Source organism: Syngnathoides biaculeatus, chromosome 18, assembly GCF_019802595.1.
Source record: "Syngnathoides biaculeatus isolate LvHL_M chromosome 18, ASM1980259v1, whole genome shotgun sequence".
Classification (NCBI taxonomy): Eukaryota; Metazoa; Chordata; class Actinopteri; order Syngnathiformes; family Syngnathidae; genus Syngnathoides; species Syngnathoides biaculeatus.
The window spans coordinates 18,991,431-19,135,609 of NC_084657.1; the positions used below are offsets into that span (position 1 = coordinate 18,991,431).

Consider the following 144,179-nt stretch of genomic DNA (forward strand, 5'->3'; position numbering starts at 1 on the left):
CTCATTATTGGAGGATTGGGAGGTTTTAAGATTGGCGCAGAGTGCGGTAATATTCTCAAAGTTTGGCACGTTGCTGCCAAAGCTTTTGGATGCCGAGACTCTTTAATTTGGCCTTGGATATTCTACATCAGATTTGTTGTTTTAGTATAATCCGTCCATGCATTTTCTGAACCGTCCTTCATTGGTTTCCCGAAGTGAGATGGAGGCTAGCCCAGCTGTACGTGCTCCAGGCTTTCGGCGAGAGGGATGGAGAGACCCTGGACTTGTCGCCAGCCAGTCCTCGTAGCGCTAATGGGCAAACAAACATTCACATTCACACCTATGGACAATTTGGAGTCGTCACTGAACCTTTGTGTGAGTGGTTTACTACTGTATGTGGGTAAAAACAACATTTGCGTGTGAAAGTGTTTCGGTAGTGTGTGAGAGAGTTTATTATAAAAATTCTAAAAATTCTATTCACCATTTGAGAGCATGTCAGTTGCAATATTGTGTGTAAAAAAATGTGTACGTTTTTTTTCTCTGGGCACTCCGGTTTCCTCCCACATTCCAAAAACCTGCAACATCAATTGGACTAAATTGCCCCTAGGTGTGATTGTGAATCTTTGTCTCGATGTGCCCTGCGATCGGCTGGCAACCAGTTCAGGTTGTACCCCGCCTCCTGCCCGTTGACAGCTGACATTAGGCTCCAGCACTCCCCGCGACCCTTGTGAGGATAAGCAGTTAAGAAAATGAATGAACGAATGAATTTGGAACAGTTCCCAGGTGTCTTGCTTACATGTCTGGACCATGCTTGAAGCCAAGAGTCGTCCCCAAGAACAAAAACACAAACCGCTGGCCATAATAAATAATCTTTTATCAATTTGTATTCAGGAAATGGCAAATAGTTGCTATGGGAATCAGCCAAATGGGAAAGCTGGTACAGTCCCTCCGAAAGGCTGATGTGAATTTGTTGATGTGATGTCTTCTCCACACTTCCAGTCAGCCGTGAAATCCAATAAAATCCTCTGAACAAGGTTTACTGGGGGGTGGAATAAACATTTTATGGATCCATCCTCACGTTGGACCTCCAAACTGTAGCTTTAATCATTTGTATGCCGCTTGCTTCTCACTTTAATAAGTGCAACGTTTCCATCGTCACTGTTCCCTCACTGGAGCCCAACTTGTTTGTCTTTCTTCCCTCTGCATTTTGTATTCCTCATTTACGACAAGAAAACCGGAAAAGCAATTTCACATCCATTAGTTGTTCGTCATAGTTCTCGCTTTCCATTAGTCACTGCTCTGCCGTGTCAATTTTACACAGCGCTATATAAAAGTGAGCTAAAACAGCCGACATGAAAAGAGAAATAACGCAAAAGTGATGCAATCGAGAGACAATGATATCTCCACGAGATGTATCGCATCCTCCTTTATGCATACATAATGAAGCGGAATTCTTGTGTGTTTTGTAAAGCAGGGTGTGTGCGCGTGTTGCACTCGAGCCAACCACAAATCCGAATGGCACACAATAATAAATCAAAATTAGTTTGCTTTTTGTATCATATTTTTAAATCGGAAAAAGTGGTACCCCTGTTGGTATGAAAACTGAAACGGAAAGTAGGAAGGAAAAAAACCTGCTGCGATTTAGAGCACCAGAGGAATCCCAATGACTTTGCACTGCAGGAGGTATCGAACGTGCGGCAACTGCCAAAGTGGATGATGCATGTGTGCACATGGGTTTTTCAGCGGGTGGGGTGGGGGTGGGGGGGATTAGACTGTACACTAGAGGTCACGTCTTCATCTAGCACACCAAAAGGAGATACAGGAAGTGTTCGCTCACTCGCGCAGGAAAATAGATGTGGATGCATATTTGTGTGTGTGTATGACTATAAATCAACACACCCAGCAAATTGATGGGCAAGGTAAACACACAATTTGACAAGGCATTCAAATTTGGTTTTATATTCAAAACAAGGAACAAGCCTGATTGAGAATTACATCTATTGCATGTTTTAAACAATCTAACTTTACCGATATGTGTGTTTGCTTAATGCTAGCAAAGTCATTAACTGACTAACAATGAGCATTTACGTGGTGGTGTTATACGCTTCAGAGATTTGAACACAAATGGTGGAGCAACATGTAGACAGACAATATAACAATACTCATAGGGATATTTTCCCAATCTTCTTTGAAAACCAACAACCATACTTATGAGTCTTCTTCATTTTTGTCTCTATGGTGAGACTGTACTGCCCCTTGGTGGCCAAGATGTGGACACCAAAATTGGATACAATCAGGTAATTGTAATGCACAAACCTTTTATCCTTTGTAGTTCAGAAAAATGTAAAGATTTTGGCAATGAATGCTGACTATTATATAGAGTATTAGTTTTCTTATTACAGGGAAAATAAATTTACAATAAATTTTGGGAGGTTTTTTTTGGAGCGGGGCTGAAACTGATGGTAGTGTTTCCATTCATTTGAATCGAAAAGATGTTTTGTGTGTTTTAAGTCACTAACAACGATATCAATATTTTCCATTCACTCGTAAAAAAAAGCAGCAAATATGAATATACAGTGTATATATATATATATATATATAATATGTTAAAACTGGACTATTTTGAAACTATTTGGGGAAAATACTAGTTATATTTCATTTACACTAGATTATCAAATTAATATTGTGAAAACATCTTGAATGGTTTAACTCTGTTTCATTTTTTTCACATCACAAAAAAATTGTGATTGTAATTGATTTTTTTTATTCCACTGCATATATATATATATATATATATATATATATATATATATATATATATATATATATATATATAATATAATATTTGCCCCTTTCCAAAGATAATAACGCTCACTTGTGATTGTCACCTTGAGAGTTATCCATCCAACAATGTGGTGAGTACTGCGAGGGATCCTTTCAGCGATTGTAGAGAATGGCTGACGGCGTGAAGCTTATAAAAGCGCCCGGCTCCTAATCGCAGCAGGCTAATTACGCCATCCAATTCCATAATTACACGCATTTCATCGGTACGATGACTTAGAATGGCTGATTTCGATCATAAGCGCTTTGGATGTCGTGTGTCAAGTATGTGGCTCAGCAAGGTCAAACCCATTTTTCTGTATTTATCTTACCGAGATCTGGTATAAGGCGCAGGCCGTCAGGGACAATTCAGGATACTGTAACTGCTGCTAAGACGCTCTCAAACACTTTATAGAAATACTCTTATAGACACTCTCAAACCCTCTCTCATTTATTCTATCCGATGTTAATGTAATGATCCAAGTCCAAAGTCACTGTACTGCACAGGAAGTCCTCGAGTTACAACGTTTACGACATTTCGACTTTACGACGCCAGCACCATCATGTTTCTGCTTAGCTATTGCATATTACTTCACTGCGTTTGTGCGCTGCGAATATCTTTGCGCTTTTTTTTTTCCAATTTAAGAAGAAAGCTGTGTTTTTTGGAGTTTTTTTTTTTTTTAGCAATGCTGCTCCAGCCACAAGAAAAGCAATTACCATGGAAACAAAGCATAACATAACATAAAAATACCTTTATTTGCTTCCTTAGCAATTCTTTACCATCCACCTCTTGCAGTAATGGGAAGTACAGAATCTTATTTTTTTTAATTTTAATGTAGTTTAGGTTTTCATACAAAGTATTTTGATGTAAATTTTGATATAAATGGTGAAATCCGACTTATGTGGAAATCCGGGTGATGTCGCCAGCGTAGGAGCGGATCTCGTTCGTAGGAGGAACAAAAATGCCCAAATCTGAGGAAAACCACAATTTCTGAGCAATTAGGATCCAAAAGTAATCTTTGCTGTATAAATTACAAAGAAATAATTCCGAGATTTTTTTTTTTTTTTTTTGCTGCCATAAACCATGAAATCACTCTCCTGCAAAATGACAAAAAAGAAAAAAGGAGTTCCCCTCCTCTCAGTGGCTCCTATGTAGTGTCCATTTTTCCCGAACAAAGTGAGTGCAATAAGGCATCCATCCACAGCGCTTCCTCTGTGGCTGTTGAAGGCTGATAAGTATTTTCTTATCAGCAGAGCAATTACATTTTTCCCAAAAAGCTCTGGGTCCTCTTGAAACACGCTAGCAAGCTACTGATAACGCATCAGTGTTCCTTCCTTGGGATGCTGTGGCAACAGACAAAATTTGGAAAAGCTTGAATTTGAAGAAGGCTGAGAACTGCAATGAGAAATTCATCATGTTGAGAACACAAAGCGGTAATATGTAGCCGTCCATTGTTGCAGTAATGTTTCCGACATGTATGCAGCTTGTCTGTATTCTCATAAAACTGTGACAAATTTCCGGTATTAGCAACTCAAGAATTGCTATTTTTCTCTTGTAAGATTGACATTATTATTCCAATTATTCTAATGTAATTTTGAATATACTATGAGCGTTTTGTTCCTGTAATATTTTGTCTTTTATCTATCCCTCCATCCATTTTCTTAGCTGTTTATCCTCATGAGGGTCACGGGGAGTGCTGGAGCCTATGCCAGCTGTCTACGGGCGGGGAGAACATGCAAACTCCACACAGGGGGGGCCGGGATTGAACCCGGGTCCTCAGAACTTTGAGGCCAATGCTTTACAGCTGCTCCACGGTGCTGAATTTGAGGATAGGTGGCTCAGAAAATGGACGGATTGATATTTTGGGGGAAATTGTTTTTCCTTGTTCTATTAATGCTTTATTATCATAATATTCTTCTCTTTGCTCTCGTAGAATTATAGACTTTATTCTGAAGCACATTGTGGGCTTTAATGGAGCAGCTTGTAGACATATACAGCATCTATGGAACAATAGTTGATTTATGGTTTATGATTTAGTACGTTTGAAATCGACCTTGACTGGTACCTTTTTTTCCCCTGTAATCTTTGCACCAGCAGGGTACAGCGGTTTTTGCACACAAAGACACACAGACACACATGCACACATACACACACACGCAATATTTCTTGGCATCCTTTCCTAAAATATGGCCGACATCTGACCGTGCAGGGATTATCCTCATGGCCCAGTTTCTACAGCCAACACACAACCCAAACGAATACGAATGTGCATGCGAGTGTGTTTGTGAGCGTTAATGACTTTAAAAAAAAACATGTATTGTCCTCGCCTATTAATCACATAAATATCCCCAGAGTTGATTCATATTCAATGCGTAGGATTTTGTTTTGCACTTTGCCTGCCGTGAGCAGACTTTACAACCCAAAACCCAGACATTTTGTTTTAAATAATTGAACCATATTTGGAAATTCAGATGAGGAAAACTGGCTCGGTGTTCACTCACAACCGGCGGAAAGAAAGTGGGCCAAACGCATCCGCTGCAATAAAACATTCAGCTAATCCTAATAATATGGTTTTCAAACTCTGTCTTGCTCAATCTTTAATGAGCCAAGAAACATATTTTACATTAAAAAAAGCAATCCTATTTTATTGTTTGAATGGCAACATGTGGCTGCAAAAGTTCTTTGCAAGGGAAATAAAAATGTAAGTTAAAAGGTAAACTAAATAATAATTCATGGCCAAAATAAAAGGTGGATCTTGACCCTCTTCTTAAAAACCGAGAAAACGTTCTCTGAAGGCCTGAGGTTTTTCGGCAGGCTGTTCCACAAACGGGAGCTGTGAAACTGGAATGATATCACACCATGCGTGTGTGTCCTGACTTTGGGAATCGCTAAAGGGCCAAAGCCGGAGAGCCTCAGGGCCTGCGAGGGTTAAAAAAAGGAAGCTCTGAGAGAATAAAATAAAAAAATAATAAGGCAAAGAAAAAAAAGCAGCAGCTTCAATTGTAATTCTCATTTATTTGCAGCGGATGAATACTAGGGATCGCAACCGGTTACAAATAACAGAATGTTAACATTACAACATTTTTTCAAAAAAAATAACAAAAATTTAACTTACACGAGTGCGTTGTTGAACGCCACATTCAACAAGCTTGTTTGTCAATATTGTATACAAACTACCCCATTACCGCGGACTAAATTAACGATCGATGGTGTAGCGGAGTGTCGGACACAGGGACAAAACTTCTTTTATTGGCAGACATCAAAACATTATGTAAACACCACAATGGTACCGGTTTTAAAACCGGTTAATCGTTTTTTTTTTTTTTTGCTACAGCTGTACGGTTAAAACCGGTTATGAAAGTAAGAATTTTTTTGCGATCCCTAATGAATACTGCATATGCCTGTGAGTGTTGTACTATTGTCATCATGTGTTGCTCCACCGTTTGTGTTTAGATCTCTATCGATGATGATCGTAAACCTGTAAATGGAATTTTTCTGTTATTTGTTAGCAATAAGCTCACAGGGACATTCTTAAAGCAAAGTTGCCAGGTTGTTTTGAATTATGTGTAGTTTACTTTGATGGGAAACTTGAACTAGGAGTACCATGAAACAAAAAGTAACAATCAGGTCGCTCTTATTTCACGGCATCACGGTACTAAGTTAGTAAGTCGCGGTCAAAAGTATCGCGACAGCAGGCCGCGTTCACCTGTTATTGAAGAGGACGCAACAGATCACACAGGCACGCCCGTCACGGGTCACTTCATCTTTTTATTGGACCAAGAGAGGAGGAGGAGGAGGAGGAGGGCGGCGATGCACACAGGTTTCATTACAGGTATGGCTACAGTACGCTATCGACTAACGACATCACAACAGCCAATAGAAAGCACTCTTGACTACGGATCAGATGCTGCAAAATGAAAAGTTGCCGTCACAAAATGCATAAATAAACTCAAGGAAAAAGAAGACATTTTGGCAATGAATGCTGCCTGTTTTTGTGTCGTTGTGTGCTTGTTTGTATTTTGTTTTTCTTTTTGAATGAATTCCTTCATTGGTGTTTCGAGCACCCCTAAAATTGAATCCCCCAGCCCCTAAAAAGGTTTTTTTACACTCTCCTTTTTAAACTGACCACAAATATGTGTAACCATACAGTACTTGAAATGTAGTGTTTTAACAACAAAAAATCATCACACTCAGCCTCAAAGTAGTAGGCTCTATTTCTGAGCACCCTTAAACCTCGAATCTTAGAATCACTGAATTGCTTACTGTGTATGTAACGTACAATATTTTAACCAATATTTTTTTCGAAGAGCATTCATCTATAATTAGTTGCTGGGTGAGTCATCTAATTGAGGCAAATAGACACCTCCCTTTTCCCATCCAGTAAAAACAACATAATAATGGTCATTACATGAACATTAGATTAAACAACCAGGCCCATTTGAATGTTGTTGCTAACCAAAACAGCAGCATGTGAACAATCCCGCAGATCAATAAAGCATGGAGTCTTACCACGTTAGAAACGCCATCCTCATATACGCACCTGCATTTTCCAACCTGGAAATAGATTTTCATTGGCAGCTACAGCAATGCATAAATTAATTAAAAAAAAAGTATAACTTGAAGCTACAGCAAACATTTGCAATGATTGATCGCAATACAAAAAAAAAAAAAAAAAAAAGCCAGCACATTTCTATGTACATTTGAGGGCCCAAATAGTGACCATTTGAGTTGAGAGGATGTTTAGATGGACGGATGAATCATGTTGAGGGGGTTAAAAACCCCTCAATGATGTTTTTAGATAGAACAATAAGTCAAACAACAACAGCAGAGAGCACGTTATTTTAGGGAGGGTTAGGGTCGTAGGTCGGGGTCATGCCTGAGGTTACACAGCTGAGGCAGTCGAGGACATGGCTCATCAATGTATGTGCGCCGTGGGACAAAAGTAGCTGCACACTTTGTCAATTAACTTACAACTCTTACAGGTACTGGGGGAAAAAAGTTGAACACGTAATGAAAGAAAGAAAGAAAGAAAGAAAGAAAGAAAGAAAGAAAGAAAGAAAGAAAGAAAGAAAGAAAGAAAGAAAGAAAGAAAGAAAGAAAGAAAGAAAGAAAGAAAGAAAGAAGAAAGAAAGAAAGAAAGAAAGAAAGAGAATTTTAATCAATGTAATGAAGGATGCCAAATAAAGCAGGTTTGATAGAATTAAGGAAGTGGGAACGGAGGAAGGAAAGCAGAATCAAAGGCAAGAAGGAAATTAGGAGGTCTGGAATGAAAGAAGAAAAAAGGCGGTTTGAATTGGAAGGAAGGAGGTCATGAAGAAAGCTGGAAAATCACTTTTAAGACAAGGACGGAAGGAAGGATGCATTGATAAAGAGTAAGGCTGAGGGATGAAAGGGAAGAAAGGAAGTGAGAAAAGGGAAAGAGGGGAGGAGGAGGAGGGAAGGAAGGTAAAGAGGCCAGGAATTGAAAAAAACAATGTCAAAAAATAAAATCTAAAAGAAAAGTGTGTACTTGTAGCTACTTCTGGCCCACCAATACTGTATATGACTTTTTATATTTATATTGTACAAATAGTATACAGTACAAGAGGAGGTGGTAGAGTCTGACTTGGATGAACATCCACACACTACTGTAAAAAATGAATGGATCGACAATCAATAAGTAAAAGTAAGCGGGATGGTGAGTGTTTGTGCATGAGTGTGTTGTAACACAACAAAGAGAAAAACGCCTCTCAGTAAAAGCAAACAGGCAGACAAAATCCAAACGTGACTTGTGACTGTGATGTCTGCATGCAGTCTAAAGGCCCTATCGGCACCTAATAACTCGGATGTAGAGATGGCGTATGAGCACGTATGCGTCTCGCTGTTCGGCGGGCTCAGTGAGCGTCGCCGCCGCCACGCGGCGGCTTGGCGTCGTGCGGCTGCCCCGCATCCCCGCCGGGCAGCCAGGGGGAGACGGAGTGTGAGGTGGTCTGCTTGGCCATGCTGTAGTGGCTGATCACCGTGTAGAAGCGGCCCCTGGAGTTGGCGTCCTGCGCGGCGTAGTAGGCCTCCAGCGAGGCCGGGATGCACCGCTTGTGCTGAAACAAACAGCAACAACAAACAAAGATGGCCGCTTGGGTCCCGAAAATGACAGGTTTGTTTTATGAGAGACACTGAAACCGTGGTACATCAGTCACTACAGTGGAAAACGCTGTTCTTCTCCATATGCTCAAGTCTTGCTGTCAAAGTGGCATATCCGTCACTGCAGTTATATTCTATATGCGTGAGTCTTGAGGTCAACGATGCACATCAGTGACTACAGTGGACAGCTTTACAGACAAACACTGCTTTCTTTCTCATGAATTAGTTGCAACATAAAAGCCGTGTATCAATCATTACCCCAAACAGAGTCTTGACGAGTCTTGATGTCAAAGTGGTACATCAGTCACTACAGAAAGAAAGCTCTTCAAATACTTTTCATCTGTTTATATGAGCCATAAATTGTGCATCAGTCATGACAGTAAACAGCTCTGAAAATGTTATTTTCTTCTTGGTTATTAAAGGGAAAATCCACTGGTTTGCATTAATAATGTATCCAATAGGTCATGTAATATGTACTCTATATTGACAATGTGATGTTAAATCCTCTCTCATTTAATAGTGTTTTGAGAAGATTTTTATCGACAGTTACGAATTTTCAGGGGCGCTGCCATTTTCGTGACTCACATGACCTACGTGCGCAGATGTGTGTACTGTGCCGCAACAAAGGGTCGATTGCTTGGGACACAATTTATGCCCAGCGCCGATTTCTTAGATTTATCCTGATCTGATGAAGAAACAGCAGTATCGGTTGATCGGGAAGACGGAGGAATAGTTCCATACACAGCCATGAGGGATGCCGGTCACGCCGCCGGGGCCGTGTAACGAGTTAGCATGCCGGAGTCTCGTTCATTATTGTGATTAACCAGGACCCAGCGCGGCGGTGGCTGCAGGACGGCGCGCTGCGCGTTTTTGACCACAGGATGGAGAACGTGCGCATGTGGGTTTGAAGTGGGAGGTGTCAGAAATGTTACCACAGGGATAACTGGCTTGTGGTGGCAAAACGTTCATAGCGACGTCGCTTTTTGATCCTTCGATGTCGGCTCTTCCTCCACAATGCGGAGGAAAAAGGTGTGAGTGACACGTGTTATGTGGGGGACAGACACCCCCAAGCCGGCTTGCTGGGTCCAGTTGCCGCTCACAGCTGTGTATGGAAGTATTCCTCCATCTTCCCGATCAAGCAATACTGCCATTTCTTCATCAGATGAGGATAAATCAGAGAAATCAGCATAAATGGTGTCCCACGTCATCGAGCCTTTGTTGCGGCATGGTACACGTCACATCCGCGCAAGTAAGTCGTGTGACTCGCAAAAACTCACATGCCCCTGACAATTCGTAATTGTCGATAAAAATCTTTTCAAAACACTATTAAAAGAGAGAGGATTAAACATCATGTTGTCAAAATAGAGTACATATTACATGACCTATTGGATACATTTTTAATGCAAACCAGTGGGTTTTCCCTTTAAGGTACAAAATGAATTCAGAAGAATGTAAGTCACGTCATTTCCATTTTGCAGTATAATGTGCTTATCAGTGTGGCCACAGTCACCTTGAAAAAGTAGCTTACTTACTTTACTGATTACTTGAGCTTAAAAGTAACTTAGTTACTCTTCTGATTGGTTGAATTCAAAAAGTACCTTTGTCGTTACTTTCAGCATCTGCCAAGTGGCAATAATATCACTTTTCCACAGTACAATAAAAATCATTAGCTTCACCATATCCATTGCTTGGTAATGTATGCCACACAAGTGACAGAATCACGTCATCAATACGGACCAATAACTTCAACATCAGCGGAGTTGACGGCACATTAAAAGGTCAACTCAGTACAGACCCGACATGACAACCCAATTTAGTAAGTTCCGAAACGAGGTCTTCTCTTTATTTGAACCACCAGCTCCAAATTATTGTTTGCTGAGAGGCAGTGATGGCGCAAAAGCAACTATTGTTGGATTGAAGGCGTAACTGTAGTCCAATTACTTTCCCAAGGAGAGTAACACATAACTTTGCACATGACTCAAAATGGTGAATTTTCAACGGAAGGTGTGACTTTGTAACTTTATAACGTTACTTTGTAATGCCTTGGCGGCATCACAGGTGCTTCCGATGTGCGGCTCCGGTGACAGCGCACTTGAGCTTCGTGTGTATTTCCTGAGTGGGTGGACGCTTCTTTTGTTCGATATCTGAGTGCACACAATGCTAGATGAGCCACGTGCACTCAGAGTCCCCGCAGAGGCTCCCAAATAGATTTTAGATTCCGCCTTTCCGAGTCTCTGACGGTCAAGGTGACACAAAGGCATTGCAAAACACGACACGAATGCTAATATTCAGCCGAATCTTTTTAACGCTTCATCTAGAACTTCAACCGAGAAGTTTTTTTAAGGAACACTTGGAATGCTGAACACAACCTTGCTTTGGAGCAATATAAAGGCTACCGCTCCAAAAGCCATTTTGGCAAAATAGAAAGAAAAAAAACAACCAACAATGTAGTTTGTCCAAGTACAGATTTCAGGTGCAGATTTTGGGCTGTATCAGTGTGAATTATTCTTCTTGTTGTTGATATTATTATTATCGTTACCATTTTTTGTACCTTGTAGAGGAATCCATCTGGGCAAGCGTGCTCATAGGTGAAGGCTTTGTAAACCACCAGGAACACAATGCAGGCGAGGAAGGCCAAAGCCAGGATGATCAGGATAGTCACCTGCAGTACACGCAAACACTACTTAGCTTAGTCGGTGTGTATTTACGTTATTTATTATACGTCACTTATTATACGTCATTTATATTTATTTTTAAATCCCAAAGTCTTAAGACAAATTTTGATCGTCTTTCTTAGATGTTAAGAACTACAGCAGCGTGCGTTGTTTCTATGGATCAACGCCATTGACATCGTCTCACAAGAGAATATTGAAGGTGAAATGATAAATTGAACACGCGTGTAATGAAACGCGCCTTCTCATTAACATGGCAATTGAAAAGAGGGCCGAGTCAAGGGCTGAACTGAAGCTGACTGACTTGAAAATCCATCATGTAATCTGATTAATTGCGACCAACGTGAATTTAATATCGAGTGACTGCAAAAGAGGCAAAAAAATAAAGTGGAATGCTATTAATGAGTTTGGACTATTATACACTGTAAAGGTGTCACCACCCCAATATATATATATATATATATATATATATATATATATATATATGTATATATTACTATTTTAAATAAATTGTGTTTTTTATTGCTTGTATTGATTGTTGGAAAGTGTTCACTGACTACTTAGAATACACTGCAAAATATGAAGAGTTTGTTTTCAAAACGAGACATAGGCATTTTTTTCAGATTTACGAAACTCGCGCCAAAATTATCCATTCGGAGCTGGATAATTTTGGCGCGAGTTTCGTAAATCTGAAAAAAATGCCTACGTCTCGTTTTAAAAACAAACTCTTCATATATTAATCAAATATTTATTTATTATGAATAATTACTAATGTAAAGGTAAATATATTTTTGTACAATGTTTTACTTTTGAATGAATTATCTAAAGATTATATGCCATAGAAAATTTTAAATATTTGAAATTTACATTTTATCGCACTAATTCATGTATATTTTAAAATCCCCTTACCACTTCGGTTTGATGACAAAATATATGTCATTCTAAATACATTCTAATTTAGCCTCTTAAAAATACTAAATATTAAAATCTAAATCTCAATATTGATTAGTTTTCTCAAACAAATGTCCTTTTACTATGTTAAATTGATGGCAAAATATCTCAATAATTATTATTTTAATGATATTATACACATTACATCATGTCATGTATCTTTTTAAAATAACGATTAAATCCCTCAACCACTTCAAATTGATTATTGTTATTAATTTTAAACATGTAAATGTAACTACAATATATAATTAATTAAATACATCGTTATACATTGCGTAATATTATTATACATACTGAACCACAACAAGAATCATCTTTATTTTCCAAGGATATCAAAAACACAGAAGGAATTTCTCTCCGGTAGTTGGTGCTACACTTTGACAAAAATTGTTTTTCCAGACGTAAAATCATGAAAACGCACTTCGGATACTCAAAATGCAATGAGACGTTACCAGTTATGATATAAATCTGATGTAACTACATGGAAAAATATCACCTAAATGAATACCCAACATACATATAAACACCATTTGTAGTGGATCACAGTTTCCAATTTTCTAATAGAAGTACAGAATAACAGCAATACAATATATCCATAAGGGTAGGTGGGCATATTAGTGCTTTTATTTTATTTATTTATTTTTTTGCTGTGTGCATTATTCATTTGTCTGGCAGGGTGGACATGCTGTTGTAGAGAAGATTAACATAAAAAAGGATTTGCTTTCAACTTGACACTTTGATTGGATGCCTGTGAAATAGCATTTAATTTGAATTATGCAAATGAGGCGTAGAAGGATATCTGCGTTAAAAAAAAAAAAACATAGCGTCTGCCAACTTCTGACAGCTGCATATATGTGTGTGTGTGTTGTTCCATATACTCACATCTGTCATGGAAATCAATAACTAAATAAAAGTTGCCCTTCCATTGAATTGTAATTTCCCGCCTCCCACGCTGGCGTTTTTTGGACGTTCCGACCGGCCGATCCGCTCGGTCGGCTCCCGCAAACATGTCACAACAATTAGCCAAGCGAGTGATGCTCGGAGTCCATCAGCGTGATGCCGCCTGACGCACGCACGCACGCGAAGCCGGCCGCCGTTTAACTTGCGCATTTTCTCCTGAAACTTTCAACGGGTCGGCAAATTTTGCTTCCTGCCCAGCAGACAACAACCCTGCTACTACATGTGTTGTTTATTTGTCTTTATCAACAATAGGAGGTTCTTCTGCTGACGGCAACACTTGTACTTCTTCTGAATTGTATTTACAGTGGATATCAAAAGTCTACACACCCCTGTTTTTAGGTTCAATTTTTGTGATATAAACCAATATGTGACCAATATGAAACATTTCAAATATTCCTCCATTATTGTGACCGATAACCTGTGGGAGAAACAGTTACAGTTGTTTTTGGCTTTCGCAATGTCATCCGCCCTCATCGTCTTCGTGGCTTTCTTTGCCAGGGTGTCATTTAGTGTTTCTCTACGTGCCAGCCTGCGTGCCGCGTTGTCGCTCCTGACACGGCCATCGTCCTGTTTTTAAGCGTCACTCCTGATAACGGGAGTTGACAGCGGCAATAAGGAGCGCCGGGTGAGTGACACTTGATGTGCCTCTTGGGTTGGTGGGGATGGGGGAGAAATCTGCTGATTTTAAAAAGCATGTTTGGGACCTCTTATTACTTCCAAATAATATCAGAGCAAAGTTTTTGACAAACAAGGACAGATAAATATATATTTATATATATATATTGGCGGCACGGTAGAGCAGCTGGTAAAGCGTTGGCCTCAGAGTTCTGAGGATCCAGGTTTGATCCCGGCCTTGCCTGTGTGGAGGTTGCATGTTCTCCCCGTGCCTGCGTGGGTTTTCTCTGGTCACTCCGGTTTCCGCCGACTTCCCAAAAACATGCAACATTAATTGGACGCTCGAAATTGCCCCTAGGTGAACTGGAGGTGGCAGAAATGAAGATGCTGAGGTTCTCTCTAATGGGACAAGCCGAAAGGAATAGAAGAAGAAATTGTCCCTCGGTCTGATTGTGAGTGCGGCTGTTTGTCTCTATGTGCCCTGCGATTGGCTGGCAACCAGTTAAGTGTGTACACTGTCTGCTGCCCTTTGAGAACTGGGATAGTCTCCCGCACTCCCCGTGACCCTCGTGAGGATAAGCGGCAAAGAAAATGGATGGATGGATATATATATATATATATATATACATTCCATTTCTCCACCACTGCAAACTTAACTTAAATATTGTTAAATTAATAGTTTCACATTATTATCTTTGGAAAAGGCAGATTTTTAAGGGTTTCGCTCATCTCTTGTTGTCCTGGGAGCTCATGTTGAGGTTCAAGCTGCAGTCTGATCGAAAACCCTTTTTTTTTCCTTCCTAAATTGTACTGCACTGTTTCCAGCCAGGAGCAAAAATGCAAGGCCATTACTTTTGTAATGTACAAGTGGTTTGTTTTATTTTGTTGTTGTTTTTTTAATTGATATTCCTCCAGCATTTTTTTCTCTGACTCATCACGACCGCTGTTGTTTTGTCCTCCCAAAAGCAATTTAACTTTGCTCTTAGACATATGGAAAATTCAATGAGCATGCTTATTATATACAAGGCAGCACGAGGACAGATAACATGGCGTTGGTAACGCGGCAACTGGACGACACTACTAAACGACTAACTCTGCGTCTCATTCTGAGTCAGCTCAGGTGTGTGCATTTCAACCAAGCTGCTTTGAGGTTTTGCAGGAAGTGCTGTTGGGTGACCTTTATGATCACACTTTGTGTGTGTGTGTGCATGTATATGTGTGTATGCGTGCGTGTGTGTATGTGTGTGTTTGTGTGAGGGGATTTCACTGCAGAGGCCACCATTACACCTAAAGGTCATGGAAAGTGCACTTAAGTCATCAAGTATTTTCAATAACACGAGGCACTAGACTGTTGTTAGGTCCAAAGGTGGCAAAGTACAGTAAAGCCTCGGTTCTCGAACATCCCCGTTTTCGAACAAATCAGTTTTTGAATTTTGAGTTTTGAAATTTCAAGATTTTTTTGCTTCTGTTTTCAAACGAAAATCGGTAGCCGAATGCCCCCAACGAAACCAGGGAATAACATATTGCGTGCGGCCAGCCCAGCTGATCCATAGACATGCTTTGTTGTGAATTCCCACGCCACCGAAGAGACCGGGAAATTAAATAATGCGCGTGGCGCAAGCAGCTGACCCACCCACGACGCGTTTTGTCTATTCCAACGCCCCCTGAAAAAAAAACAGAAATAACACCGCGCAGCACAAGCAGTTGACTCGCCCACGATGGGTTTCGTTATTGTCAATTCGAACACCTCCCCCACCCAAAAAAACCCAGAAATGACAATGCGCACAACGCAACCACCGCACTTTTGTTATTCTGTATAACACAGCTTCTGTACACAGACGTGTCCCAGTAGTGCCTGTTGTTTTTCTTCTTATTGAGGACTACCCTATTAACCCCCAATCATGGCTCCAAAGAAGGCAAGTTGCTTGTTTAAAGTAAATCTGCATTTTTGTTACTAAAAAAAAAAAAGTTTACAAGGCTGGGGGCCGAGTTGCTACAGATACGGCAATCCACTCCCAGCCTATTGTACTCTACAACTAAAGCATACATTTTGAGCAAAAAAATAAATATTTTCCCAAAATTATTTTACTATATAAAGTATTTAAACTATACATGTATTTCTACTATGCAGTTTATTATGAGGAAAAGCTACAAAAAAGCCTTTAAAAAGCCCAATTTTTTAGGCTTGGAATGCATTATTTCTTTTCGTAATGGGAAACATCAATTCGGTTTTCGAACAAATCCCCTCTCGAACCGTTTTGTAGAACGGATCGTGGTCGAGAACCGAGGCATCACTGTACTCACAAATTTTACTTCAGTAGGAAAACAATAAAAGGCCGTTAAATGCAGGGGCATATTTATTCCTCTAGGGGAATGGACTCAAGGCAAGTCCAGAAAAAGGCCAAGATTTTGGATATTAATGTTTGTCATTGGAGGCGGTTCCCGGTATGTGCGATATGTGTTGTCCCACAAGGTGGTATTTCTGCTGTTACCCCCCGTATACCTTTCTACTGGGTAAAGATGTAAGAATTGATTCAACTCCTTTACCTGAGTGAAGGTTAAAAAAAAAAAAAACTCTGAAATCTACTCAAGTGCAATAATAAATTGGGAAGTTTATACAATACCTTTTGTTTCTATGTTGGCACAACAAAAATGCAAATAAATAAATCTGTACACAATAGTTACTATCACCAATAGGTAAAAAAAAAAGGGGGGTTTGTGCACCTTTTTTTGAAATTAACTGGCCTATATTGAGAAACATAAAATGTATACATATCTGTTTTCACATGTAAAGAGTAAAAGTAAAAAGTCACCAGAAAAAAACAATCAAGTCAAGTACAGTAAGTGTTTCATAATATATTCATAATACAAGCACATTGGTATTCAAAATGTCCGCTTTGTGTGCGTTTGGAGGACATCCCGCCTGTTTGGAGTCGTTAAAGATGGAATGTGACATTAAAGGCTGAAAAGTGGCCCCTTGAGTGGATTCATAATCCTGCAGTTTGGCAGGCACCGGGACAGCCTGCGCTTACTTAAACGCCAGACAGTCGCTAATCGCGCTAATGTACCCCAATTACAAGATTACACTTGACTGTGTTATTTCCTTGCAGACCAGGCCCAGACTCAGATCACAGAGAAGGTGTGACACGCTGAATAGGGTTAAATATAAGGTAACGTGATTCAAGTCAAATCTGTTCATAAGCACAATGAATAAACTTGAAATCGGATGTCATGTAATATGATGATACAATTTTGTTTTGGATTTGGTAAAAGAAAAGGCTAACAAGCTTTCTAGTGTCACCCTCTACAATGTACTGCATCCATGCACAGAAGTATGTATACCGCACTAAAAGAAAATATAAATGCTTTGAGAAAAGCAGTAATAAGTTATATCCAAAAACAGTCACACTTAATCCATTTCCCATTTTGGCACCTTCAGGGAGGCCAATTGTGGCAGTATACTGTCATACCAAAAGAGTAGTTCTAGATAAATGCCAGTCCGTTGATTGGTTGACAAACGGAGCCTGGCAGTCACATGACTGCACAATGTCTCCACGGCCCCACACAGGAGGACATTTTTCAAAAAGAAACGACGACGTGCGACTGGCGGGAAGTAGAGGCTGAACACCCCAGGCCTCAAATTCAATCACACACCCGCCCCCCACCCCCCCCCCCCCCCCACCCCAAAAAAAATGTCCACATTTCAGGCTGCAAGAACTCCACTTCCAATTTAGGCTGTTTCACGAGTTGAAATCTCAGAGCTGAAAACTGACTTCATTTATGTAACTTTCTGAAGTTTTGATATCTAATTGATGTCATTAAAGTGATATAATTGGGCAATATCTGGATTTGCAGTCACTGATGGTGTAGTGATACACACGTCTGACTTTGGTGCGGGCAATGTGGGATCAATTCCTGCTCAGTGATGGTGTCAATATCTGCCCTGCGACTGACTGGCGACCAGTTCAGCGTGTAGTCCATCTTTCGCTCGAAGCTAGCTGGGATAGGATCTGGCTCTCCCGTGACCCTTGTGAGGATAAGCGGCTTGGATAACGGATGGATGGATGGATCTGTATTTGCATTATCCTATTTTATACTCTTGTCTATTTGGCGCTCATTGACTGGTTTGCAAATCAGAAGTTACTCGGCAGTAACTCAGTACTTGAGTTATTTCTTCCACTGGAGAGTTACTCAAGCCATATTTAGAGGAATACTTTTCACTTTGACTTGAGTCATGCTGTGCTAAAGTAAGAGTATTCTTACTTGAGTATAACTTTTGGCTACCGTAGCGACCTCTGGCATGTGCCGATGCATTAAAGCCAGCATGGAGATAATTATGCTTCCTGGCTATAGATGAAACTCTTTGTGCTTGGCAAGTGAGCCAAGCTTTTTATGTTGATGCGCAAAGGAAGGTCAGTGGCAAATGGAGGACTTCATACGCCTTGACTTACTTTTCAGCTTAAGCGCATTGAACGCGAACAGCGTTTGAGGGCGTATGCGGCGATGTGCCGATATTGACCGCCAGTGGACGCCTGCTTTGAGGTCGCTGCTTGATGCGGACCACACGCCGCTCAACAGAAGCCATCTGGACTTATTAATCATCTCACATCTCACTCAGCACAAAGCGCGGCGGCCATTGGGTCGCCTTCATTTATCTGTTCGACCGACCCCGAGGAGCTGTTCGTCCAAACCTTCTGGCATCTGACGCTCAGGACGTCTTGGTGCTGACAAATGGCTTCGGTCGGTTTCGAAAGGCCTTTGGGAAGCCGGCTTGACCCCACACCGCAATGAACGTTCAGAATGATACAATAAATAACATTGGAGGAGATCCAGACTCTCCTGGAGTGACCGAAATTGGATTTCAGTCATGGTGGCCTAAAGGATAGCACGTCCCCCCTGACATTTCTGAGGTTTGCCGTTCGAATCTTGGCTTATGGCCTGAGTGTATGGAGTTTCCCAGTCCTCCCTGTCCTTTGGTGAGTTTTCTCCACCCCCCCCCCACCCCCGGCCACACCCACATTCTATAAACGTGGGGCAGGTTCATTGATAGTGTCATGATACTCCCGGTCCTAGCCCTGGCTGTGCAGTCATCAGGAGGTGCGCACTAGTGCCTCATCCCCAGTAATTACCTGCAGTACTCAGTGCACATAGCAGAGGCCCCATAGCTCAGTGGTTAGCGCATTGGTTTGGTATACCAGGTGTTGTGAGTTCATATCACACTGGGGATCCTTAGGAAGGGTATCTGGCGTAAAAACTGTGCCAAACAAACATGAGCTGGGATGTCACGCTGTGGTGACCCCTAACGGGACAAACCGAAAGTAACTAACTTATAGGACCCAGCGGATGGTGTGGCTTCGCCAGATCGTTGCCATTGATGCCTCGTTCCCGCACTTCCTCAACTCTGATCTCGACTACCGACCGCCGCCTGTCTCCCGACCTCCCCTGTAAGCCTGGTCGTTATCTGCTGCTCTCGTGGACTTCCTGCCTGGACTGAATAAAGATATGTCCCGAACTGCCTCCACGTTTCCCGTCTATTTGGGTCCAACGCCGTGACAGATTGGGATTGTTCATTCCAGGATTGACTTCAGGTGTTAAATGTTGACGAAGAGGAAACTTGTCATCTGCTGGACTAATTGGTTCCCCTCCTACCCACTACACCTCGACATCACAAATTTGATGGTATGATTTTAACATCCGTGAAAAGACCAAGTGCCTGGGGGAGAATATACCTAATCACTGCGAATAAAACTTTACGATCATAAAAACAAAATCAGGTTGAGCCGTTGGACAGGCTGTTGTGCACTAGTGTTGTGTTTGTGTGCTCTGCCAAGCCTCCGGTATCTGGCCATCGCATCTGGCCGCTTCACTCTCTCAGCAGCCAGTTTTTATACAATGTGATGCGAGTGTGTGATTAGGTGCCAAAAGGAGCTGGCTACCGGATGCTGGCTCGGCATTACACGACGAGAAAGGACGAAAGGGAAAGGGGATGAAGTAAAAATGCTGAAGGAAGAGAGTGTGCTGCGAAGACATCTCCAGATTGAGCCCTTAAACTGCTGCGCGCATTGCACTGCGAATAGTTCCGTCCAAGTCGGGTCTCGTTAGGATCTCTTCCGCTGAACTTTAAAATATGAACATGTACCCCCAAAGGTGTCTAGTCTGCTTCTCACCTTGTCTTAGCTTCTTTCGCATGAATCTGGATGAAGAACACTGATTAGATGAGTCACGTCCATGCACAGACTCCCCAGTTCAAGATGGACTTCTTGTTTTAACACCTTTTTACTGGTCAAATTGAGGCCTGACCAACATGAAGTCCTATGCAATTGAGCCCGATCAAAAGTTATTGACTAAAAGATGTAGGAAATACATTATTTTAGTATGTTAGGCACACGTAAACGTGTTTTTTTTTATGCATTTGATCTTCAATAAATTTCTTTAAAGGTCCAGGTTTATAAATCTATCAATCGATCGACAATAGCGCTCTATAATATTGTAGTTTATAAAAGCACACAGAAATGACATCATTAATAATTACTGGACTGACTCTGTAAAAAAATTAATGCAGCAGTTAGTACAAAGTGCTTTTGAATATTTGTTGGTGTTATGAAAATAAAAAGCTAAGTTTGATCTTTTGACAATTAAACTTTTCCCAGTTTCAACATTAAATAATGGTCAGATTTTTTCGTATAATTTGCTGCAATTTTTATGTCTTAAATACTATACATTCAACAGTGTCTTTTTAATCTTATATAATAAATATAGATATAATGTTACATTAAAAAAATGTTGGTCAAACTGGCAAATACTTTGTAATGACAAGAACCATTATAGACATGTGTCAGGAACCTCCGGTGCGGGGCTGGACCCAGATGCAGGACTCCGAGACGAGGACATGATGTCAGGAGTAGTTTTATTCAAACAGAGGTGGCACAAACACTGTGACGAGGATAGCTCAACACTACATTGTTTACAGTGGCGGAGATTCCTACTGTCAGTGAATACAACTCACAAACTCAGGGCACAACGCACAATGAACTGGTGAATGCCAGTGACCAAAACTCCAACTTAAATACACCATCTAACTACGGTCCCAATGTGAAACAGCTGTGACCGGAGACAGGTGTCACCGACCAGGGCAGTGGCCATGCCCCTCTTGGCCATGGTCCAGCTTTGCTCATGACAGAAATGTATAGTCCTGTCCATCTAAATGAGACTCCTTGAGATTTCGTCGCTGATTTTTCTAACAAATGAGAAAGACAACGTCGGGCTTGGAACACGATGCTGTTCATCTTGTCTTGTGGGGCTAATCAGAAAGACACGGGAGGATCGGGGCGAGTTAAAAGTAGGCGACAGGGGTGGCGCTGGGGGTGGGGGGGAGAGATGAGAGGTAACGACAATCTGACCCTACGGAGTGGCTTCCCTTGAGGCAACATTACAAAAAGTATTCCTTGTTCTTTAACGTGTTCCTATGATAAAGACGCATCACGGGAAAAAGCTGCTTGAACATTCCTCTTATTGGTTCTTATTTGGGACACCGCCATGGCCGCGTGGCTGTTCCTGCAGTGCACGGTGGATTGCTTAACACTATGGAGATCAAGAGTGAGGGAAGAGACAAACGGAGGCGGGGAAAGAAGAGAGGCGGAAGGTGGGAACAAGTGGGAGACGGGCGAGGGCGGATTAGAGAGCTCTGAGCTTCTCCATCCATCAACACAAAATGCAAAGCTTTGAGGAGAGGAGAGGAGAGACGTGCGAGCACATACGCGCACAGAATCAGCTCGTCAGTGAAAGCCGAGCCGGCGGTTCGCTCGAGTCCCCCAAAAAGCAAGCGACATCACACAGAATCAGAGCCACCGAGCTGCATTTGCGCCTAACAAAAGCTGAAGGCAGCGCAGCGCCTCCGTAAGCCGACTGCAACAGTTCTGGAAAAGTCTGATAACCGCCGCGAGCTACGTTTTAAACACGGATGGCAATATTCCAACATTATCCCCGCCGAGGTCAAATATGGGGTAAGCAATAACCTTGACATAAGAGCAAAGGAACGTTCCAGTTTCATTTCGCAGCGTTTCTCTCCATTGCACCACTTCCAGAGTGGGTATTTATTTTTTCTCTTTGTGGTGCCATGTCGATCTAATCCATCCAACCCCTTTAGAGTCAGTAGTCCTGTCTCATTTAACTTACACCACATTCACGATGGATTTTTTTCACCTACCAGATTTGAAATTTCCCTCCCAAGGCCTGCAAGCTCGCATGAGACGACGTCAGCATTTAGTTTTATATGTCCGTTTTACGTTAAATCTCAAATGGGGCTGACAAATAAACATCTTGAAGCAAGCACACGATGCCTCTTATTTGGATAACTGCGTGGGTGTGCTCAAAGCAATGTCATGTGATCATCTGTCATTTCCTGACAGTCAAAGTGTGAGAACAGCTGCTAAGGAATAATATTGTAAAAGTCTGTTTTAATACATTTAAATGTGTTTAAAGCATCTGTGAGTGCTAAAACCCATGTCTATAAAAACATGCTTCTTTAATACCATCTTTTGGTATCGCAGAACTCCGCCAGCGAGGGTTCTGTGATAAACTGGGCTTCACTGTATAAAACAAAATATCTATAAGGGGATGTTCCAACATTTTCTGTACCTCCATTTATGAATCCCATTATTTTTGGCGCCATAATATCTTCTAACCTATCAACGTTACAAAATGAAGGTAAATGTCATCAAAGAGACTTTTATTTGCACTTTAAATCCAATCTCTGTGTTGCTATGTACACACCTTGGCTTGCCTCCTCCCACCGGCTCTCGTGGCGGGTTGCCATGGAGGCGGCTTTTCTTTGCTGCCATGACAACACGAGTTCTCTTTGGTCTCCCCTAACAACAACGCAACAGAATGGAGTGTGGCTTTGAGGAGCCCAATCGTGTGATTCGCGCTCATCATTCCTCGGCTGGGCCACAAAGGTGTGCGTGAGCGTGTGTGATGATGCATTTTGGTTGTCGCATTTCCATGAGATGATCATCCCAGCTGAATTTCCCCCCTATTGTATGTGTTCGGGAACTAATGAGGCAAATCAATCCTTGTAATTACTGTAAGGCCATCGTCATCACTACGATCAATAATGATAATTGCACGCTCCGCGTACCTTAAGTCTCTCCGACACGCCGTCGGTGAAGCTGATGGTGAACTCCTCCACTTTGGGAACCTTCAGTCTCTTCTTCTCCGTCTGGTACTCGGTGCGAGTTTTCACCACGACCTAAAGTGAGAGTCACGCTTTTTATTTATAGCAGGATGTGTGGAATTTATGTGATAGGCAGGTGGGGGAAATGGAAACTGACATTTTGAGAGGGAAAAGGGCCAAGAAACAGTAAGTTGATACAAGAGCTGTATCAAATATTCTGCTAAGAATTTTCTTTTTCTGTTTTCAGCATTTTTGTGCGTGAGTGTTTCGTTCGTCTTCACCTGGCAGCCTACAACAGCCTTGAGTTTCCACCTTTCTGCCATTACGTTAGCCCTTTTGCAGTATTGCAGCATGTTGGACATAATATTTTATGTGCCGAATACAGTATTGGTGCTTTTGGACTTTTGACTACAATGCTACAACCCTGAGGAGTGGTGATAAAAGAAAGTGAAGTGAAAGAGAGAACTAAACTGAACAGGAAAATTAAACTCTTCATTCCTTCTATATGTAAGTTACTGGCCAATGGACAAATTGTTGGCTTTTAGAAAACTGCAGTTGTTTGTTTACATTCAAATTTGCTTGTGAGTGACTTCATGCCTGCTGTGATCGCAAGATTACAATTTCAGTATCCCATCGACTTCTCTGGTTAGTTGAAGATTCCAGTCTTGCTCTGCTCCCTCTCTCCCTACTAACATTCATCCATCCATCCGTTATCCAAGCTGCTTATCCTCACAAGAGTCACCGCAGAGCTGGAGCCTATCCCAGCTAGCTTCGGGCAAAAGGCGGACTACACCCTGACCTGGTCACCAGTCAGTCGCAGGGCAGATATCGACACCATCACCGAGCGGGAATTGATCCCACATTGCCTGCACCAAAGTCAGGCGTATGTACCACTACACCATCAGTGATTCCTCCAAACTAACAGTTTAAGCAAAAAGAGGGAATTCAAATTTCCCATTGAGGTGTTTAGGGTAAAGGTGTGGTAAGAGTTAGGAATAGTAGGTTAGAGACTAATGTAGCTAAATCTAAATTCATGGAATTGGGGATAGGGAAGTGTTCAGACCTTCGGGTAGGGTTTATTGATATTTATTGCATGTTCAATGTCTGTGTCTACTCATCCAAGATTATTTTACAAGCTGATCTCTGTATTTGAGCTGCTGGATATTCCCGTTTGCCTCAGGGGATCTACTTAGTAAGAGCCGTTAAAATTTGTATTGTATCGGTTTGGAACCCATTAGCGTTATGCAAATGGTGTATGCCTTGTTCAAGTCAGCTATGTAACGCATTCAAATTTGGACACACGGCGCAAACAGGTGAAGCCGAGCTTCATCGTGAAATAGGAACCAGAATGACTCTCACGGGGAGCTCAAGGACAAATTCACGGAAAAGGCGCTCACGCACACAAACACAAAAAGCCATTTTGAAAATGGAAAGTGAGGAGAGATGAGAACAATGAGCGGATGGAGAATAGAAGAGGAAAAGTGAAATGGAGGGCGTTGTTACGAACTGAATCGAACTCTATTAGACATGAAAATGAGGATGCAATATTTTACATCCAGAAAAACCTCGAAAATTCAATTTCAGTCCTGCCTGTCTCTAAGGGATACAATGCTGCTTAATGCAATGAAATTTAAAGAAAAGCTCAGCTTCAAACCAAAATGACTGAGTTCTGATTTGGTTTTGGGGACGGGTGATTAAGACTTTTTGTCATGATAGATGTGTCAACCAAACTTCATGTCAATCAATAAAACTGGTGTTAGGGGTTTTTGTTGATTTATTTTACTTTCCGAGAAGCTTGAAAATGAACATCAAACTTTAACATCATCCTCCACGCAAATTTGATGGCGAACGCAAAAATGCTGCGCATGGGTCACTTACATCAAATTCTCTCATCGGAGTAAGCCCGAGTATTCACACAAAATGGATGCTTACAACTAAAATGGCCGACACCCCTGTTAAATTTCAGGCATGTGTCCTTGAGACTTTTTCAAATGTTCTGTTATGATAAACATTTTCAGCAAAGTTACCGTTGAGTGGTTAAGCTGGAAACCGGTGCTAATTTTTTTAAAACTTTCCAGGAAGCGCTAATGGGTGAATTTTGAAGGATAGGAAACCCGGCAATTCTTAAATATTTAGCAGGATAGCCGCTTGCCAAAATCGACGAGTGTTCAGAGATTTCGACAGATAATAGTAAACTGCAATTTGGAGAGGGCCTCCACAGCGCTAATAAGAAGTTCTATGCTTGTCTCTCAGTATTCCCACAAGTAGGAATCATCCGAGGGGAGAGCAGTTACTCCTCACTGGAGGCTGATGGGCTCATGTGGCCGGAATTCAAGACCGCTGACCCGAGAGGAAAGCACGGTGTTGTATTCTGGCGGCTCAATGAAGAAGTGTGGGGAAAAAAAGGACGCTTCAGTGAAAAAAAAAAAACGGGAATTGGGCAATTTTGTGATGTGAACATATTTGGAGATGCAAGGCGGCAATGTGGATATCTGCTCTGTGGGTGGGGTGGGGTGGGCTGGAGGTTGTATGGCAGATTAAAAGGTACAGTATTGGGCTTTTATTGTTCTTCTCTGACAAGGACAACAACAACATCCCAATGTTAAATAGCAAAACACTCCCATAGCTTTTTGCCAATTGAACACGGAAAATTATTGGCCTTACAATAATAACTTGGCTTGCTGTTCACTTACATGTGAGTAGAATTGATGTAAGGCTCTCATAGATTCATGCAAAGGTTCTGCACAAATTGGTTCCCCTGTGATTGCGAAAACCTAAAATGAGTCCTATTCTACTTGTGTGCTGCTAGAGGTTACATGCTAACAGCTACGCTATCCCCCATACATAAGGCGACGGTCGAGAATTGACTTCCATCCATCCATTTTCTTCACTGCTTATCCTCACGAGGGTCACAGGGAGTGCTGAAGCCTATCCCAGCTGTGGGCAGGAGGCAGGGGTAGACTTTGAACAGGTTGCCAGCCAATCACTGGGCACATTGACACAAACAACCACACCCACAATCACACCTAGGGGCAATTTAGAGTGTCCAATTAATGTATGTTTTTGGAATGTGGGAGGAAACTGGAGTGCCCAGAGGAAATCTACGCAGGCACGGGGAGAACATACAAACTACACACAGGTGGGTCTGGGATTGAACCCAGGAACTCAGAACTGTGAGGCCAACCCTTTACCAGCAGTTCCACTGTGTCACCAAGAATTGACTTTTGATTCCCAATGTTTGCTTTTTAAAGAATTACATAAAATATCTTTTGAAATTAGCAGCAATGCAATTGGCATCAACACTGGCATCTCTTCCTTCCTTCCTTCCTTCTTTCCTTCCTTCCTTCCCTCAGACCCCCTCATTTGAATCCTTCCTTCCTTTGCTTCAAAGTACTTTTTTGCCTTCTTTCTTTCCATACCTTTCCAACATCGCTTGAGACTTGTACATTTCAAGTGCATGCTTCCATATGTTGGCAACGCTTATTATCAAAAATGAAAACTGGAGAATATTACATGCCAAGATTAATGTATTCAACCGTAAAAATATATTTAGAAGCGTGAGTTTTACAACAATCTCTTAATCTTTAGTGGAGATTTTCCCAACCTGCATTGAAAACTGTGAGGTAGTTCTGCAAAAAAATAAGCAGTTTATTTTTTCTATTATAACAATGTTATTCTGTTACATCAGGCTCCAGTTCAGGAGGCGGTTTGCTCTTTGTTCTCTGAGAGCAGGCTACTGGTTAAAGGCTCAGCGCCATAGATTAATAAGCACTTCATTACAGGAGGTGAAGAGGAAAAAGGTGGAAGAATAATGAGGCAACAAAAAGTGTTGCAAACCTTTAGGCCCCTGAATGAGTCGGTGGGAAATGAGAAGCCAAGGCAAAACGGTGACATGTTTGAAGGCTGAGAGGAGTGTCACGCTTGAACCAGGGGCTGGGGGGGTGGGGGTGGGGTACTCAGATTCATTGTATAGACCTTCTGTGGCGTCCACTCCTCTAAAAAAAAAAAAAAAAAAAAAGGCGACAGATATTGACCTCGAATCAGTAATTTTAACACAAAAGTGAATACTCCCCCTCCCTTTAATACAAAAGCATTTGTTTTCTCATTTTTTTGTGGGACAACAATAATGAAATGACACCTTGCTGTAATCGAGAGTAGTCAGTGTATAGTTTGGATACTGAGCAAGTTCTTTGCCATGAGGTGCCAGGTTGAACTTGTAGTAACAAGTATGAGAAAGTGTAGTAAAAATAATACCAAATTTAACAAACCTTCTCCCCAAAACACATCTAAGTCTAACACCAGCAGGGAAAATGGATTTGAGCAATTTCACTGTGGGTTGTTATTTTGATGGCTTTTTTACAAAACTGTACATTGACCACTTTACATTTAAAGAAAGATATCTTGGAATTAAATATTTACAAGAATGTCAGAGGTGTAGTTACTTTTATTTGATACATATTAAACTCATTGTGGGTCTTCTTCTATGTAAGTTATGAAATGTAGTTTAGCTGTTTGCACAATAGCGGCCAGGTCGCGTCATCTTTTTTATTCAAATATAAGTTTTTACCTCCAGATTTTAAAGAAAAGAAGTGTTTCGAATCAAAACACTTTCCATGTTGTATTTCAAATTAATTATGGCCCCAAGGAGAGCTGGAGGAAGACCGAATACAAGGGTGAAACAGGGTTTGTAGTGAGGGAAGACATGAGGCTAGTATGTAGATGCTAATTTGCTACATCAGGTTTTTAATAAACTCAAAGGTGGTAATTTCAACGTTAAGGGGGAAAAGTGTTCAGAATTTCAAGGTCAGCGATTTTAAGGGTCAGATTAGTTCCGCCTTGTTGTGTGTTTGTTAACTCATAGCTGCTAGGATACAGCTGCTTGATTCATAAATGGAGGTTTTAAGCAACTGAATGGTTTTATCTCAGGGTTTTAACAACAGAATGCTTAGAATTCTAGGTTTATCCATCTTGACGATCAAATTAGCATTGGCATGTAGCGTAGCTGTTAGCACATAAACTGCCAGCAGTACAAAGGTGGACCATGACCTTTCCGTGGGTCATTAAATGCTTCCATATCAGCGGGGATGCGGTTTCATACAGAAGCTCTGCAGACTGCAAGAATCTATAGAGCCAGAAAGCCAATTAGTGGCTTATATTTGAACGTGACATCTTGACATTTCACATGGCTGTGACACGAGTTGCTTTTTCATTTCATTTATGTGGGCTGATCCTTTTAAACACACAATCCATTTTACACCATGAAAGGATGCACTTCACAAAAGATGTGGATATAACCCTCTTTTTTTCCCTCTCCATCTCTACTATCAGTATTCTAGATGTGATATTCCCTCCGGAAAGGCTGTCAGATTAATTTTTTTCACTAGCGATGGAGTTTCATGTTCTCTCCTCAAAGAGCGACTTGTGATGACGGGGGGAGCCTTAAAGTGTGCGGAGGCAGCCGCAGAGGTATTTTATATAAAATAATAAATGTTTAAAAATGTATAGTGGTGTCACATGCTTTGGTGCGGCATTGGATGAAACGGAGAAATAATCAAAGGTGTCTCAATGTTTACCAGAAAACAACACTGAACGTAATCTCTGAAATAGGGAACAAACCCTTGAAACAACCGCGCCTTAACTGAACCTCAATTGTGTCACCCTTACTGACATTTTTAGTACACAATTTATTTAGTTGCTGCATTGTGATATTTAACTGAAAATAGAGGTCGTGACTGCTGTGGGAAATGAAAAGGGTCCTTGTGAGAGCCAAAATCAAACAATAAGATGAACAATGACAAAACGTTGAACAAGCATCGCAACTTTTGAATGGATTCACATTGTATTATGAGACCATATTCTCAAGGGGAGCTTGTGGTGAGGACACTCAAGTCAAAGATCTTATTTGAATTGGCGAAACATCGGAGGTGCAAATCCATTTTTACACATATGGAATGAAAACACGCCTAAGCTAAGAAATTGAGAGAAGCTATCTGACACACTGCAAGTCTTCCGGCAAACACAGTGTACAGTGGTACCTTGAGATATGAGTCACTTGTCGTATAAAGTTTTTCAAAATATGAGCCGTTTTCCCAACATGTTCTCACATAACTTTCAATGAAAAAAATCTCCTGGAATAACGCAAACAGGCAATATAAAACTCCACAGACTGGCTAACACTTAAAGCAACAAATGTTTGAATAGTGCATCAACGGGCGGTACGGTGGCGCAGTTGTAAAGCGTTGGCCTCACAGTTCTGAGGTCCCGGGTTCAATCCCGGCCCTGCCAATGTGGGGTTTGCATGTTCTCCCTGTGCCTGTGTGGGTTTTCCTCCAACATCCCAAAAACACGCAACATTAATTGGACACTCTAAATTGTCCTTGGATGTGATTGTGAGTGTGACTGTTGTCTGTCTCCATGTCCCTGCAATTGGCTGGCAACCACTTCAGGGTGTACCTTACCTCGTGCCCAGATGACAGCTGGGATAGGCTCCAGCACTCCCGCAACCCTTGTGAGGATAAGCGGCTAAGAAAATGGATGAATGGATGGGTGGATGGATAGCGGATCAATGCATGCAGACAAACCTATGGAATCACTTCATGTAGCTGTGAAACTCTTCTTCTTTTGTTTTTGCATGACTGCATCGGTACTGCCCCCGGTGGTCGAATTGCATACATCAGATTAAGATGCAATGAATTCATCATGATGCATTTACACTCCAGCTAATGGGCAGAAATAGCTGTCCCATGTTGCTCGAGGCTTGGCACACAAAAAAGCCAGCTACAATGTCTGAACAACTTTGTCGAACAGAAGTCAGATTAGACTTTGGTTATGAGTCCTCACATGATCACATAAACACATTGACTCGTTATTCTTTAATTTAATATGTCTAAAACATTTAAACTTGGAATTTGTGCAATTAAATATTTGAAAGTTTGAAGCAGCTTGCTGTTGTCAAAGAGATAACAGATGCAGGAATCAGCCTGCTCCCTCCCTCAATCTGCTTCCTCCTCCTCCTGCTTGTTTTTATGAAACTGAACTGTCGATACAATCCTGATTCCAGGGTTCCTGCTTGGATGGAATCCAATCTAATACTCATACGCCTCAGCTCAGGGAGGGCAAAGCCATAGTACAACGGATGTGTGTACGTGGGTGTGCACACGTGTACTAACCCTGCGGTTGTGGGTGGCCACGAAGTCGGCAGGCGGGATAGAAAGAGCTTTTCGCCAGTCTACTGCCAATGTTGAATACTTACTGTTCAGGTCACATGACCCACAGCAAGCTATATATATTGTACAACATACAGTGAAGAAAATGAGTATTTGAACACCCTGCTATATTGCAAGTTCTCCCACTTAGAAATCATAAAGGGGTCTGAAATTTTCATCGTAGGTGCATGTCCACTGTGAGAGAGATAATCTAAAATGAACAATCCAGAAATCACAATGTATGATTTTTTTTTTTAAAGATTTATTTGTGTGATACAGCTGCAAATAAGTATTTGAACACCTGAGAAAAACAATGTTAATATTTGGTATGGTAGCCTTTGTTTGCAATTACAGGGGTCGAACATTTCCTGTAGTTCTTCACCAAGTTTGCACAAAACTGCAGACCTTCTCTAGATCAAACAGGTTTCTCGATTGTCGCTGAGAAACATAGAGTTTCAGCTCCCTCCAAAGATTTTTTATTGGGTTTAGATCTGGAGAATGGCTAGGCCACGCCAGAACCTTGATATGCTTCTGACGGAGCCACTCCTTGGTTTTCCTGGCTGTGTGCTTCGGGTCATTATCATGTTGAAAGACCCAGCCATGACCCATCTTCAATGCGCTGACTGAGGGAAAGAGGTTGTTCCCCAAAATCTCACAATACATGACCGCGATCATCCTCTCCTTAATAAAGTGCAGTCGTCCTGTCCCATGTGCAGAAAAACACCCCCAAAGCATGATGCTACCACCCCCATGCTTCACAATAAGGATGATGTTCTTGGGATGGAACTCATCATTCGTCTTCCTCCAAACACGGTTAGTGGAATTATGACCAAAAAGTTCAATTTTCGTCTCATCTTACAACAAAACCTTCTCCCATGACTCCTCTGTATCATCCAAATGGTCATTGGCAAACTTAAGACCAGTCTTGACATGTGCTGGTTTAAGCAGGAGAACCTTCGATGCCCTGCATGATTTCAAACTATGACGTCTTAGTGTATTACCAACAGTCACCTGGGAAACGGTGGTCCCAGCTCTTTTCAGGTCATTGACCAAGTCCTGTCGTGTAGTCCTGGGCTGATTCCTCACCTTTCTCAGGATCATTGAGACCCCACGAGGTGATATCTTACATGGGGCTCCACTCCAATTGAGATTGACCATCATGTTTAGCTTTTTCCATTTTCTAATGATTGCTCCAACAATGGACTTTTTTTCACCGAGCTGCTTGACAATTTCTCCGTAGACCTTTGCAGTCATGAGCCATGATTTCTAAGTGGGAGAATATATCAGGGCGTTCAAATACTCATTTTCTTCACTCTACATACTGGGCCACTGCATTACAGTACACCAATGTGTGAGTAGCATGAATAAACACTGCATGTCTTAATAGTGGGCACTCATGTAATACATGCCTCAATAAATCTTAAATTTAAATTAAACACATTTTCCCTTTTGGAAGTGCGTCATTTTTATTGGCTCTCATTGTGTCAAAGTGCCACTAAACAAAACAAAATATTCAGTGTCTTCAATAGAGGCAAGAGCCACATTGTATGTCTTCACGGGCCTCTCTGCTAATAAAAAAAAAAATGTGGCACCTCAATTTAAACACCTCCCTCTCGCCATCTAGATGCATCCTGCCCTGCTGATTGGCGTCACTGAGCGAAACACTAAACAACTGCCTTTAATTAATGAAGTTTTCTCTAAGTGATGCTTTAGACTAAACCCCTCACTTCAATGAAAGGCCGACTTTGCACTTTTACAAAAAATAGTGTCTTCCTGACTGGCCTTATTGATTTGGACTAACGATTTCTATCGGACAAAACAAAAACACTGTACGTCCTAAATTAGCGGCTTTTATTCCAGCTAACAGCATGTCTTAAATAAATGCATCTCCACAATACAACTCCTCCATGGAAAAAAAAAAAACATTGTTCCATCGGCTTGCTTGAGCCAAAGTGGCAAGACAGTAGTGGCCTCTTCTCGAATTGATGCCCCAATTAAATACCCCACCTCAATAAAAAAAGGCATCCTTTTCTCTCTCTGGGAAAAAAACAACAGTGTGTCTGGGGTGATTGTGCCAAACTGGGACTTCACAAGACAAAAGACTGAACATCCTCAAAATGCAGCCCCAACTATAAGAGAAGCTGCAACTAAACACCTCCATTTTTTCCACATGGGAAAAAAAATAATGGCGCTAATTGCTTTCACCACAGACACGTTTCCAGAGCGGTATAATAGAACGTCACCAGAGCACAAATAACAGCTTGCCTCGCTCCGTCAGTGTTTACACAAATAAAGGTCTCCATTCAAATAAACGCCTCACTTCCAAATATTTGGAACGACTTTGAGAAATACACACGAACCCATCTTCCTTTTCTACCGGGACGTTCTGAATAAAAAACAAAGATGCGGGGTAGACTTTGCTGCGTGTGATTAGGGACGCTGCCTCACACGGGCCATTTTAAGCAGCTTATGCAGGTCCTACAAAACATGTTTTCAGTCAGGGGGAGCAGACGACAAAATCTGCTGTATGACTGACAGCCAGCCGAGACGCCGAAGAAAGACGCTCCTCTTATCTCGTACCTTCTTCTTCAAACAGGACCAGCAATAATTCAATGGTACATCCCCAGGGTTCAACCTTACTAGGCCTGGCAATGATATACACATCATAGATTGTGTGTGTGTGTGTGTGTGTGTGTGTGTGTGTGTGTGTGTGTGTGTGTGTGTGTTTGTGGCGGGGGGGTACCTGTGTCTGTTTGTGTGTGCAATGCAGCAAGCTCGGTACGAGCTTGTCGGTGTATAGTGACTGACAGTTTTTTAAATGTCATGTCACATAGTACAAACTGGTGGCGGCTGACAGATAGTGCTTGTCTCACACACAAAGACACATGCACACACACCGCTATGAAAACATCTCTGCAGTGGTCTAATATACTACCATTGCCATTAATTTAATCAGAAATGTGTCACATCGTTACTGACTGCACCGCATAAGCATGAAATAAACACCTCTCAAAAAATAAAGGCCTTTAATGTTGCCATCAGGATCACCCAAATCCACGCAGAGGGGGATCCAAAACATCTCTGCAGCGGTTATTACTTTTTTCAAAAAATTGTGAATGAGTCGCCGGATGCGACACATTAAAACAAATATGCCTCCCTCAAATACATGCCTTCATTGTCTGATGAGGGACATCAGCACAAAGAACTGGTTAAACCACTGTCCATTAAGGAGGAGAAAACATCACTGCAGTGGCCATTATTTGAATCAGAAATTAGTTAGTCGCCAAGTGTGGCAACTAAATGACAAATGAACACCTCTTTTAAATAAATGGCTTCATTATTCCATTAGGAATACACACACACACACACACACAGTGAGGGATTCAAACCACTATCCTCCAGGAAGAGAAAAATCTTTGCAGTGGTTTGATAGACTCCAATCTCCATTATTTTAATCACAAATTATTCGGTTTGTTGCCGGGTGGAACCAAAATTAAAAAATTTAGAAAAGTAAAAAACCTCTCTCAAATAAATGCCTTGTTTATCCCATCAGAAATACACAAACAAAGAGTAATGTTACGAAAAAAAAACTGTGCTCTACAACAGCTGACTACAATCAGCAGTATTTGGATGGAAAACTAGTTGATTCGTGACCACCCACTCCTGACAAGTGAGCGCCTCCCTCAAATAAATGCCTCAAAATTCTCATCAAGAAAAAGGAAATTCACGGAGTGTATGATTATATTCACATGAATATATAGTTTTCAATGAAAACGTTGGGAACCATTAGAACTCTGTCATGAATCAAAACAGCTGTTGCTTCCATTCTTTCAAGCAGAATCTCAGACGAGTAATAATGGGGGATGGGGGGGGTTATTTGGGAGTTGAAAACAACATTAGAAGGGAGTTTTAATGGCAATTTGGTTTTCACTACATGTTATTTGCGCTGTAATGTTCCATACGGGCAGTGGGAATGAGGTTCTCGTCCATCTTTTGTAGAAAATGCCACTTGAAGGGAAATCTTATGGAAATGCCCACAATGGACTCGTGTTGAAGCGTCACCATGACAACGGGATTAACGAACAGCGGGGCGTGGGCTACTGCGGAACGCTGAGATGACAAATGACCCGTTCTGTCTCCTAATGCCAGATGGGAAAACAAAGAAGCGCAAAGGAGAGATGGGAACTCTGGGGTAAAGTGAAAGCGACTCTGGGGGCTCGACGGGAAATGGGGGGCACAGGGGTGGGGGCGTGCGTCTCACCTTGTCAGGTGCTTGGCTCTGCAGGCTGCCCACATCCAGAGGAGTGATGAGGGGCACGTTTTGGAAGCCGTCCTCCACACTTGCTGCTTTGGCCCCTTTGTCCTGAAGATGACTCCCCAGTTTCACCATTTTGTAGATCCTCTTATTCCCCTGGACATAGAAAAAAAAAGCACACCGTTTGACGTTCATACGCGCTGTTTATTTGATTATTTTTTGTACATAAATATACACGATTCAAATCTAAAAAAAAATTAAGTAACACATTTGAAAATTCTTGTAGAATTTTGAGGCAAACTTGAAACTTGATAAGTCTTGATAAGTGACAACGGAATGACTGAGAAACAACAATAATAATAACAATAACAAAATGTAAAAAAAAGTTGAGTGAAATTATACAAGTTTAACAAAATTATAAATTCTAAAAATCGTATATATATATAATTTAAATAAATATAATACTAAATAAATCATAGATGAACAAAAAATATTGTTGTTATATAAAATATAAAAATATATGCATTAAAATCAATAATACATTTATTTCAAATTTTAATAAGATAATTTGATTTGATTATTTGATTAGATTGTTTATCCACATTAAAAATGTATGATGAAATGTACATTTGTATATTCTTTGTTGTTTTTGATACATTTATTTAATATAAAACAGAATGAAGATAGAGATATAAGTGTATTATTCAAAACTATTAAACATTTTAATAAAATATATCACACATTAAAATACTAAAATAATCTGAACAAAAAAATAAATAAAAAAAAAATAATAGTCATTTCTACCACGAAGCAATGAAAGAAAGCAACAACATTAATTTTAAATACTTGCAAACATTGTGTGATATATGTACATTTATAGGTATTGAAAATCAACAAATGTAAATAACAGAACACTACCGCTCAGGTATGACTCAAGCAGAATGCACAAAATGTTACAATCAATATTGACTATTGTATGAAGATGAAAAAAATACTTTTTTCTTCCTGAGCTTTCCAAATGCGGCCAAAACAAACATACTGCATGCGTGTCTGTCAGAGGGCAAAACGCGCAGATGACATGTAAGCGACATTCGACGGGGCTACGTACTTACTTACAGCGTGCTGCTGCTGCTGCTGCTGCTGCTGCTGCTGTTGCTCCTGCGGCGTGCGGATGCAGGATGAGGAGGATGAGGAGCAGGTGATGCTGCTGCTGATCCTGCGGCTGCCGGAGGGAGGGATGCGACGCTGCTGTACCGTCCGCCGCTCACCAACTGGACGTCTGGAGGCAAGCTTCTTCGCTTTCCCCAACCAGCAGACGGCCCAACCCCCTAATCCTGAATCCTCATCTGATCGGCTATGCACCAACACCCAGACACTGAGTCTTTTCTTTTTTCTTTTCTTTCTTTTTTGTGCGCGAGACTCCTTTTGGGGCTAAATTAATGTTGCACTTAAAGGATTCCAGTAATCTAGAAGCCAGGGGAGGATCTGGTCGTGGTTTTAATGTTTTTTAAAAATGTGTGCGTCTGTGTGTGTGTTTTTTAAGATTAACGTGCATCATTCTGCGTGAAATAAGCGTGTAATGCGATTTCTTAAAAAGTCAAGGATTTTTTTTAACTAAGGGCAACACAAGGAAAGTGTTATGAGACATTTTCTCGTTTGTACATGCAGAGTAATTTACAGTAGATAAATAATCCAACTTTTCAGGGCTTCTTGAAGGTAGCATCTATTGGTAGTTTGAATATGGTTTCCAATTTACAGTCAAGAAACTTGCGAGCGTTCATAAAGGCATCACAAGCCAAGAAAATATGCCGACTTTCCGGGGGTCTCTGAAGGCACCGCAAGCCAAGCGTTAAGATCATAATTTGTTCATTGTTGCTCATTTCAATCAGGAAAAACAACATCCTAACTTTACAATGTTGCCCAAGGCAGCACAAGGATATTAAGACGTTCTTTGATTTTGTAGTTTCTGAACGCAGCACGTATTCCCGTTAACTAGTTTAATTTCGATTACATTGCTTTAAATTGCTATAAATGAGAAGTGCTTTCTAATTAAATGGACACATTAAAAGGATTTGGATGATATGTTGTACGTATTAAGCATATTAGTTGTATTTATGCTCTATATGAAAATGGGAACCATTTCAAAAATCCAACATGAGCACAAAAAGTAGCACATTTGCCTAAAACGCACACGTGTTAATTGGATTTAATATTTTTGATCATATTGTTTTGTGGTGCTCAAAAATAGCTCCTTCCTAACCCGGGGGCGGTAGCGTTACTTATTTTTTCTAGTACAAAGTCTTTTCATGTCTTCATTAGTTTTAGTTTATATGTCGTCTGACGCGCAGTGTTTCTCAAGCAAATCGTTTCTTCACAGTCTGCGCCTCAAATAGTGTGCGCCTGTTGTACACTTCCAGCACAAAGCAAATTTAAACTTTAGTTTTCTTGCGCCACCTGGTGTTCAAACTACTCCAATACAACTTCGAAACACATTGCGGTCCAATTTTAGTTTTTAAAACAGACGTCATGGTGGTGAATGACGGCTGCTTTCAGCGTGTACTTGAAAAAAATATCAAAACTTAATTTCTACCCCCATTTCATTTGAGACATCACGACGCTAATTTTTTTTCCTGTAGAGGATAATGGCTACATTGTTACATTAATGCATTACGAAGTTTGAATACATTTAGATCTTCCATCCTGTCTACCCTTCAAATATTTTAATCTGTTATTTTATTTACATATCTGTGAGCGAGTTCTTCTGGAATATTGTACCGTTATGTTAAAAATCTAACTAATTGACCAAAATGCATCGTGTCCTTCATTCACTTCAGATAATCTGAATAAACGCATCTGATGCACAGACATATTCATCACAGTTAAGATTTATTTCATTCAACATTTCACATTACAAATATTGAAAAATTATGCATACTGTTATATAAATAGTTGGCCGCAAACAATTAAATAACAGATTTTTCTTTTTCGTTTCACTAGCACTTCTACAGACCAACTCCTAGAAATATGGACATATCCGTATTACATAACTTAATCATTAGAAAGGAAAATACAAAAATAGGAACTTATAAAGTGAAATGACAATAAAAATTAAGGTGATATCTGAAGTAAAAAAAAATGCTATTAATAAATACAACAAACCTTCCCATACACAGTTGAAAACTATTGAAATCTTGCCATTAAGTAACATTAACAGACATATATTTAAATATTTATTTTCCTTCAGAAAATGTGAACCATATATTGTGGAGCACAATATAGCAATTAGTAAAAACTAGACACTTTAACATATTAAAAGCTTCACCTCAAAAATATAACAAAAATCTGATCAAAATTAGAAAAATCAATTATACATTCCAATTAAAAATATACCAATAAACAGCTAAATACATTGTTGACCTAGTAATTACAATGCAATCAATCACAGTAGCTTAAACAAAACAAAAAAAAAAAGCAAATGAGCACAAAACCCCTTTTTAATGTTTTAAAAATAACTTCAATTATTTATATTAGTACAAATAGTTGGATTTAATTTCTTTTCTTTTTTTTTTACAAACACCAGCATGAAAAGGATTACATTAAACAGTAGAAAATGACTGTGAAAAAACATATTAACATCTTCTTTAATTAAATGTCTTCAATAATTAAAAATGGCATTTGAAAGAATTACATTGCAAAGAGTCTTTTGTCTGGAAAAAGGTTCAAAAGAAGTATTGCACATAACAACTTGAAAGTTAACTTGCAACATTTTTTAAATTGTTTTATTTTTTCTAACCACATTCAAGTCTTTAAGTTCCCCTTCCTTTGCGTAGGTCAAGTCTTTTTCTCATCCGCACTTTTATTTTATTTTTTTCCCCCTCCAACAGTGTTCTAGAAGGATGCTCGAGTTGAAAAAGTTCACGCTCGCCTTACTCGTTTTTGTGTTAACACGCATCCCGCTGAGGTCTGCCAATATGTGAGGGGCGGGCGGGCGGAGGGTGGAAAGGACAGAAGGGCTTGTGATAGAGGGGTTGAGGTCGGGGTTCTCCTTAACAACGTCATAATCTAGAAACATTTGGTGCACACCACAACAGTTAAATTTCAGAGCTAATTCACCTCATTTCTGCGCTTCTTTTCGTCTTTTTTTTGTCGTCATGCATGCTAAGGATTACGATAGGTGCTAGTTGGCAAGTTCAAGAATATAAATACTATATTTATGTATGCATGTGTATGTGTATATATATGTATACACGCACACATACATATATAGTTTATTTCTTCAAATATCAAAATATCTAAACACCAAACATCCATTCTTGTAATACGAGAATCAGCATTAAGCGTCCAAAGTGAATGTTTTTTTTGCATTCTCCCCCCGATAGCGTATTCCCTCATATAGTGGCCATGAAATGTCTACAAATGGGGAGGCCTTCATTTTACGAAGAAGCAACTCATAGGCTTTGGCCATTTTCTCCACTGCACTTTGGAGTTTAGGTTCTATTTACTTTGGATTGAGGAAGGCATCTATTATGGAGGAGGCCTTACTTTACTGATTTAAGAGTGTTTCCACACTTTTTTTAGTCATCTGCCAAACTGGTTGCATGGCTCAGTAGGTGCTGCTGTTTTGGTGAGCAACTGAGTTCAAAGGGATCAGCAGAGGAGCGGCCACTATCTGAGGAAATAGGGTTGAGTGCGGAGAGGAAAGGTCGTCTTTAACATCGAGTTTTACGATCACAACTTTTTTTTTTTTTTCTCCATTTTTTTCCCCCCTCAATGATTTCTCGCCATGCTATTCTATTAGAATGAGTCATCACCGAGCGGAAACATCAAGTGTAGGAAAAGCTAAGACCAAGAGAGCGGATACACTTTGGTCTCGTCCTCGGCAGATGTGACGTCGCACTTAAGAGTTGGAAAGAGTCCTCAGCACTGAAATGTATAAAAAGCAGAATTGAAAATAATATATATCTTGAAATCGCTCTGCTCTTCTGTTTTTTTTTCTCTACTTCTTTAAAATCAACATTTCCATATATGCAGATCTCTCAGTAACAAAAGTACAAAAGCTACCTTTCACAATGTGAAAAAATTGAGGTATTGCAAAAAGGAGGTTCCCCATATTTGTGAAAAATGTGCCTAAAATGACTGTCGGAAATGAAAAGAAAACAAATATTTAGAAAAGTAGTGCATAATAAATGCTTATATGTGCATGACAAAATAATTTAGCTAGAAAACACCGTTCCAAAAAATCAGCAGGCCGTGTATAAAATAATTTTCTCGTCGTCTCATTTTGAACAGCAAATTCTTCACAAAGTGTTTGAAAATATCCCAGGTGCAAAAAGCCATATGAGGATCCTCGCTCGTGAGCAAAATCAAGTTTTCTCTGCACTCCTCCACGACTAAATTGGGAGGATTTTGTCTTTTTGACTTCCACTGTGTGAATGTGCACTTTTGTTTGTTTTTTTTGGGGTGGGGTTGGGGGTGGGGGCGTGGAGAGGTGGGAGTCTATTTAAGGTCGCCATTTCCAACCCATGGGGGTTTACTGCCCTGCTAACTTTTGTTTTTGTTAAGGCCAATCTTTGGTTCTCGGGAATCCTTCGGGTGGGGGGGGGGGGGCGCTTGACGGTGGACACAAGTGACAGATTTGGGGGGGAAAAAAAAAAAAAAGAAAAAAAAAAATCGAAAGAGGAAATGAGCTACAATACAACCTACTAATGCACAGCCATCTTTGGTTCCCCAACCTGCTGGACTTAAGGGCGGGCCTCCTCAAGTGTGTGTACTGTAGTAGACTATCTTCAGTTATGTTTCAAACAACAGATGCTGAATAGGATTTAGGATTTGAACTGCTTGTTTGACGCTTAGGTGTAGAACAGAGCAGTTTTTTGCCTTTTTTTTTTGTTGTTTCTTTCAGTTGTGACCAATGCGGTCGGGTTCGGGATCTAAAAGCGAGGAGGAGGAGGAGGGAAGGGAGGGCCGTAGCCTCCCATTGCCATACATTCCCGTAATGCACACTGCGCACAACCACGTAGGTTTTCCGTTATAAAAATAAAAAGGTGACGAAGCTAGCGAGTACAAAAAGTGTGCGAGTAACATCGTAGCTCCGCCCAGAAAAACATGAGAACACGGGCAGGCGTTTGTGACTTGCTCTTTTTTCTTTTTTCACTGCATCCGGCACATTAGCAGCTGAGTTTGAGGTATTAGTTTTTGCATGTCAAGATGGAGATCGAAATTATTATGCGTCGAGATCTTTTTTTTTTTCTGAGAGAGAGAAAGAGAGTGTGTTTGGCTTTCAGGGCTTCTTTATCCTGTGCCGCTAGCTAATAAAACAGCTTTGGTTATAAACTAAGGGTATACTGGTATATTCTAAAACGTGAAATAAGTGCACTCTTCTTCAGCAACACCATTTTTTTTTTTCAATTCACATTTACTCTGGAGCTCCGCATTGGTGTCTTGGAGAAAACTAAAACGAGCTCTGCTACAAAATGTCAAATCAAAGAGTATTCATTTGGGGGCCCTCATATTAAAACAAAATCCAAAATAAATGAAAAAAAAGCATGCCAATTGAATAGCAGAGTACCATAGCACACTAAATTTCCTATATATAGGGGTTTTTTTTTGGGGGGGTAACAATCATTTAAAAAAATAAACCAAAACATGTTACACTTGTTTTTCCTTGCTGCACATATTTAGATACAAATTCTGTTTTCTCTCGTGAAAATATAAATATTAACTAAAAAAAGAAAAAAGAAAAAAAGGTTGAGCGAAAAGGAACCAGCAACAGAAAAGTGCAATTATTCGTTAAATGATTTTGCAACTCCTGCACTACCTTGCCATCCTGCTCCCCCAGTGTGCCGCCGGACTTATACCACCCGCCCACCTGATCGCCGGCCGCCGCTCAGTTCCAACGGAACGAAATGTGACGCGGCCGGTCGCCGCCCTCCTTCACCAGCGGCTTGTGGAACTCGCGGCCGGCGCGCGAGTGGATGGCCGCCCAGCAGTACTCGCAATAGTACTGCAGGCAGGTGACGTTGGCGCAGAAGAACGGAGCAAACTTGCCGCCGCAGCGAGTCCCCTGGCACTCGTCGCACAGCTGGTCATCCAGCACGTATGGCTTCACTTCCACCTGTGAGCGGAGGAGCGAATCGCATTAAAAGCGTTTTGGATGCTCGAAATACAGTCTTAGCATGTTGGTCAAACATCAGTATTAAGTGAGACCATCGGCTGTGACGCTGAAAATGATCCAATTTCACTTAAATGGTTCCTACATTTTTCTATAATTAATATCAGTGCTTATCAAAGTATGGTACACGTGACACTACTCACAGTATAGCATTTAAGTTGAATATATTGCCCGCAACCCTTGTGAGGATAAGCGGCTCGGAAAATGGATGGAGGTATGCATTTACATTGAGCAGCACGGTCGGTCAGTTGTAAAGCGTTGGCCTCACAGTTTTGAGCTCCAGGGTTCAATCCCGGCCCTGCCTGTGTGGAGTTTGCATATTTCTCCCCCTGCCTGTGTAGGTTTGTTAAATGTGTATTTAAGTCCAGATTTTTTTTTCTTCCTCTAACTGTAGTGTTAAGGTTTACATTTTGGATAATATTACAGCGCAACATACAATAAAGTCTCTGTCTGAATTTTCATGAACACTCAGGCCCACAATATTTCAATGTTGCTCATGATGCTGGTACTTGGGTGAGCTACATAACTTTTAAGGTGATGTTAAAAAAAAAAAAAAAAGAAAAAAAACCTTCCACTAGATGGCAGCAGGTACAATTAACGTGCAGCCATTCATACAACTGAAAAATGTCATTTAAGTTACCGTTGCGTAATTAAATGTGACGGAGGGCGTGGTACAGACACCAACCATCAAAAAAGATGTTGATCCTGATTTTCTACTTCCAATATAAAAATCAGTAAAGGCCCAAACGTCAGATTTCTCAAAAAGATTATTGTGAGTGATTATCCTGGGGTACAGTTATGTCCTAAGAGTGCTTCTTCCCTTTCCGATCTGTTCATAAAACAATTAGGGCCCAAAAAAATTTGACTATTGTTCAATATTTACGATAGCGGAACCTCATGTGTTGTCAATTATTTTTGTATTTATCTGCAATCAGCACGCCAAGAAGCAACATGCTGTCGCTCAGGGTGTCAAATTCGGGACGACAACATACGCACATCCGGTTTGTGGGAGGAGACTGCCGATTGTTTGTGGAGATATGCTTTATTGTGTGGTGTGCTGAGTTGCTCATCTCGAGTACACGACACATCGAAAACCCTGGCGTGGATTCTTTCTTTAAAGACCTGTTAAGATATTGAAAATTGTTACGTGTACTAGACTTCAGATGTTCTTTATAAAGCAAACCAAGGCTTATTCAACAGCAGCTCTGCTGATTACAGTCGAGAACTACATTTTGCCTCATTTCAAGAAGAATGAATTGATTATTGGGACCATGTTAGTTTCCATAATGGGATTTAATGTTTCAGGCATTTTAACTTGCTGACCCTATTTCTCAGTTGTCCCCTTATTCCAGCCTGGTTGTCCAACAACAACAAAAAAAGTATCTCGATAATTGTTTGGTTTTTTCGATTAACAAAAAAAAAATGTTTTTCATTGTACAACTACTTACAACAGCAAGATCACATGCTATGTTATGTTTCAACAAGTTGTCGTAAAAGCTTATTAAGTAAGACTCGAGATTGGTGCACAACAAATTCAGAAAAAATGTGCGACGAGGTCACATTTCTTTCCACAAACCCGTTTATCGATTTCTCCATGCTGCAGCTGCACAAAGCGAGCACTGATAGCAGCAATGTAGCTCTGCTGATTAGAGAAGGCGACCCGCCCAGCTCCTTTCGGGTACTTCAGTTCGGGATCCGTGTCGATGCCGGCGTAGCAGACGCCGCCATAAAGACGGTCCATGATCATGGCCAGCTCCACTGCGAATGAGACGCACACAGAAAAAGGAAAAATATATGTCAGCCAATTATGGGTACTTTCAGAAAGCTTTATAATTCTAAATGACATCCAGTACACATTGCCAGTATACACAAACACACTAAGTTGATGAGGACTGCAGAGCCGAGCGCTTTAAGCCATCAACACAGATGGATTAGAAGGTCAGCAGGGTTTTCGTGTGGGAACAGAACAGCTCCTTTCTTTAGAAAAATGGATAAATATGCAAATGGGTGTTTGTTCCTGCATACGGGAGCATCAGAACAAATTAGAATGGAAAATTTTGTTAGTTTCATTCAAAAAGTCAAGCTTGTACTTTTAATACCCCACACACACACACGAAATACATAAATATTTTTTATATTTTGAAAATATACCTTACAGGAAATAAAAATACCCAAATTCAACATTATGAAATTGGAATAGAACATAAGAAACCATCAACATTGTTTTTTAATATTTCACAATTGAATTGAACTCAGATTGGAGAACAACATGATATTTTTAAGAAGTTTATATTGCGGATTTAAAGATTAACTGTACATTTTAAGAATAAATTAAAGTTTGAATTTGGAAAATTAAATTAAAGCTTTTATTAAGGATCCGCAAAAACCCCTTTCATAGACATGTCAACACTGCACACGGCCTTATGACGGTGGTTTCCAGAAATACAGCATAGGGAACTTGAAAAAAAAAAGAAAAAAAAAAAGGGCACACTCACATCGAGGATTAAAATACGAAATCCTACAAGTTAATATTCAAAAGGTCGCCACAGCAAGCACAGGGGAAGTGTGAGGGTGAAAGCTGATGATTTCAGCAACTCCGGCACGCTGAATGTACGTGTTGCACCCCGACACAAGCGGATCGCGTGTCTGAACACCAACCAGCGCTCGTTTGCTTACAGCTGACATTTCAAAGACTGGCAGCGAAGCAATTAAGCAAATGTCGGAACACATGAGCAGGGATAAAGCGCTGAGATCGTGCTGATCAAAACGGAGTTAAACATGAACAGCACGACAAAAACTCGTTCGTGCTAAGATGGGCAATGCAGGGCAGATTGCGCACACATCTGCACTTTATCCACGCCTTATGTTTCCATTATGACAGCATATAAAGTGGTGCTCACTTAAAATCCTGGATATATTTGCTCCTTTGATTCCTTAGCATTCACACTGGGATTTCAAGATGGTATCTGTCGACATAAGTCCAATTTAGGTCTTTTTTAAAGGCCACTCAGATCAAATTTAATACCTTACATTAAGTAAATGTGGTCTCAATACAAACGGCTAGGAGTTCCTTAAGCAGGATTTACAGTGGTGGCTTGAGTTATGGGTTTAGTTTGTTCCATAACCACATTCATATAGAAAATCACTCCTATCTGATGTCATGTTTCCCCAATAAAATTAATGGAAATGCCATTAAATTGTTTTAGCCCCCTAGCGCCACCCCCAAAATGACGGTTTTCATGAAAAACATAGAACTCGGTAATGTTGTATTTTGGAAAAGCTTACAATAATGCTAGAATGAAGAGAATGAAAAAGAAATGGTTATTTTTTTGTCACACTTTTGGAGAGTTAAATTGTATGGTACGGCCACCTACCTGGGCCATCTGGTAAAAAACCGACAGATTGTTTGTACAGTATAGAAGTCTCAGCTCCAAACAGAGGATAAAAATATATAACTACTGTTATACTGAATGTCTAAATGTGTTGCTGCCCTGTTTTTGTTCAAATATCCGCTCCTTAAAGGGTTATTTCGCATTATATGGTGGTATTAAGGTGGTGGACAAAAGGTGTGATTGTTTTAAATACATAATTTTTCTAGCTTTATGTTTAGTTTGACAGTAAACCTTAGCTGAGATTGGCACTAACAGCTTGAAGCCTCATATTTTAAGGAATTGTTCACGATCTCCCAAGTGTTGGTAATTGTCAAGTGAGTCTCATTCACTATCTTGTATCTCAAGTTTGCGATCAAAAGTCAAAGCAAAAAAAAAACAAAAAAAAGAAATGGCAGATTGATACGGTATCTCTTATCTTATACATATCTATCGAGTCACTAAGTGCCTGTATTTGTGCCTGTATTGCAGGTACACACAACCATTCACTTACATTGCACCAGAGAATTTAAAACCTTCGATGAACCTAACATGCATGTTTTTGCAATGTGATGAAGACTTGCAGAGAAAGGCCGAACCTCAGAACTGTGAGAATAAAGTGCTAACCACTAGATAACCAAGCAGCCAAAACACGTTAAAAAAAAAATTGAAGTTTTGTTTGCATTTGAGACCAAGACATATCAATCAATGGTGGTTTCAAGGATTCACTGTTATTTTTTTAAGAGATGATTTTGTAACCTTCACATCTGTAGAGTGCTTTCTTTCGTCAGAACCAGTTAATGGTTTATGAACAATCTCCATGTGCCCGAAGGTACGGGTGCGTTCACAAGGTAAACGTGCATCACAACAAGCCATCTGATGTGACTCTCTGCTCTAACATGAAAATCACGAGAATACGTAAACAAGAAAAATGTTTTCTGGTAGGAAGGAGTGACTGATAAGTGGGAAAAAAAAGCAGAAAATCTGTAAAAAAGAAAGAAAATGGGAAAAGCTGGCATTTGTTGATATCTTTAATAATTATCTATACCATCTAGCACGCTACACTTAACCATCAAATAGCAGAGTAATACCCATCACAGAAAAGACTTTTAAACATTATCCTCATTTGCACGGCGCAAGGATCATGTGCCGCTATGAAAATGCTCACTGCAAACAGACTTATACAAAGAAGTATCTATTCATACAACAGCCCAATCTGTTTACATGACACATGTAGTTATGTCACCATTATGAGTTGGTGGCTAGAGCATCAATAAAACCTCCAGTTATCTGACAATGCGTGGCACACTTGCTGCATTGCTGGATACAAAAGAGGTGGCAACTACAGAGATATTTTTTCACTTATTGACTCTTACTCGACTAAATATTTGGAGGATGACTTTTGTGTCATTTTATTCTATAGTAGCAGTACTTGTTCTGGAGTGTAGTTTTTGGCTACCCACCTATTCTCATATTATGCATGGCTTTTACATCACATACAAAAAGCCAAGAGTGCATTTGGAAGAAAGAGCACCAAGACCAAGAGGTCTCAGAAAGGTTGCTTTTTGGTCCGCACAAGAGTTTGTTCACTGAACATCACCAAGCAGGGGGGAGAAAAAAAAAAAAATGATTGTGACTCCAAGATATTCATTTTGGAAAATCACATTTTAAGAATGCAAAGACACCCGGTTTTAACATCACAACAAAAGTTCAAGGGGACAATCATATTGTGGAAAATTGTGGGTATGATTAAAGTTAGCCAGTCGTGGCTTCACACAAATGCAGCCTGAAAGCCAGGAGTGAAAATCTCCTTCTGCAGGCGGTCTCAGAGTCTCCAATAGCCCCGAAGAAAGCCGCTAATTAAAAAAACAGACATGGATCGGAAAAGTAGCTAAATATAAAGACGAAGTCACAAGTTGTTATAACGACAACGTCACAAGTTGGCAACACAGAGCCTTTGCTGCACCATGGTCGTCAAGGTAACAAAAGCCAGACTCAGCGCCCAAAACTGAGCAATTTGAACCAGTGTGTGATTGGGGGTGGGGGGGTCGGGGTGTTAAAAGTGTAATAGGTCTCCTTTAAATCTAAAATATTTTGTGATTTACATGTGTTCACATTTTGAGGTGAACTGCCCCCGAACCGCACCACAGTTGATTTGGCAATAATTTGCATAATACTGTTCAGAATACTTATTTCGATAAGGACGACAATCCCACCTGCACGTAGTGGGCGAGGGACACCTCCAACAAAAATTGTTTTCCTGGGGTCCAAAGGCTGAGATCCATCCATCACAAAATCACTGTCGTTCAAGTTCCACGGGCGGATCTGGACCTGTCACACACAATACCAAACAAGTCACATTAGCTTTGATACCCTTCGAAACAAGATGAGCTATGACGGACATTTGCATTGAGTGCTCACTGACCGGCTTGTCTTTGATGGTGGGGCTGGACACGCACAGGTACAGCTTGCCGTCCTCCTCGATGCAGGCGTCGATCAGAGCCTGCACGGAGCTCTCGTCCTGGAAGAGCAGGAAGGCGTAGCCTGCACAAAGTAATATCACGTTGAGACGTGCCAGTCTAGGTTGAGTACCCGATGATAGCTGTTAATTGCAACATACCTTTTGGAGGGAAATAAGATTTACTTTCGGCTTTGTGAGGCCAGTCGACAAACAGGTGTCCAAAACGCCGGAAACTGGCAGTTATCTCATCTAGATCAAAACAAGACAAATGAACATGGATTTTCTATTTCTTTCTTTTTTTTTTTTGTACATTTGAATTATTCATAGAGGAGAAATGTTTTTTTAATAATTGGAAAGGGAAAAAAGTTATTATTCTATAAAAAAAAACAGAAAAATGTTAATTTCTAGAAGTAAAAATTATTTTGGGAATCAAGAACACAAAAAATGTTTAATAACAAAAGTCAAAATTAAAATTGTGTGATAATTATTAATTTATACCCCAACAATTATTAAATGACAAATAAAGTAGCAATGAAAAGAAAATACTTGCAATAATTTTACAAGAAAACAAAGTCAGACCATTATGTTCTAGAAAAATATATTTTACATATTTTGTATTGTATGTACAGAACATTATATCATTTACAAAGACAAAAAAAGTAAATAGATTTGTCAAAAAGTGGTAATGTTTAAGGAGTAAAGTCAAAAAGAAAAATGACAGGTGGTGCAATTTCTGCAAAAAAATAAAAAGTCAAAATATCTACCTGAGAAAGTTGTAATATTACAGGAGTATTTGAAAAAAATCTTTATTAATTTTATTGTTTTATATATTGATTTTAAAGTTTTTTTTTAATTTAAAAACATGGAGAATGTATTTTAAAGTCCAACGCACTTAACCAATAAACCCAACAAGATTTCTAACAAGTACATGTGGTTCTTCCTGCATAACAAACATTTTTCATTACTCTTTGTAAAATCATGACTTATCCCTTCACAGAAATGCTTAGATGACCCAGAAATCCAGTATGTCGGATGAAAGTGTACCTTCATCTATATCTGGGGGCAATCCTCCCACAAAGACCTTGCGTGAGTAGCGCTCTACGCGTTCGCCATTCTGGTGAGGAAAGCAGTGTGGAGAACCCAGGCCTGCCAGACCCTGATCGCCACGCTCGTCATCTGGGAAGCCATCCTCCATGGGAAAGAGGGAGGAATGGCCTGGAAGAAGAGGAGAGAAAGAAAGATTTATTTCCCGAGGCGAGAGATCAGCAAGAATGCTTTTAATCTGACATTTTGTGGAATTGTGTCTTTAATATCAACAGGACCATCTGCCAGTGATCCCAGTCCATCACAGGGGCAACATTCCAGACCCAAGGATAAAAAGCCACAAATAAAATATCTTTTAAATTTCCCATGCTATCATTTTTTTTTTCATAATCTTTGTTTTCAGTTTTGTTAGTACTGCAAGATGATTTTGGTTGAAAAAACCCAAGATGGCCTTTTTCAACCTATTCTAGGTGGTCTTTTACACCTGTTGAAGTTGATATGGGTGGATTTTTCATTATTGTTTGATACATAGATAAGATATACTGCAATTGGATCACTGTTATTCTCGATTTAAATATGCAAAACAGCATCAATCCGATTTGTCTTTGGCAAATCTTGTGGCAGTGAAGCGATCATGGTACCATTCTGTTTGGCTCCTTCGATCTGAAATCTGAAAATAGGGGCAGGTTTCGCTGTTCAATCCACAGTTCCAAAATAATCAATTTTTATGGTAACAATAGGTCCCTTACGGCAGTGGTTGCTTGGGCCCTAATTATAAATGTAGTTAACTATCTATCCATCGATTATCTGAGCTGCTTATCCTGGCGAGGGTCGCGGGAGTGATGGAACCTATCCCAGCTATCATCAGGCAGGAGGCGGTGTACACCTTGAACTGGTTGCCTGCCAATCACAGGGCCCTTGGAGACAGACAACAGTCGCATTCCCAACATCACCTGGGGGCAATTCAGAGCCTCCAATCAATCCATGTTTTTGGGAAGTGGGAGGAAACCGGAGTGCCAGGAGAAAACCCACGCAGGCACGGGGAGAACATGCAAACTCCACACAGGCGGGGCCGGGATTTGGACCTCGGTCCTCAGAACTATGAGGCAAATGCTTTAACCAGTTGCATCACATAGTTAACTATTGTTGTAAAATATAACATGGCTTTACCTTATAAACTATTAATATAGACTCGCTTGCTTAAAACCCAGAAATACCGTGTTGCCGTTCAGCCGAGTTGAGTGGGTGGGTACCAACCACGAAGTGTGCAGGTACTTATATCAATGACAACAACAACAAAAAAATCCCGCACAATGATGGCAATTTTGAATTTACCATTTTGCAAGCCTTAGGCTATTTATTACTTTTTACATTCAACTGTCAAAACGCATACATGTCAAGCTTAAACCATGCCATAGACTCATTTTAACATATGTTATACATGGAGAAAGAGAAAAGCACTTAGTTCAATGGCACGAATGTTGGTGATTACAAGTTGACAACTGCTTGTCCTTTTTCGCTGTCCACGTGGACGCGACTATATACTGTCTTGACCTTTCACTGTTACAAGCGGGCATTTGGTGAATTCTCTGAGGGCTGATGTGATGGTTTAGGGCTGCTAGTTAGCCTTAGTCAATGCCTTTTTAGATGGGTGTGGATTTATAATATTTAAGGATAGACTTGCATATTTAGCAAGTGACCTTTAGTAAAATATTTCCACATTCATCCATTTGAGGCACCATTGTTAATTTGCTTAGCGAACCAACCACCCTTTGATTTCAGTGAAGTGTCTGTCCATGTAGGTAATGCCAAAATATGCTACTGCTGATTAATTGACTTTGAGCTACAATCGCATAGTGGGAAAATTGAGTGTTGATCAGATTCATCAACCATGAATAAGAAATACCTTATAATAATGGAATAAAATAAAAACAGTGGTATCGTTCAAACCTCGCAGCACCCTCTTCTCTCATACTGTGCTGACATTAAATCTTTTTAAACACAGTAAACATAGCCCAACACAAAATACGTACAACTAAAAAGTCTGCGATATAGCAGGACCACAACAGGTGAACTGCAATCTTGCGGGGATTACAGTGAGATCAGAAAGAGAAGAAAACACAAAAACACGTTTTTCTGCATACTTGTTCATCCATGCTGGTGAAAACAGCCAACCATGCACAAGCAACATACACAAGTTGCCTGAGAGTGTACATAGCTTGACAGAGGATTGCGTGTGAGCACGTGGTGTGTTGGAGGGGTTAAGACCTCCCTTCCCTATGCCTGGTCCAATACAACCTGCCTTGAGCTGCTTTATAAAGATTTATGCCAGGGAGTTAGCTCAGCCTCAGCTTAAAGTATGCACTGCACTGTGGCGTGTGTTTGTGTGTGTCCAACCATGTGCCTGCGCTCCAGTGTGTTTCTGGGCCTCATTAAATTACACCTAAATACAAAAAAAAAAAATCTGAAATATTCTCAACATGCGTGTGTATAAAACGTGTTAAGCAGTCAAACATATGCTTGCAAGCATAAGCTTGCAACTATGTACAAACTTTGACACTAGTACATTCATGCAGATGGCGGTTCACTGAAAACTGATATGAGCTTTCAACCAAAAGTCACTAAAAAGTGAACAAAACAGAAATGGCGTTGCGTCACAGTAATAGTGAGATGGACAGCGTGGACTTTATGCGGATACATCTGTGATTAAGTTGTTACCTCGTCTCCTGCTATAACTCCTGGCTGCATGTGAAGTCAAAGAAGAGGGTGATTATAGAGGATGCACAGTACATTGTAGTAATAAGCATGCCGGGTGGTTGTGACAATGGAAGGGCTGTTGCCCACCATTTGTACTCACTCATTCATTCATTAACTATGGAACTAAAGCAGCATGTCAGCGGTTTGTTTGTGACGCTTGACGCGTACAAACATTGGACATTTCAAATAATTATGTGACTATTAAATATGTATACACTAACTGCTTTGATTAAGTATCCGTAGTTTCGTCACATTCAGATGCACAATCCAACTCATAACAAAATTACATTCGACCTGTTTTGGGGCAGCACAGCAAGCTGCACAGTGGAACAGAGGTTAGCAGGTCTGCCCTACAGTTAAGAGGTCCTGCATTCAAATCTCTGCAGTGTTACATGTTATTCTTGTGCTTCTGTGTGTGTATTTTTTGCCCTTGTACATTCCAAGAAAATTCTTCTTGCATTAATTGAAGATTCTAAATTGCTCATAGGTGTGTACATCAATGTGAACAATTCTTTGTGACCGGAGACTGATGACCAGTCCGGGGCGTACACTGAGAATTATGACATTGAACCTATGCTCGCAAAGTGGAATGTCCAAAGCGGAAACTAACAGGTTAGTTGTTTAAATTTTAAAGCAAATATTACCATAAGAAACAATGTTGAGTGAATTCATTCTTTTCAAGCTCATAAAACCTTTACTACTCCATGGGCTATGTGATAAGTAACATTTCAACAAACCTAAATCACATAAAAGTGTGTCAATAACTAAAATAAATAAAACTACTCACCCTGTGTAGACACTTGACAAAGTGCAATAATGTCACTTGATGGTATTTTATCTTACTGGAATTTTTAACGTGTCTTAAAGGTCTACTTGAAAAGCATTTAGATACTCACACGGTTAAAGTCTCACTAGATTTATCGACTGAGGAAAGTTTAGTCAAGGTTAAACGAAATAGCAACAAAAATATGAATAATTGACACCCCTGATTTTATTTTATAATTGCCTATATTAATAATACTGTAGCTTGAACAGTACATGTAACACAAACTATGATCTAACACTTAATGAACAAATTCACCCTTAAGAATAAATGGCCCCTGCTAAACTAAGGTCCTCAACGACAACCAAGTACACTTTATTTGCATCGCACCAAATTACACACTTTATATACTGAGCAACCCCAAGAACGACATTCCTTATATGCAAGTGCTTAGCAACGGTGGCAAATGAAAACTCTGTCCAAGGAAGAAACTTTCGAAAAAAATAAAGACACGGTGGGGCGACTACCTGCCTTGGCTGGTTGTGTCGAAATAGAGAGAGGGTAGAGGGACAAAGGGTAGTTAGAGAAAACAGGATCAAGGGGTTAAACGATCTCGGAAGGGACATGAGAACAATGGGCACAACAACAGGCATAACAACGATAACAGTCCCATGATGACAGCAATAACATGAAAAAAAAATCTCAAATTTGTGGAGACGTATCAATTCAACAATACTTCCTTGGTACCAATAACTAATTCCATATTAGACATGGCTTTGACACCATCTGTTAGCATCTTTGAGTACTACATAAAAAAAGCAAAAAAACATTTTTTTAAGGAAATAGCTGAGGATAGGTTTTCAAGCACATTTTTGCTAAAACTCTGTGTACATTGGTATTAAAATGGTTGGACACATTTTGTCATGGAATTGAATGAGAAAGTATGTATAAACCTTCAACAAACCCCACTGAAAGATGTTTTAATTATCAAAGTGCTTGATATACCCTTGCATCTAGAAACTCGAGGGGCACGACAATAGTGCTTATCAGACACAGTTTGAAACCACAATCTCATCCTCTAAAACTGTTCTGTACGTATGAGATGCAGCAGACGCTGCAGAGATTGCAGCACGAAGCCATCTAAACCGAGGAGAAGAGGCGAGAGGATGAAGAGGCCGAAATACTCACGAGCACTAATCTCCCAACTCCCACAGTGAACTTTCCAACCCAGATGGACATTAACTCTGGGGGAAGGTCAAAGTTGGGGGGAGGGACGGAGAGAACGAGAGACAGACAGACAGAGAAAGAAAGAAAGAGCGATTGAGAGAGGGAGAGAGAGCCAACGAAGGAAAGATTGAAACGAATCAGAGTTCTATAAAAAGATGAGCGTGCAAGAGAGGAAAAATAGATTTCGAAAGATGCAGAAGCAAAAAAGCTGTGAGGGGGGAAATGAGAGCAATGGGAGGGATGTGCGCAGCCTGCATGGACTGCCTATCCGCTGGCACCATCTGTCTCAAGGCTCCATGACTGCTCCTGACCATGTGATCCACCCATGTGACCAGAGGATCGCAAACAAACTCCTGGCCTTTCTGGCTTACATCCTGACCCAGAGACCATAAAGCAAAAACACACATGATGTTTAAAGGACAGTGTGATGGTAAGTGAATATTAAATTGCTACGTGGAACATGTATTGGGTTTTGTTTTTAGATCTACTGAAAAAGGAAAACAGGTCTCATTTTGGGTTTCAAACAGAGTTTAAGTCACAAATGTTCTACCAGGGGCGATGTCAGTTTTTATATAGTTCTCAAAGGGGCATACTAAATTTAGAAAAATCACAAATCACAATTCCTAGATGTGGAGCTTGAAGGCAAGCGCCTGGTGGTCGTCCTGCACCTATGGGGCTTGGCCAGGCACAGCCCAAAAGGGTAATGTGGGTTCCCATTCCCATGGGTTCACAACCTCTGGGAGGGGCCACATTTGTTGGGTGCAGTGTGAGCTGGGTGATGGCCGAAAGGGGTGACCTTGGCAATCCAATCCTCGGCTACAGAAGCTGGCTCTAGGTATGTGGAATGTCACCTCCCTGGCAGGTAGGGAGACTGAGCTGGTGTGTGAGGTCAAGAAGTTCCGACTAGATATAGTCGGGGTCGTCTCCACACACACGGTTGGGCTCTGATACCAGTCTTCTTGAAACGGGTTGGATGGTTTTCCTCTCTGGAGTGGCCCATGGTGAGAGGCAGTGCCCAGGTGCGGGTATACTTATTGCCCCCCAATAGGTACCGACTGGGCAAACAGAATGCAGCTTTGGTGGTTGTTGACGCAAAAAACGGGCTTGGAAGGAGTTCGGTGGAGAACGACGTTCAGACGAAGAAATTGTGGTCCATCATTAGGTGTCTCAGGAGGGGAAAGCAGTAAACATCAACATTTTGTATAGCGGGGATGAGGCGCTGCTGACTGTGACTCAGGATGTTGCGAGTCAGTAGGGTGAATACTTCAAAGCCCTCCTCAATTTCACTAGAACACCCCTGCCCATATAGAAGGAGAGTCCGGGGTCTCTGAGGTGGGCTCTCCTATTGTTGGGGTTGAGGTCGCTGGTGTGGTTAAAAAGCTTCTCGGTGACAAGCCCCAAGCTGTGGATGAGATTCGCCCAGAGTTCCTAAAGGCTCTGTCATGAGCGGGACTGGATCACTGCCAGGAGGGGCGTGGCTTGCTCACCGCTCTGGGCAGTGCCAACTCTAGCACTCGTCACAGTTTTTGCGCATTCAGCATGTTAATTAACCATGTATTTATGGAGTTTACGTCACGGGCATTTGCCATTTAATTGAGATTGCATTGTGTTACCGTGTGCAGAAAGTACTTCTACAATAAAACCCACTGGACATTATGCCCGCATCGATGGTACGTGACAGGCTCTGGATGTTAATAGCGCTGTCCTGGTTTACATACCTCTGCAACATCGCATTGACATTGGGGACACTGATTCTGGATTGGCAGACTGGGGTGGTGGTCCCCCTTTTTAAGAAGGGGGACCAATGGGTGGGTTCCAACTACAGGGGGAATCACAAAACTCAGCCTCCGTGGTAAAGTCTATTCAAGGGTGCTGGAGAGAATGATCCAACGGGAAGTTGAATCTCAGCTTCAGGATGTGATTTTCACCCTGCCACAATTAACAGTGGACCAGCTCTTCAACATTGGCAGGGTCCTCGAGGGTGTGGCAATTCATCCAATCAGTCTGCACGTGTTTTGTGGACTTACAGAAGGGCATTCGACCGTGCCCCTCAAGGAGTCCTGTGGGGGGAGCTTTGGGGGTATGGGGTGCAGAACCCCATTGATATGGGTTGTTTGATCCCAGTACAACTGGTGTCAGAGTTTGAGCTGCATTGGCAGCAGTAAGTCACACTTTTTTCTGGTGCACATTGGACTCCTTTTACACCAATTCTGTTGATAAATTTTACGGACAAAATTTCTAGGCGCAGCACAGGCGAGGGTCCAGTTTGGTTGCCTCAATATTGCATTTCTGATTTTTGCAAATTATGTGTTTTTCTTGGCTTCATCAAGCCGTGATCTCCAACATTCACTAGAGCGGTTCGCAGCAGTCTGAAGTGATTGGGATGAGAATCAGCACCTCTAAATCTGAGACCATGGTCTTCAGATAGAAAAGGGCTGAGTGCCCTTGCTAGGTCGGTGAGATGCTTCTTCAAGTGGAGTACAACCAATCTTGGGGTCTTGCTCATCAGTAAGATAAGAATGGAACCGGAGATTAACAGGTGAATCGATCGGTGTATGTACTAACTAGTATGGACTTTGTATCGGTCCGTTGTGGTGAAAAGCGAGCTAAACCCAAAGGTGAGGCTCTTGATTGACCGGTTGATCTATGTTCCTACCCTCGCCTATGATCACGAGCTGTGGGTCATGACCGAAAGAACAAGATCCCAGATATGAGCGGCCGAAAAGAGTTTCTTCTGCGGGGTGCATCTCTAAGGCTCAGCCTTAGCGATAGGGTGAGAAGCTCAGTCATACAGAAGGGGCTCACAGTAGAGCCGGTCCTCATCCAGATTTGAGATGAGACAGATGAAGTTGCTCAGGCATCTCTTGAGGATGCCACCTGGAAGTCTTCCTAGTGAGGTGTTCCGGGCATGCCAAAACAGCAAGAGAGTCCAGGGATGTCCCAGGACACGTTGGAGAAACTACATATCTCAACTTGCTTGGAAACGCCTTGGGATCCTCCTTGGAAGAGCTAAAGGAAGTGGCTATGGAGAGGGAAGTCTCAAGTTACTGTCCCCGTGACCCGGCTTTGGATAAGTACAACAAAATGGATGGATGCAAATACTACGCATTTGTGGGTTCATTGGTTTTGCTTGGTTTATCTGAGCTGCTGATTTTAGAACTGCCGGCAGGCTGTAGGTTCCCCTCTTTTGCTGAAGTGATAAATATATGGATATCATTTAAATCTTGAATATAGGAACATCTCAATTTAAATGTCCAGAGGCTCATGTCAACTAAAAGCTGAGTTGGTCGAGATACGTACCATTGAGGGGCAGTGGGTTGTCCCCACCAGGATGGGGGAACCCCAGACGACCTGCATTGGGAGACAAACAATGATCATACTTAACAACATGGCCCCATTTAGCACTACCTAATATTTATTCTAATAGTTGGCCAAGTGTCTCAATATTTAACATTCAGACAGGTACTTAACATTAACTGGTGCTAAATAAGACCTCTGCCAAGGTTGATCTGACTCAATTGATTGAAAAATCATAACATGCCATGCAATAGTATTCTAGTCTGTCCCTATAAGCGACAGAAGAGGTATATAACCCCTATTCTTGTGCTTTTAACACTTTCCCATTCCCAGATTTTCCAGCACATGACAATGTTCTGTGGTTTATTTTGTTAATAGATGCCACTTGAATTACAATGGAATCTCCAAAAATCACAGTGCAAAAAAGTGTTATTTGAGCATCACCTAAAAACTTATAACTCAAAAGTTGGGAGTTCAAGCCATCATCATGCAAGATGTTAGAAAACTTGTGAGATAACAGGTTTGTGGCCATCTGAAAAATGTGCTGCCGAAATGTTTAAAAAAAAAAAGAAAAAAAGGCGTCAGGCTGACGTTTTTATTTATTCACTTATTTTTGGGGTGTGGTGGGGGGGGTACAACACCTTCACGATCGACCAAAACTGCGTCGCTAGAACCCCTGGTCTAGCGCATCTCATACACAAAGTAACTCCATGTGTTTGACATTTTTATTTTGTAAAAAAAATATTTAAAAACAAAGAAAATAAAAGACACCTGACTAAAAATACTAAAAATGTACATTGGAAGAAAGACTTTTTTTTTTAAGCATAATGCTCTAAACAAGCTTTTTTTTTTTTTTTTTTTTAAATCTGGATTTAATGACATTGACACATTCATTGCTGCCTTTACTTCTGTCGGCAACTTATTCCATGTATGTGCAGCAAAACAGAAAATGCTGCTTTATCATGTTCGCTATGGATTTTGTGGTCCGCCGAGTGACCCGAGTCCGCCAATTTCAGAGCCCAACCGGGTTTATCGTCCACTCGCATTTCTTTTGTTTATTCAGGACCAAAACCATTTAGTCATTTCTAGACCAATAGTAGGACTTTAGTGTCTATTCAGTAGCTGACTGGCAACTAGTACAGTTCTGAATAAGCTGCAGGTGTTTAATCCTCTTTTGGGAGAGTCCACTCTGAAGACCATTACAATAGTCAAGTCTATTAGAGATAAAAGCTTGGATGAGCTTCTCCTTGTCTGCTTGGAATATGGAACCCTTCACTGTAGATATGTTCTTCAGCTGGAAGAAGGCTTTTTTAGTGATTGGTTTGATATTACTGCAAAAAGTCAAATCAGAAAAAGGTGAGCCATTTTAGTTTTGCAGTAGTGACAGAGGTTAACTTATACTTCAGAGTTAATTTAAGGAGACTCAATTATAACAACACAATAAAACATTTTGTGATGCAACAATTTGATTCAAGAAGTAATTAAGTCAGTTTACATAATTTTCTATTGGAAACATTATTTGGAAATTAGAGCAACATGAAAGCCAACAGGCTTTATGAAACAAAAATGTGTTCATTTCGGAGGTTCCACAGTATTTCAGCCAAGAATGGAGGACATCTTTCCAGTAGAAGAGTACAAATCGTTCTGAAGTTGTCGACTTGAATATGTCTGTATTGTGAAGAGTTCATTTGGAGTGGTAAGCTTTGGCTGCAGCAGCTACGAGAACACACTGTGTTGCCTCCACATCAATCTCATTAGAGCCTACATCTGTGAGACACCAACCCATCTCTCACTCTCTCTCATCAACATCCATTTCCCAGTCACACTGTAGGCCTCCTGTCAGACATGTCCCACTTGCCAGCCCCATAAACACATTCAAATGCGCATGTTGAGATGCCAAACAAGCTTCAAAGTTACACAACCCCTGCTCTCTGCAGTAGTGGGGGATAATGAGATGAAAAAGCTGAAATAGTACAACCATTGTTGTACGGACAGCAAATGCCCTTTGATTGGTGCATTCCAACGCCTCTGTCACATGGAAGTCTGAAGGCCACTCCCCCATAGTGTGGTTAGAACGTCTGGCACTCAAAGAGATGCTACGGAATAAACAAGACCTAGATTCGCAATATAAGGATGGACCTCCCTTGGTGTAAATGGAAGCCACCAAAACCTTTTTTTTGGGGGGGGGAACCCTACAAACACAAGTGCTCATATTGGATTTTAATCTTTCATGAGAACTGCGCACGAAAAATACAGGGTCAAGAGGGTGGAGTGCGCTTGTAGGATGAACCCTTCTTGCGGCCTGCCGCTTTACATGTTCACTGTTGAAATGCATGCATGCACAAGTACACACATAAACGTACACATTTGCATGGATGCGTGTTGAGACAGAAGAACAGAGGGATCCTTTCTGTCAGTCAAGACAATGCTGGAAGCCATTCAAAGCCACGTCAACAGTCGACATTTTGTCTCTCCTGTGCAATGTGCTTTTATTCCTCAAACTTTGCTCAGAATTCTTGGTACAAATGACAAATGTGTGGGAATATAAGGTGTACATTTTTTTACATTTTGCAGGAGCATCACAGACTAAACAGGAGTCACTACTTTTCAAAAATGTATTGTAGTTTAAATTAGATTTTTGTAAGTCTTAAACTGGTCATTACAAACATTGTAAAATGCTGGATGCATTTGGAGAAAATGCAAAACTGAGCAAGTTTGGAGAACATGAGGCGGTGAGGCTGGATCTGACGTGATGCATCATGTGAAAGCAGCAGAGAAAGAAGCACTGTCGTGCAGAAAATGTGATGAGGATGCCTGAAGATAACTAACGCAGTAAAATGTGAGTAAATATGAGTAAATGTGATTCTGCTTTGTATTCCTAATGAAGCACAAAGAAAGTTTTGTACTTTAGTATGAAGCTGGTGAACCTCACCTTTGGTGAACTTAACATTTCCAAATGATAATTAAGAGATACAAATTTGTCAACTGTACAGAAAATCTAAGGAAAAAAAAAAAATATATATATATATACACACAGTGAAGAAAATGAGCATTTGAACACCCTACTATATTGCAAGTTCTCCCACTTAGAAAATCATGGAGGGGTCTGAAATTTTCATCGTAGGTGCATGTCCACTGTGAGAGAGATAATCTAAAATGAACAATCCAGAAATCACAATGTATGATTTTTTTTATCTCTCACAGTCGCTGTCTGAAATTCACCGTCTAAAACCAGTGTTAAGGCAGGGTTACTTCAGGTCAGAACCCAACCCAACCCAACACAGCGAATTGTAGCGAGTTGAATTTCAGACAGTGGATTGTAGCCAGTTGAATCTCAGGAGACTGAAAAAATTGCGTTTCAATTTTAAAGGTTGAATTTTTTTATGTGGTGAATTTGTTAACATTGAAAAGTTAAACTGAAATACAGGTATTGAAAATCTGAACACTTTGACATAATGTGAATTTTACGACACAAAATTTTCAGTGGCATTTTTAATTCAAATCCTGGTGGCACATATTTATTTCCATATCCAGTTCCTGCTGCAGCAAAAAAGCCCCACAATGTGATGCTGCCACCTCTATGCTTCCCAGGTGGCACAGTGTTCTTAGGTCGTCAAGCTTCCCCCTTTTTCCTCCAGATGTAACGTTGGTCATTATGATTAAACAGCTCCAAATTAGTTTAATCAGACCACAGGACATGTCTCCATAAGTTAAGATCTTTGCCTGGGTGTTGTTTTGCAAACTTTAATTTGACTTTTTATGCTTCTTTAGAAGTAATGGCTTCATTCTTGGTGAGTGGCCTTTCAGACTTGTTTCACTGTGGATGATAACACTTTCTTACCAGGTTCATCCACCATTTTCACAAGATCTTTATCTTTAATAGAGCTCGTGCACCTACGTCATAAAATCACGTGACTTTTGTTTACCTCGCCATATTGCCGGTCTAACAAAGCATTGTTCAATGCAAAGTCAGTTGGAGACGACACGAAAATACATTTTATAGCATGAAGCCCAGAGTTTTGTTCGATACTGTTAGACATTTAGAAGGTGAAAATAGGTGAAGGTACGTGAAAAAAATTAGATAAACTCGGCATATAGGACCCATATTTAATGCCCAAGTCGATGTTTTCACCGATAATAAATCGGACTGTTAACCCACTTCTGCTAGTCTTAGACAACTGGATCTACACATGTATCTGGTGAGTAAGTTGTCGAGATTTACACGGAAGAGTTTGAAAACGTAGAAAAGTTTGGATGCATACAAATATTTTGTTGCTGGATCTGTTCTCAATCAGGAATAAATCACAAATAGCGACGAGTTGACGGCTCGTGAACACGAAAGCGTTCGGCCACACGTTAGCCTTTGCCGGAATCCATCGATCTTTTCAGCTACTATTCAATACAAATACCAATATTTAAATAAATGACCCCTTGTTTTACACAAACTCGCATTCATTAACTATGATTGAAAAAAAAAAGAGGACAGTCGTCGTCTTCACGGATCATACACGGAAGCGATTGCGGCCACACTTAACCTCCGTAAACCTCTCCGACAGACAGTTTTTTTAATACGGATTGTTCTCAAATGAGCCAACCTGGCATTATAAATGCTTCTTGGTAATTTGCGATTGAGAAGAATAATTCCTACCTGAAATGAAGCGATCGCTACACAGGCGTGTGTGTATTTTGGGTGGGCACCATAGTAAGTAAGTAAGTTTCTTTCAGCTTGTCCCTTTCGGGGTCACCACAGCGTGTCATCTCAGATGAACGCACATATGTTTGGCACAATTTTTACACCGGATGCCCTTCCTGACGCAACCCTTCTCAGGGAGTGGAGGCCCCAGTGGGATACGAACCCACAACCCCTGGTTTACCAAACCAGTGCTCTGACCACTGAGCTACAGAATGACCTCTTTGAATATCTCTCTCGTCTGTGTGACAACCAACAGCACAACAGGTCTCGGGCATTGTAAATATTCTCCTCCGGTTCAATGTCTCCCACAATGTCAAGCGGCTCTGTTTGACCAGGTATGCCGTCGTGAAAATTGTGACGTCATGAGCACGAGCTCTATTCTGGGGTTGATTTCCACATTTCGGACCAAAACACATTCAGCTCTGTGACACAACCTGTCTCCTTCCTGAGCGGTGTGATGGATGGACATTCCCGTAATGTTGTTTATGTTTGCGTATAATTGTTTGTAGTTGAACACGGCACTTTCGAGCATCTAGAAATTGCACCTAAGGATGAGCCAGATTTGTGGCGTTCTAAACAAATATGAGCGCACAGGACAAGCCGAAAGAAAGTTGTTGTTGTTGGATGATTCTCTCTCTGATTTCCAGGATTTCTTTTGATTTTCCCATTATTTTAAGAAAGGAAGCAGAGCGTTTACGATGTGGCCTTAAATAGATCCCTAGGTGTCCCGTCAATTAACTCACATCGTGTCAGTTAACCTTTCAGGAGCATTCGAAGGCATGACCTAATTATCTGGGCTTCCCGATGTTCTTTAAAGACATACAACTTTTTGTGTATGTATACATGTGACATTGGAAAAAAAAAAAAAATTCTAAGAAATTCTGTCTCATTATTGTGACGTTTAACAAAATAATGTGGGTGATCCTGACTGACCTGAAACAGGAGGTGTTGCATTTAATTTGACTTGTGAGACAAAAAATGAAATGTGTTTTTACGTAGTGTATGAAAACGCTTGGCTTCAACACACACACACACACACACACACACACACACACACACACACACACACGTAGATTTAGACTTTACATTAATTTGATCGACCTGATAATTTTTTGCTGATCAGCTCCGAGAAAGACATTTACTCAGTGTTCCCTTCATGCACAGTATATCTGAATCCAAAAGCTAGTTTGTTTTTATATAGTAGTATTGATCTTGTTTTTTCGTGTCTTTTGACATAGTACTGTAAATATCTGACAGCCAATAAAAGTTACCGGAAGTACTTGGACACCACCAGTTTTTCTGCTTTAGACAAGCACTAGTGACCTGCTCTGATGGCTCATGATTAAACCAACCTCAGGCACTATGCTGGTTGGATAACAAAATTTTGTACAGACAAGGTTTAAGATGTTAGGTCTATCTACGATCCATTTGTACTGAAGTGAACAAAAAGTAGCCACACATTATTACGGTGAGATTTACTCAGCTTTGACAGTGCAACATTAGAGCACAGCTGGAGCTAGCTAAGCACAGTTGGTATGAGGCTGAAATAAATAAGAGGTGTAATGTCTTGTGGAGCTTATTTCAGCATTGTTAAAGTGAAACTAAAGCTGCCAAACACACTAAGCATTTGTTTGGAAAACATTGTTGCTACTATTAAACAGATAATATAGGTTCCCGAGATTTGGGATAAAATGTTTTCTTGAAAAACACAGATCCCCTTCAGGAATGATGACCTAGCAGGTAAAAGCTGATTGAGCAGTATTTTTAAGGATTAAGATTTTTGACCTATCCAGCAATAATTAAGACCCCAGTGCCCGACACAAATCCTTTCAACTGCACTAATGCCTTGAGAACCAAGTATCAATACCTGAACTTGTTACATGTACTGTATCCCCCCTCCCCCCCCAAAAAAAATCAATGGGTTATATCCTGGTTGTATGAAATTACAGTCAGTTCCAACATAAAACAAGGCGAGCTACATCCAGTAACCTATTTCTGCAGTGTTGCATAACAACAGTCAGTCAATAAGTGTCATTGGCTGCTCTTTAGTAATCAATAACTAGAGTCCGTTAGAATCTTTGCCAATTTATGAGGGGCAGCGCCAGGTTTTGACCCTCATTTCATCTCAAAAGAAATCATTTTTTGATGCCACTGTAATGGTGTGATGATGTTGCGCTAGCGCTATATTTGGGACAAGACGTGAAAGCACACTTTATTTTAAAAGACAGCACTTTGTCATTTTCATTGTTTTCAAAATGTGACAATGTAAGTTTAAAACGTTTGTAGTCACAGAGGCACAGTGTTGAATGTGTTTCATTAATTTCAAACATAAACTCGCTAGCTGGAGGAGTGGAGAGGTTGCCGTGCGTGCGTTGCTGAGTGACCATGTTGTCTGTTCGGTGAGAATGAGTGTTAGTAGAGGCCGTGTGGTGATCGTGTTTTACCTGTTTTGAGAGTATTTGTGAAGAGAAATCTGTGATCATCCGTGAATGTGTCTCCTTTATAATACAGGTATGTGAGTTTGTGCAGTTTTTTTTTTGTATTCTTTTCATCCGTTGCAATGTAGATCATCTTATTTATTTTTATAATATACTTCGTCTTGTTGAAGCCTTCCGTGTGAAACAGTTTTGAGAATATTTGTGAAGAGAAATCTGTGAACATCCATGAATGTGTCTCCTTTATAATAGAGAGAGGGATAAACCAAGTTGAGACCAGCCAACGTGTGTGTCTTCTCATTCATCCATCAAAAAAAAAAAAAGACAATGCAGAGTTAAAATATGAAAATCATAAAATCGGAAATGGAACTTATAGAGAATTAGACAAGTATCTGGCTATTGAGTACAATATGAGAAATATAATAAATTTCCAGCAGTAATGAATCTTTGAACCCTTTCATGGTGAATTCTTGAAATGATGATTTTGGTGCCATAACGGCATACACTGTACAAATTAAATGACACGGGGCTAAAAAGAGACTACGTCTCTCGGCTGGCCTGGGAATGCCTCGGGATCCCTCCGGAAGATCTGGAAGAAGTGGCTGGAGAAAGGAAAGTCTGGGTATCCTTGCTGAAGCTACTTCGCCCGCGACCCGACCCGGAGAAGCGGTAGAAAATGGATGGGACAAAAAAAAATAAAAAATTGCTTCCAATTGGAGTTCAAATTCCCTCCGAGTCAGAGTTCATAAAAGTAAAAGCCCGACAGCTTGCCCAAAATGGCTGCTTTAAACCAAGATGGCCGACCTCCTGCACGAGTTTGAGAATGAGTCTTTCACGCTTTTTGTCTCTTCTGTTATGATAGATGCTACAGTGTGCCCTTGCCCATTCACGGTTCACCTTTCGCAGCCCTGCATATTAATGGTTTTTGCTCTCCAAGGGTTTTTTTTTCTTTTTAATATACTATATTTTCACAATTGTTGAGATCTTAATTTCTGTTCTAAAAAGACGAGGCCCCACATTAGACATGGTGCTTAACAATGTGGTTCACCTTATGTGCACACTGTGTTCCAACATTTGCTAATGTTGTGTGACTTGTCCAATTAAGTACACTTAAACACAATGGTTCCACTGTTAGCATTTATGCCAGCACGTTTTAGCGTGTATGTATGACACCATTTGATGGTGCCCACGTGGCAATGAAGAACAATTGCATTTTACATCTGTAAGCAGAAGAACCTTACTTCGGCCCACACACTGTCTGTGTAGGCACGTCATGACTGACGATGGTCAGACTCATGCTGTCACAGCAAAAATAATCAAATAATGCGAGAAACACTGTACACCCAATTTTCTATCCAATGGTGAAACTGGTGTCCGAGACTAATCTTTTTGTAACTTTCCAAGAGGCACTACTGAGCCACTCGTACAGCACAAGGTCATGAAGACTGCCTTTGAAATATACAGCGAGTGCAATACTATATTGTCATCAGAGTAGTGTTTGCAAGATTGAGGACTTTTTACCTTTTAGGTTGTCCTGCTCCGCCCGCATGATGTCGATCAAGGAGCTCTCCAGAGTGTTCATGTTGAAGCTGTCGAATGACCTGGTGCGTTCCTAAACAAGAGGAAGAAGTTGTCTCAATTAAAAAGAAGGTCTGCTGAAGTATAAAAGTGTAATTACCGTGTGCGCTGTGACAAGGACCTACAAGACTGGTCTAGTCCTTTTGTGGGTTGGAAAATGTGCAACTCTAAATATGCTGTGGTCCTGTAAAGTACAGTGGTACCTTCACTTTCGAAATCCATTTCGTAACTTTCGTAACAAATAAGATGGCACGAAGATGCTATGGTGATAGACAATGGGAGAGTAGCTATTATCGCTCCACACAAAGAAAGATACAGGATCTGCATCATGGGTAAAGATTGATGTCCCTCCTCACCAATGCGAAGCCAGGAAGATGCTACAGTGATAGCTGATAGGAGAGCAGCTTTATCATGCCACACAAACCAAGATACAGGATGTGTATGTTCAGTGGAATTTGGGGACTGCTAATCCAGCGCCCAATTTTTTCTTTCGTATCCTGAATTTTCTTTTGTAACTAAAGGAGACAATAAAAACAATATTTTTCCGAGAAGGTGTTTTGTAACCTGAATTTTTTGTTACTAGAGATGTTCAGAAGTAGAGGTACCACTGTATGATTTTAAAATGGCACTAAAAGGAACAGAGACAGTTGTTATAGGCAACAGGTTTGTAAGATAAAACGTCACATACCAACCGTAGTGAGAATAGTTCTTTGGGTACGGATGCATACCCAAAATACATGCACACATTCAAAACATACAGAGATATACTTCAAACAAGGGTTTCCCAAACTTACCCAAAATTTGTAGTGGGCTGCCAATGCCAATGAATAAGATGCTGAAATTGGTTTCATTTATTTATAACTAAGAGGTGTATTTTGTTGGATTAAAAACATATGTATTCTTTATCTTGACCTTACTTGACCCTACTCAATGTCAGTAAATGATATATTGACTCGAAACACCCTCAGTACCACACTGATAAGACATCAACGGACTCCGCCTAAAAGTATCCGAGTGGTAGACAACTTTTTTTTTTCTTTTGAAAAATCATAATCTATGCACCCTACCAATATCAAATTTAACGTTAGTGTAGGGAGATTCTATTTTGATACTCATCGCCACATATCAAAACACCAAGTGGCTACACTGTTTCATTCCCTCTCATGTCATTTCTCCATTTGCTATTTGAGCAAAAGCAGAAAACCCATTAAAAAAAAAAAAAACCTCATGTGCTGTCAACCCTTCTGCTGGTTGCATTTTTTTTGTCACCCCCAGCAAGGTGACGAGAAATTGCCTAACCATAATGGCTTGACGGTTGGCACACAACTAATAAACAAGGGATGTTCCCTCGCGCATTATATGGAATGTGTTGTTTCAGCGTGCAAATCTGGAAAAGGACAAAAAAAAAAAACATTTGACAGAAGTATCAATTGTACAGCATTTCAAATACAGCGAACGTTCGCTATTTGCCGAGGTTGAAAACTAGGACTTTGCAAAAATTTGCCTAGATTAGACAAAGCCCGTAAAATGTTAAGAATGGATAGATTAATAGTTTAAACACTAACTATACAGCAAACTATGATCCCAAAGCACTTTCATAATATCTCAAACTCTTCTTACATTATCCTTAGAATTATGGTGCCATGAGAATTATTGGCTCCCTTCTTTAAGTTATATGTTTGCATAGTTTCCCACTTTAATTGTTGAGCATCAAACAAATGTCAATGGATTAACATATCCCGGGTAAACTTAAAATGTTGCTTTGAAATTATTTCATTTATTAAGGGAAAAAAAACTTTGTTACCGAACAGGTTGGGACATTTCCACCAGCAACACCTGAAATAAGGCATATTCTATAACTAGCAATGAGTCTTTCACATCTCCATGTAGATATTTTGGACCAATCTTCCTTGCAGAATGACGTGAATTCAACAAAAACAGAGGTTTCAAGCATGAATGGCCTCCTGAGTGAATTGATATTAAAATATTTATATCAATATCGAATTGAAGTCTTCGTGAACAGAGAGGCACTAGTTTATATAAAGACTGCGTTGCCAAGATTGAGACTTTTTTGACCCCTCAACATGATAGTTTTTCAAAAACCTGACTAATGAGTTTAATTCTTCCCAAAGAAGACAGCACGAGCAGAATTGTTTTCCGTACAACAAGAAAGGAGCTGATGGAAGGTAATCAAGGAGTCGCTACCATTGAACCCTTTGTTGGCCGATTGATGAAAACGTTTGAGCCACAGTACGTGCTGACAACCATTTTTGAATCTGAACGAGAATGAACAGCCATTTTAAGGTCATGTCACTGCATTTCAATCGGATCCAAGTCTGGGCTTTAATTAACCCACTCCAAAACCTTCACTTTGGCTCAGCTGATAAAGCGTTGGCCTCACAGTTCTGAGGTCCCGGGTTCAAACCCAGACCCGCATGTGTTGAGTTTGCTTGTTCTCCCGGTGCCTGGGTGGGTTTTCTCCGGGCACTCCGGTGTCCTCCCACATCTCAAAAACATGCAACATTAATTGGACACTCTAAATTGCCCCAAAGTGTGACTGTGAGTGCGGCTGTTTGTCTCGATGTGCCCTGCGATTGTCTGGCAACTACTTCAGGGTGTACCCCACCTACTGCCCATTGAAAGGTGGAATAGGATCCAGCACTCCCCGCAACCCTTTGGGGATAAGCGGCTAAGAAAAAATGGACAGATGGATGTTTTTTTTTTTTCTTTTCAAGCCTTTCTGAAGTTGATTTGCTGTGTTTTGGAACATTATCCTGCTGCAGAACCCAAGTGCAATTCAGCTTGAGGTCACAAACTAATGGTTGAACTTTGTCCTTCAAGATTTTCTGTTAAAGAGTAGAATTCATAGTTGCATCCGTCACAGTAAGTTGTCCAGGTCTTGAAAGAGAAAAGCAGCCAAAGATCATTACACTACCACCACTAGGATGTTCTTTTTCTAAAATGCTGTCCTACATTTATGCAATCTGAAATGAAACATTGTTGCACTTTCCTATGAACCATTTTATTGTTTTTGACTCAGTGATACACATGGGCTTTCTTTCAATTAATAATGATTTTGCAAACGGTGATTTGCAAATCGGTGCAGCTTTACAGCATCAACCTTTTCAGAAGTTACTTTACTTTCGAAACTTGTATGAATGTTGCATAAAATAAATGCCTGCACACTTAATTAAGGTTATATGAAGGCCATAATTTGACTGCGGAACAGCTTTCAGTTTTTTTAAATTAGTTTTTAAATAGTTTGTTTGACCTTCCAGATTTCCCTATAGACAAAAGTAAACCCTCAGTCTAAAAGAGCAACACTATCTTACAAAATGATAACGTTTTGTGAAATTGACCAACCGGCAAATAATCTGCAATGCCACCACATGGTTAGTATGTTCACTTTTTGCCAGTCACACCCTGGCTACACATTGGTGGTGCCACATTGTACATGCAACAATGCGAGAACAGAGCAAAACTACCTTGGGAAGAACAGCTCACAGTTCAATGACAGACCACCGAGTCAATGAGAGGTCACAAAAAACACATGACCGAGAGTCGTGTAAGCAGACAAGGCACCTCTTTTTTCTTTTCTTTTTTTGTGTATTTTCTGACTTGACATTCTCCAAATTCATTAACCACTTTTTATCTAATCAACAAGCAAGTGGCTGGTTGTCTTGACATGCCAGCTAGTTAAAAGACGGCCATTTAGCAGCAATATCTATCCATCCATCCATCCACCCATTTTCTTGGCCGCTTATCCTCACAAGGCTCGCGGGGATGGCTGGAGCCTGTCTCAGCTGTCAACGAGCAGGAGGCAGGGTACACCTTGGACTGGTTGCCAGCCAATTGCAGGCCACATAGAGATAAACAGTCACACTCACACTCACACCTAGGGGCAATTTAGAGTGTCCAATTAATGTTTCATGTTTTTGGGATGTGGGAGGAAATCTGAGTGCCCAGCGAAAACCCACACAGGCACGGGAGAACAGGCAAATTCCACACAGACAGGGCTGGGACGAACCCCGGACCACAGAACTGTGAAGCCGACGCTTTAGAGCTGCTCCACCGTGCCGCCCCACAGCAATATCCAAAATGGCATTTTGAAAACATGTGCAGTGCTCAATCAGACGTGTAATATTTAATCATTCGTGACTCTCCACTGTACCTTTATTGGTCTTCAATCAGTATAACACACAGTGAAAGAAAGGAAAAGCAGAAACATAGTACATATTCGGGTTGTGTACTACATTATACATCAAACGGGGAATAATTTGTAATGAGTAGGACTGCAAATACAATGGTTGACCCAATATGATTCATTTCTGAACAATAAGTGAATGGTAAACTGGAAATTGTTCCAGCCTGTGATGTGGTTCACTCGCATCAATTCACAGCAGGCTGTGTGGTTTCAGTTCCCACAAAGGCACATTGTGAATGTGAACGGTTGTCTATACAGTACTATCAACCAATCTAGGGTTTAGTCAACCTTACACCTGAATTCTGCTGGAATGGGCTTCAGCAACCCGCAACCCTAAACTAGCTAAGCGCAGTAGACTCTTTCCTATGTTAATGTTTTCAATATTTGGTTCATCTGGTGCATTCATGTCTCATGTCACCTGCCTGCATGTGAGGAGGAGTTAAAAGGGAAACCCGGGTGAAATGTTGAGTGGGAAGGATTATCCCGGGATCGAGAATATTTCGACCTTTACGTCTCCATGTAAATTGCCGGAAAGTTGTTTGTTTCACCTCTTGTTATTGTGTTCCTAATCACATACTCGATAACGGGGAGGGAGAGGAAGCAAAGCAGAGAGGGCAGAGGGAGATGAAAGAAGGCGATGATGGAGAGATGGAAGGCATACAAGGCAAAAGGAAAGGTCTTTTCTCTCTGCTTGCCTTACCAGGAGGCCAGGAAGGGGAAGCGGACTGTGCTTTTGATGCTTGTGAATATGGTTGCGGTAAGCCAAAGTATTTCAAAGCTCTGCTGCAATATTAAATACCCCAACTGTCAGAAGTTACCTATTAGCAATTGTTGGCTAAATGGTGGAATTGTTGTGCATGAGTTAACATGGGGTGTAATAAGGGTAAGAGAAACAGAAACCTTCCATTGCTTTGGGATTAGTGAAGGATTACGCTGAATTGAGTTCATTGTATGCAACCGACTGAACTAAATACAGCGCAACACATCCAAGAACTTTTTGTCCAGCGTTAGTGTTTTACTGTCATGATAGTAGATGATCACAAGTTGTCACGTGAAGACTGACTGACATGAAGTGTTGACTCTGTAAAAGCATGTTTAGCCCTGTTACTGCTTTTATACTGGTAAATTTCTACTTCTTGTTTTTGTTAACTTCGGAATCGTAAAGTCGGAATTCGTGTAAACTAATTGGACTTGTTTTGGATAATTTGCGACTGATGTCATCCATTTGTGTCAGTTCGTTGGAGCCGTTTGACAAGGGGTGCTTAGTGAAGAGATCAGACTGCTGCATTAGCATCTACCGCTCGCCACTAGCTACCCGCATATATGTTAGTTGTCACCAGTGATCAAATGATAGTGTTTTATAAGTGTGTTATTGTCCACAATTCAAATTTGTATTTTTATGCGACAGATTAGTCATTAAAATTCAGCATTTAATGCAATGCTTTATTATTTCTGTTGTATTAATATTAGACTGGTCAACTTCTGTTTGTACTTGAAATAAAAAGTAAGGTTATATGATGAACTCTGGAAAAATTACAAGGGGTTATCTTGTCCATTTTCTCCAAGTACTTCATCCCACATTCCAAAAACATGCATGTTAGGTTCACTGAAGTATAATGTACATTGGTGAGTAAAAAGGTTGTTTGTTTAACATGGGCTCCAGCTTGTATGGATGGCTATGAAATCGCATTTTGTAAATCAATTAAATGTTGACAAGTGTAATGGAATGAATGGACTGTGGTCGACCAGTGTACCACAAGACCTTTCCACATATTCAGTGTATTGTTTTCTCTTGGTTTGTTGAGACTTATATGTAGAAGATATAACCCTTCAGACTAATTAAAGCCTATGCCATCATTGGCATGTGCACGTGCACACTCATGCACAGTTTCGGAGTATCTGTCAAGGGCGTGCGAAGGGCACAACAAAGCCGAATGATTCCAGCAGTGTGTGCTGTGTGGAGCCGAGCTCTGGCCCCTCATTAGTTTTAAAACATTTCTCTCATTTAGCACCAACGTGACAAAGAGCAGGGGTAATGACTGAAACCTCGGGGTTCTGCAGCTTAATGGCTTGGTTAGAATTAGTCCATGTAAGACGTACATGAGAATTTCTATGCACGTGTCTTGATTAAAGGATGAAAAGGTATCTAATGATTTCTTTTAACTCACTCACCATCACACACACACCTGCAAACTATGCAACATGTGTCAACTTTCAATCATGAACTTTGGTCATGAGATGGTGGTTTAACTGATTAGATATGTGAATAAAACTATTTCTTGTGCTTGACAAAACATAACTCCCAATTCATTTCAAGAGATAACAGGAGATGCACTACATGCCTAAATAGACAATTTGGAAGCACACCAATATTTTGGGGAAAAAATATCTTTAGACAGCTTGGAAGGTCAAACCATCATTTTGCTCCTGGCAAGAAAGTTAACTGCAAATGTTTGCCAATAGTGCCAGCTGAAAACTGGTTATAAACAAATGAGCTGCATGAGGCATTTTCAGAAAATAAATCTCAATAGTCACAGTCAAAGTAAAATAATGAAAAAAACATCACCACCCTCCAGCCACAAGAACGCTCAGGATTCTTAAATCGCTAACACTAACTAGCCGTTTGCAAGTTAGCTGCCAAATGGTGAGCTGCTCATACCGGTTTTCACTTCTCATCAATTATAATTAGCCCCAACCTATTTACTATCCACTATTCCCAGACTCACCTACTCGAGTTTCTTTTTTTATGGAACCTAACAACTATTGAATATGTGCTACTATATGGTTAGGGGCACCCATGGCCCAATGCTTAAGATCGTCACCTGCCATTGTGGGGGACCAAGGATCAAGACCCAAACTCAACCATTCCCTAGACTCATGGCTGTGGTGTCTTTGAGCAAGACATTGATAAACTGAACTATTCCTCGGGCGCTTCAGCTGGCCCTTGTTCCAGTGTGTGCCACTACCAAGTGTGTGTTCATTGTGATGGGTATAATGCAGAGAACAAATTTTGTGTGCATCACTGTATGTTCATGACAATAACAATGATTTTTCTTCTGCACCACATTAGTAGAAGAGTAGCTACCATTTGCTACTAGCTGATGGCCAGCATCTTGAATCGCCAATGTGTGTGGGATATTAATGTTTTAAGAAATGACATCAGACTGTCACTGTGCTCTCGGCACAGGAGTCACCTGCTAATATTAGCCGCAAGAGGTCTGAGCTTTCTTGCTAGCCAATGAGTAGCTGGCTCATACATGACATTCATTATGACTTGTTAAAGGACAGATTTTTTTTTCCCCCAAATAACATCACAGTGGCTACGAGTTTATGTTTTCACTTCTGTGACTGATACTGAATGTTTAAAATATTACTTAAAACATTGTGTGTACAGTTTATGAGGCCAGTGAAGGTTTCAAGAAGGCAACAGTTTAACCCTAAATTTTTCTATTTTTCCACTAAAAGAAATATTTTGAAAGCAAATTTTTTGTGCATTATGCAAAGAGGGAGGAAAAAAATGATATTTTAAGAGAACATACACACTGACTTTAGTTGCATTAAGACAAAAGCTGAGCCACTTAAATGTACTTAGTTTCCACATGATAGAGCAGTGGATCCAGGCCACCATGCAAATCAAAACAAACCAGAGAAACTGTTATAAGTAGGCCAAAAATATTTAACTCATAAATGCTCTTTATACACTAAATAAAACTACAACTAGAAAGAAGATTATGGTTAAAAAAATAATCATGATAATAAAGGCAAAATGTGTGTCATATGGTGGTGTGCATTTGTCATTTATGAAGCTGCTTGTAATTGGTTATTCAAAAAAAAAAAAATTTAAATAAGTAGTTGGAATTTTAATATTTTACTTTTCAACAGTAGTAATCACTTGCCCCGTGCAGCTACTCATATTTTTTGGGGGTAGGGAGAACGGAATACACTATAAATTTGTTTAATCATGTTCTTGCATGAATCTAGTATGGCCCTTTGAGGACAATAAAAACTGAAAACGGCCCCTGATTGGCACTAAGGTTACCTGACCCCTGATCTAACAAATGTGCACAGTCTGTCTAATTTGGTCTTTTCTAATTGTTCAACAACCAAATATTGATTGAAAGTCCTTTCCAACAATTGGGAGTCCAGCAGAGAATGAATGAGGGTTGGGGGTGCCCAATAACTGATGTCAACTCTTTACAAACAGAGCGCTTTGTAACAAACAGTTGTCCAGGTGGTTCTCTGAAAACAACATCCTGTCTTGGCTTACAGTGAGTAGACACCAAGTGACACAGGACCACATCTCTGACCTTGTAAATTAAATGAGTGAGAGGCTGGCAGACAAAGAATTTTACTGCAACTTCAATTTTATAACATAAATCACATTTTAGGGAGGAGAAGCTAGGCACTGGCTACTAGGTGCAGTGACTGTTAGCAGGAGTGCTGCTGGCTGGCCATCAGCCCAGCCCGAATAATAAAGCTGCTCTAATACATCAGCATCCCCGCTTACTGCCGCCTGCGCTACAGTGCTGGAACATGGCGTGCTCTGCGTGGCTCTTCCTGTTACTTTGGGATGAACAGCCATGAAGCAGCATATGGACTCCCCAAACAAAAATAATCCAAAAACAAACCCATCTGAATTCTCTGTACAAAATGGTGGATCTGTTGTGTCCATGCTAAATCCGAAACTTCATAAGCGAATAGGAAAGCAGTGTGATGAGGATCTTATGTCATCTAATTAATAAAGACTTACCACAGTATAAAAAGTCTACACCCCCCCAGTTCAAATGCCCGATTTCTGTTACATATATAAAAAAAGAAAATTTTGTTTCATTAATGTGTCATAACTTGTAGAAAGCAATTGAAAACAAATCCTTTTGAGAGGGGAAGTAAAAAAATAACTTTGATCTCGTAGTTGCACATGTGTACACTCTTATAAATGGAGCTGTGATTGTGTTCAGAACTATCCAGTCATATTCAAACTCCAGTTAAATACGAGCCAGCACATATCTGTCACCATATAAAGGTTCTTTGATGAACCCTGAATAAATTTCAGATGTTCTACTAGCCTATTCCTGACATTTTTGTAGTTACATCTTACAAGCAAAGCTCAGCAGAGCGCTTCCACAGCAGAAAGATCTCAATTTTACAGGGGTACCAGTCAAAAGAAGGGTAGAAAAGAATTTCCAAGGCATTAAATATACATTGGAGCAAAGTGAAGACAGTCACAATCAAGGGGGAAAAAACAGGATAAGTGACATTACCAAGAACTGGATGTCTCTCCAAAATTGATGAAAAGACCTGGAGAAAATGAATAATGCTGACAAGCAACATTGATGGAGTTGCAGGAATTTCAGGTAAGTACTGGCTGTTTAGTACATGTGTGTCTTCTTCATATGTCTGGGCTAAGAGGTATAGTATCAAGATGAAAAGTGTATCTAAATGTAACACAAGCCTGGTTACACAATTGAAAACAGAATTGAAATCTTCTGAATTCATATAGCAAAATGTGTTATAGTTCGATAAAACCAAGGTTGAACTTTATGTTAACATGCCTCCAGTTAGGCATGGTAGTAGTGGCCTTCTGCTTTAGGGATGTTTTTCTTCAGCTGTTACTTGGGCCTCAGTCATGATGGTGTGGATTGTGAACAATTTGAAATAAGTCAGTGGTAGTTTCTGCGAGAAAGCTGAAAATGAGCTTTCAGCATGACAATAGCTTAAAGCACACGTCCAAAATTGACAAAACATGGAAAACTATCAACGTTTTGGAATGCTGCAACCAGAGGCTAGACCTGAATTCCACCATAGATCTGAGGGTGACTTCAATGGGAATAAGTAAGAAAGCAATCTTGACTTTGTGGGTTTTTGTTACAAAAAAGAAGGCAAAGTTTCTTTGGTAAAAGTAATTCATTTCTTTACATCACAAAAACCTGGCATTTGAGCATGGGAGTGAAGACAATGGCTACTGTATATTGTACAGTGTAAATGGACATAAATTAGAGTGGTTGGCAAACCTCCGGCTGCCTTGTGCAACCTATGTCATCAGTCATGTGAGTGCTGCATCATCTCTACAATGCAACATTTAAAAAAACAAAACTGGCTTGTGAAGTGCTGAAACTCTGACAATTCAACAGAGTGGAACATCAAAAGTTACATGGCTCAAAAGTGCTACAATTTGATTTCTAACACTGGTGTGGAAGATTTTTAGAATGCAGGACTTAAAACTCAGCATCTAAAAGGAGTTACAAAACCTTGTTTTCTATTATTTTCCGATGCCACACAAAATGGGTACCAGTAAAGACAAAGAGGAAGGTATGAAAACAACGATACAAGTGGAAATAGTACTTACTAAAGGAAGAGTCTGGCTGTGCAATATCATTAATAAACCAATTTAACCAAATGAATACAAATGTAATTAGCATGTATCTGAAAAGCATAATGGCAAAGCATGGAAATGAAAATATTTCTATTTATTCCTATGGAGAAAAATGATTTGAAATTAAGTTTTGAGTTACAATCGGAAAAATATTACATTCGGAAGTCAGCTAATGTAATTAATTCATATTATTTCCATTGGTTATTGGTGGGGGGGGGGGGATCATCCATCGATGGTCTCTGATCTGAATAATTTAAGAGTCAACCACCATCACAGAACTGATTGCGTTGGACTTGAAGGTTCCATTGGATAAGAAAATGTTCAACCATTTTCAACAACAGTGGCACTTAATACCACGTAAATTGAACTCCACGAGGCAACCTGACACTAGTGTGGTAATCCAAAGCAATGGCCTCAACATCGACAACTGCCACACTGCAAAACAGTCATATTGTAACACACTAGAACAACCTAATTTTTAGTTCGATTTTGGATGGGCGCCACTTTTAAGTCCAGAATAATGCACATTCATGTTTCAGGCCGTCCCGACAAAATGGTTTCTCCTTCAGAAACAAACTGAATTGTGTTCTTCATAAGTGGGTTATACTTGTGTAATTTCTGGTACTTTTGTAACACAGTCGGAGGAAGGTCATTGAATGGCTAGCGTCCTTCCATGTGTACATGCTGTATGACAAGGCCAGAAGGACAATGCTACTTTGCTTGATCTGATTCAACCACAGAAAGAAAGACATACTCCTCTGAGGCCCTGCAAGACTTGAATCTTAAAGCTAACCAGGAAGATTGACTCGAGATTGTTTGTGGCATCAAGATGGATGCGGTGGTGTCGCCAAAACGTGCACCTTGTCAGACCACTCAGTTACACTGTTTTGAGTGTAAAAATACAATAAATAAGATGGGCCAAGGGCATGTCGAGACATGTCAGAACAATGTCCTTACTGTTTAGCTCAAGGTACACTGTGAGTCACTACTCATCACTGTAGTAGGAGTACGTAACAAATACAGCGGAATACCAAAGGTCGTATACATTCTGTTTCCAACCTACAATTTATCCTAATTAAAATAAATAAATAAATAAAATACCTGTGGGGCACAATGGAATAAACTAATAGTGAAATAATCATTCAATCATTAAATTTTATGATACCACCACATATAAGATTCTGGATTGCCAAAAACATTTCACCATTGTACAATACACATAAAACTACTCTTCTGTTGATGACTGGCATAATGTAGGGTCAACGTTTGAAGAGTCCAGTTACACTGAGAAACCATTTTGAGCAGACAGGACAACGAAACCCCGTTACATCAAACGAAAAATCATTTTCAGGACAATGCGTATTATAGCACTTCTGCTTTTTGCTATCACCAGTACCCTTCCATGGTAGTATCACAAATAAAAAGATTATGTGACGTTAATACTTTTGGTGCTCATTGCTCTGCAGTCTTTTTTTTTTTTTTTGAGGACAAATCTGGTAAGTGAATAGGAATAATTTGCGAATAAACCCTAAAAATACCACGACAAACAATTATTTCAAACTCATGTTACAACATTACCCTTCAAAATAAATGGCTCAGAGATTATTTAGTCTTGGAAAGAAAAAAAAATGCACCAACACCATTTAGCAATGTAAAAACAGAAATTACTGTAATACTTCTTTGTTAGGCATTTTATCATTGTTTACTCAGTGACCCATTGATATGCCATTTTTTAAAAAAAATACATGTTGAAAACAAAGATTTTGTTGGGAAGTTAGCTTTTTAGTTAGCTTTCACCCACTGCCAATTTCAATCTTGACCTTTCTCTGCAGCATTTTGAGGTTTACCACCGTGCCTGTTGGACCTCTACTGGAATCATTCATCACGCTACTGTTTGCTGTAAAGCCACTTGGCTATCAGCTGGTGGCCAACACCAGATACTACACAGCTTACATGGCGCCTATAATGGGTCAGGCGGTTTGGGCAGCTTGTTAAGGCATTACAGATGGAGCATAAAAATATCGTATTATGTACAAATGTGTTTTTTTAGAAAAAAAAATCTTAGTTTTATTACACACACATTTGCTACAAGGGTTCATTCATGAATTTCTAGGGTTTACTGTATACAACATGTATAATTACATTTGAATACAATTTGACTTGCACCAGATGGTGGTCTTTACGACCAATTAGTAGAGGCTACTGGCAGCAAAGACAACAAAGGAAGCCACTGCACACGTTTTAAGAACATCTAATGAGGATATTGATTTGAATCCATCCAAATACGTGACTGACAAGTTTATTTGCATGCATGGAGAAAAGCACACACAAATGCACCCCGCCCCCCAAAAAAGGGCACTGGGTGTGTACAGTACTTAGAGAGGTCATGAGGTCAAGCTGAGCCTATGGCAAACGTCATCTCTCAGCCCCCCGGCTCATTGTGTGAAGACCTATGCAATCAATCTTGAGGTGGATCAATACAATGAATTTATCTTGATGCACCCTTTACCCCTTTGCCATCCATCCTGTCAGGCCTTTTTCTACATGTGGTAACAATTATTTTTGTGCACTGATCTTAACTATTACAAAATCACATTTAATGTGTCATGAGGCCATTTTGTCAGTATCTTAATAGCACACACATCTTGCTTATTAGTAAAGATGCAATCAAAGAAAATCATCAGGCTCCATTTCAGGCTCATTCAGGCTCACTTCAAAATGACTGGACTTGTCCCCCACCCCCTTCCTCTGAAGGTTGTGTTGAATGCTGAAAGCTTGTTGGCGTGTCACTCCGGTCAGGTAGCGCGTGCAAGCCATTCTAGGAAAGGTATGCCTCGATACTTCCAAGTGAATAAGATATTGATACCTTGTGATGAGGCACAAAGCAGAGTCGTCCCCCCCCCCTCCCCCCAGTGACACCTTCCCTTTGATCCAAATCATCAACTGATATGGTTTGCTATTTAAAACCTCTCTCATCAGATTTTAGAACCTTTCCTCCATCCTTGATACCACCCCCTACCCCACCCAACACCCCTCGGCTCCCATATGTAGCACACTGCAACATTGCAGTGACACAACCACATTAGTCATCATCCCAGACACGCAAAAAAACAAGCACATGGGCGAGAAAAAAAAAAAATGATTTATAAATTCACGCGTCAACAGAACTGCCTTGTTAATCCGTGCCTACCACCCACCCCCATGTCTAAAAATAGCAGCTATATCACCTTTACAATAATGAATTAACAGGAAAAGGGCAGGATGCTGTTTTATCATATTTCGCACAAACATTGGCGGCAAAAGTGAATTAAAAGACACGAACATTGGTCATGTAGCTGTTCACATAGCTGACTCTATAACAGCTAGGATTACCGTCCAGCCCAAAAAAGCAGTTGTACAGAACGCACATGCACGTATGCACAGACCCAAATCTGTACACAAATCGAAACCAACTACTTACCTACCTTAGTCATAAATACAATTAATATTTGTTTGACAACCAATTAACCATGAGACTAAAACAAATCAACCAGTACAGCAGTAACAGAGAGTGGGCCTCCTTGTGCTGTGGGACAATGCAAAAAACATTCCTATCTTATAAAATGTCATAACTACAGCAAATATTTGGATGGAAAACCTTGGCTGTGTGAATGCAATGAAGAACAGAAATTACGGAGTGACTGAGCGTGTCTTCCTGTCCAGTCGAATGACATTCAAACTAGTTTAATGCATGATGTTCGTCGTAAACCTAGGACATCTATTTAATGGGAGTATCACATACCTGGAAAGGGAAGATGTTATCACTGCGGCCGACGCCGTCATCCATCCAGGACTTTGGGTTGAAGCCGGCAGGGCTGTTACGGGGGTACTTCTGGGACGCCACGTGGTTATTAAGGAAGGTCTTCTTCAGTGGGGAGATGGAGTTGATGGGGGTCATGCCGCCATTGAGACCTCGGCGATAGTCTCGGCCCTGAGATCCTCCCCAGCCACCGCCGCCACTTCCGTAGCCACCTCCTGGACTCCAGGAGGTTGAGGATCCCGGGGAGGGAGAAGGGCTCTGGTAGCTGGCTGGGCCCCACGGGGACGGGGGCTTGCTCAGGCTGTTGGACAAATGCGGCAACTGGTTAAAGGGCGGATTCCTGTGCGGAAAGGGCGGAGGAGGGTGCGGGGAGGCAGGCGAGCGCCGGTGCTGCTGGTGTTGGTTGTGGGGATGCTGGAAGTGGGGGTGCGGCGGGGGAGCCGGGTGGTGCTGCGAAAGTGCAGTGGCGGGTCCTATCTGAGGGGAGAAATTGCCGCCGAAGCCCGGGCTGACGTGATGGGAGAAGTTCTGGAACAGCAGCGTGCCGTTGTTGGCAGAGGCCGGGTTGAAGAAGCTGACGTCCTCGTTGATTATGGTCGACGGCGCCGGCGGGATGGCCGCCGACCAGTTGTTGAAGCCAGTAAGAGATGAAGAGGTGGTGCTGGACTGGACATGGCCTCCCAGAGCGGATGTCTCCTGGTAATCAAAGCCTGTCAGAACTGGGGACTCGAGGCGGATCTGCTTCTCTTTCCCAGTACTGCCTTCAGGCGAGCCGTTGTCCACTTTACCATCCTCCGACCGGGCTTTTTCCAGTTCTGAAATGATCCCGCCGCCGCCGCTACCCTCCTGGTGATTCCCAGGGGACAGCTGCTTTTCTTGCGTTTCTTGCATTTCTTGTTGCTGCTGCACTTTGGGTTTCTCGGGCCCGCCCAGGATTTCATCTTGAACGCTGCTGTGGGTGGCCGAGGCAGGGAAAAGCCAGGGAGAGCCCGCCGTGGTGCCATTCCCTGCGGCGGTGGTGCTGTTTATGAACGCAGCAGGGCTCTGCGACACATTTTGGTGGTGGTGCGGGGGTTGCAGATGCGGGTGGATTCGGACCGGGAATGCAGACTTGTTGCCAGTGTTGTTTTGAACTAGGACTCCGAACCCGTAATCCCCCATTTGTTTGCTCCCCCCACACACACAAATAGTATCCCGTGATCGTTTGGTCCTGTTGAAAGAACACACAGATAGGATGGTGTGTCACGATTAGCAAACACGATACACAAGACTTATAAACTGACATTCAAAGAGCGTAAGTCATATTTTTATTCCTGTTGGATGTGCTTTCTCCATTTACGGGATTTCTAAACATGATCATCAACACCCTCCGCAATGACCCCATTTCCAGCAGCGAACAATCTAGTTAGAGCTATGGGGAAAGCACACGGTTAACGTTCGACATGTTCACCGGGCTAATTATAACCGCGTGACGTTGCCCAACTTGTCCACGGACAGCTGAGTCCCACCACCACCACCCCACCCCACGCCCCGGAGGGAGACAATCGTTTTGACTTAACGCAACAAAAAAAAAACCAACAAAAAAAAAACGACGGACACGTCATGGACTTGTGCCCGCCGTGGGGGCAAAAATAGAAGAGACGTTTTAAAGACTGATCGACGTATGGGGAAATGTTCCAGAAAACATACACACACAAACGCACGACCTTGTTTGACAGCTGTCAAGAAGTCTGCGCTGTTTAATCGGTCAAGTGCAATACGCGATCGTTTGACGAAATACGCACCATAAAGATGTGCATTGTGCTTTTTGACGACTGACAAAAAGAAAAGACTGAGGCTAAAAGTAACCGGTAAAAACAAGTTAGCCAAGTAGCTAAGATGGGTTACTAGCCATAGCAAGCTAGCCTCGAACTGTTAGCACGAGCCGTTAACTGGCGAGTATAAAACGTCTTTTTTTCCCCCTTCACCTTTTTGATCACCCCCTCCGACCTCGGCAACGTCTTTGTCGGGAACCTCCCGTCGGCTTGACAGCAGGCTGGTGTCCTTGAAAGGATGTCTTAAGGGCGGCGGAGGCGATTTAATAGCTGTGAGTCGTACAGTGCAGTCGGTCAGTTTTTTTTTCTCCTCCTCCCTTCTCTTGACGTGTCCTGCCTGCTCAATGACACCGCTTTGCCTCGAATGTGGACCGTGTCACCCGAACGAAGTGACTTTGCTAAAAGCTTGGCGACGCGTCAAAAGCGCTCGGATGCGGAATGCCTCGCAAGCCTTATTCGGTCGGTTTCATTTTAAGCTTGGCTTCAGTATTTTTATCCAGCCTGAGTCCTTGTGTGAGTGAGTGAGTGAGCTTTGGCTTGCCCCCCTTCTCCTGAAGCCGACCGTGGCCGAATGACAGTGAGGGATCAGCCCAGCACACACTTCCGCTTATAGTCCCGCCCCTTGCTTCCAGACCGCGCCCTCTTGAGCCGCACCTCGGCCTTTGATTGGTCAAAAAAACGGTAGCCGTGCTCTGTGCACGCCCACCACAGCTATGAGCTTCACACAGGAACAATACAGCCAAGACGCTCAAGAGGAGGACACAAATGATAAGATGGAAGTCTTTTTTTTTTTTTTCCCAGCGTGACCTGTCTTCTACTATTAGATATCATATTTTCACGCCTGACCATGGGTCAGCAGGAAATTTCAAGTTAATTTAAATGTCTGTATTTTCGTTCCTTTGTTTTTCAAATGCAATTCTAAATTTGAAGATTATGGTGCTTTTGTAACAAAAAAAAAAATCTACCTTTTTTGTATAAATTATAAAATATGCATTACAACCACTGATCCAGTTGCGCCAAGATTTATTGAGCTATTCAACCCCTGACAGATGCATAATATTTCTTGGTGGGGGGGGCATAATTTCTAATGTTACATGCTACAAAGATCATATTAACAACAACGAAGCATCGCTCACACAGTCTGTCCGTGATGTCTAATTCATTGTGCTGCTACTTCTAATGTTCCACTTTGACCACCCGAAGACACTCAGTAAATTGCTGGAATAAAAGTAATTGATCATAGAGGATGAAGAATATATCCTTGAGTATTGAAATTTGTAATATGCAGAACATTACAAGACCAAGGTGTAAATCAGATTTGTTGACTTCCTGTGTGTGTGTGTGTGTGTGTGTGTGTGTGTGTGTGTGTGTGTGTGTGTGTGTTGTGTGTGTGTGTGTGTGTGTGTGTGTGATGGGATGTGGGAGGAAACCGGAGCGCCCGGAGTGCCGCCATATATATATATATTCCTTTATGATATACGTAAACGCTAATGATGCGTAAATACAAACGATGGCTAAACATCAGATATTGTCATCTTTAGAAGTTGCTCCGCTGTTTTTGTTTGAACATCAGTTACTTAAGGGCTTTTAAAACTGTCTATCCAGGCTAACTGTTAGCATGTCAATGTCATTTTATATTAAAAACTGCTTTCGGCTTGTCCCGTAAGGGGTCGCCACAGCGTGATATCGCAGATGAACGCTTATATTTGTTTGGAACAGTTTTTACGCCAGATGCCCTTACTGACGCAACCCCTCTTGGGGAGTCGAGGCCCCAGTGAGATACGAACTCATGACCCCTGGTTTACCAAATTAATGCTCTAACCACTTTATAATAGATTTTGGCATTAAGATAGCTGGCTCTTAAGGCAACATTTTTTGTTTTAAACACAGTTGTTTAGTTTGACAGTAACCTTATACACCATCCAGCCAGCCATGTACCAAGCCTATCTTCACCCTACCCTATCCTAACCCATCCTCACAAGGGTCATGGGAGTATGGGAGCCTAACCCACCTAACTTGGGGCAAAATGCAGACTATACCCTGAACCAGTTGCCAGTCACTCACAAGGTACATATCAAACCCATCACTGAGCGGGAATCAATCCTGCGCTGCCAACACCGAAGTCATGCATGTGTTCCACTACACAATCATTGGTATCAAAAAGCCAGGCTCACCATTGGCCCAGCAGTTTTTGGGGCGGGCTATACAGTCGCTGGACCTTAAAAAGCTCTATTTAGCCTCTAACACAAGAGGTGGGTTAGCTAAGATATAGTCTTTCTGTAAGTGCCCAACCCTTCCCTACATATCACACGAACAATCTCCAACATCCTTTTATCCACCCCCATGTCCCCAACCCCGTGTGTCCTTCCCCACTGTGAGGTCATTATCACCTGGAGGTCATCTCGAAGCTTTGGCTCGTGTCAGTCGCGCCGACCCTATGCCACAAATGGCTATCTAATAAATCACGTCACTTCAGGTCCAGCTGGGAGTGGGTGATAAATTAGGCATCGCGTCGTGTACGCCATTGATAAATGTGGACAGAAAGGATGAGCCTGTAGTGGCAGGGTCACTCAGTGACCAGATTAAAGTAATAGGATTAAAAAAAAAAAAAACTACAGATGTCTAATAGTGACACCATTCAACTATTCAAATTCCTGCACATGCAATCTTAGTAGAGTTTAAGTGGCTCAGTTTCCACACACAAAAATATGAATGAGCATAAGGATTAAGGAACACGGAATATTAGAGCCAGATTGAAAGGAACAAAACAATCAAAACATGAGGAAAAAAATGTGATAAAATTCTGAGGACAAAAGATGGAATTTGACTAGAATTAAGATGAAATGCTGTCATTTTATGTGCGTCTCAAAGCTGTTCTTTTTCCTTGTTCATTTATATGTTTCGTTTTTTTTGGGGGGGGTTATCCTCACTTGGGTCGGAGGTGAGCAAGAGCCTATCTGTCAGGTTAATATAGATTTTAGCCATGTTTCGGGTAAACAAGTCACTTTGTCCAATTTTTTTTTTTTTTTTTTTTTTCCTGGCAGGCAGTGCCCCGCGGTGACCGAGTGGTCGTGTGACTGTCTGCCTCTGTTTGATTGGACAAATGGAGTCATGTTAGACAACTCTCAATGACAGACCAAAATAGTACACACAAGCAATTATAAATACCAGTAGATTAAAATTCAAGTAGCGAAAGGAATGTAGGTTAATGTAATGGTAATGTAGTATATGTTCCATAAAAACTACTGTGACAAGTACAATTTATTCAAAAAGTTACTTGAGTAAATGCAAAAGAGCTGTATGGAGCTCGTTACTACCCACCTCTGCTTTGTGAGGTTGAGACGATTTACTTCTTAATGGATTTAATAGCAAACATTTGGCAGGGTATTGCTCTCACCATGTCTACAGAAAGTGGAGTTCTACGACAGCAGAACTGGTTTTACTAGTCTCTGTCAGGGAACAACACCAATCCCTGCTTTCATTTTCACTCAAAACAAACACGCTGACACACAATGTCGACGCAGCTCTGGTGAAAGCGAGCTATAAAAACATTTACATCCGTGTGCGTGACAGATTTCGCAAGGCGTTCTCTTCTTGACCGCAGCCCCTCGTGCACTCCGCCATATCCAAGATTGGATAGGTGCTATGAATAAAACATTGAATCCATTAAAAAATTAATCGCCTCTACCTTAGGCATCATTATGGCACGATTGCTCCCAGTGCGTGTGACGACAAGCGTTCATCCGTATGTGCACGTGCATTGTATAAGTAAGCACAACAACGTTTGAATTTTAATTATTTTCGTAGGTTGGGGTGTTTTTCCCTCCCCTCTAGTGATTGTGAGGCTCATTCAAATGACTGGCGAAATCCATCCAGAAGAGCTAAATTGACATGCGGGACCTCTTCACCTGACAGCAATTGTTTGAGTGTAAGTACTGTACTGTTTCGTTTTCATGGCCGGGGAGCTGAATGACGTATCGTTAATAGACACACGCACACCGAGCGAAGTGGACCATTGGGAAAAAATTTTACAGTTGGCGACTCGCATCCACACAGCAAGCAATAGAGCACCTCACATCTGCCAATGGATTTACTGAGGGTTGTTAGAACAAAGATGGACATACGGTGTTTCCTGATGTAAAGTTTGATTTTAAGTATGAATGGTCATAAGAGGAAGATAAAGGCAAGGCGAGAAGCCCAAAGATTATAGATACCTCCAGGTGTGCACGTGTGATGAAATGACACATTTATGACACGATAATGACACGTTACGTGGACACAATAGGAACGGACACCTGGCCACCACTAACGGCCAAGGAATGGACAGTACTCGCTTCAATTGGTTTCCTTTTGCAATTTCCAGACTACTTTGTGTAGATTTTGCTCGTTGCAGATCCCCCAATGGGTTGTTTTCACGCGACGTCACCCGTTGGGCTGCCTCGAACGGCGGCCATTTTCGATCCCGGAGCTCCGTTACTCATACATAGGCAAGGTGGACGACATTATGTTTTGAACTGCATTTATTGAAGACTCGACCGACAGCACATCAAGCCCAGAATGACTATTAGGCTACCTGGCATACACACCTTGTGGGACTCAGGACTGCGTAACAAAGGCCCAGTATTGTGTCCTTGATCTTTTACTCTATGTGGCAGAAATCATGAAGGAGGAGCACTTACCTGTATGGTAACACGGAAAACGAAAGGCGGTGGAATATTATTTTTTAACATAGAGGCAAACTCCATTTATTCCATTTTTTAAAGTTTCTTTCGGCTTGTCCCCTTCGGGGTCGCCACAGCGTGTCATCTCAGATGAACGCACATATATGTTTGGCACAATTTTTACGCCGGATACCCTTCCTGACGCAACCCTTCTCAGGGAGTGGAGACCCCAGTGGGATACGAACCCACACACCCTGGTTTACCAAACCAGTGCTCTAACCACTGTATATTAGTTCACCACAAGCAAAGCGAAATGTTTATTATTTGTTTCAAATTCTATGACAATGGCAGAAAGACAAAAGAATAAATAAATCCAGTATTTCACAAAATGCTTGAATCTTTCAAGTGACTAACAAAAAATGATATTGATTGTAATGCTGGCCTTGTGAAAAGAGTATCGATTAAGCTTGTTAGCTTAGCTCGGCGACATATCTGCACGATGGAGGTTGAGACCAGGCAGCGTGATAGCAGCGTCGGGCAATCATCCACAAAGCCAAGTCTCCGTGAAGCACAGTGCCGCAGAACGTCCAAAGTCTTTCGTCGGAAGCGTTAGACGATGTCCCCCCTTCCACAGCCGGACTTGTGTACCAGATCGCGAGGCTTTGAAGAGCGCGCCAACTAGTAACTCTGGAAAAAGCTTTAGCGAATTGGCGAGCGTCGTCAAAAAAAAAAAAGTCAGAAGAAAAGTCAAAAGAAGGGTCTCTGATGGTTACCAAGTCCTCTCTTGTGTACTTGAGTCCCGAGATGCTCATGAAACACAAAATCACAAACAGTAACCAAGAGAATTCCGTAGACTTCCACACTGGGTATGCGTTAGCTAGAGAGGTTAAATGGCGGCGTGCAGTGGTGTGTGGGTAATTCAGCAAAAAATGTGACATCAGTGAAAACAAACCATAGATAATATAATAGTGTGGTATTTTTCCTTCATATATTATGTATTTGACTCAAAATTGAAGTTTTTTCCCCATACCAGAATGGGACATTTGTCATCATGAGTTGAACCATTGAGTTTGGTCAGGATTCCTATCAAACACACTGTTGTGTTCGATTTTCCTACCAGACAGGAAAACCTTTTACACACCTTCATCCTTCCAGAGCATTATTCCGACCTGGTGCTTGTTCTCCCTCGGGACGGCATTCTAATTAACCCAAGAGGTTTCGAGGCAAGTGTAGCGGACCGGGACCACTGTTTGAGAAAGTGGACTTGTGTGTGCGCATGTGTGTATGTGTGTGCGTGTGTGGGTGTGTGCGGGTGTGCAACACAAAGGCCAGGGTGATTTCATGACTCTGCCTGGTTCAGGAGAGGTAATAAATTACATAAACGCAGCAGCTGTGTGTGTGTGTGTGTGTGTGTGTGTGTGTGTGTGTGTGTGTGTGTGTGTGTGTGTGTGTGTGTGTGTGTGTGTGTGCATGTGTGTATGTTTACGTGCTAAACAAATATTTCCTAATGCAATGTTTGGATTTGGACTGGAAAAAAATGCATTCGTCAATTAGCAACTCTGATAGCTTGTAAAAGGTCAGGTGAAGGAAATACTGTGGGTGCTTGAAGTCCCTGTAAAGTGAAAATACACGTATTTTAAATTTAACACACCACTGTGAACAGTGGCATCGACAGCAATGTTCAATTATTTAAAAAAAAAAATGCCAAGTATATTAAACGAGGCTGCAAATTCCTGAAAAAAAAACATGTGGTAGCGTCCGCTATCAGATGCTGTCTGCTTGTCTCCTCAACAGCTTTGGTCATAAATCCATTTCAGGCTTCCCCAAAAGAACTGTTGTTGGATTATGTATTTTATAGAAGGATAAACCACTCCACTACTATTTTATTAAAATGACATAATGACATAGTTGAATAGAATGAAACAGAACTTGTTTCTGTCACACTGCATCAATTCAATGGTTATTGTGCTGCTCTTAGTATAGTATATTGGTTCATTTAGAAATCTCACCTTTTCTTATCAGTATAGCACCTATATAAATTATTCTTTGCAGATGACAAAGAATATATGAATATGGTAGTTGTCTATTCATGTGTTGCTGCACCATTTGTGTTCAAACCATTGCCTCACAAGTTGCAGCACCACAACATAGACGCTAATTAGCATCAGCATTAAGATAGTGGAATGAAAGGGTAAGTGATGGGGATGTTTAAAATACACACAATGTAATTCTCTTTTATTTTTAGTTTGTCAGTAAACATCAGATGGGAGTGGCAATAAACTGTTTGAACCATCTTTTTGAAGAATTGTTAATTACTTCCAAAAAGTTCTGGAAAATTGAAATGGTGAAAAGCAGTTTATTGCCACAAAACTGTACAAAGTACTCCGTATTTTTCATTCTTTACAGATTGTTGGCAATTATCTTCAAAGATGCAATCTCTGAATTGACTTTACAGGGTCTTAAACATGTATGGCCTGCACAGGAAAATGAACTCTGATTGGATTTGGCGATCATTTTCTCTCAAACAACTGCATAAAATGTATTTTTGTTGTTGTTGTTGTCTGACGTTTGAAAATTGGGTCAAGGGTATGGTAGGGATCCCCCCCAAAAATGTAGGCTTCTCTCCAGCTATGTCTTTTTGCCACATTGCCGCGGCATCTTGTTCTATAGATGTGTCACTCTGCAATGTGAGGATTTCTTGTTTCCATGGTGATTCTAATTTGGCCTACTAGTTCATTCATTCATTGTTTATGATGGCTTATGGTTTAAAAAAAAAAATGGAGAGTACTTTATGTTTTTACGTGCTCGCTTCCAGACTATTTTCACTGAGAAAGGCACTTCATTTGTACATGTGGGTAAGTACTGTATGTGTGTTTTTATAATTCACACTGGGCTCATATGTATCGATTAAGGTATCGTGCCTGAGAAACAGGAGTGGTTTCATTTACCATGTGGGCACTTGTCCATGGCTGGCTGCCAGACTCGAAGGAGCCACAGCAGTTGGATAGGCATCTTCACATCAACATTTCCAAATTTGTTCGTGTCCTATTTGGGGTTTTGATGAGCATCTCACTGCATTTTGGAAAGCGACTTAAATCCATGACTGTGCACAGTGGATATAAAAAGTTTACACACCCCTGTTCAAATGGCAGGTTGACATGATGTAAAAATAAATAAATAAATCGCACCAATATGAAAAAAGAGAATCTTTTTCAGAGAGGAATTCTCTCCTGAGATAATGTCGACCACATTATCTCAAGTGCAAACACACAACATTATCACAAGTGTGAACGCCCTCTTATAAACTAAGATTGTGGCTGTGTTTGGAATTGAACAATCAAACTCATGTTAAATGGTCACAACAAACCACAATTGAAACTGCCTCTCATTAACGTCAAATAAATTTCCGGTGTTCAAGTATGCATTTTTTCTGCCATTTTTTTTTCTTTCTCGTGTAAGCCTGAAATTTTTCTGCTAACCATGACTCCTATTTGCAACTATTGGACTTTTTATATCCACTGAATGTCATAAATTGTCAACCTTCTCGCATGAAGTTGCTATTGGACCATCTACTGGTGGCAATCTGGGTAATTTGAAAAATACTGTAGATTGAAAAAATAATCCATTAAGATTCCAAAAGGTTATGTATGAGCTGGGCATTTCTGTTTTTTTTTTCCAGAGGGATGATTCATGGAGAGAGCATACTCTACTTTGGAACAACGTGAGCGTCAGATTATAAATTCAAAATCAAAATAAATAACAAATACCGCATAAAACTTTTTAAAATGAAGTAAACTATAATAATAAAGGACTCCACTCACTTTTATTTTCCCAAATCAACTTAATCTGTATAGAAAAATGTCTAACCATCCATCTCCTTCCATGTTATCCTCATTAGGGTAAGGTGTGAGCAGCTCAGCTGATTTTGGGTGAGAGATGGGTGACACCCCACATGTCGCCAGCCAATCACATTGCTTTTTTAAAAATATATATAAAAAAAAAATCAAAAATGATAAAAGACTGTATGCACTTTAATAGAAATCAAATCAAATGACTCGGACAATAATACTATCTATAATCTATAATATATACTGTATATCATAATATAAAATGACACTGTTCAAGCTCCAAATCGAAGCAATCTGCTATCCACCTATCTAGCTATCTGTTTATCCATCCATCTATCAATGTACGTCTGTGTTTGTCTTGCGATTGTTGTCTTTTTCCTGTGTGTCCAGATAAACACACATACACAGGCACACACACACACACACATGGAACATGCTGACATAGACACACACACACAAAAAGCAATAGGCAGAGGAATGCTGAGTCAAGCAGACCGGGAACGTCCCCCGCCCCAATAAATGTACGGAGCATGTGGTTTCATCAATAATGGAAAGTCCTCCTTAACGTGTCACTTGCGCGCGTGTGTGTGTGTGTGTGTGTGTGTGTGTGTGGTGTGTGTGTGTGTGTGTGTGTGTGTGTGTGTGTGTGTGTGTGTGTGAGAGAGAGCGAAAGAGAGAGAGAGAGAAAGTGGTAAAATATGTGTCAAGCCGGTGTGTTAATCATGCATATATGCATAATGTATGTATGTGTACGTGTGATGATGGTTCAGCTAATGGTGTTGAAAGAGCACGTTAACCTTCAGGTGGAGTTGCTAGTGTCGCTTATCAGACCATGCAGCTGCACCTCCCACAATGTTTGATCTGAGTGAGTGTGTGTTTGCACGCGCACGTGTGTCAATCGAAATGACGTCTCTCAAGACATGAATACATGTCTCTGCCTCCGGCTGTTCTTTAGTCACGCTCCAATTTTAGTTGCCTCCATAGTGAAGCAACCAACTTTTGTAAATAAAGTGGTGCCTTGAGATACAAGTCTAATTAACTACATGAACATACTGGTACTGTATCTCAAATCATCTTTCCCCTTCATAAACCCATTACAACCTCCCAACACTGAAAAAAAGACCACATTTGTTTGTGTTTTGAATAAGAAAAATAGCATTCCGTAAAATTGTAATTCATGAAAATAGAGTAATAACATAATTCAGCAGAATATTAAGAATTGCAATTCAATTGGTTGCTCCTTCTGGTGTGCTCACCTCAGCCACCACAAGCAGTATAATACAGTCATAAAGACAAATGAAATATACCATAATTCCCAGCCTACAGAGTGCACCTGATTATAAGCCTCACCGAGTATATTTGTAAAGGAAATACCATTTGGTACCGACATAAGCCCCACCAGTGTAAAAGCCGCACATTGCCCACATTGAAAAATGAGATATTTACAAAGAAAGGCGGTACACAGAAAGAGTTTTCAACGTTTTAATACCTTATCTTAATACAGCAACAACGCGGTAGTATGAACAGTGCTGGTAAAAAAAAAAAAAACTGCTGCGGCAGATACACAGTAGCAACATGATAGCACAGCACTAACAGGGCCGGTTAAAAAAAAACATATCTAAATCACTGAGACGGAGCAGTAACACAGCAGCAACACGCTAGCGCAGCACTAACGCTACAGTCGCGCTAACAAGGTCGGTTAAAAAAAATACACTGGTAAAAGTCACTTCCTCGGCACATATATTCCACCGTCTCACTCTTACCTTTTCTGCTCGAGTACCCCCTTGAAGCCGTTCGAAAAGAAGGCACGAATTAGCCGCATAAGCCGCAGGATTGAAAGCGTGTGAAAAAAGTCGCGGCACATCAATTGACTATTTCCAATCTTCTATTAGCCTTAAAAACATGTTTTGAGAATGTGGGAGGAAACTGGCTAAAACCCCGGGGACAAAAACCCGAACCTTGTACTGATGGATGACGGATTACTGTAATGCACTTTACTCTGGAATCAGCCAAGCCTGCCTCACACATTTCAATTTGGTTCAAAATCCTGCAACTCAAACCTTAACTGGAATATGTAAGAGGAAGCACATAACTGTGCAGTTTTTGTTTAATGTACCGCTATTTGTTTTCAAATTTTGAAATGGTCTCGCTCTGCTCGCTGTTCCATCCCCACATTCAAGCCTGGTGCCTTATTATATCCCTAAACCATCAATGACTACAATCTAATTTCCTCATCAAAAGCAAGACAGTCAGGTAGGCTTGTGATGATTGTGGTAATCTACCATCATGCATTTCTTTTGTCATCAACATGACAATTACGTCTGAAATGTAATTTGTTTTTAAGATTGCACGGAGAACTGTATCATACCACATGTGACCCACGGGGTTCAGGTTTGCCATCATTGTGCTACAGGATTTCTTTAATCCTATTTGATGCTGCTGGTGATGATTGCTCGTGAGCTGCCTTAGTGTTATTGTCGAGCGGTATGACCTTTCCAACATTAGACGAGGAAAGAATAAGGGAGAGAGGGAGGGGTCTTGCTATCTCAACCCCCAGATTTACCTTCCTAGCCAACACTGTGGTCAGTAGAGTTTACTGAACTCAGTTTGAAGAGTTCACATTCTGAGCCTTTTGCTATTTCGGGCTACTGATCGGAGTACGGCACTGAGATGATCAATACTTTCAAACCACATTGGACGGCGGGGGTGGGGTATCTTTAAGGGGCCACACCTCAAGCCCACTCATGTATTTCTTACACGCACTCAGCATACTGTAACCAAACAGGAGCGTGACATGCAGGCTCAGCATTAATTATGAGAGAGACCCAGGCGTTATATGTATTGAAATATCCCAACGCCCTAAAATCGATACCTTCTGAAAAATCCATATAACGCTGTTTAGCATGCATAGTGATCATCCGCTAGCTTTGCTCAGGTGAACCATAAATGCCGCTAATGACAGTGATGATCGCAACAATGCAAACAGATGAAGTGATGGGAAGACAATCATTTTCCATGGTGAAGGAAAAAAGGAAAGATATAATTGTTCTTTTATTTCCCTACTGTCAGGCCAAGAAATTTAATAGCATTTTGGAAACACGCTTTACAATATCCGATGCACCTCAGTGGACACTTCATTAGACACATCTGCACAATAGGAATGCACCGTTAGATGCCGCTTACCAAAAAGAAGTGTGATGTTTGAGTGATTTTTACAGAAGTTTGTGTTCCACATTTTAAACAATATTTGATTGTGACAAGTTGCATTTGTCCTGAAAAATGTGCCATCAACACATCTCTAGCAATACAGTGCTGCCAATTTCTTGCTTTGACTTGCGAGCGAAAAATCTAGATACAGGCGCTACAGCTACTAAATGGGCGGAGTGAATGCAAAGTCACTACTCAATGGGCAATTGTTTAGCAAATAGTTCATCTGAAAAGAGGCTTCAATTTGTTTATTGCCACCCCCAGTTAAGTTGGCTGTCAGACTAAACAGAAAACAAAGAGATTCTGTAATAAATGATTCTTAGCCTAAAACATTCATCATCAAATGCACATGGTGTGCAGTAGTAACACATGTTAAAGAGTTTAAAAGGTGTGTGCATTACTGCATGTTAAAGAGTTTAAAAGCCGTTTAAAAGTATAGAAAATGTATGTAACAGAATAATAGAGGTTTATAGGCGCGTGGAGAAGAGTCATAAAAATTTGGGCCAGTTCATACAAATTTAAAATACATATAAATGATTTTAAAAATGTGGACACTATATTGCTGATTTCACATATTGGGGGTGTGGTCAGGAACCTAACCAAGGTGATAAACGTGATGTCTTGAGCGGGGCTGGAGCACTGTCAGGAGGGGCATGGCCTGATCACCACTCTGGGCGGTGCCACATCTGGGCACTCGTCACAGCTGTTGCGCATTCGGTACATTAATTGACCATGTATTTATATTGCAATTTTTGTCACGGGCATTTGCCAATTCATTGAGTTTGCACCGGGTCACCAGGTGCGGTCACCGTTTCTGAAATACAACCCACTGGACATGATGCCTTTGGCTCGGAGTCCTGCATACCCCCGTACATTATCGTAAACCCAGCAGCCTCGCACGGACAGGTTTCAAATTTGAATATTCACCGCTACTGCTGTTATGCTCACTGTGCAACAAGTATTTTTATCACCTCGCTTATATTTTTGATTGATTCTACATTGCAAAAAATACAACTTCAAACTGGTAGCAATAGTTCAGATCAGCTGGTTTACCATGCTCATTCGTATGACACATTTTGTGCAAGTTGGTGTTTGTGAGGTGAGTAAATTGAGGCTACTTTCAAATCTTACAGTACAAATTAATAGAGTGCTACTTGTGCTTATTAAAAAAAAACTCTTTTGATGTGGCTAAAACAGACTAATGGCATTTCCATTCATTTCAAGAGGAAGAGCCAAATAATGTCTTCCTGGAAAAGGAAACGCGATCTTTTGCGTTACGACATGGCCGTGGAACAAATGAACTTTGCATCACAAAAAAATGTAGAAAAATAAGGACCTCCACCTTAATGTAGATGTGACTAAATACACACCACTTGTCACTCTATGAGGAAAAATGACATTAGTTTCAAGTGACGTCCACCAGGATACAAGTCAGCAATTCAGGAAATACAGTCCTGAATTTGCTAAAGCCCCCATTTCTAACTTCTGGGCCCATAGCAGAAATCATACGTAATCATCCGTTAAGGATGATGCTCATATGGGAACATGCTATCATGTGATCTTCTTTCTCAATCATTGGCAGGCCTTTGTGTAACCGGACCTGTGTGCATCTCTCCCTTTTGTCTCAGCCATTCAGCGGCCGTGGACAGATGGTTGGATCAAAACCCATCAAACATTTACAAGCTCTCACAGGCGCGTACACACACACACGGACGCTGGTATCAGAGAGGCCTGCATGCACGCACAAAGACACAGACACACACACACCTGCAGCTGCAAGCGAGGCTCCAACAGTGTTCAAATGCGGAGTTTGATGGAGTCACCCTGGAAGTGTGATAGGTTTGATAGCCTTTCTTCCAGCTGCACACTTCCTCACTAACACTTTCTCCATTCTGACGGATAGCACAAGGGGCCAAACAGCTGCAGGTTTCCTTGAAATTTCAGCCAAGGACATATCGAATCCATCAAATTTGTTCTACTGCATCGCCGGGTCCCCCGGGTTGTGTATCTGCAACAAAATGCAGAAGAAAGAAAGAAGGGAGTGATCACAAATGGTAAGGAGGAAGAGGAGGATGCCGTTGTGAAGGAAAGGAATGATTAGCAGGCGAGGGAGAAAGAAGAGACAAGAAGACAAGGAGGAGGTAGAGGAGGAAGACGAAGAAGCAACGGAGCGAAAAGCTGCATCATACAAGAACGTCCTTCGCTCCCGAGTAATGAATAATAATGGTGCAGTTGAAACACGGGTGCACCTTCATAGACCCCATTCATCTAAAAAGCGCTGAGTAATGCTGTTTATAACAAGTGCCAGTAGTCTTGAAGTGACCTCTTTACACTGACAAACAAAGTCGTACATAATTGCAAGAGCACGGCGAAAAAGACAAGTTCCCTCCCAAAATTGAATATGTGATCAGCGTGCTCCGAGCTCAGCAACCCCAGAGATTCGGTTGCCAAGTCAACCGCGGCCACCTCAACGCAGCAGCCGCCTCATCTTCACCTCCATTCTATATTCAATTGAATCCTGCGCTTGTCCTCATCCATTTGGATATTGTTTGCAAGGGGAATAGTGTAGTGTGTATGGAGCATGTGGCGTTTGCTGTTTATGTGCCTTTTGTGCCTTTGAGGACAAGACTCCACTCAATGTTGCGCTTTGGCACACCACCCGATTCCATTTTGTTTGACATAGCCATCATTTGCTGTGCAAATAAATAATAGATACCAAGGCACGCGTGTACGCTTATTTTGGACAAGAGCGAAAATTGGATTCATTCCAGTCATATGTCATTACTGAGTAACTACATTTGTGTCTTGAGATATTAGTAACTCGACTAATATGTTTTTTGAGACATAAGCCGTCGTTTGACCGACTTTTTCTGGGGGGGGGGGTTTGAATTGAGATATGAGCGCTGTATAGTGGCAGTGATTCAACTCACTTCAAAACAAGAAGCAGTTTGGCAGATAATTAGTTAAATTCATAAAAAAATGCACATTTTCCATTTAAACCAATCATAGTTAGCCTCTTCATCAAGTTGTCCCTAAATAACATATATTTGCAGCACTTCAAACTTTAAGCAATACATTATGCACAAAACGTCTAGCAACACTTGAAGACAGACAATAAAAACACAGTCATGTAGTCTCTATCCTCTGCATGGAATGACTGACAGTGCCATACTAATATTCTGAGAGAGGCGTTGAGATGGCTCAATGAACAATATATCCATCTGTCTGTCTTAAACTGTTTCCAAGTAGCCAGGGAGGGGGGGGGGGGCAGATCAGAAAGAGCAGCACAAAGGCTATTCGATTGATGCAAGGACAGTTCTATTTAAAGCCCAAGTATCATGCCTATAAACATTCTAAAATAGATATTGTAATGAAAAATACATAAAACATTATTCATTTCAATGTTGATACGAAAAAATAAGTATGAGCGCAGAGAGCATCATCCATGCGCAAAGTTGCGGATGTCACATTCAACTTTCAAGTGGTCGCCTTATTGGCTGCATCTTTTGTCCATGACGTCACACTGGGACATTCGCCATTGAAAACACGCTGTGCCACCTACTATGAGAGACGAACGCGCCCTTTCTGACACCGAAGCTCTTTTCGAAGAAGAGAACATCTCACAACAGAGTGAAGTGACCGGGACAATAATACCCAATCGTTTCGAGCCATATTTAGATGATATGCAGATCACGGACAAACCACATGCAACCAAACCGCCTCCCAGTCCAATCCACCTCTGTGGCGGTGATAAAAACAATCCCCCCTGCGAGCGGCGACAACGCCGCAGCCAAACTGCCTCCCCGTCAGGATCCACCTCTGCGGCGGAAATGACCCAACGCTGCCCGGCACCGCAACAAGCCACCCCGGCGGCACCGCGTCCGCCGATCACGGCCTCTGCCAGGGTGCCACATCGACACATTTAGCACCCCTGACTTATTACGTCCCCCAACTATTATTTTTTTTAGTAGCTGTATACACACCTAGCTGTCATTTGGACCCCACGAAGCTCTCGTCCTTTGCACCCGTGCAATCCATTTTTCGCGACAAACCGGGTCTTTTGGAAAAGTATGAAGAGCGAATCCATCCTCCCGAGTGTTCGAGCAATATCCAGCAATACAACAAGCCAGCATTTTGGCTAACACGAAGGAACGACGAGCTACCTTCCGGCAGGTAAAACTAGTATAAACGTACAAGACCGCTTGAGCATGCTACTGCCTCCAACGTCACTTCCTGCTTCTTGTCGAAAACAAATCCCTCGAGAGGATTTTCATGGCAGGAGTTACAAAAAGCCATATACGTCAAAATCATGTTTTGTGGTGAAAAAACGGATAGGTCCATACCGGCTGCTGTTTTTTAATTAATAACATACTAAAAATCATGCATTTCATGACAGTGGTGGACCCCTAACTATGTTTTTACTGTTTTTATAAAAAAACAATATTGTGGAGTGCTGTATTTCCTCATACACATTATCCTTTTTTTTTTTTTTTTTTAGAGTGGACGCAGGAACGGATTAATGGCCTTTCACTTCAACGTGACTGGATCTCACTGGCTTGCACATACTTCAGACAACTATGAGCATATGTGACATCAACATGCAAACCGCAGTGTTGTGGAATATTCTAGTTACCATCACGCACAGCTACACATGCACACACACTTTCACTGCCACATCTCACATACAAACAGTGAGTCACCCTGGCCATTTTTTGAGCCTGGTAATTACACAATAATGATATTGGTTATGCAGAGAGCACTTGGGGCCAAAATGTTCAATTTTTTTTTTAATACAGGCTGCCTTGGATGACCTCTGAGCTGATAATACTTCTTAAATACACCTTAGCCCGTGGCGTGAATGCTCCCTCGGCGTTGACATGATTTGACTCACACTGCAGCAGGCCTCATTGAGATGCACAGCTAGGTCTGAAGTGAATTCTGCCAAGTCGGAGGCAGCCATTAAACCAGCACGAACAGTCGCGCATTGATGCACTCACACATGCACCTAGGCGAACGAAAAAGAATCAAACCAGGATCACTTGAAGGAGGACATCAAGGAGGTGTTGAAAAGTGCATCGTTATTGATTAGTAAACCATTGTTGCAAACGTGTACAAAAATATATCCTGCAATAAAGAGTATATTCCCATATTACATCAAATAAATGGAAAAAAATGTAGTTATGTTTCGTTTGTGAACAAGTGAATCGGAGAACAGGCAAGAGCGCAGGTCTGAATTCGTATTGCAAGAGGGTTATGCAACTGTTACGCTAATAACGTCACACCCAGTTAGTGGTGTGACGTTTACAGTACTTGCATTTGTGTGTGTACAGTATGCATGGGTAACTGCTAAAATGAGCATGGGTACAGTGTGCAACCAGGCTCAGCAAACCGGTAATGTTAAATGTTAGCACATGTAAATTCTCGTAATCCAGTAATGTTCATTCAAGAGTTGCTGAAACAGCAAATCTAAAAGTGGCTTTGTAAATTTCTATGAAACAATTTGTATACTTTTTTTGCATTGTCTCCCACGATTTTATCAACCTCCAGCGAGGGTGTCATATGGCACCTTGAGAAGAAAGAAAGAACAAACAAGAGCTGAAACCTTGCTGTTCCACAAAGATTTGTTGCTATTTTTGTGTGCATGGATGTCTAAAAATGAAAAGGAGGGTAAAAAAAGGCCCTATAGGAGTTTATTGGTCCACGTCGGCGGTAGACAGTTTAGTCTCAGAGGGCCCCAACAACACCACACAACACAAGGACACAAACATATAGAAGGGAAGGGCAAACTGTCAGTGGTAACTCGAGATTTACCTTCCTGCCAATCAAATGTATTGGATATCACAGGAAACTGACATGTCTACATATTCTCCAAACTCATCACTGGATACAACAAGGATGGGCAACCTATGGCAAAAGAGAATTTGATCTGTCCAGCCATAAAATTGTAAAAACTAATAAAAACACAAGGGATCTGTTAGAAACAGTTGTAAGACATCCATCCGTCTCTTTTCTGTAGTGCTTCTTCTTTTAATGGTCAAGTGTCGTCAAACGGATGATTTTTTTGTATATTATGAATGAAAAACCCACAGCCAATATGGTCCCATGTGTTTTTTCACCCAAAAACATGATTTTGACGTATACAGCTTTTTGCACCTCCCGCCATGAAAATCCTCTCGAGGGATTTGTTTTCGAGAAGAAGCAGGAAGTGACGTACAGGACAGAGGCGCCCCCTAGTGGACTCGTTTGTTTCCATTAGTTTTACCTCCGGGAAGGTAGCTCGTTGTTCCTTCGTGTTAGCCAAAATGCCGGCTCATTGCATTGCTGGACATTGCTTGAACACTCGGGAGAATGGAATTACTCTTCATAAGTTTGAAAGAGACCCTGTTTGTTGTGAAAAATGGATTGCACGGGTGGAGAGGACGAGAGCTTCGTGGGTTCCAAATAACAGGTAGGTGTGTATACAGCTCCAAAAAAAAAAAATAATAGTTTGGGGCGGTCTCTCTCTCATAACGTAGCAAAAGATCCGCGTATGAAATGTGTCGATGTGCGCGTCGCCCAGGCAACGTCTCGATAAGTGTTAATCGCGTACTGCGGCGACTTTGAACATACCCCTAAAAGCAACATAGCTCGGCTCCACCTCCTCCTTATATGCCACCACGGGCGCCGAAACTCAGCCACACTGGCTGAGGCTCTGCGTTCGGCGGTCACAGCTTCTGGGAAGGCTGTGCGTCGGGCTTTGCGACGGGGGCGGCTTTGAAGAACCCAGCCGAGAATGAGTTACTCAGTCGCGTGCGCGCATAAAGCGCCCCGGCTCGACTGTGACTAAAGCAGCACCGCTCGGCTCTGTCATAAGCCACACTGGCCGGCTGCGATGAGCCGCGATGGCTCATCTCCACCGCGGGAGTGGATCGGTCGGGATGTGGTTTGGCCGTGATCGGATATCATCTGAATACGGCTCGAAACAATAGTGTAATATTGCCGTGAGGGCTCGAAACAATAGTGTAATATTGCCCAGGTAACTTCACTCGGTTGTATGGTGTTGTCCTTTTCGAAAAGAACTTCGGTGTCAGAAGGGGCGTCTGAAAAATGCGAATATCTCTGTTGTTCGGCTTCCATAGTAGCAGGCACTGCTCGTTTTCAACGGCGGAAGTGAGGATGATGTCAAGGACAGACGACGCGACTAATATGGCGACCACTTGGATGTCGCGGGACACTCAATTGCGCAACTTTGTGCATGGATGACGCGCTCTCCGCTCACTTTTTTTTTTGTATAGACATTGAAGTGAATACTGTTATATGTATTTTTCATTAGAATAACTATTTTAGAATGTTTATAGGGATGAGACCCGGGCTTTAAGTGTCAAGAGTGAGTTGAAGACCTTGTTGAATTTGTGCGAGAGGAGTGGCCCACCTTGGAATGGACCCAAGCCAATCACAGGGTACATCAATACAATCAACCACTGGCACTCAATTTCACTAAAATGACAATTTAGAATGTTCAATTAATAAGTACCAAAAGTTGATGGAATGTGGGAGGAAGCACAGGGACAACATGCAGAGAAACCAGATTAGAGACAAGATTCCAACGCAGAACCTGAGAAACATAAGACAGGCATTCTAACCATGCTTTCTAACTTGTGCTGCCCAAAAACAAATATTATTTGCATGAATCTCTTTCTTTCTATAATATCTCTTTCTTATTTAAATTTTATGTGCAATGAATTTTAATTGAATGATTATTTAAGTACATTTTCATTATTGTCCTGTATTTAAGCACAGTGTTAATGTTCTAATGATTACAGTAGCTTACAATAATGAAAATAATATAGGAATGAAACCTCTGTCTACTACACTTGGGCCTACTACCAAGGTGGTCAATATGGTAGCACTTGGTGTAAAAAGTTTGAGTACCGTTATAGGGGAAAACGGTTTTGAAAGGTGAAGTTGGAAGCCAACTGACATCACAGTTATGTTCTACTTTGGAAGGTCATATTTATAACTTCGACGTCAATAGTTACATTTTGTTTTCTAGTACGGTTTAGTATTGCCCTCTGAGGACTTAATTAAAAAAAAAAAAAAAAAAGGTCCAGTGATGGGAAGGGACTGGTCTCTCACTCTCTTGTAGGCAATACTCAATGATGGGATTACCATGACAACGTGAAGCACTGACGTGGAGGTTACATCGGAGGTGTCACGCTCCATGGAGACATGCTTGATGGCACCAGTGAATCATCAGAAGAGACGGAACCAGAACATGAAACGCTCCTCTTGTTTTCCTGCCCAGGTCATGTATTAGATTAGTGGAGATCCGGTAATCAGCCAACAGAACCCTAACCTTCAATATCTTCACTTGGGTTGTGGTTACCTTTCTTCTGCATATTTTTTAAGTTTATTCATGTATTTTGGTTAGCCCACATCCTTCTGTTTTCTGCAGTACTTTTACAATCGCTGTCCTCCATTTTTGCACCCACACCCTCACCATAGCAACCAACGGTGCATGGATGTCAAGGAGGCGAAAAGAGGACATGCGAGATGAGGAGAAAGAGACACGGGATGGCAGAAGTTGTCTGATTGAGACGAAAATAATGACTTGGAGAGATTTTGGTACTCAAAACAAAATACAAATAGGTCAGTTGTAATCTGGGGATGGGTTTTTATGAATAAATAATGCAGCCTGCTTCAAAGAAAAAATAGCCTCAAGGTGGAAAGCTCGCTATGTTGCAGGAATACAGATAAATGTAATCAGAATACCAGTTTGTTGGTAACAATTAGTAGAGGATGCCAGCCACCGTAGGAATGAGAGCCTGAAACAATCCTTAGAAACACAGATGTCTTAATATGAATAACTTCTCCTTCTACCTGCTTATTCCCTTTCTATCTCGATTCTCTTTGTGATTGAACATCAATATGAATATGAGCAGCTAATGCAATACCATGAAGCGGAAAACCCCCCAAATATTAACTGCTCTCTTCAGCAATAAGCAATACAGTGGTGCCTTGAGGTACAAGTGACTAGGCTTGTGAGTTTTTTGAGATACAGGCCACTAATATTACTAATGCTAAATCACATCTAAGTTGCAGAGCTATAACCTTTTGAACAGTGGGTTGAAGACAAATGTTGTAGCAACGCATGTAAGCAGACAATATAAGAACCCAAAAATGGCCATTCAATTGATGCAGTGTGACAAAACTTTTTTTTAGAAGTCCATTTAATAAGTGATTACTGCATGTTTTAATCATGTGAAGATATTATGGAGAGCTCATTTATCTCATTAGTATACTCAAATAAAAGGTTTATGATAAGTGGGAAGCTTAGGGTTTGATATTTTGGGTCTTTGAAATCTTTGGAGGAGGAAACACTCTTTTAAGTCCATCATTTTCCAAATACTGTTCCAAATGATCAGATACGATGAAAATATTTCGAGCTCAACTGCCTTATGAAATGGCTTCTTCATTGCACACATCTTTTGGAATATTGTACCCAGATTTTTACAGCATAAAACAGAAACACACCCTAGCCATGTTTAGTCCTGACTGTGGGCATCAGCAGGAGACCACTTCCTGAGGCGCTCATAACCCAAAACATTCATATCACAATCAGAATCAGCTTTATTAGCCAAGTATGTAACAACACACAAGGAATTTGTCTCCGGTTATTGTTGCCGTTCTAGTATGAAGAACAGTAGACAGTCAATTGACAGGGAACGTTTTTTTTTTTCTTATAAGAACTCACAGTTGTGCAAAGTTATGGAAGGATGCCGTCTTCTAGCATTTAGAGCAGTTAGAAGGCCCGTTAGAGTAATAATCCAGTGCAATGACAATTGTGCAAAAGGTGTCAAGGTTCAAGGACCGTGTACAGTTTAAAGTGACGAGTCGTGCGATAGTCTATCGTATATGATAGTGATTGGCCCAGCAGGGTGTGACAACAACAACTCGAGGGAGAAAACTTGCAGCATGTTGCAGTGGAATTGTAAGTTCTCAGTTTGTTTGTTGTTTTTGTTTTTTTTTTTAATGGTTTACACTTTGTATGGCTCTAAAGAGGGTTGTACTTTGGCACTTGACCATGAAGCGACTTGTATATAACTACAACTGCTTTAAGTTTTCTTCTCTGAGCAACAGCAAGCCAGCGCAGAGAACTGAACACTGTGTTAATTTGGTCCTATTTCATGGATTTAGTCAAGACCCAAGAACCAACATTATTGTTGTACTGCAGCTTTCTTATAACGCCCGTTGAGCAGGGCGTTAACGTAGACAAGCCTGCAGGAGTAAAGTACAGTACATGTCTTGCTATGTCAGGTTTATAAACTTTTCCTTTGATTTTGGATGTTTTAGATGGTAAAAAACAGAAATGTTTTGAATTCAAAATTCACGTTCAAGTCCAATATTACCTGTATTTTTGTAACCTGAGAAGGAGTCTGAAGCTGGCTGAAAGCACTTTCTATTTGTTTCTTTAGGTCACAGAGAATGATTTAACTTTTGTATAAGTTTAGCTAGGGAATAATTTTTGCATACACACTCTGATCTGTATGTATGTATGTATGTATGTACAATAGGGGTCTGAGGATTGACCCCTGTGGAAGCCCACAATTATTAATTATTCAATCTGAAACAGTTAACAATTTTAACAAAGTATAATGTCTAACACCTTTTCTTTCTGTGCAACTAGTGGAGGGTGTTGTTTGCCTTTCACCCAGGGTCAGCTGGGATAGCCTTGAGCTCAACCACAACCCTGAACAGGGGAAGCGGTATACAAAATGGGTGGAAGGTTAAATTTAACCCCATTCTCACTGCATTGTCACAACTCTCAAGAGGCTGCATGCATTGGAGGTAACTGAATATGCAGGCATGTGTGTTACAGCAATCCATGATGTAATTGTTGCGTGTATTGTTGCCGGTACATCCAATATGAATAACTATTTGTATTTAGCTTTTACAAATGAGGAAATTGTAACACACTTTAACAACATTACACTAAACTGTGATCTGATGTTTGGCTGCCAAGGGGGACTACAATATTTCAAGTCACCGAGTGCGTGTGATAGACGATCTGATTGCTGAAGAACAATGGCTGACCTCCCTATGTGAATGAACACCAACATGATGTCTCTGGTTACGATTACCATAGGAACAAACATTAACCCTGCATTCACAATATGGTTTGAGAGCATGGGGTGGTTTATACTATCCTATCAATACCACTTACCTTTCCGTTTTCCATTTACTTATCTTTCATTTCTAGTCTTTCCCGTGTCATTAGGTGGACTGCTTTAATTGTGGATACTTATTTTTTCTTCTCACAGAAGGACAGAGTAATTGATTGTTAAACACCCAATCTGCTGCTTAAGGAAGACCAAAGGGATGACACCCGAGGTCCACATTAACATACAGTAGACCTACGCTGTGTCACAACTCCTACAATTACTCTGTGCAATATAACACTGAAACAGGAGTTCAGAACATTAAGAGTGTGTTTTTCCTATTCTAAAAACATTGAATCATTCCATCCCTAATGAATATGATGGTGGTATGATGTCCTTTATTTCTAATGTGGGCAGACGTGAAGAAAGCACAGCAAAGAAATATATAAACGTGAGTAAAGAATTTCTCTCAAGTTAGCTTGGAGCATGTTTTATGAGTTTGACGGGCTGGTAGCATGCAGTGTGTGGCCTAAACAGGCACAGCTGCTGTTTATGGTCCCCCTGTTGTTACTGCTGCTCCATTGGGAATACATGAGAGCAGCTGAGGGCAGCAACAAAGGTATGCACACACACACACACATGGAATAATATAAACAATGCCCATTAACGACGGATGAATGAAAATATGCAGTCATCAGCCAGAACAAAGAAATAATGTCCAGTTAAATTGACACTGTCAGAAAGGTATTCAGCAACATGTGCAACAGAACTCTCACCATAAGGCAGGCAATAATATTCATGGTTAACATCCAAGTGAATTTCTCCAGACTCAAACTGTCGCTACAATAAAACTTTGAATAAACCTTTACTAACCATTCTCAGTCCGGATCAAAGGTGCATTACCGTTTGGCCCACGGTCTTCCGCGAATACTAGAAAGTTTCCTCGTGGCTGGTGACATTCTGGTGGGGCCCATCACGTCGCGATTAAAGCTTTCTACAAATGAAACACGGAATGGGAGCATTGGTGGTCCCGGGTGACTTGGGTAAAACTCCCTTTTGGGTTCCGGCTTTATTCCTTCCAAAGTCAGCGTTAGAGTGCATCTAACTAGGGGTCATTAAATCGACGTAGGTGTGTACATACTATAGCTCAGGGATGCCCAGACCTTTTTACCACATGATCTACTTTTCAAGTAGCCAGCCTCTCGCGATCAACCGGGGGATCAACCGGGGGAGAGGAAGGTGGGGGGGGACGTCTTCTTTTTTTTTTTAGATTGAGCAATAATGAAATAGAAGGACCAAACCACAAAGATCTACCCACTACAAAAATGCAAATGATATATATTTTAAAGTATATTGAGGATTCTTTATGTGTAAATGTGTTTGTGTCCCTTCCATAACCGCATGATCCAATATTGCACAACACAACATAATGAAATATAAAAATTTTCACGTTGGTGATCACTAAACACCATACGAATGAAAATGCACACCTGGGGTGTGTCACTCACGTCAGTGGATTTGTCCAACTGCAGTCAGAAACACTCACAATTTCCGATGTCCTTCCTCACATCAGCCATGGCTTCACAGCGCCCTGTAACTGTCCTCTTTTACAGCTGCAGAGATTTTGGTGTGCGATCAATTGGGATTTTAGTTCGTTCACTTTTCTAAGTCTCAGCTTTCTTTTCAGTGGAATGTCGGTGTCATATATTCCATAAACAGTTTGAAAATGCCGCTACACATTCTATTCCACTGGCAGATGAGGCAAACGCAATTCGAAAATGACATTGTGAAAAATAAGTCCGCCTCCCATTCTGTATGAAAGTGATGTTTTTGTTTTCTTCTTGACGCCAGCATCCATACTCAGGTTTCTTAAGCGAGGGCTTAAAATACGGGGGAACTCGCAGACTAGCATGTTTTTATGTACTGTCGTTGTTTGCACATGCGTGGTACGTGAGGTAAAGGTTAGAAAAAACGGCTGTCTTTTTTTTTTCTCCTCATGGCACACTGTCGCGATCGACCAAAACTGCCTCATGACCAACTGGTCGATCGCAATCGATGCATTGACCACCCCTGCTATAGCGCAATATATGTTAGATACTACCTGTTTTCTGTCAGCATCTAATCAGGCGAGTGTCTGTACTTTCTTTTGCACACAGGCTTTTGCTATGAGAACAGTGGATATATGTGGGGGGAAAAAACACAACAAACGTGACAAAATCTGACGAAATGTGTGCAAAGTTACAACGGTACTGACAGCTTTAGTTGCGTTCACCCTATTTAACAACAGCGGACTATGTACAGCATCACATCTGGACCATGAATGTTGTGACCAACTTTTTGACGGATTCCCAATTTGGCCAGACATCGACAGTAATCGTGGCCTGTCACGTTTGCACACCCTGTCCTTTAGCGTCATGTCATGTTCATGCTGTCCATACGGAGTTCCCACTTGGAACACATTAGGTAATGGTCTCGGGGGTGTGCAATACTTTTGAATAATACTGTATGTGAGGCAATACACAATTTCTTAAGCGCAAACAGACAAAGTGAGAGGACTGCTGCGTAAAACCAGTGTATCAGGTCTCAAACAGCAGCACATTGTGAGTCCACGTGACCTTATCAATGTGACTCACTCTTTCTCTCTGGGTCACATCTGCATGGACAAAGAGATAAGCGTGGAACACACAACACATGCGGCACATACAAGGAGGTAAACGTGCTTGGGAAATGAGAAGTAACCCAAAAAGACACGATTCACACGAACTGAACCTTGTCTTGTAAACAAGACACTTGCTGGCGTAAAGCCGCTGTCGTCTTGCGTGGCATGATTAACAAACATTTGGGGGGGAAAAAAATGTCCAGCAGAGTGGGTTAACTCAATAATGACGACTGATAATGAGCATGCCGTTGTCTTGGAAACAAAGCCATCTGCATCCCTGATTTGATCAAGTAAGTGGCCTCTGAAAGCAGCTCATGTGTGATTCACCATCTGTAAAAATACATGATGGCGTTGCTTTCAGGTGACAAGCTTTCACACTGATGCTTTGAAAAAGAGAAAAACATTTTTCATCTTCCACTGATTGTTTTTAATCATGTTCAATAGCGTCACCAGTGTTCAGAAACTTAAACTCAGTTTTATTTCAACCCTAAACTTAACTTGTTTCGAAATATATATTGATAATAATTCACGTTATTAGCATTATATATCTGACGGATACCCACTCCTGACTCACTCAGTAGAGTAGTGCCTTGCAATACGAGTGACCCGATTTTTGAGATAAAAGCAATGGACTCAATCGAACCCACTCAGGAAAATCATGACGCAGCTGCCACGTTAGATGATCGCCTCAAAGCAAGCTCAGTTGTAAGTGGCTCTTCTTTGGTCTTTGGATATTCCTCTTCAAAACAGTCAGTCAGCCAGTTCGTGAGTTAGTTAGTTGAAGGATTATAACACCGCGACTATCAGTGGTAATTGCTCCCACACTAATGGTGTTTTCCATTGTGTGGGGAGATTCTTCAGGCTAAGACAGTTGATTCTTTTAAATACACAACGTGTAGTTCTCCTCGTGTTTAGTTTGAGAGTAAAATTCAACTGGGAGTGGCACTAAACAGCTTGAAGCCTCTTTTTCTGGAAGGATTATTCACGATTTGCCAGAGGTGGTGCTTATTGTGAAGTCTAGTTGGGCTGAGTTCACTGCCACCATAAAGCACTCGCGTCGAGCTTGAATTTGCAAGGCGAAGCAAAAAATAAAATAAAATTGGCTAAATCATGACTCATCTTTCAAAATTACTCTTAAGTCGAGCCACTCGTATATCATGGTACTGCTGTATGTGTATTTTGTGACATCGTTCGTGGAACCTTACTGACATATTCTATATTCCATATCACTAGCACAATGAACTGTTGGCTACTGGTGACAGGAGGAAGGCTGACATTTCAAAAATAGTTCTCAACATGATGCAGAGCAATCACAAAAAAACAGTACGAAAGCAGAGGCTAGGATGAATATCCTGATGGTGAAGATGACATTACTGTGCTTTAATTTTTAAAGAAGCAAGAAGAGGTATGATTGTTTATTACAGAAACCGGCGTTTTGCTTGTCCCGTGACCCATAATTCCCCCCAACCTCTGCTGGATGACTGAAGGGAAATGCACAACACGCCTGAGCTGCCAATAGCAGTGGTGGGAGTACAGAAAGATGTATAGGTAATGCAATTAGCCGCATCTGTATGTAGATTAAGGGGAGGGATGTCGTGCACGGGGAGTCGACGCCAATAGGCTAAATGAAAGATGACAAAATGGGGGACATGCAAAGGAAGTACACTCCACAGCGCCAGCTATGTAAAGACTTAATTGACAGAGACAGCTAACTTCCAGTAATTTAGCTGATGAAGCTTTTCAGGACTGCTGGCTTCACACAAACCACCATCGGGCCAGCAGAGCAGAGAAGCCAAGATAGAGGAGGAGGGTGTGTTTTGTTAACGTTTGAACCCACAGTCACCCAGCCCAAACACACGTACACACACACACACACACACACACACACGTTGGCACCATCACCCACCAAACAAGTGAGAGGAGACAAAGTGCTGATAGTGCTGTTCCCATTGGAGGGCAGGCCAAGGCAAAAGCATGGCTGGCTGGAGCAGTGACGCTAACATGACATGCTAGCCACTAGACACGCCGACTGGTGATGAAGAGGAATGTTGTGTGACCCTGAATATATGTAGATTTGTATCCCACCAGGGACGCGCAGTTGTTTGTATGCAAAATGAATACTGACCTTTGAAGGTCACATAAATTCCAATTCAGCCTCAACTTTTATGGCTAATATGGGGTAAAATTTACAAAAGAATTGACATTCATCGGGAAAAAAAATGTTGGATTCATAAAGAATCTTCCACAACCAACCTTCCGATCTTTAAGGACCGCCACAAAACGAGAGATACTGCCAAATATGACTCGAGCAGACAATCGTGAATTGAGCACTGCACAACCTTGAAAAAAATAAAAATAAAAACTGTGAACCTGTATTGTGGTTTGAGGGTACGGTAAAGTACGGTATCATTTTTTAAATTTTTATTGTACCACAAAAACACGGTGCGATTGTCAAAGAGGTGGATTGCTACAAAGAGAGGACACATTAAAGGAAAAAGCGAGACTCAGAGTTGAATCTATACAAAATGAATAGTCAGTTTTACAGCGGACCCTGACAACATGAAATGTCTTTAAATTGATTTATGTTGCACTGTTTTTTTTTTTGTTGTTGTTGTTGTTGATGGTGCTGCTTTTCTTAAAATAAATCCGTGTCGTGGTCGCAATTGGGATTTAGCTATTGAAAACAATAAATTCTAATTAAGCTTTAATATGGTGGGATACTTCCACCTCAGTGGTATCCACATAATCATCATTACATCATCATTACATCATTCTGACATTCCTGTAATAAAATTAACATTGGCATGTTGAGCTTTTGTGAAAGAGCGCCAGTGTTTATTTCTCAATAGTTTGGTAAGAGTGGCATGTCTTTTCAAGTGAGTTGACCCCAGTCCAAGAGAAGTCATGCGTCGTTGCTGTTCAAGACCAAGTCAAATTGCAAGTCTTGTGACATTTTGTCGAGTCGTGTCTAAAGTTGTGAAACTCATGACTCAAGACCCTGCAATTACGTTGGAAGTATTGTGCTTTTTTTCTTCAGAATTTAAAACAGTTCCCAGGAGTCTGAATATGACATTCCTCTGTCAAAATTACCTGCCACAACCTGTGCTCATTCAATCTGATCAAATCTCACCCCTGTCCGGATTGATCAAGAGCAATGGAAGCGTATTCCTTTGAAGGCCATGCCTCCACCCCCTCCTCTTATAGATGTCCCCCACCATCCTTCAGTCTCAGCCCCACACTGTTTGAGCGTGCGCACCATAAAGAGCTTTGTGAGGATCGAGGGTTACGGAAGGCCAACAGTTGCAACTCCCTTGGTGCAGCATACTGGCCAAACCTAATATTGTATGCTTGGGTTGCAACATGAGTTGCAAGCAAGGAAAGGACAACAAAAAGGTGCTGGGACAGATGACCAGGCCAAAATCGCATTAGAAATGCTCCATTACATATCTACATATCGTTTCCCCACCAAGTATCTCTTCTGATATTACACTGATATTTCATCATCACTAGATGATAGTAGATTTTTGTCCTCAAATCCCTTTTCTTACTTACGCCTGACATCTCTGGAATTTGCTGGAAAGCAATCACCCTCCTCTAAGGAAATGCACATGAGATAGACGCAGGAATAAAGTGAAAAAGAGAGAAGAAGTGATATCAGTCTATATTTCTTCTGTATCAAAAGTCATTGTGTGGGCCTACCGCTGGATTGCATCACACGGCAAGGTGTGCTTCTAATCTAATCTAAAGAGTTGAGTTTTGATAGAGTTTTTGTATTCGGTCTAAAAGGACTATGTAGACAAACACCCATTCATCTTTCGTGACATATAAAGTCTTCAATGAACCTTACACATGCATGTTTTTGAAATGTAGGAGAGAGCCAGAGTACCAGGAGAAAACTGATCCAAGCACAGGAAGAATAATGCAAACTCCACAGAGGAAAGCCAAGGGCCAATTGACCCCTCCGTACAGGGCACTGAACCACGCCTCCTGAAGTGGCGTCACGCCACGTGCGCTGACGTAAGACAAACAATTCGTAAAAATGGCAAATACAATACAATACAATACATTCTTAACTGAGACAGACGCCATGCTTCTGATTTCATTCAAATCAACGATATATTATAGATTCTAAATACAATCCATTCTTAAGTGAGAGAGACGCCATGCTTCTAATTTCATTCAATCATTCACACGTAGCAATGTTATGCTAGCGAAGAACGTCTCATTCATTTATACGAGACGTGTATTGAAAATCAAATATAGGGCATATCTTCGTGCAAACACAGCCAATCGTAGGGCACATAGAGATGGGGGACAAAGTTAATGTCAAGGCCTGATGACAACAATCAACGCTAAGTTTTAGCTAGTCAATGGTGATTCCCAGTATGTCTTAGCATTTAGCTAGCAGAGGTCTTCCTAAAGTAAAGTTGTTTGGTTGTTTTAAAAATACAATTGACGTGATTGATGTAATTACCTTTCTTTTATGTTTGTATATTAAACTTCAACTGGGAGAGGTATTAAACATCTTAAGGCCTCTTTTTTAGGAGTTTTTTTCCTGCCAAGATGGTGCTTATTGTGAAGCAAGTTTGCTTCACAGCCACCAATCAAAAAGATTGATGGATGAATGAACGACAGTGGGGGAAAAAAAAACAACAACTCTCAAACCAAGCCATTTCTATCACAAGGAGCCCATCGATACATATTCCTAAATTCAGTGGTTCTAAAGTCCACTGGTAAGGTTACCTGGACTTAAAGCAAAGACTCAGTCCAGGGCAACTAAGTGAATGTGTGCAGAAGGAATGTGATGCTACATTTCAACACAAACTGGGATGCAAATATTGTTTGCTTGCTATATTTGCATATTCAAATTATCACACTCCCCGGTTTATAATCACATGCTCCTTCATCCAACCTTGTGCGGAGCCAAACCCCCTCCTGATTTGACCTCTCTGCTCCTTTTCATGCAAAATCTCCAACTAGTACAGATAGATGTGTGTCATATTTAGTTGGCAGCGCACCGCAGGGGATCATTAATCAAACTCTGTGGAGATGTGAGTGAGGTTTGTGACGAGCAGGCTTTGTAGACTTAAGGGAGACACATGAGTGAGCAGCGCAGTCGTGCTTCGCTCCGGGATGCAAAACGAGGAGGCAGGGAGGCAGGCGACATATTGCTCTCAGCTCATTACATTGTCACCACGAGCGCCCAATCTGGGACTAGTTGGCTTGAACGCAGCCTGATTCTACCATGTTTGAGAGAAAGCAGGCCATGGCGCCGTCTCCGCTCGGAGAACAGGCGAGGGTCTGAATTCATATTGCAAAAGGGTTACGCCAATGGCATCGCACACAGTTAGTGGAGTGCAGTTTACAGTGCTGTACTTCCATCTGTGTGTGTGCAGTATGCATTGGTACCTGCTAAAATGAGCATTGGTTCAGTGTGCGACCAGGCTAAGCAAACTAGTAATGTGTGTGTCTGTGCGTGTGTGTGTGTGTGTCGCAGCACCACACAGAGGGAGGCTGCCATTTGTTTGTGCTTGGCCCAGAGAGAAGCGCCGCCTGCCAAGGACCCGCCACGCCGGGTGGGGGAGAGCACGAGTGCATAGAAACATAGCAGAGGAAGAGAAAGATGATTTTTTTTTCTGATCTTTTATTTATTCATCATATTACTGGACTAACACTGCAAGTCCAAGTGCTTGGTAACAAATAAAAAAAAAACAATGTTTATTTCCTATCCCTGTGAATAGTGATGGTTTATTGTATATCCAATCCGCGCATTTCGCGTCAGCAGATATCCAAAATATATCTGATTTGTAACCACATTTGGGAGAGGCCAGATTCCAATGTGAAGTTATCAAATTCAAATAGCCATTTGGTGGAATTTAGCCAAAAAGAACAGCATTAATGAGGTTGTGCTGACATATTTACACCCCCCAATGAGACAAGAGTATTTAAATATTGTAAGTACAATCTAAAAGCGCAAAAGTAAGAAAAGGAAGTACAAAGGTAAAGACAAACGCCCCTCCTAATACACACACAATGACGCAAATTTGGATTTCTAATGCATCCAGACCTGAGGGGATGATCAGGTCACTCACATATCCAAACATGCTTACCCAGGGCACGCCGGTTCAATTGAATTATCGTTATCGAACACCCGGAGTGGGGACTGGGGAGTCTGCCCACCATCCACACCCTACGTGCACAGCCCTGCAATGAAACCGACAGACAAACACACACAGGCCGGATCATTTTTTTCGACATCCCATGACAGAAACGGTCACACCATGGTCATCATTTACAGTCGGTATTGATCACCCACTGGCTGGGCTTCACCATCTTGGGCCACACACACAAACACAAAAGTAGTCACCTTAGTACTGCTGGCTTTGTAAGGACATACACTAACTGTCCATTGTCCGAAGAAAAATACATTTAAACCTTCAAAAGGTTCTTTTGTGAGGAGTAAAAGTCACCCGATAGGTCCTCCAATGTGTCCTTCCCTTCTTGAACTATTCAAATGTAATTTCAACACTGATTTAACTCTCTCGAGCTTACTTTGAGGCAAAGGTCTCATTTTAAATTAAATTATATCGAGAGCAACAAACAACAGCTTTCCCAGGAGGCCAGAGCCCAGCCCTAAATCCAAATCAGATGGTGCTATGTGCTATCCTACATATTTGGGGAGCTCTTGCAAGGGAATTATATTAGTAGCAGTAGTAGAAGATTGTATATGCTATCATTGAACCAAAAGGTGGAGGGTTATTGTATTTTGTTTTAATATTGCTCCCAAACAGTATTCTTTTTTTTATTTAATTCATCATGGAGTTATACATCGATTTTTTTGTTTACTTTGTAATGATTTACCATGGCACAATTTTTCATAAAGGGTTCGATTGGCATAATAATGTGGGACAACATAATTGCCTGTAATTAAGCTTCCTTGGAAACTAATTATCAAAGGAATAATGGATTGATATCAGAGTTCTAAATACAGGTAGACAGGAATAGCAACATAAAAACTCAAATGTTAAACATAAATCTATCCGCATTAAAATATGGAACACAGTGTGTAGTGTAGCTTGCACTTTAACATTTTCAATTGCATGACAAATATGCCTCATTATTATAACAATTCCACTCGGTCACTGCATTTGACATTTTTATAAGCGCCTGCCATGAGTCCTCCCACCGGAGGAGGGAAACCCTGGTTGATGTGTCACGTAACGAAAAAAGAAAAGACAAGAAAGGGGGGGGGGGTTTGCTGGCCTGCTTCTTGGTACGGCGTGAGAGAATGAGGTCGACGGAAGATGGTGAGAAAAAGAAAGGGAGAGGACGCTGGGAGGAGAGAAACAGAAGGCGAGATGGAGGAAAAAGGAAGGAGAGCGGATGTTGCTGCCATGGTAACCAGTGGCACCTCAGAGAGGAACAGCACCGCTGTGGGGAAAGACCCCATGTGCATGAGCACACAATACACACACAAAAGCACACGTGTATACAAAAATAAGGAACATTCATCTATGTTTCATTGACAGATTCCTATTTTGGGACACGGGAATCTTTTTTTCCCCATTTTCATCCATCATGAAAGATGCAACTTTTTAATGTTTAATTAACATAAGCCAGTGTCTCCCATGTTGCACCTGCTGTACCAATTGAGAGATTTCCACCAAAGCCGTGGAAAAGTCTATTTTCTACTCCCGTATTGTAGTCCTTCCTTGCCAATGTGAGTAAGCGCGCCGCGTAACCCCCCGCTGTGGTGACAACAAGGAAGCGCCCTACCACCCCAACGTTTTCCCATGCATGGCGAATCTGTTCTACATCCAGGTGAGAGATTTCCAACATTGTCTAATGCATCGAAACTTTGATTTCCCCCTTGCCATCAGATGAGTTTAAATCCAGCGCAGCCGACAAACACTGCAAAAGGGGGCATATTCCACGTGGAACATTGAAATGTCTGTGCGTCACATACAGAGAGAGGAGTGTATGAACATGACGCGTGAAAACGCTTTTACAGTGGTGCCTTGAGATACACGTGAGTATACGAGTTACAAGATTTTCGAGATACGAACTGTTGTTCAGATGTGTTTTTGTCCATCTGACTTGTGAGCGCAAACTAGCAGAGAACTCAACACAATTCAATTCACAGCAGGCAGCAGTTCAGCAGATAGCACAAGTGGGTTTTTTTGTTGTTGACGTTAACAAAAGAGACATCAAGCTTTTTATTGTCATTCCGAGTTTACATATATAGTACTGTCCAACTAAACAAACTCGAGCATAGTTTCACCAATAAATTACCGCTATTGCTAACAAATAATAAGAAACTCCATTGATGTGCTAGTGCTAGTGCTAAATAGCATGTTGCGGTATCACAAGCTTTTCCAACAGATGTTTGAGTACAAACAGTGCGGCAACACATGTAAACATACACTATAAAAACTATTAGTAGTATATTCTTCATCCTCTGCAAAGAACGACTTGTATAGGCACCTGAGACTTCTGTGGACATAAGACTACTGTATATCCATGTCGCCGTCTTATACTGCCCCCTGGTGGCCATGGCTGGCACACTAGTAGTAGCAAAAACTAGTTGCTTTTACTTTTGTAGAATAATGTAATTACTGTATTTTTTTAAATAAAATACTGTACATGTTTTTCTCCAAAAGAGAACATTTGAGGGGCATAGCAGATGAGTTGCCATATATATGTGTTGAGAAGTACAAGCATAGACACTGAGCAAATTAAACTTGTACGCATCTCAAGGTCCCAACGTCTCGTCTTCATGGGCATGTGCGTCTCCTCACCCCCCCCCCCCACACACACACACACACACACACACTCTGGGCTCTGAAGGATAAACTTAATCTATGGATACAGCTGTAGTACCAGGAGAAAACCCACACAAGCTCAGGGCAAACGTGTAAATTTCACACAGGAACGTTGGAGAGGGCATCCAAGCACCTAAATTCAGAACCGTGCAATTGACTAAATCGATCGAGCAATCTTATTCAGATGTTAGTGAGAGCCATTCGTTACAGGGGACTGACATGGTGGTTCATGAAAACGTACTTTTTATGTAAGAGAGACAGTATGTTTACTGCAAAGGCCAAAGGCTAATTATAGCTCAGCACGTGTCAGAGGACCGTATATGAGGATCGCCGAGCATGCAGGCTGAGACGTTGATGTTACAGGACAGGCGTGAACAGCACAGTTGCTGTTGAAGATGTTAATGAGGGGAAAAAAAGAGCTGGGTGGATTCCACTTGGATACCATGTGAGCATTAGCTGTAATCTTCATGTGCCGAAAGGCCAATAACCAACATGAGAGCCTATGAGCAATTTTGTCAGCGAAGGCGTGTATTTTTTTTTCCTTCATCCCTTAGAAATCTACAGAAATCGAGACGAATGAGCAACTAAGCATTTCAACCAGAGACCGTCGCTTTGTGTCTGTAATGTGGCTCAAAAGATGCTAAGAGACGGAGTTGTTCTTTTTGTTCTGGCCGCCGTTTTTTCACACATAGCGTCAAAAGGAGGAGAGGAACGAGGTGAGGTCGACAGAAGGAGAGGCAGATGCTCGCGTGTGAATAATATTTGTGCGGATGAAATTCGACCAGAGCGTCACGATATTCGCGGCGCAACTCACGACGCGGGAGCGGGGAGGAAAAATAGGGAGACAAAGGGTGATTCTGTTCTTCACGACTCAATCTGTGGGTTAGGCACGTCCGCGTGTGCTCGCCGTCCTACGAGGCGTGAGAAAGTGGAGCCTCCCTCTCGTCTTGAAACATGCATGCAGGCTGCATCCACAGGGTAGGAGGCAAAGAAAATAAGCGGCCATGATGTTCTGAAGCCTACTGTCTGAAAAGCTTAAGGGAGATAAAGTAAAAAAAAAAAAAAAAAAAAAAAAGAGATGATCGTGGGCATTATACAGTGGTGCCTTGAGATACTAGTTTCATTCGTTCCTGGACCACATTTGTAATGCAAAACACTTTCATCCCAAATGGTCAACTTTCCATATTCCAATAAACAGAAATGCCATTTTTCTGTTCCAGCCTCTCGGAAAAAAAAATGTGTAAAATGATTTTCAACAAGAAAAATAGCGCTCATTATACGCTGTAAAAACAGAGTATGACATGATTAAATACAATTAAAAAGAAGTCAACCATTTTTGTAGCACACGAGATGACAAGTTAGCACATCTGGCTCACAGTTGTGAGGACCGGGGTTCAGATTTGGCCTTCCCTATGTGGATTTCTCCAGGTACTCCAGGTCCCACCCAGATCCATAAAACATGGCTGGTAGGTTGATTGAACACTTTAAACTGCTCTAGATGTCAATATTTGTTTGTTAATACCGTAATTCCCGGCCTACAGAGCGCACCTGGTTATAAGCCTGGGTACACAGAAAGAGTTTAACGCTAGTACGGCGTTAGCGTTGCAGCAACTAGCTAGCGTTAAACTCTTTCTGTGTACAGAGGCTTATGACCAGGTGGGCTAACGCTCACGCCGCGCTAACGCTAGCGCCGCATTACCGCATAAACCACAGGGTTGAAAGCCCTCCCTCTCGCCCAGAGTCAGCTGGGATGGAGCTAGGGGTAAAGATATTCGCAATCGTCGTGAGGATAAGCAGTATGGAAAATGCATGAATAAATAATTTCTTGCCACTGACTGCTACCTGCAGTGTGCCCACCTTGGCCCACTGGGAGAAGAAAAAGACAAAGAGACAAATACACAGGAGCCTACTGTGCCTAGAGGTCTCAGCTAATCACTAAAGCGCTAATATTAGCTGTTCTTTGCAGAGGATAAAGAATATGACTGAGTGCTATTAGTTTTGGTGTATTGCATTGATTGATTGATTGAACAACACACCTTAGACATAAGGAAAAGAGTTTGTGGAAAACAGATATGCTGTTTTTGCTGTGATGAGAAAGTACAACTGAAAATATTACCTTCCACACACCTTCACACAGATATTTTATGAATAACACCGCAGAGAGAGATTGACACAAATCCATTTTTCCCCCTGTATCATCAATTTATACTGTGATTTGTCAGACAAGTGCCGGGGAAAATGTCATCCGTGCTAGCGGTGTTTACTTTCACACGTGAAACCGCAGCCTCTCACACAACATATGCTGAAATAAAACACTATCACAATTTTCCATCTGCCATCTTCCGACACACAAAAAAAAGCTGTGACAATAAACGGCGCTGTCCTCTGTGCCCTCACCACTTGATTTTTTTTTTTTTTTTTTTAAGAAATAAAAGTGGTAAATCTGTGAGCTTTAAAGCATCTGTGTGGGTGTGAAATCAGAAAACAGAGAGAGAGGAGAAAAAAAGGGGGAAGAGTGGGTAGAAACAGACGACAGAGAGACGGGAGAAGGTGAGGGTGACACTGGGGAGATTTTCTATTGTGCCTCAGCAGGAGTGATTTCACACACACACACACACACACACACACACACACACACACACACTCGAAGGCCTCATTTGGTTCTCGGAAGCGAAATAGTGTTGAATTTCACAGTGCTCAAGGGAACATATCAAGAGTGCAAAAAAGGCCCCTTGCTCTTGCTTATGCTGCACATCCAGTCCCAGTGTATGCTTGTTCATGCGTCCTTGCGTGTGGAGGATTTCATATACACAATTTCATATTCATGGAACTCCCCAAACCATTCTGTATCTATTTGCTTATTGACTTCTTTTATGCATAAAACATGGCAAGCAGCATCTTTTTACTCTTAATTCATTGAAGCACCAATACAGATTTGATTTGATATCACTTCACCATCAAACAATGCAGCATTATGAGCACATTTTCCTCATACCTCTGAGGTTATGGGTATTTTTTTCAAGTACCTTTTTGTATGACAAGTTATTCTACTTTCCAACAAGATTTTCCCTCTGAGATAAATAATATTTAATAATACATTCGTTGCAGAGATTATAAATTCTTTATCAACTTTAAGGGCTATTTATAACTAGGTGGCGGTGGATACATAATCTTCAATTGGCAGAATATGCTCCAAAATATTTAAGGAATGCCGCTGATGTTGCATATCAATGAAACATGTTGTTATGTATTATTCATTCAAATACAAAAATAGTATCAATGAAGAGGAAAACAGACGGCTGATTTAAATACACTTTGAGTAACTTTACCGTTATTTTTATTCGTTTTTTTTTAACCGACAGAAATCTGCGAAGGAAATGAGCGAAAATGTGTGGGGGGGGGGACGCTATCAACTTGGTTTTTGTGCTCGTACAGAATACAATACAGGTCAGAGTACACAAGATGGCGCTAGAGTTCGTGAGTTCCGCGGACACACCATTAATGCAACAGTATTATGTTATTTTTAATGAAGACCTGTATCAAATTCTGAATTTTAAAAGACATAAAAATGCATTTTTACTTCATTTAATCATATATAGACGACTCCAATAAACTACTACTAACAACAATAACAAAAGTTGTAACTTTGTAAACTCATTTCCTTTCCTGGAACAAAACGGTACCTGATTGGTCCCTGGAGCCCCCAGGTTAATTCTTAGCCAATCAAGGAGCAGTTTACTCACAGATGGTTGATTAACTCCCTACTTTTTCTTCTTGACCGTTGCTGTTAGTAAATTGGCGCCACATATTGTCAATAAACTACGACACTCTGGTGAGGTATATCATTATTGTATGCGATACTGTACATCTTATTTACCTAAATTTGACTGAAAGCTAATGCAGCGTTCAAGTTAAAATGATTAGAATGCTTTAGTTGTGATGTGGTGTTACTGTTTGAACACCGTAGTACAGAATTGTTTTGCATGTGCTAGCAGTGTTCATCTTGAATATAATTATTCAAAACTACCAGTGAAGATAAGACTAGATTATTGTGTAGAAAATGCACAGAAAATAGGAAATCAAACACATTTTAATTTACCTTGTCAACAGCAAAATGAGTGATGCAGCATGCAGGCCGAGGAGCGAGGCAAAGTCGATCCAACCCCTCAGGATGCACTGGGTTGATGTTGAAGGGTATGTTTCAAGTTTAAAAGATAGCCCTGCCATTAATCTGGAAAATATAGTTAGATATTATACTGCATGAACCACAGTTTCAGATGATTTTGGACGAGAAGTGGGGGACAATCTGGACTTGTGTATCTTTTACTTCTTTTTCTTTCTGTAGAGTAATACAATCAATAAAAAATATTTTTAATCTAGAAATTTGGCAGGAATTTCCCCTCCAAGTATCTTCCCAAGTGTTTACTGAAATAAAAGGACTTTCTACCATATTCTAATTGATTCAGATGTACCTGTATACCTAATTACAGAGATGATGACGATGACCTTGTGAGTGTAGAGGCTGGCACACTCCAACCAGAAAGGAAGTCCAGCCCGGTACCTGCGAGTATGCATGAGTCGAATGATGTTGAAGTTGAGGTATATATAGAGATAGAAATATAAAACTTTATATACTGTTTTAAGTTCTTGTTAATTTTTCAATGTCAAAACTAACTTCTCATGTGCTTCTCTGAGAATCACATCCCAGACCAGCTAGGAATCCTCAGTCTGTCCAATATGTCTGATGCTGACAGCTTGGATGAAGAGCTCATTGTGCAGCAAACCAAAGATCCGGAGATTGTCAAAGGTCTTTATATACTGTCCATATTTACAGTTGTTGTTGTTGTTAAGCTCAGTTATGTCACATTTTACCTCTGACGCTTAGAGTGAAGAAAATGAGTATTTGAACATCCTGCTATATTGCAAGTTCTCCCACTTAAAAATCATGGAGGGGTCTAAAATTTTCATCATAGGTGCATGTTCACTGTGAGAGAGATAATCTAAAAAGCAAAATCCAGAAATCACATTGTATGATTTTTTTTTTTTTCCAACAATGTGTGTGATACAGCTGCAAACAAGTATTTGAACACCTTTCAGCTAGAATTCTGACCCTCAAAGACCCGTTAGTCCACCTTTAAAAGTCCACCTCCACTCCGTGTATTAACCTGAATCAGATGCACTTCTGTGAGGTCGTTAGCTGCATAAAGACACCTGTCCACTAGTAAGACTCAAACTTGTAACATGGCCAAGACCAAAGAGCTGTCCAAAGAAACCGGAGACAAAATTGTACAACTGCACACGGCTGGAAAGGGCTACGGAAAAATTCCCAAGCAGCTCGGTGAAAAAAAGTCCACTGTTGGAGCAATCATTAGAAAATGGAAGAAGCTAAAATGACGGTCAATCTCAATCAGAGTGGAGCCCCATGCAAGATATCACCTTGTGGGGTCTCAATGATCCTTAGAAAGGTGAGGAATTAGCCCAGGACTACATGACAGGACTTGGTCAATGACTTGAAAATAGCTGGGACCACCGTTTCCAAGGTTGGTCATACACAAAGACGTCATAGTGTGAAATAATGCATGGCACGGAAGGTTCCCCTGCTTAAACCAGCACATGTCAAGACTGGTCTTAAGTTTGCCAGTGACCATTTGGATGATACGGAGGAGTCATGCGAGAAAATTTTGTGGTCAGATGAGACCAAAATTGAACTTTTTGGTCATAATTCCACTAAGCGTGTTTGGAGGAAGACGAATGATGAGTTCCATCCCAAGAACACCATCCCTACTGTGAAGCATGGGGGTGGTAGCGTCATGCTTTGGGGCTGTTTTTCTGCACATGGGACTGGACGGGTGCAGTGTATTAAGGAGAGCATGACCGCGGCCATATATTGTGAGATTTTGGGGAACAACCTCTTTCCCTCAGTCAGAGCATTGAAGATGGGTCGTGGCTGGGTCTTTCAACACGACAGTGACCCGAAGTACACAGCCAGGAAAACCAAGTAGTGGCTCCGTAAGAAGCATACCAGGGATCTGGTATGGCCTAGCCAGTCTCCAGACCTAAACCCAATAGAAAATCTTTCGAGGGAGCTGAAACTCCGTGTTTCTCAGCCACAGCCCAGAAACCTGTCTGATCTAGAGAAGATCTGTGTGGAGGACTGGGCCAAAATCCCTCCTGCAGTCTGTGCAAACCTGGTGAACAACTACAGGAAATGTTTGACCTCTGTAATTGCAAACCAAGGCCACTGTACCGAATATTAACATTGGTTTTCACAGGTGTTCACATATTTATTTGCAGCTGAATCACACAAATAAATGGTTAAAAAAATCATACATTGTGATTTCTGGATTTTTCTTTTTAGATTCTCTTTCTCACAGTGGACATGCACCTACGATGAAAATTTCAGACCCCTCCATGATTTCTAAGTGTGAGAACTTGCAATATAGCAGGGTGTTCAAATAATTATTTTCTTCATCGTATCAGGACAGGCCTCATATTCTGTTTAATAACGTCCCTATTAATCATCACACTCTCTGCATTTGTTTGAAGCCGATACCGCTGACCTGGACCGGGATTTCACTAAAACGGAAACTCCTTTAACTTCTTCATCCTCACCACATTCAGGTTCAGTGCCTGTTCATAAATGACTTATTCTTACCTTGTGAAGTTATGTTCTGCATCACACAGATGTTTTCCTGTCAGAATCGAGTATTTTTAAAACCATTTAGTCCCTGTTCAAACTCTCGCTGCCGTGGTAGAACCTACATTTGTACAGACAATATTTAAGAAATATTTTAACATTGACTGTCCCACAAGTATTAATCAACACTCTTCGTCTAATAAATGTAAAAACCTCAAATATCTAATTTTCTAAGTATTGACATTTATATGTAGAGAACCACCCACAGGTGATCCAAATCAGTCCTTTGTTCACCAAAGGTTACTCTATTTCCCCTGAGACTCTTATCAACCTGATTGTGAGCAAAAACACAAATTATAGACCTACCAAAATATAAGCAATTCCAACTAGTAACCACATTCAGAATGATGCAGTGCAGTAGTACCACACAAAATGAAAAAAAATCTGTGCCAGTCAGTGTTACGCAAAACGTAACATTTTCTTGTCTCTTTAGGCAGAATTTGTGAAATACTGTAAGCTTGTGTTGATGTACCTAATATTGTGGCTAGTGAGTTGATTGATCCTTTGGTTTAGTTTGGGACACGGACTTCCACAAAAAGCACGTGACCGCAATAAGCAGTGACAAATTTGACAGCCTCCTGAAAATGAGTCCACATTTCTTCGACTGCAGGAACCACATGGCAGCGTTTGTCCTCGTGACAGGTACTGCTATTCACACTCTTGTCTTTGGGATGAACTGCATCAGAGGTTAGAAGTGGAACCCCCAAAAGCAAACATTGGCAGTTCCGCTGCAACAATTTTACGCGCTTCTTTGCATAGAGGTGACAGACACATCGGGACGCGCATGCGATTTCTACCAGGTGGTTGCATTAGGATCCGGCCGCTCCAGCTGCACCAGCTGGCTTTGCTTCAATGGGACCATGATGCACGACTGTCACGCCATGATCGTCGCCAAGCGGGCACTGCAGAGGTACACCGACATCATCACGAGCAAACCCTCCTCGTCAGTTATACGTCTATTCAGGTGACGGCATAGTCGTCTTTGTCTTCAGGTTCCTCTACAAGCAGCTTCTGCTCTTCTTTGACACCGACCTTCAGGCCAAAAGTCTGAGCATATTCGAGTCATGCGCAGCCGGGCCGCAGCTTCAGCTCAAAGCCAAAACCAGCCTGCACCTCTACACCAATCAGTGTCCTGAAGGAGCGACCATGAACTTCAACTTGGGGTACAAATGTGTTCAGACAACGGAAGCATACTTGGACTAGCACTCGAGGTGCAACAATTGATCAACAGCCAATAGATCATATTAAACGACAACCATTTTGATAATGGAGTAATCATTAAGGATCTTGTTTAACTTAATTATCCGAATCCTTCAATTTGAGCCTCAACAATAAAAATGAAAGCAGTCTTATCTCTGTGTTCATCAAATTAACACAATTTGAACATCGACTTTTAATTTGGAAATCAACATTTTTGGTCATTTTGTTACATTACAGACAAAACAAGTTACTAATTCAGAATGTTTTTTCAATTCTGGAATTTTTTTAGGTTAATTGATTCTTCTTCTTTTCCTTTCGGCTTGTCCCGTTAGGGGTCGCCACAGCGTGTCATCTTTTGCCATCTTAGCCTATCTCCTGCATCTTCCTCTCTAACCCAAACTGCCCTCATGTCTTCACTCACCACATCCATAAACCTTCTCTTTGGTCTTCCTCTCGCTCTTTTGCTCCAGCTCCATCCTCAGCACGCTTCTACCAATATACTCACACTCTCGTCTCTGAATATGTCCAAACCATTTAAGTCTGCTCTCTCTAACCTTGTCTCCAAAACATCCAACTTTGGCTGTCCCTCTAATGAGCTCATTTCTAATCCTATCCAAACTGCTCATTCTGAGCGAGAACCTCAGCATCTTCCTTATCACACTCTCCATTGCTCCGTATTGTTGACCCCAAGTATTTGAAGTCACCCACCCTCGCTATCTCTTTTCCATGGAGCTTCACTCCTCCTCCTCTGCCCCTCACACTCATGCACATATATTCTGTTTTACTTCAGCTAATCTTCATTCCTCTCCTTTCCAGTGCGTGCCTCCATCTTTCTAATTGTTCCTCCGCCTGCTCCCTGCTTTCACTGCAGATCACAATATCATCTGCAAACATTATGGTCCAAGGGGATTCCAGTCTAACGTCATCCATTAATACCGCAAACAGAAAGGGGCTCAGCGCAGATACCTGATGGAGTCCCACCTCCACCTTAAATTCTCCTGACTCACCTTCGGCACATCCCACCGTGTTTCTGCTGCCCTCATACATGTCCTGTACTATTCTAACATACTTCTCTGCCACACCAGACTTACGCATGCAGTACCACAGTTCCTCTCTTGGTACTCTGTCATAGGCCTTCTCTAGATCCACAAAGACACAATGTAGCTCCTTCTGACTTTCTCTGTACTTTTCCATGAGCATCCTCAAGGCAAATAATGCGTCTGTGGCACTTTTTCTAGGCATGCAACCACACTGTTGCTCGCAGATACTTACTTCTGTCCTGAGTCTAGTCTCCACTACTCTTTCCCATAACTTCGTTGTGTGGCTCATCATCTTTATTCCTCTATATTTTCCACAGCTCTGAACATCGTCTTTGTTCTTAAAAATGGGGACTAGCACTTTTTTCTGCATTTTCTCTCCTCCTAGTATTCTATTGAATAAGTTGGTCAAAAACTCCACAGCGACCTCTCCAAATTGCTCCACTGGTATGTCATCAGGACCAACTGTCTTTCCATTTTTCTTTCTGTTCAGTGCCTAACCCCTTGCTAATCGCTGCCACTTCCTTGTCAGTCGCGCTTGCCTCTTCAACTCTAGGTTAATTGATTGATTGACAAAAAAATCAAGAGTAAATACTTTGAATAATTGTTAGTGGCAGCATTAGCTATCAAACATCAAATATTTTTTGAAACTATTTGATCAATTATTTAATCAATGAGACAGAAATGTATTTTGAATTAACATTTATTGCAAAATGTTGGAATTGTACAGTGATTGGTATGGTATGATTGATATGTACTCACCAAACTGAAATCGAGATCTACTTCATCAGATGATTCAAACTGTCTACGAATAACTATTTTCTGAATAAATCAAACTGACTATTATATAAGTTGCTTGATTTTATTACTGGTGAGGTACATAACGTGAGAAAATGGGTGGAAATGCCAATTGACCCCTCCGTACAGGGCACTTAACCACGCCTCCTGAAGTGACATCACGCCACGTGCGCTGACGTCAGACAAACAATTAGCAAAAATATCAGCGCAGCAAGAAAGGAATAGAGCGAAACTGTCCGATTTACCGCATTCTTAGCTAACAGTGAAATATCGTTGAAAAGCAGACAGCAAGGCTTCAAGTATTTCAGCGAGGGGTATTTCAATGGTATTTCCATGCATATCGATGGAGAAACCATCGATATTAGCGCGAGATCTTTCCGGAGTCAGAGGAAGACCGAGAAGCCACATAATATATTATAACCCAAAGACGAATTCGTCATTGACAGTTTCCTATTTTTGTGTTACATATCACACTTGTGTGCAGAATCTGTATGTGTATCTGTATAGCCGTTTGTGAACCGCCGTATGAAGGAAAAGAAGAAGGCGAGGCTTGATTTAGCCCTTTTTTGAGACGAGATTATAAATTAGTAAAATGATCATATAACTTAACCATAAACGAAAAAGAAGTGTTATTTCCTTGATTGTGGCCTTTTAGGAGACTTTTATCTCAATAAGGCAAAAAAATTGCCACCTTGCCGATAAATGGGTTAATTAAGTCCAAAAGATAAGAGAATAATTACGGTTGAGAGGCTGAATTGGAACATTTAATGTTAAACAATGGCTCTAAAACAATTAATAGATTGTCAATATACCTGTCAATTAATTTAATCGATCAGTTGTTGATTAATGAGTTAATTTAGATACCTCAAACGCATACCTATCCCTATTATTTCATACTGTGAAGTAAATGAAAGCGCCATTTGTCACCATCTTTAGGAGGTACGATCACAACCCTTGTGTGGAGCTGCATTATCACACGAAGGGTTTGCTGGTGCCCGCCGCCCAACTCAAGCCGATTCACTGGGCGACCAAAGTATGCTGCCTGTCGGGCACCGACAAGCTGTGTCTGTGGACCGTGGTCGGGGTGCAGGGCGCTCTGCTGAGCCACTTCGTCCAGCCGCTCTATATCACAAGCGTGGTGCTCGGTAATGCTGTCGTCACGCTGATACATCATGATAAAGTCAAGTCGGGGCTAAGTTCTGAGGTTGTCATGTCGACGCAGGAGCCAAGAAGGTGTATGCCCGCCACTTGTCGGACATCGCCAACAAGTGTCTGGGCGACGGCTGGGAGGAAATCTTGCCGCCGTTGTACAAGAGATATGAGACCATCTTTCTGTGCTGCGAAGACATTGAGCCCATCCGGGTGTCGCTGGGGGAGGACGTCCTCAGCGTCAACTGGTGCCTCGGAGACAAAGACATCGAAGTATTGGACAGCAGTAAAGGCTTCATCGACGACAGGTAGCGCAAGGATGTATCGTTTTGTGTCAGGGGTTGCTTAAACGTTTTGGAGAACAAAATGGAAAAACACCTGCTAGAATGTGCTTTGAAAGGGGGACACAAACATGTGGTATATGGAGAGGGGACGAACTCCATACTGTAACAACAAAAGCAGAAACAAAGATGCTGCTTAGTTCTTTGAGGGGGAAAGAGAACAGACCAAAAAAAAAAAAAAGCAATATCTGCTAGCATGTTCCTTGAAGCGGATAGATGAGGGGAAAAAACAACAAAAAAAGACACCTAATAAAGTGAGTCAGCATCAGCTGCTCATGTTTTTTTTTTTCTAGAAAAACACAAAAGCTGTACTACAAAATTTGCATGACAACCACAGTTAGTCAAGAAAAGCGAAAATAGAGCATGAAGCATCATCACATGCTAGTGTGTGCGTGTGCGTGGGGGGGGTGAATAAAAGGCAATACTAAATCACCTAATGAGTTTGGAAAGGTAGCAGACAGAAAATAGGGGAGTAGAATGATAAAAGACCACAACACTTGCTAGTTTGTGTTTAGAGAGACCACATAGTGGCGAGAGTGTGAAGGGCCAATAGCGAAACAACAAGCCTTGTCACTCTTTGCAGTTCTCCCTCCGTGACTGGGCCCGGCTTCTCCAGCAGGATGTGCAAGAGAGCGCTCTACAGTTTCTTCCAACGAGTGGCTAAACTGAGTGGACACAGCGACTTGCTGGATCTCCCCACCTACCACGGGGTTAAGGTGTGTATCAAACTTTGTCTGCAGAGTTCTACAGGCTAATGTGTGTGTGTGTGTGTGTGTCTCAGATGGAAGCGGGCGTCTACCAGACCGCCAAGGAGCTGGTGAGGCAGCACTTCCAGAGCATCGGTGCCGGTCCCTGCAACGGCAAAAAGCTCGTGGACTGCTTTTGTATCTGAACAGTTCATCGCATTTAGTTGTTCTGTGCATTCAGTCGTAAAAGTTCTGTTTTTGTGTGGAAAAAAAATATTCCATTTTTTTTATTTTATTTTTTCAGTCTTATGGTAAACATTGTTTAATGTTGCATTGTTATAGTTTGGAGTGTGGTTCAACATCTATATAAAAGTGTTGTGACGTACAGTTTTGTTGTGTTGCACTTTATGATACAGTCCCCGAGTGGCCAGCGTGCTAGTCACAAGGAGAGGCCCAGTATCCATCAAATTGGAGCAAGAAATTGAAATGGGTATTTATAAATTACAATAATGAAGCATGCTATCCCCACCCCATCAAAAACACATGACAATGTGAAAAGGAAGAGGGACTGATCAATGCCATTTTCATTCATTTTATTGGCAAATGACAATTTTAGATGAGTGATTTGAGTTACAAGTGTACTCACAATGGATTAAACAAGTCGAGGTGTCCCTCTAGTGATAAAAATCTAATTGCACAGTTAACTCACATGCAGTTAATCATCTTTTTTTTTTTTTTTTTTTACTTTAGGCTTGTCCCGTTAGGGGTCGCCACATCTTCTCATCTTTTTCCATGTAAGCCGATCTCCTGCATCTTCCTCTCTCACACCAGCTGCCCTCATGTTTTCCCTCACAACATCCATCAACCTTTTCTTTGGTCTTCCTCTCGGTCTTTTCCCTCCCAGCTCCATACTCATCGCCCCTTCTGCCAATATATTTAAAATAGTGATTAAATGTAAGAAAATGACCGATAGAAATCAATTCTCAATGTAAAATTTAGAGTTTCCATTACAACAGTGTTTCGAGCCTTCATAGGCCCAATGCCTGCTCATCAGTTGCTTGGCAACAGACTCCTCCCTCCCTCCCATCTTCACAATTGCACACCCTTTTGCGATACTTAGCAGAAACAAAGAAGAGTAGCTGAGCATGATACAATTACCAAGGATGAGGAGCGATTAATTTCGCTGTCCGGTGTCAATGACGCCGACCGGGCTGAGCGCTTGACGTCTGGTGTGCGGTCCTCCATCACGGTGTGGGGGAATCGTTTGAGTGCCTCGATTGCTTGTATGAGCACGGGGGGAAAACAGCGACTTCACGAAAATACCTGCGGGGTTATCAAATATCTCGTGATGCGTCCGCCAAGAATTTTATAGCTTTTGAAATCAATGGGTTAACACCGTGAATGTTGTTCTTAAAAATGAGAAAAAGAGGGAGGACACAGAAAAGACAAGAAAAAGGTAGAATAACACTTTCGTGTCCTTTTAGAGGGTGCAAAGAAGGAGTAGCAAAAAGCAATAACACGCTGGTATGTTTAAGATTAGAATAAATAAATAAAAAGGCCACGGCATTTGAATATAGATGGAAAAGAAAAAAGCAACAACACCTGCTTGTGAGTAGACAGAATGGAAAACAAAAAGCAGTAACAGCTCTGTGTAAGTGTTCAATACGCAGCTATTTTCATGGAAAGCACATTTGGAAAGACAGGACCAATTGAGCGCTGGTGCCCTTGTACTGACCCAGGTCAGGCCTCTCCCAGGACGAGCCCCGTCGGCCAGACTCCGAGGAGGCCGAAGTGCTTTCTGTGGAGTCGGACTCAACGGAGCGCACCGACGACACGCCTGCGTTTAGAGGGCTCGGTGGTTTCTGTTTGGCGAGGCCGCTCGCGGACACGGAGTGGCTCCACTCTACGTGACAACAAAATATATGTCGGCGTCTTTCGCGAGTCTATCGTTGAATTACATAGAGGCGAGCATACCTGAGTGATGGTCCTCCAGTCGAAATTTACCAAAGCACAGGTGAACCCTCCATTGTCTTCGAACATTTTCCTTCATCAGACAGTGGAAGAGAAAGATGAAAACACCTGGACAAACAACAGAAGAAGAAATATACTTTATTGTGTTGCTCGATGGTGTCTTTGTGTGTCTGTCGTTACTCAAACTAAATATAAATACGTCATGTCCAGTGGTTGGTGGTTCAAGGCAGTGCCCCCAAGAGCATAGGCCTTGCCTCTCTGTTGTCCCCCAAAATAAACACTCCCCACCCCACCAGTGTTAACCTAAATGATTGTTGTGGTCTTTTAGTACTCTTCTTTTTTGCAGTACGCTCTTTCAAGTCACATATCAGGTGTTGGTGTCTCTTTTTCTCTGCGAATCCCCTCAAACTAGTTGTTGCCTTTTTAACCTTACGCTTACTTGGTGGCGATAATAACAGATCGTCATATTGGACGCGACCTTTCCTTCAGTAACTTTGCTCACCTTGCAGGCTGTTGAGCAGAGAGAACACGTAGAACAGGACCACCCGGGCCGGGCCCCAGGTAAAAAATCCGGCGGTCCAGGTGAGTCCGAGTAACAAAGTCAGAGTGGCTACCCCCTTCAGGTAGTGCATCAGTCCTCTGCGGGTCCCAGCGGGACTATTGGCCCGCGTGTGGCGGATCTGAATCACAACTACCACAAAAACCTGAAAGAAGACAAGATTGAATTACATTTTAAAGGCGGAATTTTAGGATATGGTCAACTGCGTGGGTGTAATTTCATTTCGGAAGAATTCAAATGAAATGAATTCAGTTGTTTAAAATTTCTCATTTGCACAATGTCTGAACATACAGCGATATTAAAGAGGAACACCAGCAAGGCGTAGGCAACCACAGTTACGTAGAACATCACGTCATCCTGCAACCAGCAGCTAGAGACATAAACAAACGGGAATAAAGTCAGTATGAATATGGATTTGGTCAGATCTCAACTTTGAACGTACAAGTTGTCAGTGTTGTCGAGTGGCTCCAGACTGCTCCTTGTGTCAGTGTGAAAGTGGTCACCGTAAGCGTCTCTGTTCACAATGAGCACCAGCACGCAAATTCCCAGCGGAATGCCTGAAAGCGCCATGAATACACTGTTGATCAAATATCAACAATACTAGATCATCACTGCGTCTCATTTGGATTGTGCAGGTGGACTGCATAAATTAATCAGTGGGCATGTTTTCCCATGCTCTCTTACTAGGGGTCCAAAGGGGCAAAATGTTGTTTTTTTTTTTTTTTTTTTTTTTTTTTACAAACTATTTTTGTTATATATTGTTTGTTCTAGGGCGACATGGAGGCGCAGCTAGAAAGCATTGGCCTCACAGTTCTGAGGACCTGGGTTCAATCCCAGCCTTCCCTGTGTGGAGTTAGCATGTTCTATCTGTGCCAGCGCGGGTTTTCTCCGGGTACACCGGTTTCCTCCCATATCCCAAAAACAGGCATTATTTGGAGACTCTAAATTGCCCTTAGGAGTGACGTGAGAAGGAATGGTTGTTTCTGTGTGCGCTGTGATTGGCTGGCGACCAGTTCAGGGTGTACCCCGCCTTCTGCCCGATGACAGCTGGGATAGGCTCCAGCACTCCCATGACCCTCGTGAGGATAAGTGGCTCAGAAAATGGATGGATGGATCAATTGACCCTTGTGAGGATAAGCAGCTTGGAAAATGGATGGATGGATGGATGGATAACAAGACAAATATCAAATAGTGGAAGATTATGAGAATCCATGAGAAATTTGGTGCAATTCAAGCATATTACTGTATATGTATACTAATTTATCCAAAACATTTTTCTTTGTTTTACTTCTATTTGTGAAATGATTCATCACGTTTTCTAAATATTACAAAAATCACAGTATAATATACAATATATCATGAACTGTATACTTCTTCTTTTCCTTTTGGCTTGTCCCATTAGGGGTCGGCACACCGTGTCATCTTTTGCCATCTTAGCCTATCTCCTGCATCTTCCTCTCTAACCCAAACTGCCCTCATGTCTTCCCTCACCACATCCATAAACCTTCTCTTTGGTCTTCCTCTCGCCCTTTTGCCTGGGAGCTCCATCCTCAGCATCCTTCTACCAATATACTCACTCTCTCGCCTCTGAACATGTCCAAACCATCGAAGTCTGCTCTCTCGAATCTTGTCTCCAAAACATCCAGCTTTGGCTGTCCCTCTAATGAGCTCATTCCTAATCCTATCCAACCTGCTTACTCCGAGCGAGAACCTCAACATCTTCATTTCTGCCACCTCCAGTTCAGCTTCCTGTTGTTTCTTCAGTGCCACCGTCTCTAATCCGTACATCATGGCCGGCCTCACCACTGTTTTGTAAACTTTGCCCTTCATCCTAGCAGACACTCTTCTGTCACATAACACACCAGACACCTTTCGCCAGCTGTTCCAACCTGCTTGGACCCGTTTCTTCACTTCCTTACCACACTTTCCATTGCTCTGGATTGTTGACCCTAAATATTTGAAGTCGTCCACCCTCGCTATCTTTTCTCCCTGTAGCCTCACTCTTCCCCCTCCACTTTTCTCATTCACGCACATTTTCTGTTTTACTTCGGCTAATCTTCATTCCTCTCCTTCCAGTGCATGTCTCCATCTTTCCAATTGTTCCTCTGCATGCTTCCTGCTTTCACTGCATATCACAATATCATCTGCGAAATCATGGTCCAAGGGGATTCCAGTCTAACCTCATCTGTCAGCCTATCCATTACCACTGCAAACAGGAAGGGGCTCAGAGCTGATCCCTGATGCAGTCCCACCTCCACCATAAATTCCTCTGTCACACCTCACCATTGTTCTGCTGCCATCATACATGTCCTGTACTATTTTAACATACTTCTCTGCCACACCAGACTTACGCATGCAGTACCACAGTTCCTCTCTTGGTACGCTGTCATAGGCTTTCTCTAGATCCACAAAGACACAATGCTCCTTCTGACCTTCTCTATACTTTTCTACGAGCATCCTCAAGGCAAATAATGCATCTGTGGTACTCTTTCTAGGCATGAAACCATACTGTTGCTCGCAGATACTTACTTCTGACCTGAGTCTAGCCTCCACTACTCTTTCCCATAACTTCATTGTGTGGCTCATCAACTTTATTCCTCTATAGTTCCCACAGCTCTGAACACCCCTTTGTTCTTAAAAATGGGAACTAGAACACTTTTCCTCCATTCTTCAGGCATCTTTTCGCCCGCTAGTATTCTGTTGAATAAGTTGGTCAAAAACTCCACAGCCATCTCTCCAAATTGCTTCCATACTTCTACCGGTATGTCATCAGGACCAACTGCCTTTCCATTTTTCATCCTTTGTAGTGCCTTTCTGACTTCCCCCTTGGTAATCATTGCCACTTCCTGGTCCTTCACACTTGCCTCTTCAACTCTTCTTCTCTCTCATTTTCTTCATTCATCAACTTCTCAAAGTATTCTTTCCATCTATTTAGCACACTACCGCCACCAGTCAACACATTTCCATCTCCATCCTTAATCACCCTACCTGCTGCACATCCTTCCCATCTCTATCCCTCTGTCTGGCCAACCTGTAGAGATCCTTTTCTCCTTCTTTTGTGTCCAACCTGGTGTACATGTCTTCATATGCCTCTTGTTTAGCCTTTGCCACCTCTACCTTTGCCCTACGTCGCATCTCGATGTACTCCTTTCGCCTCTCCTCAGTCCTCTCAGTGTCCCACTTCTTCTTCGCTAATCTCTTTCCTTGTATGACTCCCTGTATTTTGGGATTCCACCACCAAGTCTCCTTCTCCCCTTTCCTACCAAAAGACACACCAAGTACTCTCCTGCCTGTCTCTCTCATCACCTTGGCTGTCGTCGTCCAGTCTTCCGGGAGCTTCGGTTGTCCATCGAGAGCCTGTCTCACCTCTTTCCGGAAGGCCGCACAACATTCTTCCTTTCTCAGCTTCCACCACATGGTTCTCTGCTCTACCTTTGTCTTCTTAATCTTCCTACCCACCACCAGAGTCATCCAACACCACCATCCTATGCTGTCGAGCTACACTCTCCCCTACCACTACTTTACAGTCAGTAACCTCCTTCAGATTACATCGTCTGCACAAAATATAATCTACCTGCGTGGTTCTACCTCCGCTCTGGTAGGTCACTATATGTTCCTCCCTCTTCTGGAAATAAATGTTCACTACAGCCATCTCCATCCTTTTTGCAAAGTCCACCACCATCTGTCCCTCAAAGTTCATTTGCTGGATGCCGTACTTACCCATCACTTCTTCATCGCCCCTGTTTCCTTTCCCAATATGTCCATTACAATCTGCACCAATCACAACTCTCTCGCTGTCTGGGATGCTCAGAACTACTTCATCTAGTTCCTTCCAGAATTTCTCTTTCAACTCGAGGTCACATCCTACCTGTGGGGCATAGCCGCTAACCACATTATACATAACACCCTCAATTTCAAATTTTAGTCTCATCACTCGATCTGATACTCTTTTCACCTCCAAGACATTCTTAGCCAGCTCTTCCTTTAAAATAACCCCTACTCCATTTCTCTTCCCATCTACTTCGTGGTAGAATAATTTAAACCCTGCTCCCAAACTTCTAGCCTTACTACCTTTCCACCTGCTCTCTTGGATGCACAGAATATCAACCTTTCTCCTAATCATCATGTCAACCAACTCCTGAGCTTTTTCTGTCATAGTCCCAACATTCAAAGTCCCTACACTCTGTTGTAGGCTCTGTGCATTCCTCTTTTTCTTCTGACGACGGATCCGGTTTTCTCCTCTTCTTTGTCTTCGACCCACAGTAGCTAAATTTCCACCGACGCCCTGCAGGTTAGCAGTGCCGGGGGGCGGGCGTTGTTAACACGGGCCACGACCAATCCGGTATGGGATTCTTTAGATGAACGCTCATATTTGTTTGGCACAGTTTTTACGCCGGATGCCCTTCCTGACACAACCCTCTGCATTTATCCGGGCTTGGGACCGGCCTACAGATTGCACCGGTTTGTGGCCCCATAGGGCTGCATTATATCATGAACTGTATACATATACTACATATCATATCAATGCATTGGTTAATGTTCTGCAATCTTACATATTTCCATATTAATCACGATAAATTCCAATTAACTAGCGTCAAAAGTTTGGACAGATGCTGTGTACTGTTACTGTTACTGTTACTGTATTCCCATCGTAATTCCCAAGCATTCTCAAAAACATCTGTTGAAAGTTTCCCGTATATTTGCATTCTTGGACTCACCCCAGCCCAACACACAAAACTTGAGTATGTACGCCGGCACGTAGACGTTGAAGACCTTGACGAGGGCAAAGTACATGTTGACCCCCTCGAGTCCCATCCAGGTGAAGGACGCCAGGAGGAAGTAGTGGACAGTGGCAGCGGCGGCCACGCAGAGGCCCTCCACGCCCCACGACGAGAGCCACGAGTTAAGCAGGAAGGCCAAGTTCAGGCCCAGCAGGGCCACAGAGAGGTGGATGAGGATCTGCGATGGGTAGTCTATGCGCAGTTTCCTGAAGGAAGGGTAAGACGGTGACATTGTGGAGACGACGATCCAGCCGTGTCGTTTACACATTTTTGGGAGTCTTACCCAAACGCTGTGTAAGTGAGGACTGTGAGCCCCAAAAACAGTGACGAGACGCCGCACCCAACGTAGGTGATGAGTGTCAGCACACGCTCGTGAGCTTCATCCACTGGAGCTCTCGACACATCCTGGACACAAAAACAAATATAGTACTTCATTTAAGAAAAAACTACCTGCCAATAAAATGGAAATATTTGAAACTGTAACATTTGTCAAAACACGTAATCATAGAGTGGATATAAAAAGTCTACACACCCCTGTTAAAATGACCTTTTTTTTTTTTTTTTTTTTTTTTTCAATTTTGTGATACAAAAAAAATTACTAATTTTTTAAAAACTTTTTCCACCCCTGACATGTAAATCGAAATTTATATATACATGTATATGTTTTTAATCGATAGTGGAAGTTAAAATAAACAACTGCAATAATATGGTTGCTCAAGTAGTGTTTACACACTCTCGATGCGGCTGTGTTCAGAAAGACAAACTCAGCTTAAATGAGAGTCATTGCACACACAAAATTATCAAAGCACCTCGAAATAGTGCTCTCAATTTCAGCTGTTGAAAAGACACTTAATATTGCTTGACAACTCTGCATCATTTGCACATTTATCATTGTGCCAGTTTTTCTGCATGACTTGACACCTTTTATTCTTGAAAGACTTTTTATTTATAGTATGTGTTTCTGTTCTGAATGTACATTTGTTATAGTTCCTCATTTGGCTGTAGTACTAAATAACTCCAACTACCAGTAACAAAATGACCCCTCCCACGGAATGTTGTCCCGGGCGGCTACCAATATTAGGAACTGGTCTTGGTCTCCTGTGACCTGCTGGCGGTAATGAAGCTTACCAGTAGAACTCCAAAGTGTGTGAGATGATCACAAAGGCACGTGGTGAAGTTGATGGTACTATTGTGCTTGTTGCAGCCACGAGGGTCCCAGCCTCCGTGTCCGTCTGAAACACACACATATATTTCAACGCAACAGCAAAAAGGGAAGAAGTCCCTTTTCAAGTGTTGACTGCTTACTGTTCTCATTGAAGTTCCAATACGCACAGTGTGTGTCCATGTGGGGCTGAAAGAAATTAAAGGGCGTTAAAGCATCATGCAGCCAATCTGCCGTGATGACGATTGGGCCCGTACGTGTTTGGGTCGGAGGTGACGCAGCGTGACGCGGACATCTTCTCGGAGGTCCTGGATCGGGGAGGTGATGTTGCACACGCTGGCGGACACCACTAAGCTGTTGAGGATGAGATTCTTCTGCTTGTTCTGAAAATACAATGGGGGAAAAAAGCAGTACTTAGTCCCCTATTTCAATAATAAACTGGTTCAAACTGTATAAAGTGTAATTATTGCAGTTCGTAGAATTGTTCATGCAAGAACATTTACCCCCACACCTCCTGCCACAAATGGGGGGAGGGGTGTAGTTTTATATTGAAGACTACTTTTATTGTACTTTCATTTTTTGCTGAAATATGACCTTATACATTTAATCAACAGATAAGGCGTTGTCCATTTGCTAATCATACAAGAATGTGTTGTGCAACGCGGCGATTGTCCTTGATCTTTGTACGTAGAAACCAACTGGCGCCATCCTCCTCGCCCAGGTGTCGCCGTGGAGATGAACAACACCAGATAAGGAGCGGAAAGTTACTATCCCGGCCCGGGACCACGCTTGGGGGCGGCAGCCATTTTTACCATGGACGCATAGATATAAAAGCCCTCTGTTACCGGGCAGCTTTTGTCTTCTGCTTTGGCCTATGCTGGCAGAAGATATACATCTCGTGTGCGGCAGATACCTAGATAAGACCCGGGCGTCTGTACTGCACATTCTTTTGTAATAAATCAATTTGCTGTTAACTCGTCTAATCATTGGTCATCTCTTCCTCGATCCGTGAACACTCGCAAATCCCTACAATATCCACTGAAGAAGCTCCCAACCCCCAATTCCACTGTCCAAACTACTAATTGTATAAAACAACAACAATCAAACATCACTCAAATGAGTACATTGAAAAGCTCCGGAATGCCATAGAACTGAAACTGGACCCTGGGTGGGCTCTGGTTCTCCGGGAAGCTGTGCTGCAGGACGGGGGGCAAAACGACCAAAGCCGCGGTGCCCTCAAGGGGGACGTTGTTGAGGAAAATCTAGAAAATAAATTGAAAACTTGAGATGAGATGAGATGTAGGGTTCTTTTAAAAAGATCAGCTAAAACTGTATAACAAGTGGATCACATATGTGTCACATTTCCTCATTTCAGTTTTGTTTTGGTTTTTTTTGGGTTCTAAATTTTTGAACAGATTCTAGGTGGAAAATGCATAGGATAGGAATTTCCGGTGGGTGAAATGAACGTTTAATTCTGTTAAACTATTTATACCTGTTTAGGATCTATTTTCTGGCCTGGCAGGTTACACCACATTTTGGCAACTTCGCAGTCAGGCCGTTATGGGCGTGAACACAACCGACTATGTGAGCTTTTATTTAACACGGAGTACAATCTATAAGTGCAAAAGTGGGCTCTGCATGTGTGTTCACTGCTTTATCGGGTCATCCTTTGCTGATGATTGTGACTGGACCGACCTCAGGTTTGGAGCCGATCCCACGTGACGACACTCCAAAAGTCAAACCGGCAAACTGCCCCCGAACCACGTCCACCATTGAGACTGCCACGCCCGGCGCCGCCATAGAGAACGAGCCCTGGAAACCCACCATGAAGTCCCCCACAGCCTCGGTGATGTTCAGAATGCTGGAGGAGAGCACACAGATTAGAATATCATTTGATTCCATTATCATAATGTGGCTTTACATGTTTGTGAAAGGCAATAGGTAGCTGTGAGACTCCAGGACGTCCGAGATGGTATCGATGAGAGCTTGTCCCAGGGCGGCAGTCACCACCCTGACGCCCACCACGTCCTTCAGTTTGTCCACCACCGTCACCAACTCCTGGTAGTTGAGCTTGGAGCGGTTGCTCAGTAAACTTTCCATCATCTCCAACACGTCCAAGGCGTTCTCTGAAGACAATACACTTGTTTTGACATGTTAAGTCGTTCACTGATAAGACCTAATCTTCAGCTTAGTGTTGTGACAGACCGGGAGTGACTTCCACAAAATCCAGATCGCAGAACGTCTCCACCACTAGAGGGCAGTATTGTAGGTTTGGGGCCATCCACCGGCTGCTGTGGCTCAGTTTACTAGACGAAGATAAGGACAACAAAGGCACTTCAAATGGTGATGTTACCCCCCCCCCCCCACACACACACACATACAAAAACATGTTATCTGAAATCTGAAAGAAATTGTGTACGAAATACTGCCAAGCATCTTCCGATTCAGATATTATTATTTTGTTTTGTTTTCAAATATTGTAGTTGTCTCTTGTAGATATTCCATGAAAATATTGTCGGAACACCCACATAGAAGTCATGTACAAAGTTCTATTATAATTTTATCATAGTTAGTTAATTGATTTTATTTAAAAAATTAAGTTTTTTTGACATTTTAATCTAGTACAAAATCAAATAAGTATTTTGAGAACACCAATTGTTTGTCCAAAAATCAACCTGTCATTTAAAAAAAAAAAAAAAAAACAGAAAAGGTAGTTTTATTTTTGTTTTTAACCCACTAAAATCTTGTGACCACAGCTTCATGATAGTTTTGTACAAGATTCTAACCATTTTGGGGTATGTTTCTATTATTAACCCCCCGCCCCAAATTCTATTAAAATTGTAGTTAAATATTGAGATAACGTTCTATTCACTTTGTACAAAAGAAATGTTCTGAACTCATCCGTGCATTAATTTTGTCCAAAATCTGACAGAATAATTCTACAAAATGAGTTCTATTAAATATCATGTAATCACAAAATGCAATGCTGATCGATTTTGTAAGAATATGTACGTCATAATGCATGTTGTGGAGACATTCAAGTATTATCTATTTTGTACAAAATTCTACCCAAAGAATCTGAAAAAAAATCATGCTATTTATGTTGCATATTTCTGCAGATAAGGCCCATGATAGAGTGTACTTCCTCCTCATCTTGTTCAGAAAGATTGCAAGCATTCTGTTGAATGCTTTTACACCACCAACTGTGTCAACATGCAGGCAGAAGTAGCCATGCAAATATGGAACAGCGGAAGTAATCACAACTCACGGGAGCACGTTTATTGAAGTGTTCATATTTACACACGAGTATTTATTGAGCCTTCTCTAGGTCTCAACGGTGCTAAAGTCAATTCTCTTCGTAGTGAGTACTCGTGGGAACGTCATGGGAAATCAAACAAAAGCTTCTGCACCTTAACACGTTAAATAAATGCGGCAAACATGCTTTACTAGTACAGTATAATATTTTGGCATCATTTCAGTGATGGTGTGAAGTGAAATATTTTTGCTGAAATCCCACTAGTTTTGTCAGTATTTATTTTTTCTAATTGGAACATAGTAAGGTCACGTGGAAAAACATTTTTTCATCCAACATCTATATGGGAACCCAATGCTTTCTTTTTTTATTTTCAAAATCACTCGAAAATGAGGGGATACCATCTATTCATTTTGAACAAAATCATCGTAGAGTTTTATCATATAGTATAGTATGTATAGTAGAGAATCCTTATCATGTCGTGTGATTTCTTTCTTTTTTTTTGCAGAGACAACATCCATTCATTTTGTTTAAAAAAAATCTAGTACAACACTTTTTTCATTTTAAATGTTTCATTTCTTTGTACTTAAATGTTTTTAATCATGTAAAGCCCGTCGCGTTACCTTGTGTATAAAATGCGCTACACAAATACATTTGGTTTGCTTTATTACTTTTTAGATAAAATCCTACTTCATTATCTATATATAAAGTTTATAAGAACCTCGGTCTGTTAATTCTGTAACTACAATAGAGTACAAAACGCTCAAGTTTAATCACATTCTTTTGTTTGGCATCCTTCTAAAATTGTTTGATAAAAACTTATCCCTCCTAAATCTTGTAACTAAAAACTACTGTATATACATAGTAATGTATTTTTTTTTTTAATTTGAATGAAATGTTGCGCCAAAATCGTTTTTTTTTTTTTTAAATAAATGTCTTTTAAAGTCCAGTGACAAAATCGAACATCGTCCGGATAAACAAAAATAAATAAATAAATAAATAAAAATAAAAATTAAAAAAAATCAACTGATGTGTGCGGTTCTGACCAGTGTCTGGTGGCGTATTTCTGAGTGTTTCCGGGGCACGGCCGAGTGGCCATTTTGCCCCCGGGCGTGACAGGCCACTTAAATAAGCCTTTTCTCGTCAACTGACTCTCCCCTTGACACCTCACAACCACTGCGGTGAGTCAAACAAAAGAGAAAGAAAAAAAAAAAAACAGTCAGGCGATCACGTCCTTCTTGAGCCGCGCAACCTATATCTCGGCTTGCTTACGTATGCGGCTTATTTGTACATCCTGGGTCGCTATGGAGGCGGAGCCTTGGGAGTAAGGCATCAAGAGCAGGTCTCGTATCAGGGTTTCCGTTTCCTGCGAGTGTTCGAGCGATGTCATCACCAGAACTTGGAAGACCAGCTTCTCGCTGCAACAATGTGTTGTGATAATATCCATCACTGTTGTGTAATGAATAAAGAAATACCTTTACGTGTTAATATTTCATTCAGCAAATAGGAAATTTCACAAACAGTAATTTTGTATATAAATCCTACTCAAATCAATATCGTTATTTTAAAAAATCCTACTAAATTCTTGTTGGAACATCTGTACATTTTGTAGTAAATCCAATTTTTCCACTGTGACATGTATCTGTTAATTTTGGGAAGACAAGAAAGAGGAAAATCCCGCAATACATCTTGGGAAAATATCTTTTGTACAAAATACAAACCAAGCGTTTTGAGAACATGGATCTATTAATGTACCTATTAATACTCTAGCAAATATTGCTACAATCTTACAGCAGAAGCATTATTATAAATTGTGCAAAAAAATGTTTTTTTGCACTAAATTTAATTTGTCTCATTGTAAAATTTACTGTAGAAAATCGATACATTTGGTTAGAATCCTACGAAGTTCTTGTTGGACCATCTTTATACTGTATTTGGTATTTAAAAAAAAAAAAAATCATACTATTGTAATTTTTCTACACTGAATTCAGCTAGTAGTTAATTGGCAATTATGGTGTATTAATTTTGAACAAAAGAAGGTGTAGTGACATTTATTAATTTTGCAAAAAAAATCAGACCAAAAAATTATTTTAAATAGCATAATGATTTAGTCAAAATTGGAATTCATCTCAACTCCAAGACGCTTACCTGGACACCATCTTTGCAGAGACCTGGAAACAAGAAGTATTGACAAAGGTTGAGAGCCAGCCCTTTTCCACTGGATAACTGGAGACTCGAAATTGCTCTAAGTAATTTTCATGTGCTCTTAAGTATTTGTTGATTTACTGAAATGGATTAAAACAAAGTCTGAAGAGTCATAAATGACATTTGTATGTTAATGTATACATCAGGCTGCGTGTTAAAGGTTAAGTGTCATGAAATGGATGATTTTTAGTATGTTATTAATGAAAAAAAGGCAGCCGGTATGGACCCATCCGTTTTTTCACCACAAGGCATGATTTTGATGTACTATTAGGCTTTTTGTAACTCCCTCCATGAAAATCCTCTCGAGGGATTTGTTTTCGATAAGAAGCAGGAAGTGACGTTGGAGGCAGCAGTGCGCTCTAGCGGACTCGTTTGTTTCTATTAGTTTTACCTGCGGGAAGATAGCTTGTTGTTCCTTCATGTTAGCCAAAATGCCGGCACGTTATATTGCTGGATATTGCTCGAACACTCGGGAGGATGGATTTACCCTTCATAAGTTTCCAAGAGACCCAGTTCATCGTGAAAATTGGATTGCACGGGTGCAAAGGACGAGAGCTTCGTGGGTTCCAAATGACAGGTAGGTGTGCATACAGCTACTAAAAAAAAAAATAATAGTTTGGGGCGGACCACGTAATTGGTCTCTCATAACATAGCAAAAGATCCGCGTCCGTATGACAGGGGTGCTAGATGTGTTGATGCGCGCGTCAGAGGGCTTCCGTGTCGGCCTTGCCGGCGAAGGCTTCCGTGTTGTGCCTTGCGGACGAGCACAGCTTAGGCCGGGCTGGCTAATACATACTGTCTGGGAGTCTGTTGTTAGAAATAATCTGCTTATCATCTAAATATGGCTCAAAACAATAGGGAAATATTGCTCTGGACACTTCACTCAATTGAGAGATGTTGTCTTCTTCGAAAAGAGCTTCTGTGTCAGAAGGGGTGTGTTTATCTCCCACAGTAGGGTCCACAGCGTGTTTTCAATGGCGAATGTCCGGGGTGACATCACGGACAGGGGATGCAGCAATATGGCGACCACTTGGATGTCGAATGAAACTTCCGCAACTTTGCGCATGGATGACGCGCTCTTTGCTCATATTTATTTTTTGGTATGGACATTGAAGTGAATAATGTTATATTTATTTTTCATTTCAATATCTATTTTAGAATGTTTATAGGGATGACATTTGACCTATAAATACGGAGATTTATCTTTAAAAGCCTCCAGACGATCAAGCTAATAAACGTGCTTTACTTGGATGACAGCCTTTAAAATATTGACATATTTCAAAAAGAAGTTATTTTTAATCACCTCTTCGTAAAACGTGTTTCATTTGATTTGAACAAATTACAATAGTTCTAGAGACATGTACAGTAGTTTTAGTTTAATATCATATTACAATATATTACACGTCATAAAATTACCTCTATTTACTAATTACTAAAAATCACCTTCTATTTAAGGAATGTTGTCTTACCCCATCAGTCGATGGCGAGACGGACGTGAGGGTGTTTTTACGTCTGCGGGGGAAATGAAGGAAGAGAACTTGTTGGCGGCTCGTTTTGCTCGACACGGAAACATCCGGGCATACCCGACATCTTTGGGGAGCAGCTGAAGGCCCGGCATCACCATCATGTGTTCCGACAGAGTGTCGTTGAGCTGTGCAGAGCCAGACATACTCCTGTGAAGTACTATACGGATTTTATCCGGGCAAAAACAATCGAGGGTCAATCCGGAATGGGTGAGGGGCTCACCCATGTGGCGAGAAGATGATAAGCGTCACACTCTCCCGTGATTACCGCAATGACCCGAACCTCGTAGTATAGCTCTGTTTAATAAAAGCAGAAGAAAGATTCTACTAGTCGTCCAGCAGCATATATTATGAAGAAAATTCTCCTAAGTGGCACCCCTCTAATAAAGGTGCAAAATCCAAATACTATCGAATGATTTTGCACAAAATCTCGCTAAATTCTTCATTAAATCAGTTGTGGACAAAATCCTACTAAAGAGTCAAGAAACCATTGACAAAAAAAAAAAAAAACATCATGATGCACTGACCTGATACGTTGGGGGACGTTTGCGTGGGAGAGGAAGTAAGCATTGAAGTTGCGGCGGGTGGGGGCGTCGTCGGATAGGAGGGGAAACTGTCTTAAAGCGCAGAAAACAATTAGGACATGTTGTCATCTTAACCACGTTAAAACCTCAATATGCTTTCCTACCGACGGGCGTGGTTTGTATACTGGCTTCATCGGCCAGCACCTGGACCCGCCCTCCGGGGT

General features: G+C 41.3%; 4 protein-coding genes across 14 annotated transcripts in view; 1 reads left to right on the forward strand and 3 right to left on the reverse strand.

Moving 5' to 3' along the window:
* Positions 1 to 8,673: 8,673 nt before the first annotated feature.
* Positions 8,674 to 35,986, reverse strand: nsg2 (neuronal vesicle trafficking associated 2). The gene is made up of 5 exons (XM_061803877.1): positions 35,867 to 35,986; positions 34,757 to 34,906; positions 23,255 to 23,365; positions 11,472 to 11,582; positions 8,674 to 8,877 (listed from the first exon to the last, which is right to left on the reverse strand). Exons 2-5 carry the CDS (start codon positions 34,883 to 34,885, stop codon positions 8,674 to 8,676), a joined length of 555 nt encoding a protein of 184 aa, XP_061659861.1. The 5' UTR covers positions 34,886 to 34,906; positions 35,867 to 35,986.
* A 1,633-nt stretch (positions 35,987 to 37,619) lies between these two features.
* On the reverse strand, positions 37,620 to 82,788 carry cpeb4b (cytoplasmic polyadenylation element binding protein 4b). Of its 4 annotated transcripts, none has more exons than XR_009792488.1 (11): positions 81,888 to 82,692; positions 79,903 to 81,130; positions 65,488 to 65,578; positions 56,842 to 56,892; positions 48,795 to 48,965; positions 47,910 to 47,999; positions 47,715 to 47,833; positions 47,506 to 47,620; positions 43,498 to 43,679; positions 41,568 to 41,864; positions 37,620 to 39,673 (listed from the first exon to the last, which is right to left on the reverse strand). XR_009792488.1 is itself a non-coding variant. In XM_061803454.1 (11 exons), the coding sequence occupies exons 2-10, from the start codon at positions 81,079 to 81,081 to the stop codon at positions 41,637 to 41,639; spliced, it is 2,226 nt and encodes a 741-aa protein (XP_061659438.1). In that variant the 5' UTR covers positions 81,082 to 81,130; positions 81,888 to 82,788; the 3' UTR covers positions 37,620 to 39,673; positions 41,619 to 41,636. The 4 variants fall into 4 exon arrangements, 3 of the variants coding, with proteins under 3 accessions (XP_061659438.1, XP_061659437.1, XP_061659439.1); XM_061803454.1 differs by having other exon boundaries at positions 41,619 to 41,864; positions 81,888 to 82,788; XM_061803453.1 differs by having other exon boundaries at positions 37,620 to 41,864.
* A 36,988-nt stretch (positions 82,789 to 119,776) lies between these two features.
* Positions 119,777 to 128,364, forward strand: adad2 (adenosine deaminase domain containing 2). 6 transcript variants are annotated; one of them, XM_061804000.1, is made up of 12 exons: positions 119,777 to 119,901; positions 120,180 to 120,263; positions 120,560 to 120,668; positions 120,765 to 120,876; positions 122,616 to 122,690; positions 123,280 to 123,408; positions 123,526 to 123,676; positions 123,759 to 123,929; positions 126,738 to 126,946; positions 127,024 to 127,258; positions 127,875 to 128,007; positions 128,073 to 128,364. In XM_061804000.1, exons 2-12 carry the CDS (start codon positions 120,184 to 120,186, stop codon positions 128,181 to 128,183), a joined length of 1,515 nt encoding a protein of 504 aa, XP_061659984.1. In that variant the 5' UTR covers positions 119,777 to 119,901; positions 120,180 to 120,183; the 3' UTR covers positions 128,184 to 128,364. The 6 variants fall into 6 exon arrangements, with proteins under 6 accessions (XP_061659984.1, XP_061659987.1, XP_061659986.1 ...); XM_061804003.1 differs by having other exon boundaries at positions 123,580 to 123,676; XM_061804002.1 differs by having other exon boundaries at positions 120,560 to 120,626.
* A 57-nt stretch (positions 128,365 to 128,421) lies between these two features.
* Positions 128,422 to 144,179, reverse strand: part of LOC133492072 (adhesion G-protein coupled receptor G4) — a 21,290-nt gene continuing 5,532 nt past the window's right edge. For all 3 annotated transcript variants that reach the window (XM_061803999.1, XM_061803996.1, XM_061803995.1), the window contains exons 10-33: positions 144,120 to 144,179; positions 143,959 to 144,048; positions 143,655 to 143,728; positions 143,492 to 143,559; positions 143,378 to 143,420; positions 141,852 to 141,874; positions 140,976 to 141,121; positions 140,750 to 140,879; positions 138,656 to 138,756; positions 138,372 to 138,576; positions 138,146 to 138,311; positions 137,575 to 137,712; positions 136,708 to 136,833; positions 136,594 to 136,639; positions 136,417 to 136,520; positions 135,572 to 135,693; positions 135,226 to 135,494; positions 130,950 to 131,064; positions 130,799 to 130,877; positions 130,451 to 130,652; positions 129,952 to 130,056; positions 129,713 to 129,880; positions 129,136 to 129,300; positions 128,422 to 128,901 (exon numbers count right to left, since the gene is read on the reverse strand). The exon at positions 144,120 to 144,179 is cut by the window's right edge and continues 95 nt beyond it. In XM_061803999.1, the coding sequence (XP_061659983.1) occupies positions 129,152 to 129,300; positions 129,713 to 129,880; positions 129,952 to 130,056; positions 130,451 to 130,652; positions 130,799 to 130,877; positions 130,950 to 131,064; positions 135,226 to 135,494; positions 135,572 to 135,693; positions 136,417 to 136,520; positions 136,594 to 136,639; positions 136,708 to 136,833; positions 137,575 to 137,712; positions 138,146 to 138,311; positions 138,372 to 138,576; positions 138,656 to 138,756; positions 140,750 to 140,879; positions 140,976 to 141,121; positions 141,852 to 141,874; positions 143,378 to 143,420; positions 143,492 to 143,559; positions 143,655 to 143,728; positions 143,959 to 144,048; positions 144,120 to 144,179 (2,729 nt within the window). In that variant the 3' untranslated portion in view covers positions 128,422 to 128,901; positions 129,136 to 129,151. The remainder of the gene's footprint in view (positions 128,902 to 129,135; positions 129,301 to 129,712; positions 129,881 to 129,951; positions 130,057 to 130,450; positions 130,653 to 130,798; positions 130,878 to 130,949; positions 131,065 to 135,225; positions 135,495 to 135,571; positions 135,694 to 136,416; positions 136,521 to 136,593; positions 136,640 to 136,707; positions 136,834 to 137,574; positions 137,713 to 138,145; positions 138,312 to 138,371; positions 138,577 to 138,655; positions 138,757 to 140,749; positions 140,880 to 140,975; positions 141,122 to 141,851; positions 141,875 to 143,377; positions 143,421 to 143,491; positions 143,560 to 143,654; positions 143,729 to 143,958; positions 144,049 to 144,119) is intronic.

Coding starts and splice junctions, on each gene's coding strand:
- cpeb4b (XM_061803454.1), bottom strand. CDS start 81,081: ATGGGGGATTACGGGTTCGGAGTCCTAGTTCAAAACAACACTGGCAAC. Junction 47,834..47,909: donor ATCTTATTTCCCTCCAAAAG/GTATGTTGCAAT, acceptor TACTTTGTGCAG/GCTACGCCTTCCTGCTCTTC. Junction 47,621..47,714: donor CCACCATCAAAGACAAGCCG/GTCAGTGAGCAC, acceptor TGTGTGTGACAG/GTCCAGATCCGCCCGTGGAA.
- nsg2 (XM_061803877.1), bottom strand. CDS start 34,885: ATGGTGAAACTGGGGAGTCATCTTCAGGACAAAGGGGCCAAAGCAGCA. Junction 23,366..34,756: donor AGAGCCAAGCACCTGACAAG/GTGAGACGCACG, acceptor CTCTCACTTTAG/GTCGTGGTGAAAACTCGCAC. Junction 11,583..23,254: donor GCGTGTCGGAGAGACTTAAG/GTACGCGGAGCG, acceptor CGTGTACTGCAG/GTGACTATCCTGATCATCCT.
- adad2 (XM_061804000.1), top strand. CDS start 120,184: ATGAGTGATGCAGCATGCAGGCCGAGGAGCGAGGCAAAGTCGATCCAA. Junction 120,264..120,559: donor CACTGGGTTGATGTTGAAGG/GTATGTTTCAAG, acceptor ACCTAATTACAG/AGATGATGACGATGACCTTG. Junction 127,259..127,874: donor AAAGGCTTCATCGACGACAG/GTAGCGCAAGGA, acceptor CACTCTTTGCAG/TTCTCCCTCCGTGACTGGGC.